General features: G+C 44.7%; 3 protein-coding genes across 7 annotated transcripts; 2 read left to right on the forward strand and 1 right to left on the reverse strand.

The window, feature by feature from the left end:
* Positions 1 to 21,154: 21,154 nt before the first annotated feature.
* Positions 21,155 to 44,916, reverse strand: LOC134603503 (TLC domain-containing protein 4-like). Its single transcript, XM_063449524.1, has 7 exons — positions 44,767 to 44,916; positions 39,677 to 40,361; positions 36,989 to 37,078; positions 30,124 to 30,182; positions 25,335 to 25,429; positions 22,766 to 22,839; positions 21,155 to 22,420 (listed from the first exon to the last, which is right to left on the reverse strand). Exons 2-7 carry the CDS (start codon positions 39,844 to 39,846, stop codon positions 22,114 to 22,116), a joined length of 795 nt encoding a protein of 264 aa, XP_063305594.1. The 5' UTR covers positions 39,847 to 40,361; positions 44,767 to 44,916; the 3' UTR covers positions 21,155 to 22,113.
* Positions 44,917 to 65,948: 21,032 nt separating this feature from the next.
* ECSIT (ECSIT signaling integrator) lies at positions 65,949 to 82,897 on the forward strand. 4 transcript variants are annotated; one of them, XM_063445953.1, is made up of 8 exons: positions 65,949 to 66,016; positions 67,399 to 67,495; positions 68,136 to 68,499; positions 70,054 to 70,274; positions 70,355 to 70,412; positions 70,798 to 70,946; positions 71,020 to 71,119; positions 82,638 to 82,897. In XM_063445953.1, exons 2-8 carry the CDS (start codon positions 67,409 to 67,411, stop codon positions 82,874 to 82,876), a joined length of 1,218 nt encoding a protein of 405 aa, XP_063302023.1. In that variant the 5' UTR covers positions 65,949 to 66,016; positions 67,399 to 67,408; the 3' UTR covers positions 82,877 to 82,897. The 4 variants fall into 4 exon arrangements, with proteins under 4 accessions (XP_063302023.1, XP_063302021.1, XP_063302022.1 ...); XM_063445951.1 differs by having other exon boundaries at positions 65,956 to 66,028; XM_063445952.1 differs by having other exon boundaries at positions 65,969 to 66,027; positions 67,391 to 67,495.
* Positions 82,898 to 101,357: 18,460 nt separating this feature from the next.
* ZNF653 (zinc finger protein 653) lies at positions 101,358 to 121,607 on the forward strand. Of its 2 annotated transcripts, XM_063449526.1 has the most exons (9): positions 101,358 to 101,609; positions 104,208 to 104,251; positions 104,906 to 105,103; positions 110,664 to 111,110; positions 111,514 to 111,667; positions 117,999 to 118,107; positions 118,587 to 118,701; positions 119,724 to 119,823; positions 120,876 to 121,607. In XM_063449526.1, exons 1-9 carry the CDS (start codon positions 101,377 to 101,379, stop codon positions 121,051 to 121,053), a joined length of 1,578 nt encoding a protein of 525 aa, XP_063305596.1. In that variant the 5' UTR covers positions 101,358 to 101,376; the 3' UTR covers positions 121,054 to 121,607. The 2 variants fall into 2 exon arrangements, with proteins under 2 accessions (XP_063305596.1, XP_063305597.1); XM_063449527.1 differs by lacking the exon at positions 104,208 to 104,251 and having other exon boundaries at positions 101,467 to 101,609.
* The last annotated feature ends 22,572 nt before the right edge of the window (positions 121,608 to 144,179 follow it).

Genomic DNA, 144,179 nt, shown 5'->3' on the forward strand with positions numbered 1-144,179 from the left:
CGTCCAACGTCACTGGAGCCGAATGCGCGCATTCAAAGTGTCCATTTCTCAATGCTTTCCTATGGACGCTCTGCGCGATGGAGGCGAAATTCATCTCCAGCGTCGCAGATGCGCCTCTAGTGGTTGTCCAGAAGACAGCCACTAGAGGCTGGATTAACCCCAAATGTAAACATAGCATTGAGCTGAAGTGGTCTGGGTGACTATAGTGTCCATTCAAGAACTATAGTGTCAGTAATACATGTTAGATGACATTTTCAACTGTCCTGTCACTATCTCACCTCATCCATCAACTTCTTTCTAACCATTATTCCTCCTTGCCTATCATCCTACATATTTCCCAGTGAAATCAAATCATACTTGTTTAACACATACTCTGTTCATTTTTAGACCTTTTCTAATGTCCATCTCCATCTTACTTTTTTTATTATATCACACCGTGAGCCAGGCCTGGATTTACATCACGAGTGCCTGTAGGCATGGAAATCTCAAGCATCCTGAATCCCCCTATACAAACAAAAAAAAATTGATTGTAAAATTGTTGCATATACACACATATATAGTGAGTGTGTGTACTGTGTGTGTAGTGTGTGTGCATGTGTAGCATTGTGTTTAAATGTCTGTCTGTGTATGTATGTCAGTGTGTTTGAAGCTTGTTTAGCAGAGAGTGTGTGTGGGTAACTGTGTGTACTATTGTGGGGAGCAGTATGTGCAGCTGTGTGTTCAGTCTGAGTGGACGGAGCTACGTACAGATTACTGTGTTCGGTCTTAGTGGGTGGGGCCATGCACAAATCACTATGTTTAGTCTTAGTGGGCGGGGCAATGTACAGATTACTGTGTTCGGTCTTAGTGGGTGGGGCCATGTACAGAGATCATTGCGTTTAGTCTGAGTGGGCGTGACCATGTATAGATCACTGTGTTCAGTCTGAGTGGGCGGGTCCATGCCCATATCACTATCTTCAGTCTGAGTGGGCGGGGCCTTGTACAGATCACTGTGTTCAGTCTGAGTGGACGGGGCCATGTACAGATCACTGGAGTCTGTACCCGTCAGCAAAGAGCAGACACCAGGCAGGAGGTAGGAAGGGGGTTTTAACAGGCAGTGCAGGTGCTCCCAGCAGACATGTGTCTGTAGGTAGGTGTCTACTCTGCCTAATGGCAAATCAGGCCCTGCCCTGGGATGTCCTATCTTTACCATCTCAAGTGTAATGTAATCTCCTCAACTATCACATCAGCTGCCCATCAATACACCATCAATCCCTTACATTTCACCCCCTTCTCTCATATCAACACTTCACCTGCAACATCACCACCTCATCTATCACACCGCCATCTACCACACCACCGTGTATCACACCGCCATCTATCATACCACTGTCTATCACACAGCCGTCTATCATACCACCGTCAATCATACCGCCGTCTATCACACCGCCATCTATCATACCACTGTCTATCACACAGCCGTCTATCATACCACTGTCTATCACACCGCCGTCTATCATACCACTGTCTATCACACCGCCGTCTATCACATCGCCGTCTATCACACAGCCGTCAATCATACCACCGTCTATCACACCGCCATCTATCACACCACCGTCTATCACACAGCCGTCTATCATACCACCGTCTATCACACCGCCGTCTATCATACCACTGTCTATCACACCGCCGTCTATCACACCGCCGTCTATCATACCACCGTCTATCACACCACCGTCAATCATACCGCCGTCTATCACACCACCGTCTATCAAACCACCGTCAATCATACTGCCGTCTATCATACCACCATCTATCAAACCACCGTCAATCATACCGCAGTCTATCATACCACCGTCTATCACACCACAGACTATTATACCGCCATCTATCACACCACCGACTATCATACCGCCGTCTATCATACCACCTTTTATCACACAGCCGTCTATCATACCACCATCTATCACACAGTCGTCTATCATACCGCCATCTATCACACCACTGTCTATCACACAGCCGTCTATCATACCACCGTCTATCACACCACCGTCTATCATACCACTGTCTATCACACCACCGTCTATCACACCGCCATCTATCACACAGCAGTCTATAACACCGCCGTCTATCACACCACCGTCTATCAAACCGCCGTCTATCATACCGCCGTCTATCATACCACCATCTATCAAACCACCGTCAATCATACCGCCGTCTATCACACCACCATCTATCACACTACCGACTATCATACCACCGTCTATCATACCACCTTTTATCACACCACCGTCTATCACACCGCCGTCTATCATACCGCCGTCTATCACACCGCTGTCTATCACACAGTCATCTATCACACTGCCGTCTATCACACCGTCATCTATAACACCGCCGTCTATCACAGGAGCTGCAGCATGAGAGGAAAATCTCCCTCTCATGCTGCAATCACACAGTACCAAGCTCTTACAGACCGCTCTGTACTATGTGAGCTGGGAAATCCTTCTGCTGATGTCAGTACTGACATCAGCATAGGGAATCTCTTTGAGGTAGGAATAAGGGGTGGAATTCATGGGTGGGATTAGGCCAGGGCCGGAGCATGGAATTTTGGCTACATGGGCAAAGATGCATTTTGCCGCTCCCCACCACGAACTCGATCTTTCAACGCTGCGGTCCTGAGCGGCACGCAGGGATTCACTGGGGGCTAAAAGATCGCGATCTCTTGGACGTCGACTTCGTGGGATTTGGTTCCTTCTCCCTGGAGGCAGAGAATGAAGGGACAGAGAATAAAGGGACAGAATAAAAGAGAGAAGGGACAGAGACAGAGAGAGAAGGGACAGAGAATGAAGGGGCAGAATAAAAGAGAGAAGGGACAGAATGAAGAGAGCTCTGCGCTCCCCTCGTGTTGGTCACTCAGACAGGTGCACCCTAGGTGGCTGCCTGTGCTGCCTTATGGTTGCTACAGGTCCTGCATTATTGGCAAGATTAGGAGTTGGATTATGGGTTGAAGTAGGGGTTGGTTTAAGGGTAGGATTAAGTGTATGATTCAGGGTAGGATTAGGGGCAAATATATACATGACTACTGACTCCTTCAATCACCAAATTATGTTACCCTTCCCTTCCCAATAAGTAACGCAACACCAAGTGGGTAAGGGCAATGGTCACAGCTTTATTTAAACCAGCAAAACCAAATACTATCAGCTGCTGGTTTTACCCAGCAGACAACTACACTTTAAACTTCTTCCAGAGCCTCTTCAGCCTGTCCTTCGTCATCAGCCAAATTCAGGCTGCGACTCCCCAAGCCCGTCCGGGCATTATTCATTTACCAAACCTACTAGCGCGAATCTTGATATTGTCATGTTGAGGCTACATATACCCCGCTATACTCCCTTGGCATTGCGCGCTCTTGACCCAAGTAATTACCACGAGCATGGATCAGCAGTATACCTGGTTCTGTCACATACCGCTGAAGCGATCACTCCAGATACAAATGCTGCCAGCGCAACCCCCTGATACCACACCACCTAACCTTGACCTGGTGATGAGGAATCCCAACATTCCGGTCATACGACGTCTCCTCTGCCCAACTTTTTCCCCAATAGATAAAAGAATGCCCAAGGATTCAACCATATCGAGGAGAATGAGAAATAAAGAAACAAAATGAACATTAACCCAGGCACCTATAAAAGGTGTGAACTAATATACAATCAAAACCTGCTCGATTCCCACCGACCCAGCAGCTGGGTGGAAGGGTCTGACAGACTTAACCTGCTTGCCTGCATATTCGGACCGATGCGGAATTAATGAGTTGAGTAACCACTATCATCCACTCCTAAAGAGACACTGACATAAACACTCTAGTGAACGGATAAGAACCGACCCATATGCATGCAACAAAAAAAACACAAAACATAAATATTTCGACAGAGGCTTGTGTTAAAATGGTTAAATGAAAAGTGTCAAAATACTCTTGGTTAAATAGCATGGGGGATGTACTTTCTACCAATATATACTTTTGTTTAGTGGTTTCAGATTGTGTGACTACTATAAAAGTTATCTCAGCATGCCAAATGTTGCTACGTTTTAGCTTTAAATCCATAATTCACTCCGTGCAATATTTGTTTCATAAAAATGATTTGAAATCATAGATATATTGGGATGTCAAACAATCAGGACTAATTAGTGAATCTATTTTGAATTTGTTTTCTTTAGTAGTGCTTCTGTAGAAATAAAACCAAGGGGAAAAAGTTTAGCTTTTTTTCCATTTTGTAATATTTTATTCATATTTAATATTGTGTAATGTCTTAATATAGGGTATCAAAACAAATCCTTATTTTTCCATTTCCATTTAAAAACTATGCATAAAATGCAATGGGTGCACAAACATGTATTCCTGACACTATAGTGGTAAAATGACTGTTTAGATTTGCTGGACCCTTATCTTTTCTTTAGAAAGGTGAATTTATTTAAAGGGATATTGTAGCGCCAGGAATACAAAACTGTATTACTAAAAACACTTTATTTATTTACCTGATTCCAGCGCTGATGTCCCTCGGAGCTGGATCAACACTCGCCCCCTCCGACGTCCCGCTACAAGCGGGCGCTAATGCGCATGTGCGGCAAGTGCTGCGAGTGCATAAGACCACCCCATGGGAAAACATTTAATCAATGCTTTACTATGGGGGGGAAATCTGATGCTGGAGGTCCACATGCACAGCGTAAGGACGTCCATCGTTAGATACCGAACTAAAGGTCCGTTTCAATCCAGGAAGCCCTCTAGTGGCTGTCTGGTCTGCCAGTGAATGTGTGTGTGTTTGCCAGTGTATGACTGTTAGCGATTGTGTGTGCCTGTCAGTATATATCTGTGAGTGTGTATCTGTTAGTGATGGGTGTGTGTCTGTCAGTGTATGTCTGTGAGTGAGTGTGCGTGTCTGTCTGTAAGTGTGTCTGTCAGTGAGTGCGTGTGTCTGTGTGTCTGATTCTGAGTGTTTGTGTGTCAGTGTGTCAAATCAGTGACCATGTGTTTATGTCAGTGTATGTGTATTTCAGAGTGTGTCTATTACTGAGTGGCTATGTCAGTGTGTGTTTGTCAGTCAAACTGCGGGTTGGTCTTAAACTAGAAGAGGTGCGGCCTTAACAGGAACGGGTGGGGCAAATTTAGACAGCCAGTAGACAGCCACTAGAGGCTGAAATTAATGCTGCAATGTAAATAATGCAGTTTCTCTGGAACTGCAATGTTTAACATTGCAGCACTAGGTACAAAAGGGACAATGATCTGAAGTGGTCTGGGTGCCTACTACAGTGTCCCTTAAACTTTTTCCAGCGCCGCCCCTGTCTGGATGGGTCTGGAACCACCTCCATGGCTGAGGTCATCAAATTCAACGATTTCAGCCAATCCAATGCATTGCAATAGGAAAGCTTCAGGAGGCTATTGCGAAAACACTGTGCTGCGCCAATTAGTATCTCCTCATAGAGATACATTGAATCAGTGCATCTCTATGGGAAGCGTTCAGCGTCTCCATGCAGAGCACGTAGTGTCCCTTTAAACAGAAAGGGTGAAACTGTGATAGAATGAACGCACAACAAAAGTGCCAAGAACAAATGCTCTACATCTGAAAAGAGTTTTAAGGGGTTACGAGTTGGACATTAGGAGCACTGTGAATATAGAAGGGTGTTTATTTAAGAAGTTGTTTCAGCACTATGTCAGACAAGTTCTAAAAACCAAGAGTGAGTAATGTAAAGGACTGGAATTTGTATAAACTACAGACAAGAGAATGGATACTAGCCATCAGCTGCCCTCTCTCCACTATCAAACTATTACCTAGCAGAAGCCCTCGTAACTTCAGGGTTAATGAAGTGCTTTATTACAGTAACCTGAGTGCCTTATTACCCTGTAACATCTTACTACAGTAACCCGGCTCCTGAATGCCTTATTACCCTGTAACATCTTATTACAGTAACCCGGCTCCTGAGTGCCTTATTACCCTGTAACATCTTATTACAGTAACCCGGCTCCTGAGTGCCTTATTACCCTGTAACATCTTATTACAGTAACCCGGCTCCTGAGTGCCTTATTACCCTGTAACATCTTATTACAGTAACCCGGCTCCTGAGTGCCTTATTACCCTGTAACATCTTATTACAGTAACCCGGTGCCTGAGCGCCTTATTACCCTGTAACATCTTATTACAGTAACCCAGCTCCTGAGTGCCTTATTACCCTGTAACATCTTATTACAGTAACCCGGCTCCTGAGTGCCTTATTACCCTGTAACATCTTATTACAGTAACCCGGCTCCTGAGTGCCTTATTACCCTGTAACATCTTATTACAGTAACCCGGCTCCTGAGTGCCTTATTACCCCGTAACATCTTATTACAGTAACCCGGCTCCTGAGTGCCTTATTACCCCGTAACATCTTATTACAGTAACCTGGCTCCTGAGTGCCTTATTACCCTGTAACATCTTATTACAGTAACCCGGCTCCTGAGTGCCTTATTACCCCGTAACATCTTATTACAGTAACCCGGCTCCTGAGTGCCTTATTACCCTGTAACATCTTATTACAGTAACCCGGCTCCTGAATGCCTTATTACCCTGTAACATCTTATTACAGTAACCCGGCTCCTGAGTGCCTTATTACCCTGTAACATCTTATTACAGTAACCCGGCTCCTGAGCGCCTTATTACCCTGTAACATCTTATTACAGTAACCCGGCTCCTGAGTGCCTTATTACCCTGTAACATCTTATTACAGTAACCCGGCTCCTGAGCGCCTTATTACCCTGTAACATCTTATTACAGTAACCCGGCTCCTGAGCGCCTTATTACCCTGTAACATCTTATTACAGTAACCCGGCTCCTGAGTGCCTTATTACCCTGTAACATCTTATTACAGTAACCCGGCTCCTGAGTGCCTTATTACCCTGTAACATCTTATTACAGTAACCCGGCTCCTGAGTGCCTTATTACCCTGTAACATCTTATTACAGTAACCCGGCTCCTGAGTGCCTTATTACCCTGTAACATCTTATTACAGTAACCCGGCTCCTGAGCGCCTTATTACCCAGTAACATCTTATTACAGTAACCCGGTTTCTGAGTGCCTTATTACCCCGTAACGTCTTATTACAGTAACCCGGTTTCTGAGTGCCTTATTACCCCGTAACATCTTATTACAGTAACCCGGCTCCTGAGCGCCTTATTACCCTGTAACATCTTATTACAGTAACCCGGCTCCTGAGCGCCTTATTAGCCTGTAACATCTTATTACAGTAACCCGGCTCCTGAGTGCCTTATTACCCTGTAACATGTTATTACAGTAACCCGGCTCCTGAGCGCCTTATTACCCTGTAACATCTTATTACAGTAACCCTGAGTGCCTTATTACCCTGTAACATCTTATTACAGTAACCCAGCTCCTGAGTGCCATATTACCCTGTAACATCTTATTACAGTAACCCGGCTCCTGAGTGCCTTATTACCCCGTAACATCTTATTACAGTAACCCGGCCCCTGAGTGCCTTATTACCCTGTAACATCTTATTACAGTAACCTGGCTCCTGAGCGCCTTATTACCCCGTAACATCTTATTACAGTAACCCGGCTCCTGAGCGCCTTATTACCCTGTAACATCTTATTACATTAACCCTGAGTACCTTATTACCCCGTAACATCTTATTACAGTAACCCGGCTCCTGGGTGCCTTATTACCCTGTAACATCTTATTACAGTAACCCGGCTCCTGAGTGCCTTATTACCCTGTAGCATCTTATTACAGTAACCCGGCTCCTGAGCGCCTTATTACCCCCTGTAACATCTTATTACAGTAACCCGGCTCCTGAGTGCCTTATTACAGTAACCCAGCTCCTGGGTGCCTTATTACCCTGTAACATCTTATTACAGTAACCCGGCTCCTGAGTGCCTTATTACGCTGTAACGTCTTATTACAGTTACCCACCCGGCTCCTGAGTACCTTATTATCCCGATACCCAGTTCTTGACAGATGGGAGATAGGTGTATTTTCAGGCTGTATTTAAATACTTCACAATCTTTGGATGAAGATGCATTCCAAACAATTGGGTATGTGTCTTTTTTAAAATCTAACCTGCAGGGCACAAACTTCTCGATGAGCCTCGGCCTGCCTGCTCCTGCATACAGGAGATGGGTGCCCTCCAAATCATTTTCTTTATAAGCATTATTTTATATGTATTTATAGCCCTAAGCTTTCCACATTCTTTTTTAAGTCTAATTCCTCACACAGTTCCGTAATAAGTAGTACAGATTGTATTTTTTGCTTAGATTTTATAACGATTTGGACTGGTGTAGAGATGTTTTAAAAAAATATTTAATAGTCTAGAATTATTTAATTGAGGTGTCTCAATATATTTGATATATTAAATGACAAGCTGTAGTGGATTTTATGTTTTATTATTTGCCTGTTTTACACTAGTAAACCAGGACAGGCAGCAATGAGCTTGGATGTGCTATCAGCCTGGGCCAGTGACACACAGCAGCCTATGACTAATTACCGTCATAGACGTGAAACAGAACAAAATGGATGCCTCTTTTTCCTGTCTTTTATGCATGTCTTCCAATGACATTAGTCTGAAAACCAAATAAAGTATCATCGGAGTTTGATAGTAAGCTTGGATTACTACTAAAACATTAAGTGCTGAATACTTTTTATACTTTTATTTAATCCGTAAGTGTTTAGTTATTATTATTATTTATAAAGCTCCAACAATTTCTGTAGCACTGTACAATAGGTGGACTAATATGTAAGTGTGTGCGATAAGACAAATTGGCCGCACAGAAGCAGCAGGTGTTGAGGGCTCATCTCAAACGTGCTTGCATTCTAAAGCAGGCCTGTTCTAAAGGAATTACTTTTACACAGACAACTAATACTATAAAGAAACAGAATTATACCCTGTGCTCAAACTCCCACTACTATCGCCCCTCTTACTGTCTCTTCCCTGCAGCACCTTGGCTCTTTCTCGTCCCATCTTAAGGTCTTTGTCTCCACCAAGCCCCTGTCTGTCTCTTTTGCCCTGTCTCCAGTCCCTCTGTGTCTCTTTGTGCTCACCCTCAAGCCCCTGTGTTTGTAGTCTTTCTGTGGTCCCCCTCCCCGTGCGAGCTCATCTCCCCTGTGTAGCGTGGCCGAGCAGACCTCGGGACAGTAATTTCTGTTTCCTATCCCAGGTATGACAGAAAGCTGTTAGTTGCTCTCAGGAGTTGCTCTCCTATCAGACCGAGTAGAGCATACAGAAGCCCCACTACCGAAACACTGCACATACAGACTCCAGACCAGAGCTGTATTCACAGCGAGGCTGACATGGCATTTGCCTTGGGCGGCACTTTGAGTGGGGTGGCAAAAAGTGCCATCCCCTAAAGTGCCCTGGCAGATACCTTGTCAGCCTTTTTCATGGGGGACCCAAAAGTTGGCCGGCGCGCCACCTCAGGTGCGTGTGTGTTTGCCAGTGTATGACTGTTAGTGAGTGTGTGTGTGTCTGTCAGTGAATGTGTGTGTCTGTCAGTGTATGTCTGTTAGCGATTGTGTGTGCCTGTCAGTATATATTTGGGAGTGTGTATCTGTTAGTGATGGGTGTGTGTCTGTCAGTGTGTGTCTGTGAGTAAGTGTGCGTGTCTGTTAGGGTGTGTCTGTCAGTGAGTGTGTGTGTCTGTATGTGTGATTCTGAGTGATTGTGTGTTTGTCAGTGTGTCAAATCAGTGACTGTGTGCTTATTTCAGTGTATGTGTATCTCAGAGTGTGTGTCTGTCACTGAGTGGCTGTGTCAGTGTGTGTCTGTCAGTCAAAGTGCAGGTTGGCATTAAACAGGAAGAGGTGTGGCCTTAACAGGACCGGGTGGGGCAAATTTAGATAAGGGGGGTGCCTAGGACAGCACAAATCTAAAATACAGTACACCACTGCTCCAGGAAACATGACTACTTAAAATAATTGAAGTGGTCATGGTGTTGGAGTAACCCTTTCAATATAAACCCATACAACTAACCCTTAAAAATGACGGGTGCTGAGGAGCATGCTTCTCATTATTCTGGCACAGAATGGCTTACATCATCTTGCTTGCTGCCATATTACTTGGTAAACCCCTAGTTCGGGATACAAATATGGGCCTTCATGCTTTTCCTGTAAGTCCCCATTAGTGATGTCGCGAACACAACATTTTCGGTTCGTGAACGGCGGACGCGAACTTCCGCAAACGTTCGCGAACCGGGCGAACCGCCATTGACTTCAATGGGCAGGCAAATTTTAAAACCCACAGGGACTCTTTCTGGCCACAAAAGTGATGGAAAAGTTGTTTCAAGGGGACTAACACCTGGACTGTGGCATGCCGGAGGGGGATCCATGGCAAAACTCCCATGGAAAATTACACAGTTGATGCAGAGTCTGGTTTTAATCCATAAAGGGCATAAATCACCTAACATTCCTAAATAACAATGGATATGGATTGACACCTGACATATTGACACCTCGACATATGGATTGACACCTGTCCTCAGAGACCCTGATACACACTGACACAGAGCAGAATAGGGACTGTTCCCCCTACATAGGGTCACTTGGCAGATATGGATTGACGCCTGTCCTCGGGGACCCTGATACACACTGACACAGAGCAGAATAGGGACTGTTCCCCCTACATAGGGTCACTTGGCAGATATGGATTGACACCTATCCTAAGGATCCCTGATACACACTGACACAGAGCAGAATAGGGACTGTTCCCCCTACATAGGGTCACTTGGCAGATATGGATTGACACCTATCCTAAGGATCCCTGATACACACTGACACAGAGCAGAATAGGGACTGTTCCCCCTACATAGGGTCACTTGGCAGATATGGATTGACACCTATCCTAAGGATCCCTGATACACAGTGACACAGAGCAGAATAGGGACTGTTCCCCCTACATAGGGTCACTTGGCAGATATGGATTGACACATATCCTAAGGATCCCTGATACACACTGACACAGAGCAGAATAGGGACTGTTCCCCCTACATAGGGTCACTTGGCAGATATGGATTGACACCTGTCCTCAGAGACCCTGATACAGGGCAGAATAGGGACTGTTCCTTCTACATAGAGTCACTTGGCAGGTATGGATTGACACCTGTCCTCAGGGACCCTGATACACACTGACACAGAGCAGAATAGGGACTGTTCCCCCTACATAGGGTCACTTGGCAGATATGGATTGACACTGTCCACAAGGACAAGCTACAGGCTTCCTGGCAGGGCCCATACAAGGTGGTAGAGCAGGTTTGTGATACCACCTTTGTGATCGGTGCGGTCACAGGCACGGGAGGCAAGCGCATGCTCCATGTGAACATGCTCAAGCCATACCACGAGCGCACGGAAGAGGTAACCGCGATCTGTGCACCTGCCACTGAAGATTATGATAATTTGCCACTCCCAGATCTCCTAGACCAAGAGGGCCAGAGCAGAGACCTGGGAGAAGTACAGTTAGGAGAACGGTTAGACCCCCAGGAGCGAACCCAGGTCCAAAGACTAATCCAAGACAAGGGGGCCACGTTTTCCAACCTACCTGGGTACACTCCGTTAACCACTCACAAAGTTGAAACCCTAGACCAGACCCCCCTTCGCCAAACCGCCTATCGCATACCCGAAGCAGTTAAAGAAAATATGCGGAAAGAAATTGAGGAAATGATGCAGTTAGGGGTGATAGAACACTCTGACAGCCCCTGGGCCTCCCCGGTAGTACTAGTACCGAAACGGGACGGCACGACCCGTTTCTGTGTAGACTACCGGAGGCTAAACGATAAAACAACCTCAGACGCCTACCCTATGCCCGGATAGACGAGCTCCTAGACAAAATGGCCAGAGGCCAGTACCTCACCACAATAGATCTGTGCAAGGGGTACTGGCAAATGCCATTAGCCGAGGACGCCATCCACAAGTCGGCATTTGTCACCCCGTTTGGCCTGTATCAGTTTAAGGTCATGCCATTCGGGATGAAGAATGCCCTGGCTAACTTTCAGAGGATGGTAGATCGGCTACTGGATGGGTTTCAGGAGTATGCCTGCGCCTACTTGGATGATATAGCCATTTTTAGCTGCTCCTGGCCCGAACACCTGACCCACATAGGAGCCGTACTAGACCGGATTAGGGAGGCCGGACTGACCCTAAAGCCCAGTAAGTGCCATATAGGAATGGCAGAAGTTCAATACTTAGGGCACAGAGTCGGGAGCCTGCTACAGAAACCAGAACCCGCTAAAATAGAGGCAGTCGCCAAGTGGCCAACCCCCCGCACTAAAACCCAGGTCCTCGCATTCCTGGGTACCGCAGGGTACTACAGGAAATTCGTAGCTAATTACAGCACCCTAGCTAAACATCTCACGCATCTAACACGTAAAAACCTCCCCAAGATAGTAGTATGGGCCCCAAAGTGTGAACAGGCCTTCCAACAGCTCAAGACGGCGCTCATTAAATCACCTGTACGTTCTGCTCCTGATCCAACTAAACGCTTTCTCGTCCATACAGACGCTTCTATGTTTGGATTGGGAGCAGTACTGAGCCAAGTCGGAGCAGATGGCGGCGAGCAACCCGGGGCTTATCTAAGCCGGAAACTTTTGCCCAGGGAAGTAGATACACTGCCATTGAAAAGGAGTGCCTGGCAGTGGTGTGGGCCCTCAAAAAGCTGCAACCTTACTCAACCGTTTACCTTACTCACAGATCACAACCCGTTAGTGTGGCTGAACAGGGTGCCAGGAGACAATGCCAGGCTGTTGCGCTAGAGTTTGGCGCTACAGCCTTTTGACTTTACAATTCACTATCGCCCTGGGAAGCAAAATGGCAATGCTGACGGGTTATCCAGACAAACAGACCTTGAACAGTGATCTGTGAGTACTCCTCCGGACATCCCCAAGCCGATCCTGGCCTGCTTCAGGACGTCCTGTAAGCCTGGGAACTTATGCACAAAGCATTGTACGATCAGATTACACACATGTGCCATGCACGGCACATGTGTCAACTTGCCCAAATTCCATGCTGCCAACAAATTTCTTACGTTATCAAATTATCTCCCAGGACATAGGCAAGACTCCATTAACCACATGGTTGCAAAAAGACATAAAATTACACAATGTTACAATTACTACATAAAACATATACATGCAACATATCCCTTGATAGCTTAGATCTGAGTGCACATTATTATTGAATGGCGCTCAGATCACATACATACAATTCAATCGCCATGGAGCCAAAGTCTTTTCCATAGTCTTTCGTTACACGAATAGGCTCCATGGCATAGCTATTTGGGGTAGCACTACTCACATACTGAAAGTCCCGAACACCCTGGCAGAAATACCCAAATAAACCTCATTGCAGGGTAAAATACAGCTATCAGCACAGGGGCCATAGTCGGAAGGCAGGAGGCTAGCCAGTAGTCCCCTCCAGGCACAAGTGGCGAAGGGCACTTCGTCACAACGCTATTAGCCATTTTAGACAGGCCGCGTGTGAGCCCAGGATCGGCAGCAAGGTAAAAGATGGGGACCTGGATAACCCCCGTCGGTACATGGGGGGGGGTGGAGTACGGGGCACTAATGCTCACAAGAGGGCCCGGACAGTACACGTCAGAGAGATCATCTGCTTCCCCCAATGAGGAGACACACCAGGCCGCAGCTTGTTGGCAGACACAGCTGTAGCACAATAGTTGCAGTCGGGTTCTGGGTCAATACCGATGTTACCCAAGAGGTGCCAGAGACGAGTGGTATCGTGAGGTTCAGTGAGGCTTACTGATCCCAGGCATGGCAAGCTCGTGTAGGTCCGAGCCATTATTATCGATTTTTGGGCGATTTTTCAATTTTGGCTGCAGGAGCTCAGCATACGAGCGTCTACTCAGGAAGCCAGTCAGGCTCCGCCTTACAGTGAAATTTTGATATGAAAAAGTACAATTAGGTTAAAAGCAAGATCTTCATAAAATGTCAGAGATACAGCACTTTTTATTTTTTACAAATTTTTTAAATAACAGAAAATAAACAAGTCTGGGTCAATATACAAGAAATTAATTAGGAGATACTCAGGCTAAGTCAACGGACAGCAAAAGAAAGCAGAGGAGTACCACCAAGAGTATTGTGCCTGGGCTCTCATTAATTGCTGAGACATATAGAGAGAAACGTAATACACTCAGATGCAAAGACAAACTAGCACTGTTTTAACAGCGGATTCCAGAACAGCCGCCTATTCAACCTACACCCGTAGCATACAGGCAGAGTCCAAGCAGATGTAAAGGGTGACTGAGGTCTCCCCGGACTCCATGTACCGCCTCTGCCTTCCAGCATCCATGATAACCGGCTCTGTCCCCTTCAACCAGGAAATGTGTGAGATCGTATGGAGCGATTGTCTTCACGAGTACACAGACTGCGTGCAGCCCGCTGGTTCTGGTTGGGTCTCCGTCTGGGAGGGAGATTCAGGGTGGCAACTCTGCGATCCATCCGGGTTACTGGAGCTGACAATGCGAGCTGCCTTCATTTTCTTAAGCTCCGTGAGAACTGCTCACAGATGGAGTTGAATGCTCATGAAAAGCTTTCTTTCCAGCTCTGCTTTATGGTCTGTACATCATGCTTCGCGGCAGTGCCGCTTGTGACGGAACGCTGGCACTCCGACTGAGTACCTCCGCCAATCGATGCGCCTAGTGCTAGCTGAGGACTCCAAGCACTCCAACCGACACCATCAGCACTGCAGACCCCACTTCCAGCGATGCAGCTGCGCTGGGGTCTAGCCATCTCCACCCACCCTGGATCCACAACCAGGATCCAGCTCCCAGTGGGTGAACCTCTCCTAAATCCAGAGAGCGTAGCAGGAACAAATCAAGCTATTGCGAGAGCTTACTCTGGGGAGTAAGTGATTATAGCAATCCTGAGAGTGTAGGTATCCCTTCCCCCAAGCATGAGCCAAGGCTTCAAGAAAGGTTCAAGATGATCTGATTTTAATGACCACACACTGGCTTTTATGCAAGTCCCCATGCAAGGGGACATCCCACAGGGTGGGACACAGTACAACCAATCACAGGAAATACAAACAAAACACTCCCACAGTGACATCACAATCCCTCCTCTCTATCCTGGAGATAATTGGGAAGTAATCAAATTATCTCCCAGGACATAGGCAAGACTCCATTAACCACATGGTTGCAAAAAGACATAAAATTACACAATGTTACAATTACTACATAAAACATATACATGCAACATATCCCCTGATAGCTTAGATCTGAGTGCACATTATTATTGAATGGCGCTCAGATCACATACATACAATTCAATCGCCATGGAGCCAAAGTCTTTTCCATAGTCTTTCGTTACACGAATAGGCTCCATGGCATAGCTATTTGGGGTAGCACTACTCACATACTGAAAGTCCCGAACACCCTGGCAGAAATACCCAAATAAACCTCATTGCAGGGTAAAATACAGCTATCAGCACAGGGGCCATAGTCGGAAGGCAGGAGGCTAGCCAGTAGTCCCCTCCAGGCACAAGTGGCGAAGGGCACTTCGTCACAACGCTATTAGCCATTTTAGACAGGCCGCGTGTGAGCCCAGGATCGGCAGCAAGGTAAAAGATGGGGACCTGGATAACCCCCGTCGGTACATGGGGGGGGGGGGGGGTGGAGTACAGGGCACTAATGCTCACAAGAGGGCCCAGACAGTACACGTCAGAGAGATCATCTGCTTCCCCCAATGAGGAGACACACCAGGCCGCAGCTTGTTGGCAGACACAGCTGTAGCACAACAGTTGCAGTCGGGTTCTGGGTCAATACCGATGTTACCCAAGAGGTGCCAAAGGACTTTGCAGGTCACAAAGCATTTAGGAAGAGGGTAATAGTATTCTCAAAAGCATGTAATTAAATAAATATAGCGGGAGATCAATCCTGCCGCGTCCTCTCAGTATGGCGTCAAGCCCCGCCTGCATAAGCTTAAATTATTCTGTAGTATATGTTTTGTTCAGATTGTTTTTGCGTCTGTCACCAGAGCAAAATAATATTTCAAGTGATACACCGGATACCAGATGTGCAGTAGTGTATCTAACAGGATTAGGTGGGAAAATATCCTGAGTTTAGTTTTTTCGTAGTCTAGATTCACTATCCCATCTAACAAGATACAAACGTTTCTCCTATAGTGCTCCGCGCAGCCAGCAGATTCCATCTATTTACTTATAAGTGCTTTTGCAATCTCCTAAAGGATGAATGTGAAAATCACTTATCTTAGCAAACTAATATTCAGTTCCACCACATAGCCATATTGTGCTAAACCCACCACTGCGTCACTGTACCCCAATATCAGTGGGTCGTACTCTAATTTTTTTAAAAAATTTATTTAATTTGTATTTTATTTAGTTTTTTCACATAAAACACACTTGAATCACATTATGAGAGAAATATAGTGACAAAGACAACGATTTAACAAATGCTTCATTCAGTCTATTCATATTGTATTACATCTATGTAGTACATCTTTGGGGGTTATGTCAGTAAGGGTTCTTGTGGGGACCTGCGTCAAAGGTTGGTATACGTGTAAGTCGCTGTCGGCTTGGGGTCTCCCCTCCCAACAGGGTCTGTTACATGGTGAAGTAGGGTTTAAACATCAACTATATACATGATAACTTGTCTGCGTTGCTCTTAAGCTAAGGAGAAGTATGTCAATCATGTGTCTATTGGCCCTTTACGATCTTACCCTCCCCCGTCAAGCGAGGTTTGTATCATGTATCTCTTGAAAAGTCTCCCCGGAACCTGTGTGGATGCCGGGTGAGTCGTGTACCGGTCGTATGGTGTTCCCCGCTCGTTGGGTGGAGAGTGTTAGCGTTTTGTGCTGATCTTGGCCTTTTGGGCCGGCACTGGGTCAGTACTGGACCTTTGCAATCTGTAGAGGAATGCCGCTTGGTCTCCGTGGGGGGTTAATGTAATTGTTTCTCCGTCCTTTTGGGTAACTAAGTAACCCTCCGCTCCCCACCTATATTTAATGCCTGCCTCTCTCAATTGTTGCGCCACAGGTGCTAGTTGCCTTTTGGCCGCCAGCACCGCTAACGGGAGATCCCCATATATAGCTACAGTCAATCCCTGAAATCTGACACTTTTGAGCTCTCTAGAGCGTGACATTATAATGGACCTAGCTGCAGTGTCCTTAGTGACAGCTATAATGTCTCTAGGGGCTTCCTCTGGGGCAGTTGCGGCTTTTCTGATCCGGAACGCTGCAGTCACCAGCTCCGGGTTAGTGTCTATTTTGGCTCCCATGTGGTGCAGCAAGCGGTGTAGGAAGGGCAGGAGTTCCTCGCCTGAGATCTGTTCTGGCACTCCTCGGATGTTCTTCAATCTGTGCCTTGTTTCTAGCACTGTCACGCTTCTGGTGAGTATCTGGACTTGGTGGGTGAGCGCTTGGATCTCCTTCTGTGCGGTCTGCAACTCTTGGTCTCTGTCTCTCTCTCTAGCTTCCCCGTCCACGACAGGGTCCCTAGTTCAGCCTGTGTTGCTCTTAAGTCAGCCTTCCAGACCTGTCTCATTTCCAAGAGGAGGTCCCTTATGTCCCTCTTGGTCACCGGTGAGGAGTCATCGTCGGAGCTCGACTCACGGTTAGTGCAGCTTGCAGGGTTAGTGCCGGTGGGTTGTTCTGTCTCTTGTGATGCCTCAGAGGCCTCGCTGTCACTCAGCTCCTCAGGCACCATCTTGGGAGCGACTCGTGGAGTAGGTCTTTCGAAGGAGAGCCTGATGTCGGGCATATTGCGGGATGTTTGCGTGTACGTTTTTTGTTTTTGCTCCCCATCGTGTCAGCTGGGTGGGGGGTCGTTGCTTGTTGCTTTTGGAGCTTTTTTAAAGGGTTTTGTCCACTATTGTTTCGTACACTAATTTTTAACCAGAGACTCTCCTCAATCTATGCTTCCCATCCACCATAGGTGCCTCCTTTGCGGAAAGCATAAATTGAGGAGAGTCTCGGGAAGCAGTTTAAGCAGTAAGTATTGCAGTTAGCATGTTTGTCTCCAATGTTAAAATTAGTAAGGACTCACCATTATTGGGGTACTGTGACGTAGTGGTGGGCTTAACACAATATGGCCATATGGTGTAACTGAATCCCCATATTTGTTTGCTAAGATAGGAGGAGATTTTAAGGGGCTGAACTGTAGCAAACTTAAAATAAAATAAGATTTAGACAGGCAGGGTTATTCACTAAGGTAGGAAACAAGAAAAACGAATGAGCAAAAATTCAAACTGAATTTAAAGCGAATTTTAAATTAACGTAAAAGTCGCCAAAAATGGAAAGTTTCAAAAAAAGTCAAATATATTTCCAGTTCGCTTCTTCAGCCTTAAATTTGAAATTCACTTTGAATTCTCACTTTAGTGAGTAACCCTGTAAAAACCATTTAAAAAACCATTTAAAAGAGCTGACCAGGATGATTTCGCTGACGCTGCTATAGCCACAGATTGGCTTTATAAACTTGAAATTGGCAATTTAATACATTTCTGAGTTTAGTAAATAAATCTCTATTTAAAAACATGTTGTCTACTGGTAGTAATTACACCGGTTATATCTTATAAAAGAAGGGTAGTTATTTATTTCATCTTTGGAAATACTGTATCCTATTTAAATCCATTGGGCAGCATCGTGCGGTAGGATCCACAGGTTACCATCGTCTAAAATCCCATATTCAGTAAGGTTAGCAAAGAACTCTTATTGAGGAGCAATCCACGGATTATGGAACTCTCATAACTCTTTAAAATTAAATACATATATATTTCATCGTCCTGTTACAGGTTAATGTGTCTGTCTCCTGTTAGATTTTTATTATGTTGATCGTCATTATAAATGTCTCCTAAAACAGCAAAATTAAACAAATTATGTTTTTCCATTTAAAAACCCTGCGAGTGCCCTGTACTTTTTGATTTGCGTATGTTTTTGTATTCGTTTGTATTGTATATATTGTACGTTTATATATTTATATAGATATATATCAGTATTACCAATATACCCAGAACCTACTGTATCCATGTGAGCATTACATTGTTAATTCCTCTTAATTCCTAATAATAACATTTTCTAATAATACTATATTGAACAATGAAATATTCGCTAATATGCCCCTCCTGGGGTCCTTTACTTCTGCACATGGGGATCCCATTTAATGATGTCAGTCTGTCTCACATTCTTCCTTTTGTCTGTCAGTGCAAAGAAATTCCCAGTGATCTGAGCGTAGGGATTTTGAGTAAGACAGGAGGGGGGGGGGAGTCTTACATAAGGGTGGCAGCTTTTCCTAAAATAGTCATAATGGAGGCCCCACAAAGCAGTGAGCACAATGCAAGAAGCTCAGAGTCTCTGCTCATTCTCACCGTGCTGTTTAAACACAGAAAGTGGGGGCAAGGCAAGGCAAGGGAGGAGAGGTTCAAAGAATGGAAGGAGAACAGGAGGAGAGGGGAGAGAATGGCAGAATGGGTGCGAAGGGAAAGACAGGAAGAATGGAAAGGGCACAACATTAAAAGTTTACAGATTATTGACATTATACAGGGTGTGTGTCACGAGAGAAGCAGGATTTATGACACAAAGCCCACAGATTAATAGGATTATATGCTGTACAACAGGACGTCCCATACAAATCCCACTGATAAGCAGACTGTACATTGTGTGCCACCTGGGGGGACACTGTGGGGACATTATAATCCTCCAAAATCTCTGAAGCCACCGAACTAGGGAATGTCATTTGTAGGTGTCCCTAAAGATGGCTTCTGAGCGGTTTAGAAACGGACAGGTATTTATGGATGGTTAGCGGCATTGTAAGGTATAAGGAGCACTTATTAAAGGTGGCTTCAGTGATGTGTGACATTAAGGGCTGGGAGGTCATGTCGACATGTTTGATTTAAAAGATATTTTGGCAGATATATTGAGTGCTTGCACAGTCACATATAAGAGCTAAGGTATGAATTTAGGGATGGGTTGTCACATGGGCAGCAGTTATTTAGGAATGGTTGGCCCCACTGGAAGATATGGTTGGATGGATGGAACGAACTATGACCTCAGTTTACTATACCGCAGGTGATCTGATTGGTTGCTCAGAGTATGGGTTAAATGTGGTGTGTTATAGCTTCGATTATAAAGAATAATATTAATTATATCCTGAGCTTAGAGGTGCCGTGGAAAAAACCCTAAACATTAGCAGCTGTGTAATGCAGGTGTAGTACAGATCTTTTACCAAGTTCTGTAGGATTACCCCCAAATATTTATTAATTCCAATTCTGGTATTTTTAGTGGAATCAGCAGATTGCAAATCTCTCGTTATATTCAGATAAAAAATAGAAGAAATTGAAGCATTTTACATTTAACGCAGTTTGAAACGAAATTTACAAAGCCTGCTGGTTGGGCTCCACCAGTAGAAGTGCCTTGTCACCTTTATGTTTGGCTTCTCTTCTTATCAAGTAATTCTCACAGAGGCATTTCGTTAGACTTGTCGACATTTTCACCATGCCAAAATGGACTGCCACCTAATTCGGTCCTCATTTTTCTAGTTCTTCGTTCTGATTGGTCGGGGGAACCTACCATACTTTGACACATTTCACCTTGGATGAGATAGGGGTGGCATGTGACTCTGTATTATCTCATTCACTCGTCTTTCCTTCGGCACAATAATTAATGGAAATTAAAACATTTATTTTTAGCAAACTCTAGGTGAATTATATCAGACTGGCCAGTCTGTCGATACATTAATTTTGGAGTGAGGAGTAAGTGAATGCTGCAACAGTAATCTAACACACAGTAAGTGCTTCTGCAAACATTAGTACAGGGGTGATCATAAAAAAATAAATAAAAAAAATGAGACAGACTAGAAGGAACATTCTGCCAAATTTGGATGTTAAAGAATTCCTGAAAAAGATGAATGCAGCATGGGAATCAGAAGCATTTGGGACTCATAAACGGCCACACTGGGCAGATCAGTTTATTACAGTGAGCTGGCAAAGAAGAAAAACTTGAGGCAGCCAGTAGATTTTGGCCGATTCCACGATCTTAAGTTATTTGAGGTCAGTCACCCTCGTTTTTAGTCATTTAAGATCACCAATATAATTGCAATCAAATATGGTTTTGCTGAAGATTCCCCTTTGTCTTAGACCGTGTTTTATCCACCGAGGAACACAAGAGAGACCACTCAAGACATACGTAAGATAAAGGGCTTTATTTAAAAAATAAATTTTGTATTTAATCACGAGAAAGTGTTAACATTAGGAAATCAGTGTATAGGATTAGGTTTGTGGACTACATTTCCAACAATGCTTAGCCAACTTTTATGGGGGGTCTGTGCATCATGGGAAATGTGATTCCAAAATATATACTGTGCCAAAGTAAGCCATCATTTATATAAAATAACTTACCAGGGTTCCTCGAACCCACAGGCCCGAAATTACCAAAAGGCACTTGTTATATTTATTTATTATACTCCTTTATCCTACCTCTCTTTATGGCAATATTTCCCTTTACCCTGCCTTTTCATTTGACCATTTTGTTGTATATGTCTTTATCTACGGTACTTCCAAAATCCACATACTGTAGACATTCATTAGTTATAGATATACTCCAGCATGCAAGCTGTTGCAGACCATAATTCTCTGATAAATGGCTTTCACATACAGCATGGCTCTTTCATATAGCCATTGGACATAGCCCATGGCTCATGGTTGACGGAGCATCAGGAGACTTGTAGTCTACATTAGCTTACATGAGAAGTTTTAAAGGCTACTCCAATCATTGTTGGTCCCTTCCCATTTCTTTACCTTTATCTCTGCTGCAATCTATGTTTATAATTTTACCTCCTACTTAATAAAACCGGAAATTGAGTCACAGTATAAGTATAAGGAGTGCTGCTTGCATTTGACGGACAAGGTCCATCTTGTAACATCTCCAGTAGACCTCTGTGAGTGATTGCCTATATAGAATGATTGGTGTATTCAGTGCAGCACTGGTATGATACATGTTATCTTCACGAGGCCTCAGAAGATTGATAGTGGCCAATCCCTGAAAGTTTTACTTCCGCCATGTAAAAACTCTTTGAAACCATGTGGTCCAGCCACGCAACAACAACCTGATGTGGCCAGGATGAGGAAAGTTTCTCCATGAGCTCAGTCGGCGTGGTTTCTCTTAGGCTTTCCTTCAGGCTTGGATTTCACAACACGATAAAAACCACGGGCGATCTTGTACATCCAAAATACATTGAGGATGTCCAGTATTACGCAAGACACAATCCAGGCCACCTGTGGTCCAATACCTAGTCTAATGTAACCCTCTGTGCCAAACGTAGCAAAGACTTGAGAGTAGTAGCTGGGAATTACAGCGATCCGGACCACGAAAAAGACAGCAGCCATGGCAAAGCCATTTAACAGGACCATCCATGAGGAACGTGGCATCCCTACTGCATCAAAGAACCACCTGTGGCAAATAAGATCCAGTTATTGTGTATGTTGAGTGGGAAGGCTTATAATCTAAAAGGCCTTTTAATATTGTCTTAGATCTGGTAAGAGGAAAACGGCAAAGACAGTGGTGTACAAAACAAACAAAAAAATATCATTTAAACACTCTACAGTATTTATAAACTATGCAGTGATAATTGTGTGGGCCAAATAAAAAAGGTCAGTCCCACTGGGGAGCATGGTGTCCTAATGACAGTGACATGTTTAAAGGTTCAATGCCACTGAGCAGCATAGTGACTAAATGACAATGACATGTTTAATAGGTTAAAGCATCAGTCTCACTGGGGGACAATAAAGTTCTTACCTCTGGTTCACAAATGGTGTGGAAAGCTCCGAAATCAGTCGAAAGTTGGCAAAATATGGCAGAACGCCCCGATTCTGTGACGAAACAGATCAATAATAATTATTAGAACCAAAGAGATTAAAATGCATTGTATATACACATCACAAAGAAATGTATTGCTATGCACTACAAATATAGTGTCAAGAAGATCAAAACTACATTGCCCAGGATGCTTTGCAAATAAAGAGTGGACAGAAATCTGAAATAAAGATCGATGTCTGTACTGTTATAATAGGCGGTAAATGGGGCTTCTAAAGAATCACAAGTGCTCAGCCATATGTAGGGAAAATATGAAAGAAAAGCAAAAAAGGTTGCGCCTGTAAGTGATAAATATATAAATTAACTTAACAAATGTTCAAGTAAGGCAGTCCAATAGTAGGTAAGGAACTATCAATAAGACTATCATAAGGAACCTATTCTTACCTGCTATTGGACTGCCTTACTTGAAGTTAATTTATATATTTATCACTTACAGGCGCAACCTTTTTTTCATATTACGCTCACATTGGGGGGTATTTGAGGGGGACCCCTCTCTTTATAGATGTGCTGCCTACACTTTTTAAAATATAATCCTTGTGGCGTGTTAGCACTAATCCTTTTTGACATTTCTATATGTAGGGAAAATGTGTTTTTAAATATAGGTAAATTCCCCCAGGATCAATTATATTGCTACAGAGTGCTTAGTGTGGGAGTTGTGTATAAAAAGTGGTCTACTTATTGTTGCCACGGAAACAATTGGAACCAGGAGGGACATTCCATTGGGGACTATGCCCACTACTTCAGATAATTTTTATACATAACCCCTCTTTCTGTCACTCACAGTGCTGGGATATTTTACTATATTACTACTGACCTCTAGTGGCTTCAAGGAGAATGGCCATCAGTGATTGATAGAATTGGAATGATTTTGATTCTCCTAAGAAGACTATTTGGCGTTTACAGATGCTTGCCTGGGTCCCTGACTTGTAATGACCCTGCCGGGGTCACCAGCATCACCAGACAGAGGTGTTCTGTTCCCCTAGATGTTGCTACACTGAAGAAGCCGGGATGTCATTATTTGCACGTTAAAAAAAACATCAACTACGGTAATTCTATCTGGACCCAGCAGACTTGTTTTCTATACTACATTGTGGCCATATCTTCACTTAAAATGTTGATATATTTTACCTGATAAGGCTGTTTATTTCTGTGACACTTATGATGGTTACTTGAAAAATAGCTGCTACCAGATATGTGACTGAGGCACTCATGTAAGTATGTCAGCATGTGTCAGAGTGCAGCTACATATGGTTTTATCTACAGTGTATGCGTGTGACATGTGGCTATGCTAGCTCCCATACACAGACAGAGGGCTCAGTAATCCCTTTTTAAATGTGTGTCTGTCTGTGGGTTTAGTGACATAGAATGTGTTATCCCAGAAAAATAAATGTATAGTTTTCTGATTTTCATGCTTGTCCTGTGTGTGTGTGTGTGTGTGTGTCAGTATATATGTGTGTGTGTTTTGTGTCTGAGTGTTTGTGTGTATCGCTCTTGGAATTGGGAAATAACATTTGCAGTTGTCGCCCCCTGTAGAAATGTTGGAGAGCTGTGTAACTATAAAATCAGAGCTCGTTTATCCTGCTAACAGATTATCATCATCGTTTCTCCTAATCCATGAATAAAACACTAATTGAGGGCAAATTGTCACCTAGATCTGAAAAACTGCATTAATATATGCAGGCACGTTGGGTGTATAGAGAATGTATTTACATCACAGTTAATAGGTTCTCCACATTCTATTATTAGTCTCTGTGTACACAATATTTCAATATATACCAATCCTTTAGAGCAGGACTAGGTAACGTGCAGCACTCCAGTTGTTGTGGACTGCGTCTCCCACAATGCTCTTGTAATCAGTAATGCTGTACAGTTAAATCAGAAGAGAACTACTGAGCACAACTACACATTGCAGAGAGATTTCCTAAGCCTCTTGTGTGGACATTGTGCTCAGCACTAAGGATTCTGGGTAGGGGCGCACAAGCAACTCTTACAAGGATGACCTTTAACCCCTGCCTGAATTTTAGACCTGGTCGTTCAGTATATGTACACTCTCTAAGACAGCTTTTCAAACATAGTCCAAGTTAGCACACCTTATATAGCAATATAGCTTGGCCGTGAAATGTTAAGATATAAACTGTGATGGCAGATTAGAATCAACTGGATAATTCATCCTGACCACCAAGTATTGTAACACTGATACACTTACATTACGGAATACAGAGTTTAAATTCCACCAGGATGATTGAACTCGACTGTTCTATTTCTCTAATGCTGCAACAAAGTCTCATTAATTGGAAGACTCAGACTGTGGATAGTTCAGATCTTTGTCACCCAGTTCAATTTAAATTAGGCACTGACAAGATCTGCCTGTCTCTGGTGCACATTGCATTGGGGGTAGGTGGGGGGGGGGATGTGAATTTCACTTTTTAATTTTTTTACACTTTACACATTCACGAATAAGAAGAGAAGAGGAGTGGAATGTAGATAATACCAGAACATATCCGTATGCGTAGAGCACCGCCATGTGGTGACAAACGATATAAGGATCTCTCATCACTTTCCAGAAACGAGCAAGTAGTACCAAGTCTGAAAGAAGGAGAATATTGGGTTACGTTCAGTGTATGGATCTTAACTTCTCCTTATAATGAAAATGAGAGTCTCTGATCACCGCAGTTATCAGCGTGCCCATCAGAACAGTCACCCAGCAGCTGGATCTCCTGGAAGAGAGAGGCAGCTCTGGATCACTAAGCAGACCACAGCTGCAAAATGGCTACTAACAGTTTACCAAGCGATTTCACTCATACTGTGTGATTAGTAGACTTGCTCCTAATATCCCACAAACTGGCTGAACAGGAGTCTGAGATATTAGAGCAAAGCCCGTAGACCAGACAGAGGCCATTCTCATTGCTGTAGCTTCTTCCTGGTGAGTGAGGGCCAATACTCGCTATAATAGATAAAGGAGATTTAAAAAGGCATTTTTCTTTCTTTTCTTTTTTAAGTTTTTTGTATGTTTTTAAGTTAGCAATATAATGGCACCGTGGGCACGGCTACTGGCATGAGCCATGTGCATTGTGGAATGTACATGGGTGCACCCTAAATGTGCTTTACATGTTTTACAACTTTCGATAAATTATGCACGTATAACATCAGGGGCGTAACTAGGAATCAAAGTTCCCTGGTGTAAGAATTCAAAGAAACCCCCACCCCTTCCTTATAGCTCCTCCTTGTTCCACCTAAGCAATACTCCTGAGTGGGATGTGTGTGGTGGTTGAGTGTGATTCTGCGTGGGGCTTGGTTAAGTGTGATTGTGTTGGTTGGCTGAGTGTGGTTGTGTGTGGCTGGCTGTGTGTGATTGTGCATGGAGTTTGTCTGTGCGTGAGTGTGAAATAATTGGTCCTGCTTTGGGTCACTAACATGCTGGCTTCACTGCGAGCACATAGGCTTCAGTGCATCCCATAATCTCCAAGCATGGGCCTGGCCTACTGGAGGAGAAACACGGTGACAGGGAACAAGAGGTCCACCTGTCACTCAATCTATGGCATTAGACCCTATGTGCCATTTGCACACAGGTCTAATGTTGAGAATTTCATTGACAGGCAGAGGAGAAACCATATTTTTAAAGAGCGTTACATTGCAATGTATATATTTGCAAACATATAAAGCACAATGTAAAGATGGAATGGAATGCTCTTCAAAGATACATATAGGCACTCAGACCACCTCAGCTCATTGAAGTTATTAATAAACTGCAATAATTAACTTGCAGGGTTAACTCCACCTCTAGTGGCTGTCTACCAGATAGCCACTAGAGGCGCTTCCCGGTCATTAGACGACTTTTGGTCTCCTAACCGACACTGGGCGTTCGCACGCTTTGCATGAGGTCATCCAGTTTCAGCTAAAAAGGTAGTCCTAATGCAAGCACGGCACTCAGCACGGCTGTTCATTAGCTCACGTAGGGGAGGAGGAGCGGAGGTGGACTCCGGTAAGTGACAGAAGGGGTTTTAACCCTTTCTGCACTGTGGGGAGGAAGAGGGGCGCTATGGGGTCACACTGGCAACCTTAGCGACCCCTGTTCCACCACTGGATAACATGTAGAAAGAAGCTGAAAAACCTGGGGGGGAAAATGAGTTTAAATTTCTTACAACCACACTCCTTGACATCATTATAAACGCTGGCTAACTGCTAGCAGTCAAGGCAACCAGAACTGCATCACTATTGCATTACCTGAGTTCCCAAGCATTCACTGAGAAGACTAAACAGGTCTCTACAGGAAAGGCTGACACCATTGGGATCTGCAACTGATACGAACAGCTGGTAAATAATTGCAGCTAAAAATACCAACAGGTCTGCATAATCTGTGGCCTGCTCATGTCTACATCCATTAATCCCAACCATCACTTACTATTTCCTATTTTGCAAATTGGACGTGCTCCAATAACAAGGCTAATTTGCCAATTCATTGTGGAAACGTTGCTGGATGGATTGGATACATTTCAGAACCAACAAGCCGAGTGCAGAGTTTATTCATTTCTATTACATTTGATGGGGCTCGAGCCAGAACCGCAAAATAAAGTGATGGCCTTCCTACAGATGGCATTAGTACTGATGTAGCTATAAAAAGGATAGATTTAGGATTCATTGCCAGATCCACTCTTCCAGGACTATATAAAATGTGGTGATGTGGCCCAATCCCCTCCACCGGGATGCTACAATGGGTAGTTTGTGGTTGTGGTTGTTAGAGAACAGTAGGTTCTCTAATGCACTAACCTGTGATTTAACAGGAGTGCAGTGCAATATTCTTACACTAGAGGGGGTATAAATATCCAGTGAATTGTGTTGAGTTGAATTGACATATGTACCACCTCTACCATTTTGACCTGAATATTTCAAGTTGTTGTGTGCCATCTCACAACTCATTGTTTAGTAAATAATCCGATGTATGCCTGCTCTTAATATGTCTGATTAGGGGGGCGGAGCCTGACCGGGGAGATGAGCAGACATGCTTTCTGTGAGCTCCCGAGCCTGGACCGGATTCTTGCCAAAAATCGGGGGTAAAACACCCAACCCAGCAAACCTGTACACTTAGTTACAGGTCACGCAGCACCACAGGCAACATGTACCATTACTGTTCAGTTACTATTTTTGCAACTTTTTTTGTTCAATACCAAGCTACAAACTTAAATGTAGATAACGTAGCCATATAGCTAACTAGTCTAGCATGCTTATTGCAAACTAGCGAGGTCTCATAACCAGCCTTTATTCAGGGGCTGAACAAAGATGTTACTGTTTAAACTGCTAAACTTTGCAATGAAAATCTTGGTACTAGTTACTGTCTTATATAAATGTAATCTATGCTGCTCTTTGAACCTAAACGTAAACCTATTCTGTCAACTTCCTTACCAAAAAATGTGCAAGATCTACTGTTTACCCTTATGTTTTAACTGCGTATACTACGCTAGAGGAATGCCTTTGGGGTACCTCTTAAGCATTTGTTACCATCGTACGCACTACAAAAATAAAGAATTTAAAAAAAAAAAAAAATACACCCAACCCAGAACCCCTACCTACCTCACCACGCACTACAGAGTCTAGGGAACTAGGGGACACCTCGCAAGCCCGATTGCCGGCAGAACTCCCGGTACGGAGGCTTGGGGCCTACTCTGCACAGGGCAGAGGAGAGACGGCCGCTCTCCCGGCCCACCAAAATAAGCGGCACCCGCAGCATAGGACCGGTGGGGGTTATCCCGGTCCCAATCAGCATGCCTCACAAACCAACCTGGATTACAAACGACGGCAACAGCCTGAAACGAGCAAACTGCCGCTAGCAAAATGGCAGCTGCGGGCCATGCAACCGACCCGGCACCCTCCCGGCCCCTCCATGAGCGCTTCGAGACCCTGCTCTGACAATTCTGGGCAAAATTGGAGCACAGGGAGGCCCAACAAAACCCCACTCTACACAAGGTGGAGGAACTGACTAAAGTCCTGGGGCGGACGGAGCGGATCCCAGGCAAAAACGCCTTACCACGAGGGGCGCTACGAGACTTCCTCCAAAACACCAACCACACCGCGGGAAGGTCACCCACCGCTGGCGGTGGACTACCACCAGGACCTTCCACAGCGCCCATAAAGGGAAAGACCCGGCCCCGAGAGGTAACCGAGCCTGTGGCCACATGGCGATGACCCCACGCACGGTCTGGAGCGGGGGAGAAACTCCCCACCGCACACGCACCCCCTCCTCACCCCAAAGCTCTCCGGAAGACCACCACCACAATGCCTAGACAGAGCCACGACCCCGCCAACCGGAGAAAGAAGACCAACAGACCAGGGGCAAGGGCCTCCCTCACGACCCGGAGCAACAGGGCCTCGGAAATGCCAGGCTGCGACACGCTGACAACAATTATTCAATGCCGGCAGCTCAGCCTGATCGCCCGCAAGCCGGATAGGGGAACCGATACACCGGAGCAGAGAATGGACTATCCGATGTGGCACGCACTGGGAATTGGCTGAAAGCAACAGACAAAGCCCTTCCACGCACCCCTCCTGTTGCCAGGCAAATGGACTGATGTACGACAAACCTCATGGGCACACTGGCCGTCCTTACCGAGCTAGAGACTTATATACTAGTACACAGCCTGCTTAATCTCGCTCAAATGTATTATAGCGTGGCCTATAGAACAATAACCGACGACTGAATGGTTACTATGCCCTAGTTTGAAATAACGATCAGTAATGTGTACATATGCTACTTGATGCATGTTTATGCCACCTACACTGCTGTAAACGCTGCCGTAGTATAGCTTGGACAACCCTGCATGATAGTACAGGGCAGTGTTTTACTTAATTTCGCATTACTTTTTATTTTACTTTGAGTTGCTTTCCAATTCCTAGCCTGACACATCACACCCAGGCCACACATCTGCTCCCCCATACGCACCCAGCTCGGTCCTAAACATGTTCAGTTAGGCATGCAGCAACGAGCTACAGCCTTGCCACATCCACAACGCACGAGCATGGCTTCTCCTGACACTTACTTGACATAATCCACTCGATGTTACGCTTATGGTTAGCTATTTCACTATAAATACGCTACTCATGTTAATAATCTTATTGAATGTTTAAATAATATAAAATGAGGCAGTCCTGCATAGGAGAGGTTGTACAGTGTTACCGTTCCCCAAGCTGTATGTAAACCGTACATCCCCTCTTCTTTGTTTTGTACCCCATTTAACTGATGCCTCAATAAAAGAAAGATTGACAAAAATATGTCTGATTAGGCTTACCATAAATTAGGTATCCACATGTGATCGCAACATTCAACTTCACTTGGAAAGGATCTCCCCTGGAATGAGAACCAGTCTATTAAAGAACAATCAACAAATCACATAATATCATTATTTTAATTCATTTACATGATCACACATTCCACGGAATGTAAAATGGCAAATAGTAGTCATTACAACAGAGAGATAGAACAGTGGGGTTGTTAGGTTGTGTTCAACACTATAGCATTCTGTGAGTTGTATCAACTCTGGGAAATTTGCTTTTAATGTGAATTCACCCAAAGAACTAATCGAGTTGTATGCTCAGTTAATTTGCTCAAAATGAAAAAAAAAAAAAAATGACTTTAGTAGGGTCTCATGTGAGGTTAAAGGACCACTCTAGTGCCAGGAAAACATACTCGTTTTCCTGGCACTAGAGTGCCCTGAGGGTGCCCCCACCCTCAGGGACCCACTCCCGCCCGGCTCTGGAAAGGGGAAAGGGGTAAAAACTTACCTTTTTCCAGCGCTGGGCGGAGAGCTCTCCTCCTCCTCTCCGCCTCCGTTCCTCCCCGTCGGCTGAATGCGCACGCGCGGCAAGAGCTGCGCGCGCATTCAGCCGGTCACATAGGAAAGCATTCATAATGCTTTCCTATGGACGCTTGCGTGCTCTCACTGTGATTTTCACAGTGAGAATCACGCAAGCGCCTCTAGCGGCTGTCAGTGAGACAGCCACTAGAGGAAATAGGGGAAGGCTTAACTAATTGATAAACATAGCAGTTTCTCTGAAACTGCTATGTTTATAAAAAAATTAGTTAACCCTAGAAGGACCTGGCACCCAGACCGCTTCATTAAGCTGAAGTGGTCTGGGTGCCTAGAGTGGTCCTTTAAGGATTTTAGGAAAGCTTGTGATGATAGGAATCATGGGGAATGTAAGCTAATTTGCATTAAATGCCATGGCATGCCTTTTCAGGAGGTAGTTCTGAAATGAGTCAAACTATAGAAAATTGAATACCATAGATCAAATAAATAATAACGCTCAAAAATATGGTTATGTAAAGCGACTGACCTTTTATAGAGAGATGAAAAGGGAACAATTGATGAGAAACATTAAAAGTGGTTAACCTGTTCAATCCAGAGGCTTTTTTTTTTTATATAAGTTGAAAAAGCTGCAAGTCATTTTCTTCCTTTTAAACTGCGTGAATTGTTTGGGAGGGACAGGAGGAATCACACTACACATGACAAAGGACTTTATTATATTACACACAAGGGAGCCTTTTGTAAGCATTAAACACTGGGCTATGGGGGAGGTCAGAACAGGAATAGCAGAGTATGCAGCAGGACACATAAGTAGTAGCGGTTTGTGTATGCAGACAGTACAGGAACAGCAGAGTCAGACACAGAACAGAGATGTATTGACAGTGCTGTATGTATGGTGGCACAGTAACAGCAGAGACAGATACAATATAAAGATGTAGTGACAACGCTATATACAGTCAGTACCGGGATAGCAGTGAATACTGTAAACATAAAGATCCAATGACGGTACTAAATGTATTTAGACAGTACCAGAATAGCAAAGACTGATGTAGTGCACAAGTTGAGGATGTTTTTGTACATGATCTATATATGAAATAAAATAGCGGGTTTAACTCCAGCCTGGTGTGTTCCTTTAAGGATTGAAGACTGGACGAAGGGCTAGGCAACCTTCGGCTCTCTGTGTCTTGCGGACTAGATCTCCCATAATGCTTTGCCATCTTTATGGCTGCAAGAGAATCATGGGAGATGTAGTCCACAAACATCTGGAGTGCTGATGGCTGCCTACAACTGGGCTAGAGGAAAATCTCATTGGGTGAGGATGTGAATATAAGGGGAAAATATCCACCAAGACAGAATATGCTTGTTGTGTAAGTTTATTGGAACTAATTGTTGTATGGAGAGACAGGGGAAGGGGGCCAGGCACATGAACAAAGACTGCATGTGTTTGAACCAAAAGGCACTTCATCAACAGCTCAATAAACAACCGAACACACACCACAATTCTACACAGGAATACTCCACGCTGGGGCTGACTTACATTATTATATATATTTTTTTTAAATGCAAAATTAGTTTAACAATGTTAGAAAATTGATACTCGCTTTCCGCACTTTGCTGCAAATGTGTAGGAGATTGTGCAAAGTACCTAATTATACGGCCACCAGGGATCTATGGAATAAACGCAAAACACTGGGAAAAAATTGCAGCAAGTTTGGTGGTCTGGGTTGAGCTCACTGCAGATGCTGTAAATCCTGTGAATTTTAACCAAATACAGGAAATTCAAAGAGGATTGTTTTTCCCCTCTTTTATTTATTTATTTAATTCATTAAAAAACTGGTTTCATTTTCAGCCTCGATTGTCCCTTTAGATTACAACGTATACAATTATATATTTTAAAGGGACACTCTAAGCACTATAATCACAGTACATCAATGCAGGTCACTGTAGTGTTTACGAGGCTTTCCCACGGTTTTCTGGAGCTCTTTGAGAAAGACTAAGCTCTCCCTTCCACCCCCACTCGGTCCTCTCTACAGATGCAGACATAATATGGAATTAGCATTCTGCGTTCTCTATGCAAAGTCACCCAACCTTGGATGGCAGTGATAGGCTGAGAGTGCCAGACTACACTGCCCTAACAATCTTAAAGGACCACTTAAGTGACCCAGACCAATTCAGCTCAATGCAGTGTTCTGGGTGCAGTGTTCTTTTAGTTCTGAAATTGAAAACGTTTCCCTCTGGTAGATATGGAAATGTTTTTAGTACAGGGCTAAACACACGTCTTTTATCGGCAGACATCATCAAATGCTGCTCATATGTTTTGATGTGCCCTCGGCTTTCCTGGCATGTGCTTCTCATCCATAATGATTATCTATGAAAATCATTTGATTGGTTAAGAGGTATGAGAAGAGTCAGCAGACCAAATGACGACGCAAGAGGAGGAGCTCTAACTGCAAGGCCTGTAAAAACCCTTTATTTGCAATATTTTTATTACATTTAGGGGGGCCCCTCTAATCTAAATAGGGAGCATAACCTATATATTTAGGTTAGGCACTAGAACAATATTTCAAGCCTGATCAAAACAATGTCGTTTAGGGGGAATGCTTTGGCTTCTTGGACTCCCTCTAAACAGGAAAGACATACTAAACACAAAATACAATTGAAACCCACTATATGTGAAAATATGTCTTCTATTAGAATTCTAACATGCAATCATAAGAGATTAGAAACTTTGTATCCTGAGAACATTTCTGTATTGAATACAATCTGAGCGTAAATAGATTCTTAAAGAGCACCAGAACCGGAATCCGTGATAAAGCCTCAAATGGCTCCATATACAAAAATAAATAAATAAAATATATTAATGGCAATCTAATTGTGGCATCTATTCTTTCAAATAAGGCTTAATTCATGCTTCGCCGTCAATGAACGTGCCTGAGACTGAACTATATATCCCTTAAAACCTGGTTCTGCTGGAATCGTGGACCAATGCCATAATATTATGTAAATATAAAACCTTACGGAAGTGGATACTGTTGACAGTGTCATTAGAGTTCGAGTTTGTGAGCCAATCATTGGAATTACTTGGGAGTGAAGTCCTGATTAATCAGTACATTGAATCAGAACTGCACCATAGGATGGTCAATCTGACCTAAATAATTGAATATATTAAAAAAAAAAAAAAAAATTAAGGAATTTGCGGTCTCCTTCAACCCACTATTAATCCTTTGTGTATCCACCACGTAACTTTCACTGGGATCAACTGAGCGTAAAAGATCAGCCACAGGAATGGTATGAGGTTGGCTTTTAATGCTATATTTAACGTTTCACGGCCCAGTTTCGCGATCAGAGTTATTAAGAAGCCTGGCCAAGGATTGCGGCCCAGATGGAGCCCTGTATCGTTATGCAATCTAGTTGAGAAATATAAAGGAACACTTCAAACAACTACTTGTTGAAGTACTTTATGTGTGAAGAGTGTGTCCTCTTTTTTTCCCTTTTTACAAAAAGTGCAGATTTCAATAGAAATTGTCATTTTTATAAATTAGCCTGGTTACAACTCCCTTGGCTGACAATCAGACAGTCGGTCTTGTTACTTCCTGGTTTGGTTAGCTCGGTGTAGCTCAACTCAAAAGGCAGCAATTGCCCAAATCACCTGCCTTCTCATTGAGCTGCATTGGGAAGTCTGTGATTGGACAGCCACAGAAAGGCTGGGCAGGGTTAGAAGGGCAGGGCTTGCAAAGGCTGCAGATAAGAGATCTACAGCTTTTGAAGGCTGTTTCTAGATATACTTTAAATGAAAAAGTGCATAAATATATGCATGCATGTTTTCATTGGGAAATACATAAATAATTATCTGGGCAGTGAAGTGTAACTATTTGCATTAACTAGATCACATTGCAGATCTGTGACAGAGTGTGACCCTAACCAAACTGCATTTAAGACTTTCTTTTTATTTCTCTGTGGAAGAGCTTGGAGTATACAGGTTGTCCCCTCCTCCCAGCCCATGAAGGAAGCTGTGTGAAAATGACAGTTCACACCTGAATAGCCCACTCCCCACCAGCAAGCCATAACCCTGCTGGAAAAAGGTAGGCTAAAAACCAACATGTATTTCAATATTTGTGGCTGCATTCGTGCATCTGAGTACATGTGTGTGTCTGTCAGTGTGTGATCTGGTTTTGTGTATGCCTTGTGTGAATATTTTTGTCAGTGTGTGAGTCTGCCTGGCAGTATTTATCTGGGAGAGTGTGTGTCTGGCAGTGAGTGTCGTTATCTGTGTCTGTTTCTGTCTGGCAATGTATGCCTGCATGTGACAGTGTGCACGTGTCAGTGAGTATGTATCGGTGAGAATCTAAGAATGCATATATGTCTGCGTATGTCTGTGAGAATACATCTCTGTGTTTGGGAACGTGTGTATAGGAGTGACGGCCTGACAGTCATTTTGTAAGGGTCCCCAAACTTCTCATGGCAGCACTGTCCCTGTGCTTGCAGGACTGGAATTTGTCTAGTGTGTAGGGAAGATCCTTCGCTAACTACAGAACAATCCCGAACATGCCCCCACCTCAAAACTGGTTTGTAGCAGCATAGAGATGCAAACCACAGGATGGTCCCAACAGATGTCATCTGTCAACGGTCTCTCTTATGCAGAGAACAGGAATAGAGCAGCTCTGATTGAACCATTAAATGTGTAAGCAATGATAAGCAGGGAATACAAATAGAACTCGTCTGGTAAAGCACTATATATATGTACAGGGATATGTACAGGGTAGTAAGAGCAGAGTGTTGCAGTATAGGTAGTAAGAGATCCTCTGATAAAGCACTATGTGTACTGTTATATGAGATAAAGGGAATTCATAGTCCCGAAAATAACAATATTTATTTTGGGACTGTAGGTTCCCCTCTATCATTGAGACAACTGTCCGCCCCCCTTTGCTGAAAAAAATAAATAAAAAATAGAGCAAATATGCAGCTCATCTTCAGAGCCGAGACTCCTCTGCTGCAGCTGACCACTCCGCCTCCGAAGATATCAGCGTGGCTGCTGGCATCTTGTATGATCTCTACCAATCCAGGGCGTCTTACAGAGAAGCATTGAATTGGAGATATGCATGCGCAGCCAAACGGCCCACTCCTCCGGTCAAAGGCTGCTATGATTACAGGATCGAGTTTCTCTCGGTTCTGAAGGAGGAAGTGCCTCTAAGGGCTGTCAGGAACTGCAAAGCTTTATATTGCAGGATTAAAACTACAAGGCTACTGCTTCATTGGGATAAACTGGTCTGGGTGACTTTAGTGGTCCTTGAAGGGACACTATAGGCACCCAAAACACTTCAGCTCATTGAAGTTGTCTGGGTGCTGTGTCCCTATTGCACTTTCAGAGAAATTGCAATGTTTACATTGCAGCACTAAGTCTGCCTCCAATGGCTGTCACTAGAGGGCTTTCTGAATCATAATGGACCTTTGGTGCGGTATCCGGACGTCCTCACGCTCTACGTCAACTTCTAACCCATGGGAAAGCATTGATTCAATGCTTTCCTATGGGGAGGTATAATGCGATTCAATGATTTCCTATGGGGAGGTATAATGCGATTCAATGCTTTCCTATGGGGAGGTATAATGCATGCGCGGCATTTCCCATGCATGCGCATTAGCCCTCGCTTGTCGCAGCTTTGTATTTCTGCCACTATAGTATCTCTCTAAGCCAGGCTTCCCCAAACTCCGGCCCTCCAGATGTTGCTGAACTACAACTCCCCTTATTCTCAGCCTACCGATTTCATTCATAGAATCATGGGAGTTGTAGTTCAGAAACATCTGGAGGGCCGGAGTTTGGGGAAGCCTGGCTTAGAGAGATACTATAGTGGCAGAAATACAAAGCTGCGACAAGCGAGGGCTAATGCGCATGCATGGGAAATGCCGCGCATGCATTATACCTCCCCATAGGAAAGCATTGAATCGCATTATACCTCCCCATAGGAAAGCATTGAATCAATGCTTTCCCATGGGTTAGAAGTTGACGTAGAGCGTGAGGATGTCCGGATACCGCACCAAAGGTCCAAAGGAGTTTGGGGAAGCCGGCTCTATAGGAAAAGCAGTTAGAGATTATGTAGAAATGTAAATGTATTCTAGAACATGCAGAAATAGCTGTGTAAACTGTAAAGAGAGATGACAGTGTAGTGATCTAGCTGTGTGTGCAGTACAGAATAGAGAAGTAACAATGTGTATATATTAGACACAGAAGGACTAGGCATTATTTTATCTCATATATGGCTATAATTGGAGCAGTACAAGTCAGCAGAATACAAAATAACTCCATTACAAACAGTGTCGTAGTGAGAAAGTCATGTAGGATTTAAATACTCACCATATCGGATCAGAGTTCACAGCATCATCAAAGGCCAAGATGTACAGACAGAATGACCCCACAACGAATGCATGGACTGTGGAAACACACCTGCAACATAACAGACACGTCATAAAGCCCACAACTCCTAAAGTCACTGTAATAAGATGTTACAGGGTAATAAGGCACTCAGGAGCCGGGTTACTGTAATAAGATGTTACAGGGTAATAAGGCACTCAGGAGCCGGGTTACTGTAATAAGATGTTACAGGGTAATAAGGCACTCAGGAGCCAGGTTACTGTAATAAGATGTTACAGGGTAATAAGGCACTCAGGGGCCGGGTTACTGTAATAAGATGTTACAGGGTAATAAGGCACTCAGGAGCCGGGTTACTGTAATAAGATGTTACAGGGTAATAAGGCACTCAGGGGCCGGGTTACTGTAATAAGATGTTACAGGGTAATAAGGCACTCAGGAGCCGGGTTACTGTAAAAAGATGTTACAGGGTAATAAGGCACTCAGGAGCCGGGTTACTGTAATAAGATGTTACAGGGTAATAAGGCACTCAGGAGCCGGGTTACTGTAATAAGATGTTACAGGGTAATAAGGCACTCAGGAACCGGGTTACTGTAATAAGATGTTACCGGGTAATAAGGCACTCAGGGGCTGGGTTACTGTAATAAGATGTTACAGGGTAATAAGGCACTCAGGAGCCGGGTTACTGTAATAAGATGTTACGGGGTAATAAGGCACTCAGGGGCCGGGTTACTGTAATAAGATGTTACAGGGTAATAAGGCACTCAGGAGCCGGGTTACTGTAATAAGATGTTACGGGGTAATAAGGCACTCAGGAGCCGGGTTACTGTAATAAGATGTTACAGGGTAATAAGGCACTCAGGAGCCGGGTTACTGTAATAAGATGTTACGGGGTAATAAGGCACTCAGGAGCTGGGTTACTGTAATAAGATGTTACAGGGTAATAAGGCACTCAGGAGCCGGGTTACTGTAATAAGATGTTACCGGGTAATAAGGCACTCAGGAGTCGGGTTACTGTAATAAGATGTTACAGGGTAATAAGGCACTCAGGAGCCGGGTTACTGTAATAAGATGTTACAGGGTAATAAAGCACTCAGGAGGTGGGTTACTGTAATAAGATGTTACAGGGTAATAAGACACTCAGGAGCTGGGTTACTGTAATAAGATGTTACAGGGTAATAAGGCACTCAGGAGCCGGGTTACTGTAATAAGATGTTACAGGGTAATAAAGCACTCAGGAGGTGGGTTACTGTAATAAGATGTTACAGGGTAATAAGACACTCAGGAGCTGGGTTACTGTAATAAGATGTTACAGGGTAATAAGGCACTCAGGAGCCGGGTTACTGTAATAAGATGTTACAGGGTAATAAGGCGCTCAGGAGCTGGGTTACTGTAATAAGACGTTACCGGGTAATAAGGCGCTCAGGGTTACTGTAATAAGATGTTACAGGGTAATAAGGCACTCAGGAGCCGGGTTACTGTAATAAGATGTTACAGGGTAATAAGGCACTCAGGAGCCGGGTTACTGTAATAAGATGTTAAGGGGTAATAAGGCACTCAGGAGGCGGGTTACTGTAATAAGATGTTACAGGGTTATAAGGCTCTCAGGGGCCGGGTTACTGTAATAAGATGTTACAGGGTTATAAGGCTCTCAGGGGCCGGGTTACTGTAATAAGATGTTACAGGGTAATAAGGCGCTCAGGAGCCGGGTTATTGTAATAAGATGTTACAGGGTAATAAGGCACTCAGGAGCAGGGTTACTGTAATAAGATGTTACGGGGTAATAGGGCACTCAGGAGCCAGGTTACTGTAATAAGATGTTACAGGGTAATAAGGCACTCAGGAGCAGGGTTACTGTAATAAGATGTTACGGGGTAATAGGGCACTCAGGAGCCAGGTTACTGTAATAAGATGTTACAGGGTAATAAGGCACTCAGGAGCCGGGTTACTGTAATAAGATGTTACAGGGGGTAATAAGGCACTCAGGAGCCGGGTTACTGTAATAAGATGTTACAGGGTAATAAGGCACTCAGGAGCCAGGTTACTGTAATAAGATGTTACAGGGGGTAATAAGGCACTCAGGAGCCGGGTTATTGTAATAAGATGTTACAGGGTAATAAGGCACTCAGGAGCAGGGTTACTGTAATAAGATGTTACGGGGTAATAGGGCACTCAGGAGCCAGGTTACTGTAATAAGATGTTACAGGGTAATAAGGCACTCAGGAGCCGGGTTACTGTAATAAGATGTTACAGGGGGTAATAAGGCACTCAGGAGCCGGGTTACTGTAATAAGATGTTACAGGGTAATAAGGCACTCAGGAGCCAGGTTACTGTAATAAGATGTTACAGGGGGTAATAAGGCACTCAGGAGCCGGGTTACTGTAATAAGATGTTACAGGGTAATAAGGCACTCAGGAATCGGGTTACTGTAATAAGATGTTACAGGGTAATAAGGCGCTCAGGAGCCGGGTTACTGTAATAAGATGTTACAGGGTAATAAGGCACTCAGGAGCCGGGTTACTGTAATAAGATGTTACAGGGTAATAAAGCACTCAGGAGCCGGGTTACTGTAATAAGATGTTACAGGGTAATAAGGCACTCAGGAGCCGGGTTACTGTAATAAGATGTTACAGGGGTAATAAGGCACTCAGGAGACAATAAGGCAGACATTACCTGGAATCCCACTCACACTGCTTTGCATTGCTGAGCTGTGGGTAGGTTGTGGATAACATGGCTGAGATTTGGGGGCTAATCACAGAGAAGAAGATTTGAAATCCAGTAAAACTACAGGCTGCCACAATATAAATGAACAACAAGCTGTCCTCCATCTTTAATGCGTGCATAAAACACCTATATCTAAAACAGAGTTTGTATCACAAGTCTTCCTGCTGCTATAATTCGTTAAATGATCTGCACACCAGTTGCTGGGGGGAAAAAAAGTGTACTGCTTCCTAGGCCACGAGGAGGTGATGAGAAAGATGCAAAGCTCTGCAGGTCTTTGAGTAATAATGAGGCTTCTGGGGATGACGAGGAAGGTCTCTGGTTAGTGATAATCAGGTGCAATAGTCTGTAGTTCTAGATTATAAAGAAAGTTGAAGGAATGTTCCATGGGGTTCAGAATGTGGAAATCGTGCAATGCTCTGCAAGTCTGCAAGATACTGAAGTAAAGGAGTGACACTCTGCAGTACTGCACCTTGCTGGAGGAATAGTCTGCTGTGTGGACGATGGTGATGGAGGCAGCAGTCTGTAGTAATTATTGCAGTGCTGAGAGACGCTGAGCAGTTACTGTGAGTTTAGACAGCGATGGGTAACACTGTGCAGGACTCCATCTGGACAATAGTGCCACACTTTACACGGCCTGTAAAAAGGAAACATCAGGAGTTAGTAAACTGTAGCAGAATCCTGTCTGAAGAGCTTACGCTCAAATATACAGTAAACATTGTGTGTACGCATTGCTTGTAAGAAAAGGGATACACAATAACCTAAGAGGGTGAATTGTCTACTTACCAATCATCAAGGCAGGCCAACGGTCCAGAATCTGGGCATTTCTCAGTTCTGATCTGGATGCCGCATGTGCTCTATAGGGTGGGTGGTCATATGCTATGTGCACGGTGTCAGTATTTTCATTCACACACAGAGCTACACTACCCAATCCCGCACATTCTTACACTTCATCATATCCTTATCCTCAGTATACCCTCGTACTTTATCCTTCTACGATATTCATTTGTTCCCCATTAGCCCCACTTTGCTTCACTTACCACGTCTCCTGCATTAGATTACGCCTCTAAGTTGTCTTTTTCCATAACCCACACATTTCCCATCCCAATCTTCCACACCGTAGCTAACATGCTCTCCATAGTATTTTGATCTCCCTTTTCTCATCTCAGTTGGAGTCTCACTTAAGAAGTCTTCACTGGTTAGACTCCAAGCCTCAAAGATGCCGAGGCAACAGATGTTACCGAAGGGACGAAGAGTCAGTGCCACATACTACAATGCACTGCACTTCTCATCTTCACACGTGTTCCCTTATTGGCATTATAAAGGTCACAAATGTTTACACTTTGGTTTGATGTTACTCGGATGTTTGCCTTAAATATATTTTACTGTGAGCACACAAGCCAAGTGCGGACGTTAATACGGTGTAGTCTGCAAGTACTTTTATTTGAGTTTTAATGTTTGGCACTGTTTGGCATCCAGCCCAGTGTACGACTAAAACGAGATTATCAGCTTTAAAAAGAACTTATGATCATCTATAAACTGTGAACTATGCAAATGTAGCCCTTCCAGGAGAACAAATATTTGGCCAAAATAACTTAAACTTAAAAATGTGGTCATACTTAGTACTCGGTTGCAGATCTTGTGAATTTGGTGACTTGAATATTCCGCAATCGAGTGACCTTCACAAAGGCTGGGTATTGGTCTGCTCTCCAGCTAAGCTGAATATTGCACGTTAGTCTTTGTTCGAGAAGCAGAGGACGCATGTTGGATAATTAACCTGGCCACTCAAGAACGTTCCACATTGTAGGTTTTGGCCCTGAAGGCTCGTTATCTGCTTTAGTGGTGTGTTTAGGCCTACATTCCTGCCGAAAGGTGAAGTGGATTCTGAAGAGTTTCCAGAAATTTGAATTATTTCAGCAAACTCAAGAATTCGTATCACTGCCGTCATAACGGACACATAATTAACAAAGTAATTTCAGAAAATTCCAGTGGCAGTCTAAGCACTTCCTCCACCATGTCCTACTGACGAGATTGTAGGCTTGGAATAATGTACTAACCCTTTAACTTCCTATACTTTTCTCTTTAAGGTACTCATCCGCAGGTTAATCTTCACATTACGCGCCATAAGAATTTTTTTTTCTGGAATTTTCCCAGAGGTTGGTCCATTAACAAACTCTTTTTGCATCCATACCTGAAGGGAGCCATAGTGACCTGTATTGAAGGGCTTAAAACCGATATGTATTTTCGGTTCTCATAAAACCCTATGTATTCAAAAAGCTTTATTCTACTGGAGAACAGAGCCACGACAACAATACAACGGTCACTGTTTTAGTTTGTGCACTGTGTTAATTATACAGTAAACAAGAGAGATTACGAGGCAGATATCGTGATATGGAACTTAGCAGGACAAAAACATTGCAGATTTGATATATTACTATATTGATTGAATACAATGTCCTGTTTATAGAAGGTAGGAATTGCAAAGTCTATTACAACATACACAGGCTGCAGCCTAAAGCACCGTTGCGTAGCATTGCTCTATCGTACACTCTAATTGATAGCATGTGTGATGATAGGTTTTACTGGATGGTAACTATATACCACATGGCTGAACTTTGAGCTGTCAGGTCATTAATATTTGATCCACCTTTTTCTCCTGACCTTCTATACGGAAATAAATACTCTTGGCCTTGGCACACAGATTCAAATATTACCACTGCAACATATTATTCCAAGGCTAATTATCAATTCCCATGGTTTTTTAATATTATATTTACTTATTCTTATTATTTTTAACAAATATTTGTTTGTGGAATGTGATTTTTTTCCCCCTAAATGTAGAAATCCACACCTCTATATCTTGAGATTGAGTGCCTCCATCTTAGCTCCCTGTCAATCATTGTTATAAAAATAGACTGAAAGGGACACCATAGTCACCCAGACCACAACATCTCAGTGAAGTGGTCTGGGTGCAGTGTAGGACTAAGACTACCTCTTATGGTTGTCAATCAGACACTCACTAGAGGCGCTTCCTGGTTGCTAATGGACTTATAATTGTCTAACTGACGTCCTCACGTTTTGCATGAGGACATCGTGCGTCAGTAAAATTCCTGTAGGAAAGCTCTCTATGCAACCCACGGGTGTAAATTTCAGAGAAGAGAAGTTCACCTGTCTGGTGTTCTACAGTTAAGAATCTTATTATCTTATTACATCCACACAGCTCCTGATTGCCTTATTACCCCTGTAACATCTTATTACAGTAACCCGGCTCCTGAGTGCCTTATTACACTGTAACATCTTATTACAGTAACCCGGCTCCTGAGCGCCTTATTACCCTGTAACATCTTATTACAGTAACCCGGCTCCTGAGTGCCTTATTACCCCGTAACATCTTATTACAGTAACCCGGCTCCTGAGTGCCTTATTACCCCGTCACATCTTATTACAGTAACCTGGCTCCTGAGTGCCTTATTAACCTGTAACATCTTATTACAGTAACCCGGCTCCTGAGTGCCTTATTACCCTGTAACATTTTATTACAGTAACCCGGCTCCTGAGTGCCTTATTACCCCGTAACATCTTATTACAGTAACCCGGCTCCTGAGTGCCTTATTACCCTGTAACATCTTATTACAGTAACCTGGCTCCTGAGTGCCTTATTACCCTGTAACATCTTATTACAGTAACCCGGCTCCTGAGTGCCTTATTACCCCGTAACATCTTATTACAGTAACCTGGCTCCTGAGTGCCTTATTACCCCGTAACATCTTATTACAGTAACCCGGCTCCTGAGTGCCTTATTACCCCGTAACATCTTATTACAGTAACCCGGCTCCTGAGTGCCTTATTACCCCGTCACATCTTATTACAGTAACCTGGCTCCTGAGTGCCTTATTACCCTGTAACATCTTATTACAGTAACCCGGCTCCTGAGTGCCTTATTACCCTGTAACATTTTATTACAGTAACCCGGCTCCTGAGTGCCTTATTACCCTGTAACATCTTATTACAGTATCCCGGCTCCTGAGTGCCTTATTACCCTGTAACATCTTATTACAGTAACCTGGCTCCTGAGTGCCTTATTACCCTGTAACATCTTATTACAGTAACCCGGCTCCTGAGTGCCTTATTACCCTGTAACATCTTATTACAGTATCCCGGCTCCTGAGCGCCTTATTACCCTGTAACATCTTATTACAGTAACCCGGCTCCTGAGTGCCTTATTACCCTGTATCATCTTATTACAGTAACCTGGCTCCTGAGTGCCTTATTACCCTGTAACATCTTATTACAGTAACCCGGCCCCTGAGTGCCTTATTACCCCGTAACATCTTATTACAGTAACCCGGCTCCTGAGTGCCTTATTACCCCGTAACATCTTATTACAGTAACCCGGCTCCTGAGTGCCTTATTACCCTGTAACATCTTATTACAGTAACCCGGCCCCTGAGTGCCTTATTACCCCGTAACATCTTATTACAGTAACCCGGCTCCTGAGTGCCTTATTACCCCGTAACATCTTATTACAGTAACCCGGCTCCTGAGTGCCTTATTACCCTGTAACATCTTATTACAGTATCCCGGCTCCTGAGTGCCTTATTACCCCGTAGCATTTTATTACAGTAACCCTGAGTGCCTTATTACCCCCAGTAACAGTTTTTTGCTTCATTAAACTAACTTTTTAAACTGTTGCTGCACATTTAATTAACGTCAGATGTCTCTGTCTATATATTATTCAGTAACAGATACATTAAATTACCCAGTAACTGTGTGCATGTGTTAGTCTATCTGCACACATAGATCATCGTGTAAACAGACCTGCTCTTACAAGATAGTGAGTGTCACTCAGAGTGTATAGAAAGTAACCCCTTGCTATAAGCTGTAGATTTTAGCCTGTGTACACGCTGCAGCCTCCATTATAACAGTGATCCCCACACTTATATACAGTGTAACAGATGGGAGCCCAGCTGATCAGATCCATGACTTCTACATATTGCAATACTGTGGGGGGAGTCAGAGGGGGTAGGAAGCTGTAATCTTACCCCAGGCAGTTCTGTGTGTGTCCCCAGAGAGGCAGGCTGGGTACAAACCCCATACCCTGCTGTCTGTAGCCTCCCCAGCACAGGGGCAGATAGAGCTGCCCTGACCCTGCACTCTGAGATCAAGAAACACGTCAACAGTCCTGGCCCCGCCCCCACCTGGAGTCAATCCTTCCCACCAAGTGTAAAAAGAACTCTGGAGAGTGATACAGTATCACTCCTCTCTGCTGGGGACACGCCCCCTCCCCTCAGTAGCCACGCCTCCTGTGCTCTTTCCCAACCCTTACATAAGGGGAAAATTGATCAGGTCTGATGAGAAAATAAATCATTTATTGCTGGTCTGAGGGGTTGTTGAAAAAACTATTTTGTCATTTTAAGAGGCAGGTCATGTTTCAGAATAGTTGATATATAGTTATATTTAAAAAATTAAGGCTTTAGAAAATCAGATGCATGTATAATTTGATTTTAGTTGATTTAATGCCCATATTTTGATTATCACAGGGCCGGGGGGCCGGGGGGAGGGGGGAATGGTGGAGAGGAAAGGATATGAGAGTTCTGGTCAGCCCTCTAGTTGGTGTGTTATTGCTGTAGATTGGCACTGGAGTGCCCAAAACAAGGCAAAACACTTTAAAATGCTCTCTGAAAAACCTCTATATTTCTACTTTCTGATTCCTAAACTGTGTTACTGCTGTGAAACTGTGTGATACGCTCACAGGAATGTCACATTGCTATAGGTTTAAGTCACTAAACTTTGAATTGTGAATTGGCAAGGAAGTTGCAAATTAGAAGCCAAAATAATAGCTGCTATTTTGTCCTTTAGTGAGCAGTTATTGGTTGGTTTCAATGAGTATTGTATTTAAGGAAACCCATACACAAAGTGTAGCTTTAAATCACTCAGTGGTGAGTTTTATTGCAGTAAAGCTCTGTGATGTGGAGCTCTGTGATACACGGTGGAGCTCTGTGATACACTCAAATACACTGCACATTACCGTCAGTTTTATTTTTACTTGTAGCTCTGTGATAAACATTTCTGTGAGTTAGTTTTTTTGTTTTTTGATTTTTTTTGCAATGGAGCTCTGATACACTATACATTACTGACTACTGGGAGCATTATCGAAATGGAGCTCTGTGATATACTCATACACATTGTGCATATCTGTGAGGTTTTTTTGTTTTTGCAGTGGAGCTCTGTGGTACACAACACATTAAAGTTAATTCTATTGCAGTGGAGCTCTGTTATACACTCAGAGACACCCCACATTACTGTGCATCCAATATCTCGATACCAATATTCAAAGGGAGAAGAATGTGTCCCTGACTTACCTTCCAATATTTTGACATGCAAAACTGGTCCAGTGACTAGATCGCCTTATATAAACCTAATTACAATATAAAACATGTCACTGTCATTCACAACAGGACCAAATTATTTTAATAATAGTCACTAATGCTTAAATTAGACACTCTGTAATTTTATGTTTGTGGAGCTCTGTGATACACATAACACAACAACATGTTTTATCACTGTAGAGCATTTTAAATAAAAAGAAACAGTTCAAGCAGCCAACGTAGAAATGTGATATAATGTAATATAATCAGAATAACTGCCCAGCACTGCTCAAGGTCCTCAAATACGCAGGAAAATCTGTGAATAAAATGAGCAAGCCTGTGTTTAGCCTTGAAACATGGCAACTGTAAAAATCCGGCTATTGTTTAATAATTGTATGGACAATGTACACTCAGTGGCAAAGAAATACTTCTTACTTTTCATTCTAGTAAAAAGTACTTTGTTGTAGGCGCCATTTTTGCCAGAAAGAGCACATATTACATATTTATTTATATATTTGTTAGTCCAATAAAAAAGCTATTACAAGATACGGATATCTGTTTTTTACACACACGTATATAAATAAAAGTACCGGAATGTGACAGTGGCCATTGATGACATACTGGCCTTGATTGCCCTTTGAGCAACGCGCTCATCAAGACGAGTCACACACGTTCAAGATTCTATCTGAATAATGTCATCCTAAGCAGACTGGATTCATTGCAAAATAACGTCAGGGCGCTGTAATTAACTGGGTCAATTATCATGAACATTCCATTGGTTTCCGTGGTGACTGCTACATGTCTCTCCCTAAATTTGCATCCACATGTCCAATCCTCGCGCCATTTTTTCTTACCTCCTATACATATACCTCCCAAACTTTGAAGGGTTCTCTTGTTTTTAAGTGAGGCTGGAATTGGTCAGAGAGTGGGGCTGATCTGGAACATATTGCTTGATGTCATGAATGATGGTAGTTTATTTTTTTTTATAAATAAAAAAAGTAATTTATCATAAAACCATTTTTTACACCAACTTATTGCACAAACGGAAACAAAAGCTTACTAAACCTCTGCTTTTTGCCATATTTGCTGCATTTTATGAAAGACAAAGTAGAAAACAGAGTCTGTTCCTCCTTACAATGGCTGCTTGGGAGAGGAGGGGGTCTTGGCCATAACGGGGGAGTTTCTTTGATGCAGAACAAGGGACATGCTAGACTAGTGTTTGAGTGCCAGATAATGAATGGTAGAGAATTCTGGGAAATGTAGTTCAATGACAGCTGGAAGTGACTTTTTAAAACAAAAAAAATGCTTGCTAATATGATTAATCTCAATTGAATGTTTTACATGCACTAGGTAGATGGAAGTAAAACATATCTTGCACCAATATTAGCATCTTATTTTAAATAAAGCTTTTCAAGTAATATAATATGCAGTGAACGAATTCTAAAGGCTCGCTGACTTCACTAGTCATGGGGCAGGCAACCTTTGGCAGATATTGTGGACTACATTTCCCTTAATGCTATTACAGCCATGAAGCTGGCAAAGATTAAAGGAACATTATAGTGTCAGGAATGCAAATATGTGTTTCTTACGCTATAGTTTGTATAGGTCCCTGGCCCTCAGCAGCAGGGGGAAAAAAAGTAGTTTGACTTACCTTTTTCTTCTTTGTGGGTCTACACAGCTGGCCCTGCCTCCATGGCTGAGGTCAAGATTGATGATTTCAGCCAATCCAATGTTTTCCCCTAGCAAAGAATTGGGAGGTTAGTGCACATGCGCAGACCATCTGATAGAGATAACAGAATTTTACTTTTTTATTTCGGTCAAAACTCTGATATGATAGGCAATGTTTTCACTTGCAGGGTGTAAAGGGGGGGATGGGGCAATGTTGCTTCCAGACTACCTCAAGATGAAGTGATCTCCGTGCCTATAGTGGAGATGTATTCCACAAATCTAGAATGCTGAAGGTTGGCTACCCCTTCATTAATCCATTCTGTGTTGTTATTACACACTGTCCATTTTGTATGGTGTTATGCTCTGGCGTGGAGACACTCAAAGCCCTATTTAATCTCACTTTCATCCGACAACGTCACATCAAGGGGAATCGCTAGAATAACCAAGTATATGATCTGAAAACTAAAAGTAAATCCTTACATCAATGAATATCAGGAAGGGAATTTCACAGTGAATGGCCAGACAGGTAGGTAAACAAATCAAAGTCTACAGGTTATTCACCCAGACTGCTGTAGGTAGGCGAAGAGCTAAGATTAAACTTTAATCTACCATGAGTTCTGGAGACACTTAAATCCCCCAAACATCAACATGTTTCAGGAAGGGAAGAAAGGATTTTTACAGGTAACACTACTCTGCCATGGCGTAAAGTGCGTCAGTGTAAAACATGTCTATCTTAGCTATGCTTGTCACTGCCAGATACAACGTATTTTCTGGGAATGTAAAACTTATACGTATAAAAAGGCAACACATGAAAAGTGATTCCCAGCTGGTTGTGGAATTGACATGCTTTACAAAGGAAATCATGTGATTAGTCATTGAGGAATCAAGCAGGATATAAATTGGACATGCCTCCCATTAACATGATGGAATTCCATGTGTCAGGAGAATGTGGTGGATATGGTAACCATGGTGACAATTCTAGTTTGGAATTGTCTTAGGGAATTGAATAGGGAGTGGGCGTGCTTGGTTCTTTAGCTTTCTTGAGATGTGCCAGTGTGGCTCTGAAAGTCTTTGGTATTGGGCCTGCTCCTGTAGGAAACCATTTCAATGCATCTCACATAAGGTATATGTTGATAAACGTAGACTCAGGTTCCGAGAAAGCCATGAGGATAATTACTGTTCAACTAGCTTCCATGGGGTTCAGTCTGCTGGCTGAAGCTGTTGGAAGTCAGAAGCTCTCCCAGTCCGCACTACCCCCCTCTTGGCGGTCTCCTCGTGAGCGCTTGGTGTTTTCTGGGAGGAAGTGACTCTCACTTCCTCCCATTCCTGCTATTATTAAGGCCCAGTTAAAGGACTGCAGAGCGCGACTGGACCCTTGAAGACACATGTCCATCTGGTAGCCCTAAGTGCATGGGCCCCTTTAGTGTGCAGCACATCGCCTGCACCGGAGGTACTTCCATTAAGGGCTGTCACTCAGACAGCCAAGGAGGTTTTCTTCCACTTCCGTTCTCTCTGCTCCACAATGGGCAATGGGCTAACGCTTGCCTGCCTAAACCCCCTTTTCGATGAGTTATACTACAGCTCCTTGAGAAGCATAGGAGATCTGCAATCATGAGCTTGTGGCTCATGTACAGACTTCTCAATGAGAATCCTCTGATTGGTGCATTCCTCAGCACAGACTAAAAGTCTGTGTCATGAACAGAGGGGAGGGCTTACTAAGGCTACAGACAGCAGATCAGCAGCTTTTGCAAGCTGTTTATTATATTTCCCTCCCACCCCCCCAACCATCCCAAACAACAAATGCGGGGGGAAAATACATGCATGTTTTCTTTGGTGGTGCATCTACTAAACTGTTGTTTTTTTGTTTGTTTTTTAAATCACCAGGCCTAATTTATTTGTGCATTTTTCACCTGGCTGAAAGAATGATATGATTTGCAGCCTATGACATCTTGAGTATCCAGGTTATTCTAAATAAATATCACTAACAGCAGTGCTCTGGTGTATTGTGTTCCATTCCTGGAATTATGTCGTGAATGCATTGCCATTTCAACGCTGGCATTATGGTAAGGAAATGCGATATTTCAAAACCAAACTCTCCACAAGATACCGTTCGGTATCCAGACTTACAGGTCCTGGGGCAATACCCAGACATGATCAACCAGTATAAAGAGACACAATCTGATGTGACAGGATACAGCTTGACTGGAATGTGTAAGAGTCCTGTGACAAGTGCTTTTACAATGCCTCCAGCATAAGGTGTTTAAAGGGAAATCTCACTGCAAATGGGTGATATTGTAAACGTCGTCAGACATGCTCGGCACAATTAGTTAGATTTATTATAAATGTCAAAGAGTTTATTCACTAAGTGAGTGAACTGTGGTGAATTATTTTTTGTTTTTATTTTTTTTAAGGTCTTTATTTGGCGTATGAGTTTTTAGTGTACCCGAATTTGCAGTTTAGTGAATATATTCTATACACTGGTTTTTCATTTTTGCCCTTTTGACAATTAATTAATCGTTTAGTAAATATCCCCTAACACATTTTTTGTTTAAAGCTGTGAGCGATGTGATTTTTTTTTTTTTCCCCTAAGGAATAATTTGCAGCAATAACAACTGCTACTCAGTCCACTGACACAACTTCTCTCCTCAGTTTGTCCCCTGGTCCAATCTGAAATTTTAAATGACAATCATACCTCAAATGTAACGTGAGCTACTGTGTTAAAGGCCATACATTGTCATACATTGGACGTAGCTGGCTGTCACTTCAATGTATATATATATATATATATATAAAACCCTTTCTGTCCTTCGGCTGGCTGTGAGAAAACGGATGCAGCAATCATTAGGTAATTCATTAAGAATCAGGAATTGTGAGTTGAAAATCCCTGTTACGTGGGCTATAGCTACAAGAAAACACTTTTTCAGACCCTAGAAGTGTTTAACCAATTGAGTGGATTTATTGTGGTTTACGTAGCACAAGGTTTCTGACAGTCAGTTTGAAAGAATTCAACGACAAAACTAATAGCACATTTCAGACCAAAATAGTAAAAAAAGGAAACATTCTAAAACTCTATCCGTTTTCCAGCTCAGCTATTTTGGACTGTTGTGTTTGTTCCTTTGTCAATTATCTGCAGTTCACGATTATTGAATAAGCTCCTTTGTGTTAATTCCTCTGCTCTGTTGACCTCAAATACTCCATCTGGGTAATTAATTTAAATGGGAATTGTGGAGAAATCAAAGTGCATTTCAATTGTAGCCAAAGTAGCTGAACAAATGGACAATGTACTAATTTTAACCTGAAGTCCACGTTGAATCTCTTAAAATGATCTACAATGCTCACTTTAGTGAATAATTCAGAATGAGTACAGAGTCCTTCGTACCCACTTCAAATCTGGATAAATCAAGGAGTTTTTACCTGGACTTATATAGAGATCTATAGGTTCATGCAAATCCCAATTAATGATTCTCACTCAAGAAAGAGACAGTGACATAGGTTCAAATTCTGGAGTAAATATGTGTATATTGGTGCTTAGGTGTCTTTTTTTGTGTGTGTAAAAAAAAATCAAATAAATGAAATAAGATGCTTTACACAGATAAGTGTTTTCCATAACACCATTCAAACAATAAAGGATATAGTACAGTGTCACCATAACCACTTCATAGCGACGCAGCACAGTGTGGGAGGTTTACTTTGTGACCAGGTGCACGTTTAATTCTGCAGGTACAGAATTAAAGGACCACTCTAGTGCCAGGAAAGCATACTCGTTTTCCTGGCACTAGAGTGCCCTGAGGGTGCCCCCACCCTCAGGGACCCCCTCCCGCCCGGCTCTGGAAAGGGGAAAAGGGTTAAAACGTACCTTTTTCCAGCGCTGGGCGGGGAGCTCTCCTCCTCCTCTCCGCCTCCGTTCCTCCCCGTCGGCTGAATGCGCACGCGCGGCAAGAGCTGCGCGCGCATTCAGCCGGTCGCATAGGAAAGCATTCATAATGCTTTCCTATGGACGCTTGCGTGCTCTCACTGTGATTTTCACAGTGAGAATCACGCAAGCGCCTCTAGCAGCTGTCAGTGAGACAGCCACTAGAGGAAAAAGGGGAAGGCTTAACTAATTGATAAACATAGCAGTTTCTCTGAAACTGCTATGTTTATAAAAAAAATAGTTAACCCTAGCTGGACCTGGCACCCAGACCACTTCATTAAGCTGAAGTGGTCTGGGTGCCTAGAGTGGTCCTTTAATATAGATAGTGTGGGTTTAGTACAGCAAGTAATGCAGCAGGAGTTGTATAGGTAAGGCTGTATATATATATATATATATATATATATATATATATATACACACAAATCCACATGTCCCGCATTCACGGTTCCTGATCTTGTTGTTGCCTTTGTGCAATCCCCGGCTTAAATATGTATGATATCTTGAGATGGAGAACGCTCAAAGGACTCAAAATGTATTTCAAATAGTGCTTTTTATTTAAGCATCAAATCTTTGGATACAGAGTGTCGACGTTTCAGTCCCACTGGACTTTTATCAAGTGCGGGCAATGTGGATTTGCATATTTATATATTTTATTATATTCTTTTCATGTGACATCACTTAAGAAATGACACTCTGCTACACTGTAAAGTTTTGAGTGTACAGCCTGTAAAACAGTGTAATTTTGCTGTTTTCTTGTAATTGTCCTATTTACAGTTAAATCCCCCCATCTCATAATATTGTAATAGACACACACTAACACTCACTAACAGACACACTCACTAACAGACACACTAAAGCTCACTAACAAACATTAAAACTCACAGACACACACACTGACTAACAGACACACTAAAACTAAGACACACTCTCACTAGGAGACTCACAGTCACCAACAGACACACAACAACAATCACCAACAGACACACACACTAACACACAATTTAAAAAAAAAATTAAGTTTCGATCCACGGTCCACCCAGCCTCCTACCTTTGGGAGTACTGGAGTGGATTTTTCTGTGTGGTCCAGTGGGGCTGGCTGCCACTTAGCGGGCAGGCGGGCGGTCAGGAGGTTTGGCAGGACAAGACAAGAGGCTGGCAAGGCATTTGCCAGGGCAACTGGTGGGGCGGCTTTTTTTGCCTCCCCCCCTGAAAGTGCCACCCAAGGCAAAGGCCTTGACAGCCTCACTGTAAATACACCACTGCTTGTGATGTCATCCATTCCTGTGTTAAAAGACTGCACCTGATTTCAGGTGCTCAATCAATTTGTCACTTTGATACTTGCTTGCTATCTGCTGAGAGAGTACCCTTTTATTGATCACCTGTGTTCCGAACCTCTTCTACCTGATCCTGACTACGCTGACTTCTCCACTCCCAGACTCAGATCAGAATTGACCACGAAATCCTACAAATCCTCCGTATTGTCACGATTCCGGGAACCCAACACGCTAACAGACACACACACACAGAAAAGGTGCCGTACCGGACCTTAGAGTGGCCGGGCTAAGCACACACAGAATAGTCAGGAGACAAGCCGAGTCAGGGGAACCAGAAGACAGGATAACGATAAACAAGCCGAGGTCAAAGGGGTAGGAGAAAGTCACAAAGTCAGTTTAACAAGCCAGAGAGTACGTAATCAGAAATCACAAGTTCAGAATCAATACTATACAGCAAAGACCACAACAGGGCAGGGAGGAACAGGAAAGGTAAGTATAAATACCCTAGGTTTAATTCTGATTGGATAACTTCCAATCAGAATTAACAATCACACGTGGGAGATATCTAAGCCTCCCACTGTGATTGTGGTACTGTTGCTTTAACGCCGGGTCAACTACTCAAATTAACTACCTTCCAGCGTGCAGCGTTATACATGCTGCTCCTGGGAGGCGTGAAGGATGCGAGCGGCGGAGAGGAGACGCCGCTCGCCGACAGGTAGGAGGAGGGGAGACCGCGGGCGGCGATGGACTGAGGGTGAGTGCTGCAAGTTGCGAGCAACCTCCCCTCCTAGCCGCCCGCGGACCCCTGACATAACCCCCACCTCGAGCACCGCCCAACGGGTGGGAAGCCGAAGGCTTCAAAGGAAACCGCGCATGAAAGGAGCGGACCAAAGAGGGCGCGTTCACGTCAGAGGCAGAAACCCAGGATCGCTCCTCAGGGCCGTATCCCTTCCAGTCAACCAGATACTGCAAGCGACCCCGAGAAAAACGAGAATCAAGCAGGGCAGCCACTTCGTACACGTCACTAGAGACAGCGCGGAGGGAATCCGGACGCCTGAGAGGACCAGAGAATCGATTACAGAGCAGGGGCTTCAAAAGGGAGGTGTGAAAAGTGTTAGGAATACGCATGGAAGGAGGTAAGGCCAGGGAGTAGGACACAGGATTGACCCTACGCAATACCTTGTAGGGGTCAAGGAACCTGGGTGCGAATTTCATCGAGGGGACCCTGAGGCGGAGATTCTTAGAGGACAACCAAACCCTATCACCCGGAGCATAAGTAGGAGCCGCACACCTACGGCGATCAGCGAATCTCTTCTGAGCAACTGCTGCACGAGAGAGAGCAACATGGACCTGATCCCACATCTTCCGTAAGGAGGTGAGGTGCTCGTCCAAAGCGGGCATTCCCTTGTCGGAGAATACACCGGGAAGGACAGAGGGTTGGAACCCATAAGCAACCATAAAAGGACTTAAGCCAGTAGACGAATGTGTCACAGTGTTCCTGGCGAACTCAGCCCAGGGAAGAAGATGAGACCAGTTGTCCTGGTGTGCATTCGTGAAGCAGCGTAAATACAACTCCACAGATTGATTCGCCCGTTCGGCAGCTCCATTGGATTGTGGATGATAGGAGGAGGTAAATGACAAGGAAATCCCCATCTCAGCACAAAAGCCCCTCCAAAACCGAGAGACAAATTGAGGACCCCTGTCGGATACGATATCCTGTGGTATACCATGCAAGCGGAAAACCTCGTTGGCAAACACCCGAGCCAACTGAACCGCAGAAAGTAGTTTTTTGAGTGGAATAAAGTGTGCCATCTTAGAGAACCTATCAGTCACAGTCAAAATTACTGTCATTCCATCGGATGAAGGAAGATCCACAATAAAGTCCATGGATAAGTGGTTTCTTGGGTACGGATAGAGGCATCAGGAGGCCCGGGGGTTTAACAGTAGGGAACTTACACTGTGCACAAACACGACAAGCCATCACATAATCCACTACGTCTTGCTTAAGTGAAGGCCACCAAAATTGTTGAAGGAGACCCTTGTATGTTTTGGTAATACCTGGGTGACCAGCCGTTTTGGCGGTGTGAAATAAAACTAACAATTTCTTTCTATCTTTTTCTTTCACGTATAATCTATCAACAGGTGTCTCAGAGGGTGCTTGGGTTTGGTATGCCTTGATACCATCCAGGAAAAGGGACGAAATAACCAAACGGTTAGCGGCTATTATCTTAGACGTGGGTACAATGGGTTCAGGAGCGGGGGCAATAGACTCCAAAGGTTCGTATTGTCGGGAGATAGCATCAGCCTTGACATTACGGTACCCAGGCCTATATGTGATAATGAACTGAAAGCGTGAAAGAAATAAGGACCTTCTGGCTTGACGAGAGGACAACCTTTTAGCATCAGCTATATAGGAGAGATTCTTATGATCAGTTATAACCAGGATTTCGTGTCTGGCTCCTTCTAATAAGTATCTCCACTCTTTAAAAGCCATCACAATAGCTAATAGTTCCCTGTTCCCGACGTCGTAATTCTTTTCCGAATCAGATAATTTTTTAGAACAGTAACAACAGTGATGGAGGGGTTCGTTATAGTATAGTCTTTGTGATAATACAGCTCCCACACCTGATTCTGAAGCGTCTACTTCCATTACAAAGGGAAGGGAAGGATCGGGATGGTGTAGCACAGGGGCAGTGGCAAATGCCTTTTTGAGAGTCTCAAAGGCTTTAATGGCTTCAGGAGTCCAAACCCTGGGGTGCAAACCCTTTTTAGTCAGTTTAGTGATAGGAGAAATGACTGATGAAAAGTTTTTAATAAACCTGCGATAATAATTGGCAAAGCCTATAAATCGCTGTATTGCCTTAAGGCCTTGAGGAAGAGGCCAAGACAACATGGCTTCTAATTTTGAAGGATCCATGCTGAACCCCTGTTCAGAAATGATGTACCCTAGGAATTGTACTGATTTTTGGTCGAATAAACATTTCTCCAATTTACAAAAAAAGCCCATTTTGTAGCAATCTCTTAAGTACCTTCCTCACATGGGCATGATGAGACTCCAGATCAGGAGAAAATACAAGTATATCATCGAGATAGACCACGGCACAGACGTGTAGTAAATCTCTAAGGACATCATTTATGAGGTCCTGAAAGACAGCAGGAGCATTACACAGTCCGAAAGGCATAACTAGATACTCGTAATGCCCACTGCGTGTATTGAACGCTGTCTTCCATTCATCGTTTTCTTTTATACGAACCAAGTTATAAGCCCCCCTGAGGTCTAGTTTGGTAAAAAATCTAGAACCTTTGACACGGTCAAACAACTCAGTAATGAGAGGGATAGGATAAGCATTTTTAACTGTTATATTATTCAGGCCTCTATAGTCTACACATGGCCTTAAATCGCCCTCTTTCTTGGCAACAAAAAAGAAACCAGCACCAGCCGGAGAGGAGGACCTTCTGATAAAACCTTTACGTAAGGATTCTTGTATGTACTCCTCCATGACCTGGTTTTCTTTCTCAGAAAGCGGGTAGACCTTGCCCCTAGGAGGCATCGTTCCAGGCAACAAGTTTATGGCACAATCATAATCCCGGTGTGGGGGTTGTCTATCAGCTTCCCTTTTTTCAAAGACCAATGCGAGGTCTGCATACACAGGAGGGACAGAAACAGAAAGTGGTTTAGCTGTAGGCACATTGAGTAAACAAACGGGACGTAAACGGACCATACAGTCTTGTTGACAGGATTCCCCCCAGGAGAGTATATCCAAACAACCCCAATCAAGTACCGGGTTATGCTTAACTAACCAGGGGAAGCCCAGTATGATGGGAGCTGTAGGGGAGTCAATTATTTGGAAGGCTATCCTTTCTTTGTGTAAGGCACTCACGGCCATAACCATTTCTTGGGTCTCATGGGTCACCAGAGGTTTCTCAAGTGGTCTACCATCTATGGCCTCAACGGCCAAGGGTGTGGCCTTTTGGATCAGATTCAAGGCTGCGGTTTTAGAAAAGTTCTCATCGATAAAGCTATCTGCAGCACCTGAATCGATCAAGGCTTTAGTTGTAACCGTGGTTTGATTGACCAAAAGAGTAACCGTAATGAATGGTCTGGAGATGGACACATGAGGGGAAAAAACCATAACACCCGAGGCCGACCCCTCTCTAGGCCTTAGGTGCTGTAGTTTCCCTGTAAACTAGGACAGTTACTTCGGAGATGCCCCCTCTTACCACAATAAAGGCACAAGCCCTCCCTTCTGCGGTACGTTCTTTCAGCTTCAGATAAGCCTACAGCACCTAATCGCATGGGTTCGGGAGGTGGTTGATTAGGGGGAGGTAATGCTAGCAGTGCAGTACTGGGTAAAGCAGGTAACCCCTGTGTATTCATCCTTCTTTGACTACGCCTCTCTCTTATACGGTTGTCAATTAGAATGATATAATCTATTACATCATCCAAAAGAACAGGCAGTTCCCTGGATGCTATTTCGTCTAATATGTAAGCGGCGAAACCCTCCTGAAAAGCTGTTACGAGAGAGTCGTTATTCCAAACCACTTCAGCTGCCAGAGTGCGGAATTCAATGGTATAATCCGCTACTGATCTACTGCCCTGTCGGATCCTAAGCAGAGCTTTGCCAGCAGAAGCAACCCGGCCGGGCTGATCAAACGTACGTTTGAAAGCTGTTAGAAAGTCTGCAAAGGACATTGGGGACGTGTTCTCCCACATGGGGCTGGCCCATGCGAGAGCTTTCCCTGACAAATGGTTGATCAGAAAAGCAATTTTGGTTCTGTCAGTAGGGTAGGAACGCGGATTCATCACCAAATGAATATCAATTTGGTTGAGGAAACCACGGCACGATGCTGGATCACCGCTATAGCGCTGAGGTGGCGTCATGTGAACCACGTGAGCAGGAGCAGTTGCTGGATCAGGACTGGGTTCTGGCCCAGCAGCAACAACTTCCGGAACGGCAGGTTGCAAGTGGGCAGTACGAGCCAGTATGGTTTGTAAAGCCTGGGCAAACTGATCCATACGAGGGTCTAAACCATCCATTCTAGCCTCCTGATTAACTAGGAGCTGTGGAATGTCAGCAGGTTCCATAATGGCCCTGTTATAATGTCACGATTCCGGGAACCCAACACGCTAACAGACACACACACACAGAAAAGGTGCCATACCGGACCTTAGAGTGGCCGGTCTAAGCACACACAGAATAGAGACAGGAGACAAGCCGAGTCAGGGGAACCAGAAGACAGGATAACGATAAACAAGCCGAGGTCAAAGGGTAGGAGAAAGTCACAAAGTCAGATTAACAAGCCAGAGAGTACGTAACCAGAAATCACAAGTTCAGAATCAATACTATACAGCAAAGACCACAACAGGGCAGGGAGGGACAGGAAAGGTAAGTATAAATACCCTAGGTTTAATTGTGATTGGATAACTTCCAATCAGAATTAACAATCACACGTGGGAGATATCTAAGCCTCCCACTGTGATTGTGGTACTGTTGCTTTAACGCCGGGTCACTCACGTGACCCCGGCGTTTGCATAAATTAACGACCTTCCAGCGTGCAGCGTTATACATGCTGCCGCTGGGAGGCGTGAAGGATGCGAGCGGCGAGCGGCGGAGAGGAGAATCCGCTCGCCGACAGGTAGGAGGAGGGGAGACCACGGGCGGCGATGGACTGAGGGTGAGTGCTGCGAGCTGCGAGCAGCCTCCCCTCCTAGCCGCCCGCGGACCCCTGACACGTATACTGCCGGCATCCTAAATCTTCATTAACAGTTGCAAAGGACTTCCATTCTCATTATCCACGGGAATACAGTTAAATTCTTCAGTTAAGGAGATTTACTATTGGATGATACCTAAGTTACTAGGTAGGATAAATGGAAGACTTGTCTGCCCTCTGGGATTCAGTTACTCTTCAGCTAATACTTTCTTAATTTAATTCAGAATCTAAAAAACTCTAATATATTTCTAAAAGAATTGCTTTTCTCCTATTCCTAATTGATGTCTAATGGACTGTATTATATTTTCCTAATTAAGGAGTTACCTTGTTTATTTATTTATACTGAATGCTATGTCTGTTAAAGCAATTCCAAGCAGGATTTAACTTTCCTTATGCTTTATTATTTTCAAATCATATTGCTACAGAAGATTGCTTCATTTCAATAAATTATATTTTAATGACAGTATAAAATGTGTTATTTATCTGCAGTTGTGTTCCAAATGAAGTTTTGCTGAAGTATCACATCCCATGGCAACCTGTGAAGCTCTGGTGAACGCCATGCCCGTGAGGGTTAAGGGAGTGCTGGAACATAATGGTGGCCTCACAAAATAGTGACACTTTGGGCCCAGTTTGGACATTTCCACTTAGGGCTGTACTCACTTTTGTTGCCAATGGTTTAGACATTAATGGCTGTGTGTTGAGTTATTTTGAGGGGACAGCAAATTTACACTGCTATACAGGCTGTACACTTACTACTTTACATTCTAGCAGAGTGTTATTTCTTCAGTGTTGTCACATGAAAAGATATAATAAAATATTTACAAAAATGTGAGGGGTGTTATCACTTTTGTGAGATACTGTATCTATAGTTCAGGGTTGAACTGAAGGCATGATATAGGCAGGGTGAGGTTTTGAAAGGGACATTTTGCACACTGTAACTGAATCATCTTTTTGAAGTTGTTATAGTATCTTGAGTCGCCTAGCACCATCCTTCCAGTCATCGTTAAACCACATTCAATGTTTTGATGCTAAACAAGAGTCCTCCGCAGCCCATCAGTTAGAGGACTCTGGCATACCAAGTGCAGGACACTCTCATACTGACTGTTATTAGCCCAACACTTTAACTAATAGAATGTCTGTGACGAACTGAACTTTGACATGGGTTCTTGGAACGGCCCGCTGGCCAGCCTCTTGCCTCAGGACTATGGGCCTGCTATATACCTTGCCCAATGCACTTTACAAGGCTCTGTTCATGTGAATTATGTACGATTATCAGAGTTTGTATGGGAGTGTTACTGAGAGCCAATGTGATTGTGTATTTATTTCTACTGTGGTTTACTCTCCGGTCCCGGGGGGAGTGCCCCTTGCATGGGGACTTTCATTAAATGATAGTTGTGGCCACCATTAAATGAGATTTGTTTTTCCCTTCATGAAGTCTAGGCTCATATTTGGGGGATTGGAGAGCTATATTCACACTCTGGGGATTGCTATGATCACTATACTCCCTTGGATCACAACACTTGCTCTTATAAGAGCACCCTGCTACACTCTCTGAGGAGAGGTCTGCCCACTGCAAGCTGGATCCTGGTCTTGGGTCCAGGGTGGGTGGAGGACAGTGAGACCCCAACCAAGCTGCGGCGGTGTGTAGGGTTTACGGGGGTTATGGTGTTCCAGTGCAGTGCTTATGGTGCTTGTAAGTACGAGGAAGCAGCAATTGACGGAGGTACCCGGTCGGTGTGCCAGACGTTCCGTCACAATGTCAAAAAAGAGTGCAGATTACGTAAACACTGGTGTGCTCTCAGAATCAAAAATAACTTCCTGTAAAAGGCACTAATGATTAGTAGGTTCCACTGATTGACAGGTGAAGTCAGATGTCTCCAACTAAAGAGGCTCCCAAGAAGTATCAAAGCAGGAATCATACATGGCAAACAGACTTCCTCAATAAACTTTGTTTAAAGCTATTTCTCTTGATTTTGTTTTTAGCTCATTTCAATTACTATAACAAATGTAATTTAATTTGCAGTTTAATTTATTTGACAGTGGTATTTCCAAGGTAAAGAAGATACTAATTTTTCTTACGGCCATCCTTCCTGAATGCTCATACTAAAGATTAAATACTCACTATAACCAACAAGGCAACTTTCACTTGCTGAAATTCTAACAGAGTAAAGAAACCGTACCAGCAGGGACTTCCCAATGCCGCTCAATGAGAAGTTTTTGCAAGGCACGTGCTCTGGACAATTGCTGTCTATCGAGTTTAGCTCCATTGAGCTAACCAAACCAGGAAGTAACATTACCGGTTGTCTGATTGACAGCCAGAGGGGTGTAACCTGGTAAATTGATAAAAATTTAAATTTCTATTTAAATTTTCACTTTTTGTAAAATGGAAAATAAAAGAGAACACACGTCACACATAAAGAATTACTGAGGTGCTTTAGGTCTTGAATGTCCCTTTTAAGTCTTAAGAAATAAATTCTAGGAAATGATGGTAAGCAGAACTGTTTTAAATCACAGAAAACGGACTTCGCAAAGTTTAGTTACAGATAAAAATAAACAAAAAAACAGCCAAAAAGTTAGGCTAAAGACCTTGTTCCTATATAAGCCCCATTTTTAATGAATATATTCACATTTTCTTAAAATAGTCAAATATTTTGGTGTTTATTAAACACTAAATTATTATGAAAAAAAAATGTGAATTGCTAAAATATCCAGGCTGTGTCTGTAGCAATCGGCTATTTATTGATTTATTTTGTTTTGTGTGAAAATGTTGCTATTCGGATTTTAATTTGCTACAATTTGTAGTTCAATGATTAATTTTGTGCGTGTTCTGTATGTTGTGACCCCTTTACGTAAGAATCAGACTTCATATGAAAATCTGGTCAATTTATTTTTCTTTAGTATCTTTGTTTTTATTGCGTAACAGGTCTAAATCTAATTCCTTTTCCAGAAGAAAGGGTTTGTTTGTGAATTAAATAAACCGAGCAAGGAACGTTTGGGAAGGCTTGTGGGTAGTAAAGCAGCTTATCTACTAAATGCTGAAATATTCCTGGGTTTCAGAATAATGTCCCTCCGGTTATAACCCTTTACTTGCACCCTTGTGCAGAGACCCAGATTCGTAGAGAATACTCTAAAGTTAAAGGGACACTGGCACCATAGCAACTGGCACCATAGAATTAAGTTGTTATGGTGCCAAAAGTCACGGGCGCTGATTTACATCAAGGGCATAAACTGTTATAGGTGTAAAAGGCCTGTTAACTCTTCCCTGAATCTCCTTTCTTTGTCCAAGGCTTCAAACAGGTAGCCTTGGACTGGGCTTACGCTTTTAGCCTATCAGTAGCTCCCCATTCACAAAATGTGTACGTTTTTAACTCTGTTTTGTGAATGGGGGGCTTCAGATCAGATGAGCCAATCAGCAACGTCTAGTGCTGTGCAGCCACTTCCCTCCCTCTACTCATAGACAGCCACAATATCATCAAAGAGGGGTCCCAACCCGCTGTCACTCAATCTGCTTTCATTGTTTGTGTGAACCCTCCTTAGTCCACAATTCCATCACCCATAGTAGGTGACACACCAAGTAATATGCTTTAATGCTTGGGACTGATAGGCCACCTCTGTAGAACTAGTTGAGAGAAACTTTAATGGAGCCTCCTGCCACTACTGTGTAGTCAATAAGCATAGAGTGTAATGCAGTGAAAAAAATGGCAGAGGGAGATTAATTGGGATCGTCTGGAGGAACAAGGTTAATTTTTACTACATGGGTTCTCCCTATCCATATATATATTTACCCAAGTTCCGTTTAAAGGAGGCCAGAATAGGTGTTAAGTTTTCTGAAAACATGTCCTGATGTCTGGTAGTAAGCCACATCCTAGAGTATTTAATCCTGGAATCCATTGGAAATGAAAAAAAGAAGTGCCTGCCATTGTGGTAGGGATACATTCAGAATGTGTGATTTAGTGTATTTAATTTTCATTTTTGTCAATCGGCCATAGGCAGCGAACGCTCTTAGTAAGTTCGCTAAAGAAACTGAGAGGGAGGTCACAAAAAAAAAAAAAAAACAGGAGATTGTCCGCGTAAGCTGCCACCTAACACTTCACCTCTTCCACCACCGCCTCTTGATCTCCAGGTTTGCCCTAAAAGTCTCTAGAAAGGGTTTAAAGGGTTTAAGGGCAAGGACGAAGAGCAAAGGGGATAGTGGGCAACCCTGTCGCATGCAATTTTGTAAAGAAATGGGCTGTGTAAATGCACCATTCACCCAGACACAAACTATGGGGCCCTTGTACAAAACTCGGATCGAAGAGATAAGTCTAGGGTCCTGCAATCCTTTTCCTTCTTGGCAAATAATAATAATTCAGGCTATCTAAGACCTTTTCTGCATCTGTAGACAGCAGGAGAAGACCCCTTAGCATACCGCTGGGGTGTCTCTGGGATCACTGGAAGAGAACGGGATTGTTTAGTCTCAAATTTGAATAGTGGTGAGGTGATTTGGAGCAGTACTGGCATGTGGTCTGACCAACTGGTTGTGGAGAGGAGTTCAGAAAGGTGGCAGCGGGTCATAAAAAAATTAGTTAATCTTTGACTAAGAGAAGAGGGGGTGTGAGTAGAATGTGTAGTCACGCTCGTCAGGATGAGGCTGTTTGCCTAAAATTAACAAGTCGGTGTGTGGAAAAAAACTTCAAACGTTGTGTAGAAGTTGTCTAGGTACCTCCGAGGTCGGGGTGCAGGAGTTGAGATGAAGTTCTAAAGCCATGTTTAAGTCTCACCCCCAAAACTAACGTATTTCTAATGTTTCTATTTTATCTAACATTTTTTTATTTTTTTTTATTTTCTGTGAAGATATCCGAGTGTTCTTTGTGCAATGATGTAATTGTGCAGTGCTCAGTGCAGTGTTATTACAACTCTTGCTTGAAGAGGCGCTTACAAGGTACAAGGACTCTCTCTCGAGAAATCACTTCGTGCCTATCACATTGACCATCGTCGCTGGTCTGCTCTAACCACCAATCGCAAAACTTGGAGACACACCATTCATCAGGCTATCTCCTCCTTCAAGAACGCACGCAGGGCAGATATTAAAAATAAAAAAAAACAGAGATTGTGGCATCAAAGTCAGACCAGATTCTCCCTTGCAGCTGCTGTGGCCGGACCTGCCTGTCCTGCATTGGCCTCGTCAGCCAGCAGCGTGTCTGCAGCAGGAATGGACAATCCAAGATAAGGTGCTTTGGATTAGGGGTTGAGTTCTCTACATTCATGACGCAGTATTCTTCAGCTCCCATTTTTCTGTGACAAATATATATTAAACATGGCAATATAAGAGTAGATATGGATTAAAATGGCAGAAGTGGGACAGCACCAAGTAGGATCTGAAAGAATATCTCAGCGAGTGGAGGTGCCAAATTCCTGTAGCTGCTCTCAAATAAAGTGGCTGAGCAGGTCTATCAGGGCAGAGCAGAACCTGCCTAACTTAATAACACTGGGTGAGGTGCCGTGCCATGAAAATAACATACCAGGAATTTATATATATATATATATATATATATATATATACATTTTGCTGCTGGAGTTGTGAGGTGTGACATCACATATTCCTGTATCCTTTATCAGTATGACCTTCTCAGCGTTATGGGGCACTCACAGAAATCGTTGCGCATCTAACAGATACAGACTTTGTTACATCTAAATAACTGGCTTGTATGATGAATGTCACAAGCACTCTTCTTATCTCATGTGTAGCCACTGTAAACACCAGCACGGACTCCGTACAAGCCTGGTCAGTCCTTGATGCGGCAGTATCCTGGGAAATATCCCAGTGGGCTAGACTTGGCCTGGAGAATATTATTATTGGGCATCACCAGCCCATGTAGAAACACAAAATGCCGGGCAAGCAAAGGCGCTGAATAAATACCTGCGTCGTCACTCGTAATACACTGACAACAGACACCCCAATGCACCTCCCGCTATTATAATCCAGAATAGAATGTTGTGAAGCTGCAGACCACAACCCTTTTGTGACAGCTCTCCCAGGCTAGAAGTTATACCCCCCGCAGCCGATAAAAGGTTACAAATGTGTCACTTACCTAATTCCATGGCGATATCCCTCGATGCTGGGTCAGGCTCTCAGCTGGCAGGAGAGGACCTAATGCGCATTGGGACTTCCCTATAGTCAATGCTTTCTTATGGGGTTTTAGCTGCAGCTGGATGGCCTCATGCAGAGTCTGAGGATGTTCAGCGTCAGGCAACCAGTACTCTAAGGAACTTGAAAGAGCCTCCAGAGGCTGTTTCTTAGACGGCCACCAGAGGTGGAGTTAACCCTGCAAGGGTATTATTCCATTTTTTTTTTTTAAATAACAATAATTACTGTTGCAGGGTAAAGGGGACAGGTACACTTAGCCCAGAACACTTCATTGAGATAAAGTGGTCTGGGTGCCTAGTGTCCCTTTTAACAAAAGTTGCTGTGGCAGTTAATCCATCTCGCCTTCTCAAAATATACACTGCAGTGGGCAACGAAATTGCCTTTTAGAATTGTATGAGAGCTGCAATCAAATGAATATAACAGAGCAGGGATAATTTAGGTGGACAATTGCTATGTTGGCCCAACACACTGGCCAGTTTTCTGCCGTCCTTCGGGGCATGCTGTAGTGGTTATGTCCCTTTAATTTTAATAAAGAGATCCTGATGATGACTATATTTTGCTTTTTCCTACGCATGTTTTCTAAGCATTTCTTCACAAGGTTATTCACTAACATACGCACTGTCCGGTAAATAAAATAATGAAGTAGAAACCGGTGGATGTCATTTACTAAACTGCAAATTGCAAGAAATGAAAATCCGAATTGCAAAATTTTGGCAAAAATTACCCAATATGAGAAGATTCTCCGCTATATTCACTGATTGATTGTTTCCGCCTGAACTTGTACTAATTTATATTCACTGCATGATGTTAGAATTGGGAACAATTAACTCTCTAATTCACATTAAATTCCCCCAAAACCAAACACTATTAAATATCCCGATAGTGCTTTGATTTCTTTATATATTTGGATGGCTTTAAATAACTGCAGCCATTTGGTTGTGAGTGACTGGTTAACACTGGTTATTATTTATGGGTAATTGTTTGTCTGAGGCTGATAGGATTTGTAGTCCTTGCATTTTTTTTTCACTACACACCATCTGTATGGGGTTTTAATGGGAAGATATCAGGATAACCGAACTACAAGTCCCAGGAGCTCTATTCGCGCCACGGCTCACAGAGAATCATGGAAGTTGTAGTTTGCAGCGTCCCGGAAATGGCATCACGCGACATCCGTCCTTCCACCCCCAAGATGGCGGCGCCCTGTGGAGTGTTAGAGGGACACTGAGCTGGGTATATATGCAGGTCTGGTGCTGTGTGCTATATAGTCCTGTAATCCATGTATTTACGCTACATATTGAATTTAGCTCCATGCAGGAAGCAGTGAACACTACACAGCCATCTACTCTATACAGCAGTTAAAGGGCTTGACATATTATTTTTGTATAGGTCATAGGTACACACGTGTGTATATTTACAACAATGTTACATTATGTGTATCCAGGCCCTCTATATATTGCATCTAGGGTGGGCTGATCCACCATTTTCCTAGTCTTACAGGACCAATAAATTCAAGGAGGGCATCTTCATGTCAGTGAATTGACCTGGGTGCAGTGGTCCTGTCACTTCAATCCTTTAAGGTAAAACATTGCTGTTTTGTAGAAATGACAATGTTTACCATGAAGGGTTAACCCCTTAAGCACACGTGACATGTCATGATTCCCTTTTATTCAAGAAGTTTGGTCTTTAAGGGGTTAAACGCTCCTCTGATGGCCGTCACACTGACCGCTGGTAGAGGGGCTTTAGCTGCACTGACCAAGTAAAACATGATGCGGAAACCCCCATAGGAGAGCATTGATGCAGTGCATTCCTCTGCCAAATCTTGGATGTGCATCATGTCCCCAATACTCCGCTATAAAGGGGGCCCATGACAAGAAAGCGTTAATGAATACAGGTTTGTATTCCTAATGCATTAGTGTTCCTTTCATCATGCTTGTTGATAGGCACTGCATGTATGTAGAATTGAAATTCTGCAGGATTCCTCAATTGTTTGATAACTTGATTTACCTGCATTGTTTGAATTCCGCATATTGCACTTTGTATGTTTCTTTCAATATGCATAACTTAAATGTGCTCATGAAAACGTGGTGGATCTGCCAACCTGAAGTACTTCTGTGATAGTCATGTCTCTTTTATTTTTAGGTGTGTATTTAATTATTTTGATAGTATCCATAATAAATAATTATTACATTTTATTATTTGGAAAATAGAAATCCTATTTAATGCTGACACTTTTTTTACAAAACAAACATATTTTAATCTTTGCATTCAACTTATTATAGCCCTAAAAGCGTATCTATCACTTTCAAGGTCTACACGTATTTTGCAAGACCCCAAAGGAGACATCTTTGCTTAGGGTCCAGTGGCCATAGGGTGCTGTGGAAGGTAGGTTGACCTACCTGAAACTGTTTCTCGCGGTCACCACATCATCTTCCTGATGCCTGAATTCACTTTCTGGTGCTTTGTCGGCTGTGAGCCGCATCAGTACTGTACTCCCTTTTTTCACACCGTTATGTATATTTTGAATCTTTACGTGATGTTTTGTGCTTTCAATTATGTAAAGTTCAATGAGTATATGTACCTTTAACCATGTTTCTTTCTATCCCGGAATATAGATCTGTTAAGATGAAAAGTCTACGTTATTTATTCCTTGCACGCCAGCTGTGTGTTAATGCAAAATGGCTGCATTCTACAGAACCACACAGGACCCAGGTGAGAATATGCACCTTTATAATGCAGTCTTAATGAATGAATATATATATATATTCTCGACTTTCACACACTTGTTTGAATGGACATTCTGATATAATAATATAGTATTATTTAACCCTTGCCACTGTGCTCCATTCTGTGGATAAACCCATCAGGTATTCAGGATAACACAGAATCCAGTGGTACGTGTTAATATTTATTTTTATTTAAGTGACCTGACAACCTGTGATCACTGGAGAGGACCTCTGTTATTATGTCCTTATAACCATCAGTACAGTTATAAGACTGCTCCTTTGCCCTCTAAAATACATCCATGCTGTGTCTACAGCTTGTGCATGCATTGAACCACAGGCGTTAGAGCAGATAGGGTAATAAATTGAGATGAGAAGATCTCCTCCTTCCTTTCAACGTCCAGGCACCAACCACCATTGGTTGGTGGGTAGGTAGGTTTGGTGAGCAGTTTCATGATTTTTAGCTGCATTGGAAGAATTAGTGACTTAACTAAAGCTGATCGCATTGTGCCCTCCGGAGAGAGAGAGACATTTATATGATATAAATGTGAGAAGCTATATTGTTCTTGATCATGAGAATAATTGTATATTATGCCCATACTTTATCTATGCTCTCCTTTTTGTTCTAGGCGTGTCGTACTCTGCATACACCTCCCTCAAGGCGCCCGCCCCAGACCAAATCACAAAGCTCTCTGATAACATATGAAGATGTGTTTGACCAAGAACAGCGGAGCAAAGCCTCTTTTGTTGAGGTGCTCGATCTGTTCTGTAACCGAGACATCCGGCGACGAGGTCACGTGGAGCTAATTGAAGCTGCTCTCAAGTGGATGCCGGAATTTGGAGTAGAGAAAGATCTAGAAGTCTACAACAAGCTCCTTGATGTGTTTCCTAAAGAGGTCTTTGTCTCTCAAAATTACATCCAGAGAATGTTCAACCACTATCCACGGCAGCAAGAATGCGCCATCAGAGTGCTGGAGCAGATGGAGAACTATGGTAATGCCCAAAAAAGCATGTTTAGGAACGTGGAGTTAGTCATAGAAGAAAGATAAGGAGTGAACTATGTGAATTTGCTGTTGTGTTTAGTTTTTCTTCCTGATTCTTGCAAAGGTTTAAAAATAATATCAGGAAGTATTACTTTACTGAGAGGGTAGTGGATGCATGGAATAGCCTTCCAGCTGAAGTGGCAGAGGTTAACACAGTGAAGGAGTTTAAGCATGTGTGGGGTAGGCATAAGGCTATCCTAGATATAAGATAAAGCCAGGGACTAATGCAAGTGTGAAGAAATCACTGTCATTTGGTTTATTTTATTTCCCTTCGTTTGGTAGATGTAACTACCGAACAGAGACAACCCCCTGGCTCGTTAACTTCAAAGCGTACCTCAACTAAGCCCTCTCCCTTGTTTGTGCTAAAAAAAAGGCAGCGGGACGTGGTTGTTTAGTGCCTGAAACTAAAATCGGACTCTCGACTTCCCGAACACCGGTCCAGCAACACACTGGATCTTCATTTCCCGAACAGCAATAAGAGCGCTGTTCGGTACTTTTGAGTATTCAAATGAGGGTAACAATCACTGCTAGGAGCCAGGGGGAACCGTTTGTGGATTTATTCACTTTTTAAGAGTTTTCGAATGAGACCAGCAAAACCACTAAAACTTGTGGAACTGTTTTCGGCAGGAGCCTCGTGGGTGACCGGTCAACTAAGATATCCATGAAATTCGAAAACCCCTGAACTGATCTGGGTGATTTTTGGATATGTTGGTCACCCAGATCAGGGCTATCAGGGTATATGACTTTTGTGGGGTTACCTTATGTTTTAAGTGGTGTTCTAAAAGTTGGGGAAAATTGAGATTTTTTTGCCTGGCGATAATGAAGTTACTACGTTATCAGCCTTAATTATCTCCAGGTCTAGGGGAGGGAATTATATGTTTGTACAGGGAGTGTTTAACTATTTCTCTGTTTATAATTGGCTGTATGTGGGAGGTCCCCTTGCACGGGGACTTGCATAAAAGCCAGTGTCGCATCATTAAACCTGTGTTCTGTTATACCCTTCATCTAGACTTCGGCTGATGTTTGGGTACCTGTCTGCTTTACTAAGGGAATCTACTTGGGAAGCTGTTATTCGTATGGGAATTACTTATTTTATTTTGTCGAATGGAGCGTTATAATTCAATGCTACTCTGGCCGTTCGGGAGGAAACTACCGAATGGGTATTGGATATACCAGGTTTCCTTACAGAAAGTATTTTACAAATTGGGCAGACTAGATGGGCTGAATGGTTCTTATCTGCCGTCACACTATATTTCTATGATGTCATTCTAATTTTAGACCAAAACAGCAAAAGTTTGAAAAATTTGAGTTGTGCATTTCCTTTTTCAGTTTTACTGTTTTTACCCGAAATTAAAGTTTGCCTTGACAATCCCCCATAATTTCCTTTTTACTTGATATAATTCTTCTCTAAGCATTGATTGAAGGATTAGCTATTCCTATGTAACATAACTATCACGTGGAACATGGCACAGAATGCCATAATAACCTATTTTTTTCTCTGTAGGCATTACCCCTAACAGCCAGACTCGATTCCTTCTGCTGCAGATATTTGGAGATCGCAGTCATCCCATGAGAAAATACCAGAGGTTAATGTACTGGTTTCCTCGGTTCAAGCATACTAATCCTTTCCCAGTTCCTGAAACATTAGCTGACCCTGTAGACCTATCAAAGGCTTGCCTCCAGCGTATAACAGCAGATAAAGATGCACGTACTACTGTGTATCAGGTGAGCACCGTGGACACCACTTTATGAAGTACCTTCCAGCCTTGTGTAAAGGCTGACCATTTTGTTTTTTCTTCTTTCAGATGCCCTCCACAGAAGAGATAGAGGATGGGGAAGGGCAGGAGAATACGTATATTGTTGGTATGTTCTTCTCTTTGACTCAGTCATAAGGTTTGGGCTCATATTGTAGAAACTTAAAACAAAGTAGAAGTTAGAAAAGCAGAAGGAGGAAATATTTTTCATGCAAGGATAAGTAAAACAAGTGTGGAAAAAGTGTGCACGTGAACTTCTTGGATTTTAAGGTTCTTTTGCAGTAGTAGAAGGTTTTCAGTGATCGATATATGGTTGTCTTGAGCCGTTTGCTAATTATTTGATGCCTAAATATCTTTCAATGTCTTCCTCTGTGATCTGAACCATTAAGAAGGTCCGTGAAAGGCAAACTGCTAAAATTTAAATAGTCACCATGAGAACCAGTACTGCTTATTCCTCCACTTTGCATCAGAACTGTTCTTTATGCTGTTAACAGGTATCCAGTCTCCAGATCAAGTTGCCCTCCTTGCTGAACATGACACCACCATGCCTGTCTTGGTGGAAGGGCCTCATCCCTTGTGGCTAAGAAAGACCTGTGTGTATTATTATGTTCTGCGTGCTGACCCTTCAACCATAAAGAAGGAGGTGAGTATGGTGCTTCCGGGTACATGGGGCTATTCTCTGTGCTTATAGAAATCTAATCATAACTCCCTTACAGGTGGAGGTGGACCCCGAGAGAAGTCTTTACTATCCTATTAGCCTAGATCTAGACCTCGAAAGAGATTTTTCTGAAGAGAACACCTTTGATGTGGAGGAAGGTAAGAAATATTGATTTACACTGTTGTCTACCTATATTAGTTCTGTCCAAGATATCCGCATAGGGCCGAGCTCTCTCCTACCTGGAAGCTCTGATTGCTGCACAAAACCCATTTCACCAAACAGTGATTCATGCAGTGTAAAGTGAGAGCAGCCCATGTGATGAGTAGGACTGCTTATTATTTTTATATATTATTTGTATAATCCATTAAAAAAATAGGTGCCTTTCTACTACTCAATCAAACTAATAAGAGAGAAGCATTAAGATAACGTGCACTACATTTAGTATGTGATTTGTATTGTGCAACGATCTAGTTCACCTTTGGACATATTTAACAAGTCACCAGATTTGACTTCCAGATCCAGGGCAAAGCCCATGTAGACAATTGAATGCGTCACTAAACACAAATTCAGCTTTCCAAGAGTAGCACACGTGGATTGTTATCATACTGATAAGCGTTACAAACCTACATCCTGAATATCTGAACTTACCCGTCCACGTAGACTATATATCTAACTGGAGCATAGAATGCTCAGGGGTCTGCCAGTCAGATACATTCCACTAGAAGCCAGGTAAAATGAGGATAACCGGAGGAAAAAAACTGCATCCATAGATGGAAATACGTGACAACCCCAGAGAATACACTGAAAATAAGCTTTTTGTTCTTGGAAAGGTAGTGTGGCATGATTTGAAATGCTTAAAGGGACACTATAGTCACCAATACAAGCTTAGCTTAATTAAGCAGTTTTGCTGTATAGATCATGCCCCTGCAGTCTCACTGCTCAATTTTCTGCCATTTAGGAGTTAAATCACTTTTGTTTCTGTTTATGCAGCCCTAGCCACACCTCCTCTGACTGTGACTGACACAGCCTGCATGAAAACAAAATGGTTTTATTTTTAATAGGGTACAAAAAACGATCCGCGGCAAATTTGAGCACTGGAAGTGATTGTGATCGCTTCCAGCTGCTCTTTGGGTATTGCACGATGCCTCGATGTCGAGGCATCGTACAATACCTCTCCCCCGCGTCCCCTCACTGCTGGGCACCGGAGTGGTCGCTCTCCCTGGAGCGATCACTTCCAGGTTGCCCCACATGGCGCTCTGCAGTGTAGAGCAGAGCATCGGAAGCCATCAGGCAGGCTTCAGATGCTCTGCCTGTACTGAGTGCCTCGAGGGGTACCCCCTCTGCAAATTAGAACCCCCAGGGCCCATGTGACCGCTCTAAAAGGGTGATTACATGGCCGCAATAAGTGTTCATAGTGCTGCCTGAACTGACAAAAATTAAGTTTTATAAATTAAAGATCTCTCTCTCTCTCTCATATAATTTCATACTAAGTGTATTTTATATATACATACATATATTAACATAAACATTTATTAATAAAAAAATACACTTAGAGTCAAATTACATACGTGTGTATATATATATAATATATAACTATATATATATTCTAAAAATAATTAAACTGTAACAATAATTATTTTTTTTATACATGTAATTTTTATTCTAACTGTATTTTGATATAAAAAAATAAATAAATAAATAAATATATATATATATATATATAATTTCATTCTATGTATATCCCCTTAACGACCATGGACGTACTAGGTATATATATAATATAAATTGTAAAAAAAAAAAAGACTGGAAATACCGCATTTTGAATTCCCTGGGTTGTCTACATTTGAAAATGGTATGCCATGATGGTGTTTTTTCCACATTCCTGGGATACCATATGGTCTCAAAAGGCAACACAGACCCAGCAAACTAATCTGGCAAACTAAATTGGGCAAGCCCTGTATCTTTCCAAAACACCATAAATCCTGTACATGGGGGCTATTGTTATACTCGGGAGACTTCGCTGAACACAAATATGAGTGTTTAAAACAGTAAAACCTATCACAACTATGAAATCACCAGTAATAGTGCAGTTTTTGTGTAATACGGTCTCAAAGGCAACATACATGTACAGAGAACTTTAACCCCTTAAGGACCAAACTTCTGGAATAAAAGGGAATCGTGACATGTCACACATGTCATGTGTCCTTAAGGGGTTAAGTGTTACTGCCAAAGAACACCCCAATACCTGTTCAGCAGTATCTCCTGAGTACAGTGATACCCCCCATGTATAGGTGTGTCAGGTTTTCTGGGGACTAAAATACCTTATTTGGATGGTGAGCATTCCAGTTTTCCAGCTTGGAATTTTCACAGCTGGTCATCATGCACCCATGTCCTATTTGGGACATTTTTGAAGCCGGCCAATGTAATTTACCCCCATCAAACCATATATTTCTGAAAGGTAGACACCCTAGGGTATTTCAAATAGTGCTATTTTAACACTTTCCATGCACCAGTCATTTTTTCTCTCACATTGTACTTTAGGCATGGATTCTCAGTTCCTGTTATGTGTTACTGACAAAGAACACCCCAATATGTGTTCATCAACATCTCCCGAGTACAACAGTGCCCCCAATGTTCAGATTTTATGGGTTATTGCAAACTTACAGGGGTCAAATGTAGGGCTTCCCCCTTTTCCATGTTAGTTTTTTTGGGCCTATGTTGCCTTTGAAGAGCATATGGTAGCCCTGGAATGAGAATTACCCTATGATGGCATACCATTTATAAAAGTAGACAACCCAAGGTATTGCAAATGGGATATGTTCAGTCTTTTTTATTTTTTATTTTTTTGTAAATATGATTTTTATTACCATATAGACGGGTCAATGTGAGACTCGCAGGTCTCTAGTTGCATGTAGATCAATTATATAGGACACAACATGTGTCAGAACATAAGAAAGTATAAGACACAATATTTATCATGTTTGGTTGGGCGCGCAGGCCCGCAATAACATTGGACTCGCAGGTCCTTAACCATAGTAAGCGGTCCTGTCTAATGGACCGGGCAACAATGAAATCTTTTAGCTTCATTCATGTCAGAAGATTGAGACTAATCCTAACCTGTAGCGTAAATTCCAGGTCATATGGACTCTGTGAGATCCTGGTATAACATATGGGAATAGTCGATCTCTTCTGCAGCATCTACCTATCTCTGTCGGGTAACCAACCTAATTAAGCCTCTTGTACTAGGTTATGGCTCCGCACTTTTCTGGTCGGTGCGTATTAATTGGGAAGGGGATTGGGGGGGGGATAGGGTCGGGTAGGGAAGGAGGAGTAGGGTTAGTGTGTTGTCTCCGTATCAGTCGGTCTTGGGCTCTTAGGTGTTAGACTCGTCAGTATCGTCTGAAATTCTGGTTTCGCAGTCGTCAGTATCCACTGCGTCCAGATGTCTAGATATGTCTGTTGTTGCGTTCCAGCCGCGTACATAGTGAGTTCCTCTATGGCTCTGAGGTCTTCCATTTGGGCAAACCATAAGGGTAGGGACGGGGTCTCTTTCGTTTTCCAGTACCTTGGGATCGTCTGCTTTGCTATGTTTATGATCCGGATCGTGAGCGATTTTTTTTTATATTTGGATGTGGAGATGTTTGTGTGGTGGAGCAGCATAGCTGCCGGTTCAAATGGTGGGGGATTGTCCGAAAAGCGGGTTATAATAGTGTGAATTGTGTGCCAGAAGGGTTGTATCAGTTCGCAATCCCACCAGATATGTCTGAGTGTGCCTATCACCTTTTCACACCTCCAGCAGAGGCGAGACTCATTCTTGTCTATGTGATGTGCTGTGGCTGGTGTGCGATACCAGCGTGTGAGCAATTTATAGGCTGTCTCTTGGCTCTTGCTGAATATGGAGCAGTGGTGTATGATATTACACATCTTCTCCCATTCCAGGGCGCTAAAGGTTTGGTTCAGGGATTCCTCCCATTTACCCATAAAATTCGGTGTTTCAATTGGTGTCTGTGACTGGAGAAGGGAGTACAGGTGCGATACCCCATGTGGTAAGGGGTCCGGGTCGGAGCATAGCCTTTCAAAGACCGTGAGATCTCTGCCGAGTGCCTGGTCCGGTGGGAATAGCTTTATGTAATTGCGTAGTTGTTCGTATTTAAAACGTGTTAGGAAGGGTTGGGAGGTCTCCCCACACAGTTCTGTAAGGTTTTTCATCCCTCGTCTAGTGCAGACGTGTCGTAGGCGAGGCAGGGGGTCGTTTACTAGTGCCCTGAAGGCCCTCGGGTCCAGGCCCGGCGGGAAGTCTGGGTTATGAACCAGGGGTAGCAGTGGGGACGGGTATGTGGAGATGGCATGTCGTCCGACACTGCCTCGCCACACCGTCAGTGTCGCTTTTGTGTAGGTCGAGTATCGTGTTTCCCTCCCTGACCCCCTGGCGGGGAGCCACGGAAGGAGGGCGGCTGGTATGCCCGCGTCGCACTCCTCTGCTGTTTTCCAGAGCTTGCTAACCCCCGGTTTGGACCACTCTACCACACGTTGCAGGTGGCATGCTTTGTAATATAAGGCAAAGTCTGGTAGGGCGAGACCGCCTTTGTCTTTGGGTTGTGACAGTAGTGTATGTTTCAGTCTGGGTCTCCTCCCATCCCAAACGTAGGATCCCAGTGCTCCCCGGAGTGTCGTGAAAAAGGAAGTTGGGATCACTATGGGCAATGCCTGAAAGAGGTATAGCAGTCTCGGTAAGAAATTCATCTTTACGACTTGCACCCTACCTAACCAGGATATGTGGGGATAGGCCCACTCCCTCATCTCCTTTCGAAACTGGGTCAGCAGTGGGGTGAAGTTGGCAGAGTCTAAATTTGTCGCGCTCGCTGTCAGCCAGGTGCCTAGGTAGCGTATTTTGTCTAAAGCCCATTGGAAGTTATGACTCCTACGCAATTGGTCGGCTCTATGCGCAGGTACATTGATATTTAGGATGTAAGATTTTGAAAAGTTAATTTTCAAGCCCGAGAGGAGCCCAAATGCCCGGAACGCCTGCACTAGGTTGGGTAGGGAGATCTCTGGGTGGGTGATAAAAAATAATAGGTCGTCCGCGTATGCGGCTATTTTATGATGTGTATCCCCTGTATATAGGCCGGTGATGTCGGGGTGGCGTCTGATGGTGTTTAAGAATGGCTCCAGGGCCAACACAAATAGTAACATAGTAACGGGGAAAGGGGACAACCCTGGCGTGTGCCATTGTGTATCGGAAAGGCCTCTGTTAGTACCCTGTTGGCCAACACGTGTGCGGTCGGCTTGGAGTAGAGGGCTCCAATCCATCCCCGGAGGTGTGGTCCCAGACCCATATGTGTCAGCGTCCGGAACATATATTCCCAGCTGACCCTGTCAAAGGCCTTCTCCTCGTCCGTGGAGAGTAGGAGAAGGCCCGAGTCCGCTCCAGATTTCCTGTGCATAAGCGTGAGGGCCCTAATGGTGTTGTCCCGGGCTTCCCGGCCCATCACGAAACCCACCTGGTCCGCGTGAACCAGACTGGGCACGTGTGTTTGGAGTCTGGTCGCTAGGACCTTTGCCAGAAGTTTGAGATCTGTGTTGATGAGGGAGATAGGCCGGTAGCTCCCACAGTGCCCCCGGTCCTTTCCCTCCTTGGGGATGATAGTGATGTGTGCAGTGAGTGCTTGCTCGGGAAGGTCGTGTCCCTCTCTGATTGCATTAAACATGTCTACTAACGGGGAGTATAATATGTCTGCGAATCTCTTGTAGTATTTTAGGGGCAGTCCATCAGGGCCTGGGCTCCTCCCGGGCTTAGAGCTTTTGATCGCAAGCGCCAGTTCCTCAGGGGTAATAGGTTCGTCCAGCTGGTCCGCTATGTCTGTTGATAGGGAGGGGAGTGCATGGGCCGAAAGGTATTCGTCTATAGAGTCACGGAGTCTGCGGGTGTGTGAGTCTGTGTGTGGCCACGGCATCGCGTATAGTTCCGTGTAATATGCCCTAATCTCCTGAATCTTAGTGGGGTGCCTGTGAAGGATTCCTCCCTTGTCTCGAATGCGGTCAATGTAAGTGTCTTGCCTCTTTTTATTGAGCATGCGCGCTAACAGTTTCCCACTCTTGTTGCCATTTACGTGGAAGAAAGCCCCACACTGACCAATCAGCACTATCCCATCGGATACTACAGTGACTTCCAGGGTGAGAAATCCAGGGGGACAGCAATACTGCTCCACAAACGCATTCCGTTTAAAGAAAAGGGGGTGATGACCGACCCAGAGGGACGGTACATTTTCATAAAGGGGGAGATAGCAGGCTCAATATACACTTTCGCTAACGTCTACGCCCCAAACTGTAGACAATATAGTTTCCTGGCCCGGATACTCCGCACCCTTAAGAGTTTCACAGAGGGAGTGCTGGTACTGGGGGGAGACCTGAACGTGGCTCTGGACCCTAAATGGGACTCTTCCCTGGGTCGCTCTCACGTCCCCACCCAACATCTCACAGCGATCAGGGCCCTCTTGGCGAGGGAAAGGCTCGTGGACTGCTGGAGAGCCCTACACCCCGATGAAAGGGATTATACCTTTTACTCACACCCACATAATTCATACACCCGCATCGACTACCTTTTTATGCCACAATACCACCTACCGCTGGCACTTCGGGCTGACCAGGGCACTGCAACGTGGTCGGACCATGCACCGGTGTCGGTCACCCTGAAGTCCCCGCTATTCAGACCCAGGATCTCCAAATGGAGGTTAAATGAGGCCCTATTGGCCAAGCCAGAACTAACGGCCGACATAGAAACTACATTACAAGAATACTTCACACACAATGGTACCCAAACGTCCCCCACCATACGGTGGGAAGCACACAAAAGTGTTGTTAGGGGGCATTTCATACAAAAGGGCGCACTCCTCAAGAGACAGAGGGAGGCACGCATGGCCTCACTACTGGCAGACATACAACACCTAGATGCCCTCAATAAACGACTACAACTCCCCACGCACCAGGCGACATTGCTAAGTTTACGGAGAGAGCTGACTACACTCCTGCACTCCCAACACCACAGGGCCGCATTGCGCAACAGGGCTTTCTTCCACGTAAATGGCAACAAGAGTGGGAAACTGTTAGCGCGCATGCTCAACAAAAAGAGGCAAGACACTTACATTGACCGCATTCGAGACAAGGGAGGAATCCTTCACAGGCACCCCACTAAGATTCAGGAGATCATTAGGGCATATTACACGGAACTATACGCGATGCCGCGGCCACACACAGACTCACACACCCGCAGACTCCGTGACTCTATAGACGAATACCTTTCGGCCCATACACTCCCCTCCCTATCAACAGACATAGCGGACCAGCTGGACGAACCTATTACCCCTGAGGAACTGGCGCTTGCGATCAAAAGCTCTAAGCCCGGGAGGTGCCCAGGCCCTGATGGACTGCCCCTAAAATACTACAAGAGATTCGCAGACATATTATACTCCCCGTTAGTAGACATGTTTAATGCAATCAGAGAGGGACACGACCTTCCCGAGCAAGCACTCACTGCACATATCACTATCATCCCCAAGGAGGGAAAGGACCGGGGGCACTGTGGGAGCTACCGGCCTATCTCCCTCATCAACACAGATCTCAAACTTCTGGCAAAGGTCCTAGCGACCAGACTCCAAACACACGTGCCCAGTCTGGTTCACGCGGACCAGGTGGGTTTCGGATGGTCCGGGAAGCCCGGGACAACACCATTAGGGCCCTCACGCTTATGCACAGGAAATCTGGAGCGGACTCGGGCCTTCTCCTACTCGACGCGGAGAAGGCCTTTGACAGGGTCAGCTGGGAATATATGTTCCGGACGCTGACACATATGGGTCTGGGACCACACCTCCGGGGATGGATTGGAGCCCTCTACTCCAAGCCGACCGCACACGTGTTGGTCAACGGGGTACTAACAAAGGCCTTTCCGATACACAATGGCACACGCCAGGGTTGTCCCCTTTCCCCGTTACTATTTGTGTTGGCCCTGGAGCCATTCTTAAACACCATCAGACGCCACCCCGACATCACCGGCCTATATACAGGGGATACACATAATAAAATAGCCGCATACGCGGACGGAATGCGTTTGTGGAGCAGTATTGCTGTCCCCCTGGATTTCCCACCCTGGAAGTCACTGTAGTATCCGATGGGATAGTGCTGATTGGTCAGTGTGGGTCGCGACCCCTTTCTGAAGTGTGTCTCCTGTAAAAACACTATGGATGCCTTATGGGAGAGGAAGTCCCTCATGGCTCCCGATCTTTTCTCGGGTTTGTTTAAACCCCTAGCATTGAGGGAGAGAACCGTTATGGGGGCTGGGGTAGTGGACATGGCCGAGACCTGTCAGTCGGGTGTATAAGTGCTGTCTTGTCCGTCCGGCGGTCAAGTGCTAGGATGGGGTAAGGGGGGTGCAGGGAAGTATAGGGTAGTTGGGGTGGAAAGGGTCAAGGGCAGTATGTATACAGTCGCTGTGGTCAGCGGTGTTGGAAAAGAGCGTCGGGGGGCTGGGGCCCCTCCGGCCGTTAACGGGCGGAGGGGAACCGCTCACCTGATACTTGTCGCTCACTCCAGTAGGGCAGTCGAAGGAGTCCCGGAATTCCCAAGTGGGCAGGGCCCAGGGGACCAAGTGCGCTCGCAAATCGGTCATCGCTGACCACTATGGCCTCTCGGGGCTCCACCCAGTCAGGATCTTCCGTCTCCCCGGCTTACGGCACTATCTATCAAGGAATGAAACATATTTGTCAACCTCACCTTAGAAGAACATTAGTAACTTTAACATGGATATCAGCCATAACAAAAAGAACAATTCAACATAGATCCCACTTGTACCTCCATCGTGTAGGTCACCTAGTGGCCTGCCACGAGACCCTCCCCCCACCCTCGTCTCCATTCCCTCCCATCCTCTTGTCCCCCTATGTTATCTCCCTCTCTCTTCTTTTCCCCCGCCCCGGCGGGTAAAACCCGGCCTTGATGGCGAGCTCCTGGGAGCTAGTATTGTGGGGTCTAGCCATCGGACGGATGGGGTATTACTACATCTCTCGTTCTTCTCTTGAGCATAAGGCCCATTATGCGTCTCTTTCCCTCGATAAGGAAGCAGGTTAATAGTGTCCCCCCTCCCCCTGAGCTAGCCCCTCCAAGCTCTTGAGTGTCCCCTTATTTGTCCTCCCTCCCCCCCTATCTGGAGCCGCAGCTCTAGCAATACTTGCTGTGTCAAAAGGCACATCAACGTTCATAGAGTGGTGGGGCATCAGAGGCACCCCAATGTAAGGTCCAAAGTTCACATCATGCCTGCGGTATCAGGGTAACAGTCCCGAGGCCAAGACGTCTAGCAGGCGTGGCTGTTTTCAGTTGGGCATCCCCACTGGTCTAGTCGTCTGTGAGCGAGGTGGTCTCAGTCTCTGCGGACGGGGGCCCATGCCTTGCGGTCTGGGGGCAAAGGTGTAAAAATTCAGCGGGTTCGGCCAGGGTAGTATCTCCGGTGGCAGGTGTAGCTCTTTCTGGAGCGCCTGAGTATCTTCCTCCCCTAGGACCATGAAGGGGCCATTGGGAGTCGCAACCTGCAGTCCTGTGGGAAAACACCAGCGGTACCTCAGCTGGGCGGTTTGCAGTTGTCTAGTTAGGGGCTTCATCGCTCTTCTGTATGCCAAGGTTGCTGGGGACAGATCGGGGAATAGGTGAATCTCCGAGCCTTCCAGTAAGATTTTATCTGCGTTTCTGGCTTTGCGGAGGATCTCCTCTTTCAGGGGGAAGCTCTCCAGACAGCAAATTATGTCACGGGATGGGCTTTCAGGGGGTCCCTGGGGCCTAAGTGCGCGATGCGCTCGTACAAAGCCTATAGGCATCTGAAGCGGGCGGGCCAGCAGTCTGTTAAATAGATCTGACAAGGTGGCTTGAATAGGGGTATTCTTGTCCAGTCCCTCAGGCACCCCCCTGATGCGGATGTTCTGTCTCCTACCCCTGTTATCCAGGTCCTCAATGTGAAGTGCCATTTGCAGTAGTACCTTCGTATGGGATTGCAGCATGTCAGTGGTTGCTGCCTGTGCTGCAGACATGTGGTCGCTGTCTGCCTCATGCTGGGCCACTTTCTGGCTGAGGCCTTGTATCTCCTCTCGCAGTGCGTGGAGCTCTGTAGTGATGGAGGTGCGGAGTTCTGCATTTGCCTGCTTCAGGTCTGCTTTTGTGGGTAGTTGTTGCAGTATGGACATCAGCTCAGGGGTGGAGGGTTGGGAGTTCGTTGGCGTGTGTTTTCCCTGTGGGGACCGCGGGCGGGAAAAGCCCGAGGCCGTGGAGTCAGTTGAGGCCTGTTGGTCCGGGTCTGCCTGTGCCACGAGGTACTGCTTCATGGAGGGGTTCGGAGTACTTTTCGGGGTGTCCGCGGGTCTTTGGGCGCTTGATGTGCGGTGAGTTTTCCCCATTTTGAGCGTTTGGCTGTGCGTTCGGTGAGGTTTAGTGCAAGGCCGGCGGGGAGCTCACGGTTTAGGCAGCCATGTTCGCGGACCTCCAAGCCACGCCCCCAAACGTTTTACTGTTTCTTGAACAGTGGAAGGCTGGTACATACTCTGTAAATCACAGACTCTGATGACTTCTTTTTTTAATCCATGCTTCCATTGCCCTGTGTTATGGATATATATCGTTCAGTCTTTTTTATGAGCCACTTAGCCACAAACACTGCCCAAAGTTAGTGTTCATAATTGTTTTTTGCATATTTAACACACAAACAAATGTAAATGCTAACATTGGCCACTGTTTGTGACAAAAAAAAAAAGCTAAGAACATGTTAACATTGGGTATTTCTAAACTCAGGACCAAATTTTGAAACTATTTAGCACGGGTGTTTTTGGCGGCTGTAGATACGTAACAGATTTTGGGGGTCAAAGTTAGAAAGTGTGTTTTTAAAAATAATTTCATCATATTTTATAATTTATTTTATAGTAAATTATATGATATGATTAAAATAATGGTATCTTTAGAAAGAGCATTTAGTGGCGAGAAAAACTGTTATAATATGTGTGGGTACAGTAAATGAGTAAGAGGAAAATTACAGCTAAACACAAACACTGCAGAAATGTAAAAACCGCCCTGGTCCTCAACGGTAAGAAAATTGAAAAACGGTCTGGTCACTAAGGGGATAAAGGTTCAACTGGATGTAGGACTGCAAAGGATGAGGAAGACTGAATGTTATGGGAGACAGCTGGCCATTTTCTGTGATTTTGTGAATGCATCTCCGATAAGGGAAAAAAAGCAATAATATCGTTTTAAAGGAGAAGGTAACTAAAATTATAGGAGGAATACTGTGATTGAAATGAAGGCAGGGATGTGAACTGCCATCTTTCATTTAGTTTATCCAGTTGCTATAAAGCTTTATTATCTAAATATAGAAATGCAAAATTTTGTTTAAAAATTGCTGAATTGGTAAAATTCTCCAAAGGCAGCAAAGTCTCATCTTGATTATTTTAGCCTAAATTCTGCAATTCATTTTTTCAAATCACTACAGCTTTATGTTTAGTGCTAAACCTCCGATTTGATTATTTTACAATCTCACGAGAATAGTACATAAACATTGTTTATAGGGAATCCATAGGTCCTGTTAGAAAGCTGTCCTGTGAAGTCTGCAGGGCGATGATTTCATTGTCTGTCTCTCGTTCCTCCCTCTGGTTATAGTGAACGAAGGCCCCGTCTTTGCAATGTGCATGGCAAGCTCTGGAGATGAGAGGACATTAGGCAAGTGGATTCAGGGTCTTCAAGAGACCAATCCTATTCTGGGAAAAGTTCCTGTTCTCTTTCGGCTGATCTCGAGCCCTCATGAGCTGGCACCTGTGGAGATTAAAGAGAAAGAAAAAACACCGGAAGTGGATGAAGAGGTTGAAAACGAACCAGTGCATCGTAGAATGGAGCAGTAATGTCTTGGTGGAAGTGGGGGGACAGTACTTGGAAATGCACAGGTGGATGCAAAAACTCTTACATATGACGTGAAGGACAATATTAAGTGACTTGATTTCAGGTAATATTCTTGGCACTGGAACATCACCCATGGATAGAGAGTGGCTCCTCACCCGCTCACATGGGCATGTTTTTTTTTTTTTAATGAATAATATAACGTTTGCCAGTTTGCGAGAATTTACCTGTATCGTAATACTGTCATCACACCCACCCAAAAATAACTGTTATAAAGAAAACTTTTAAAGTGTATATGTCACCTAAAGGTGCATTAATCAGTAGAAAAGAAATCTACCTAAAGTAAATCAGTCTACCTTAGAAGGTACTCTTTGCTTTGGCCATTTTTTGACACACATTTAAAGGAACACTATTCAGGTCGCTGCCTCCCCTCTCTTTACATTAAAAAAGGTAATTTTACTCCCCTTTTATCCAGCATCGCCTTGCTACACCTCTGTGACTAAGATCAGCAAATTTGTCTGTCTCGGACAATCTAATGCTTTCCCATGGGAAAGCAAAACACCGCCCTGGCAATCTGCATCTCCTAGTAGAGATGCATTGAATCAATGCATCCCAATGGGGAGCCTTCAGCGTCTCCATACAAAGCGTGGAGACTCTGAATGTGAGTGTTGCACACTGTACAGCACTGGACTAGGAAGAATGTAACTAGCCAGAAATGTAAACACTGCCTTTTCGTAGATAAGGCAGTGTTTACATTAAAAAGCCTGCTGGGACAGGCTACGGACACCAGAAAATACATATTAAGACATATTAAGCTGTAGTTGTTCTGGTGACTATAGTCTGCCTTTACTCCCTATACCCCTCCATTTCCTGTGTTTTTTCCCTTTATGGAACAAAGTAAGCAGCCAGTCGGGAAGAGAGGGGTAATAAATGTTGATACATAGTATGCTTTATTGGCATGTTTTTTACAACATTATAATATGTTTTTGCAAAGTAAAGAAGAGATCAGTTTAAATATGACCGTTCTGAATACTCATTTGAAAAGCTCCATTCTTTATTTTACAAATTACCATATAGTTAAATTCACTTAACGCCTAAATAAAATCCCAGTTTGAGCTGATTTGCTTCTGTCGTAGTTATTTTAGTCTGAGTCTCCCATTCAGATATTGCTTCGTTAGGATTTGGACTTTAGTGAACAGTCTTTTTTGTGACTCTTGACATATTCAGCCATCAATCAAATGACACAGCCGTGCACAACAAATTAACGTTCTGATAGCACTACTAGGAAGAGGTACCCATAACATTGTATGTGTAAAAAGGTTTCTGTGTTTGCACAATAAAGAAAAAAAATAGAGCCAATGTTTGCTAAAAGTTTCATAATGCTAAGAAAATAGAAATTTGACAGATGCTCTTTTTTGATGTTGTGTTTTGTTTCTTCATAAAGAGAGCTTTTGGCTTATTTTTAATGATGTATTAGAATGTGCTTACAATCCCAATCTGCCCATTTAAAAATAGGGAACTATTTATGTGTAAATAACATTTGTCTAATTATTTAAACTGCATTGCTTTATTTCAAATGTTTAATACAAAGCTCGTGTCAAATACCACTGAAGGAAAAGGGTCAGATTTGATTAAAGGCAAAAAACAAACAAACAAACAGTGTGTATTTATACTGTAACGGATCACCGGGCACCCCGACTTGGTACCTCCGTTAATGGATGCTCCTAGCGTTTCCTGAGGACTTCAAGCACTGCAGCAGACACCACAACCACCGACTCAGAGAAGCATAGGAATCCTCTCTAGCATATGAATGCTGTAGACCGTTGAATAGGAACCATACGAATAGGCTTACACTCCTAGCAGTCAACTGGAACAGCATACAATAAATCCTTCCCCCAATAATGAGACGACACTTCACTTTGAGGGTAAAACAGGAACTCTGGACTGGCTCATCCAGCCTGGCTTTTATTTCCATCTCACACATACAGGCCACACCCAGGGGGAGGCATAAAATAACCAATCCGAGATATGGTACAACCCACACATCCCCTCCCCTTAGCCTGAGAGATAATCCACTTATTATACAGTTTAAAACATAACTTTTACACAATATCTATAACTTCCAAACCATACATCACATTCACATACAAATCACATATTCAGACTCAGCATACTTTAAACATAAACACTTCCAAAATTCAGGCAAATCCCTCCAGTGGATCAAAAGTTACACGGAAGTCCTTTTATGACCGACCGCAAGCACATTTTCTTGCCCAAAACAGTTCCATAGATTTGGGCTGTGCGGTCGGTCAATTCCTGGCATAAAAACAGCTAAGTCCCATTCGAAGTGTGCCTGTACTTCGACTTTAGTCGAAGTGTCGAAGTGGAGTTGATGTTAAGGGTCGGCAGTGTTCGAAGTTAAAATGGCCGCCGCCACGTGGTCCTTTGTCCGATACCGGCCACTTCGACAGCTTCGACTGTGTCCGAAGTGCCATATACAAAAGTACCAATCTGTCCCCAAAGTATTTAAAGGGCTAGGGACAGTATTATACAATCCACATGCCCAAAAGTAGTTCTTAAAGGGTCAGTACATTATGGTAGCAGTCCATAAGCCCCAATTCAGTCCCTTAAAGGGCAATATCTCCCAGGGACCATAATCACTGGGCAGGAGGCTAGCAACCAGGCTTCTCCAGTTCTCAGTGGCGAGTTTGGTTCCGCCACATATACAAAGTAGAGTTTTACTATTTGAAGTGCTGATATCTCCCCAAACTACAAATTACTTAAAAATGTCATCCTCAAGGTGTTTTAATCATTTACCATACATATAAATCTTTTTTGAGTAAACATTTAGCACTGGCATTTAATAAAGTGGTTCAAATAGGCAGTTTCCCTGAAGAGATGATGAGGGCGAATGTGCTTCCCATCCTGAAACAAGGAAAGGATCCAACAGCCATTTCTAGTTATCGTCCCATCTCTTTAATAAATACTGATGTAAAAATATTTTCTTCTGTTTTAGCAGATCGCCTTAAGGTAATTATTAAACCTCTAATCCATAACGACCAAATTGGTTTTATTCCAGGCAGATGGGTGGGGTCCAACTCGAGAATCACAGAATATTATCGATAGTGCAAGTAAGAAACATATTCCCCTCATGACTATAGCAGTTCATGCTGAAAAAGTCTTTGATAGGCTGAACTGGAAGTTTTTGGAATTAACCTTAGAAGTTTACGGAATTGAAGGGTGGATATTAACAGGAATTATGGCCCTATATAAAATAAAAACCCCTCAGCCAGAACAGTAGGCCCAAACGTTTGCTCAGACTGGGTATCCATAAAAAAATGGGGTTAGGCCTTTGCTATATATACTCTCAATAGAACCTTTAGCGGAAAACATCAGAAAAACGTAGCAATAAAGGGCTATAGGATAAGAGACAAATAATTTAAAATTAGTCTTTACGCAGACGACATTCTTTTGTCAATTACGGATCCTATAAGTTCTTTGAACCATCTGATGGAGGAGGTTAAAGCTTATAGTCAATTAGCTAATTATAAGTTAAATAATGAAAAGACAATAGTAATGAGTATTGGACTAGATAAGAAGTCTAGAGAGGAGATTAGAAACAAATATGCTTTTGCTTGGACATCACAGAAACTCGAATGCTTAGGTGTATCCATTACTAAGAACATTGAGATAATGATGGAGGAAAATTTTCTAGTTATTAAAATCTACAAATCTATTACTTAGAGATTGGAGAAATATGCAGATAACATGGTGGGGCCGTATTAATGTTATTAATTCCTATATTAGTCCTAAATGGAATTATTTATTTTAAATGATTCCCCTTAAGATTCCAGATAGCTGGTTAACGATATTGCAAAATAATCAGGAACATTTTATTAATAAGGGTAAGAAAAATAGAATCAGTAGAAATATTCTATCTTTAAAAACTATGGATGGGGAGATTAAATTTCCCCAACATATAAGATTTTTGTTTTGGGCAAATGTGATCACACATATATATATATATATATATATATATATATATATCTATATATATCCCAGACGGTAACAGCCAAAGATGAGAGTTGGTTTAAAATTGAAATGGAAGATCTAGGGCTGAAAAACCCGGAAAGTATGATATGGAACACGAAAACTATGCGTAAAATGGGGATTGATATCAATAATAATAGGATATGGGCCCATCCAGTGGCGTACATACCGGGGTCGCGGCTGCGACCGGGCGCGGCCCACCAGCGGGGCTGGCCACCTCAGGGCCCCCCAAGTCTGGCCCTGGTGTCACCCGGCGTGCAGGCTGGCGCGCACGCGAGGGAGCACTCTCCCCTGTGTGCTCCCTCTTTAGCTCCCTTGCGTACCGTACTGATACCGGAGCCGGAAGATGATGTCATCTTCTGGCTCCGGTATCAGTACGCAACGCGCGAGGGAGCTCACAAGGGAGAGTGCGCGCCCGCCCGCCCGCCTGCCTGCCTGCCGGGTGACACCACTGGACCCCAGGGAATCCCCTCAGCACTCCCAATGGTAGGGAGGCTGGGGGGATTAAATTAAAAAAAAGTGTGTGTTAGTGTGTGTGTGTTAGTGTGTCTGTCTGTCAGTAAGTGTGTCTGTCTGTCAGTGAGTGTGTCTGTCAGTGAGTGTGTATGTATGTCTGTCACTGACTGTGTCTGTCCGTAAATGTTAGCTAGTGTGTATGCGTCTGTTCGTGAGAGTGTGTGTGTGTGTGTGTGTGTGTGTGTCTTTAGCACTTGCCTTTCTCCAGCTCCGGACTCCCTTGGCGCTGGGGATCTCTCCGCCCTGATCCGCCTCTCAGCTCCGAATGCGCATTCAAACCGCCCATAGGAAAGCGTTACTCAATGCTTTCCTATGGACGTTCAGCGTCTTCTCACTGTGATTTTCACAGTGAGAATCGCGGAAGCTCCTCTAGCGGCTGTCAATGAGACAGCCACTAGAGGCTGGATTAACCCTCAGCGAAACATAGCAGTTTCTCTGAAACTATGTTTTCAGCTGCAGGGTTAAAACTAGAGGGACCTGGCACCCAGACCACTTAATTGAGTTGATGTGATCTGGGTGTCTGTAGTGGTCCTTTAAGTGTATGTGTATCTGCATGCACTGGCGTTGCAGCCCTGCGACCAGGTGCCCGCCGCCATGTGTTGCGGCCCCAGCCCGCGCAGAGTAAGCGCGCGGGGGTGGGGGTGGGGGTGGGAGGGGCACGGATCAGTTTTCACACCGGGTTCCCATGGGTTGTGTGTACACCACTGGGCCCATCTGGTTTGGAAGGAAATTAAAAGAAAAATAGGTGTTAAATCTGGGGATAATAGAAGCAAATGTGAAAGATCTCTCTCTGGATAGATGGAGAGCACATGGAATAAAAAAGTGTCACAGATAGTACACCTGGACAAGTTAATGACATTTGATGATATTTCACAAAAGTTTCAACTTCCAGGGGGGCGGGGCCGGCCGCCGAGCTGGCTGGTCGCAAGTGGGACCAGCTCCTGCAACCCAAGGCCTAACAAGCAATACAATTCAGATTTCTGGCATAAAACTGACCGGCAACGGTGGCCCTCAGCGGGCAGAGAGCCCTGGATCCAGGGTGAGGCTGGCCAAACAGGCTTCAGTCCCCTGGAGGAGGAATCCTACCTGACACTTTTGAGGCCTTCTCTGGAGGCGAGAGGGGCGGACGGCCGCTGCCCTGCCGCACGCCATGCAGTACTCAGTCAGACCCGCGGGGAACCGGCCCCGTACCCCCCGGTCCCCACTCTCGGGACCCGACAACCGCAAGCACGACAGGCGAAGCTACAGGGCCGCCAAGACCCACGCTCCAGGCACTGTCACCAAGATGGCGGAGGCCACTTGTGAAGGCGGCGAGTCCAGAGCCTCCACAGGATACCCAACAGCAGCAGTACAACGAGCGGACTGTAAATACCAAAGGTACAGATCCCGACTGCAACCATCCACCTGCACACATCCCAGAACCCCAGCAAGCCACTCACCTTCACTAACACTGGACCCTCAGAGGTCTTCCGCTGGGCTCCGGTACTTCCTCCCTTCTCCAAGCAGGGAAACAAGACGCCCCACAGAGGCATCAGCCGCCCGCAACCACCGCCGCACAGGGAGGCAAACCAGCATGTGGAAAAGCAATAGAGCCATCACCCACATCCCTGAAGTAGAGATCCTCACATGCGACTGGAACATAGTAGAGAATCTACCCAGCGAATGGCAGCAGACCGGGCTCCCTGATATAACAAATATGCAGCTGCAGAAGTCGTCTCTTACTCACCTAACAAGGGACTTTTTACAACCGGGACTGTCCTGTCTTCCACCATCTCACCCTCAGGGACTCTGTGCCACTCACGAGATCTGCTGCCTGGGGCTTGCCCTATACTGCACCCAAAAGCTTGCCCGTAGATCACATTGTGAATAGGAGCGCCCATCTTGTTGACCTTACCAGCCTGTCTTCAGATAACTGTCATTAGTTAGAATTGCAAAAGAATGGGTGATCTTTGTTTCACTACTATTACAAATGCTGGATTTGAATTAGCATAATTAACCCATCACATTAAAGCGACTTACCTTGCGACTGACACAATGTCTGATATGTGACCTAACTGCTAATCGACTGTAGGTTATAACTAGTTAGACAGACAGTTTAAGCGTAATCATACCTAGGGCCCGAAGCTAAAGCGACAACTTAATAACCTTAAGCTACTGTTACCAAACGTCTGACTAATTCCTTTTAGACCGCCAGCATGTACCTAGCCTGTTTTAAAAAATATGTGCAAACCTTCTAAATGCTTAAAGGAACACTATAGTCACCTAAATGACTTTAGCTAAATAAATCCGTTTTAGTGTATAGATCATTCCCCTGCAATTTCACTGCTCAATTCTCTGTCATTTAGGAGTTAAATCACTTTGTTTCTGTTTATGCAGCCCTAGCCACACCTCCCCTGGCTATGATTGACAGAGCCTGCATGAAAAAAAAAACTGGTTTCACTTTCAAACAGATGTAATTTACCTTAAATAATTGTATCTCAATCTCTAAATTGAACTTTAATCACATACAGGAGGCTCTTGCAGGGTCTAGCAAGCTATTAACATAGCAGGGGATAAGAAAATCTTAATTAAACAGAACTTGCAATAAAGAAAGCCTAAATAGGGCTCTCTTTACAGGAAGTGTTTATGGAAGGCTGTGCAAGTCACATGCAGGGAGGTGTGACTAGGGTTCATAAACAAAGGGATTTAACTCCTAAATGGCAGAGGATTGAGCAGTGAGGCTGCAGGGGCATGTTCTATACACCAAAACTGCTTCATTAAGCTAACGTTGTTCAGGTGACTATAGTGTCACTTTAACAACGGTTACAACTCTTTTATACTACCCAAGAATGCTGTTGTGGCATTACAGTCAAGCGAATGTTATACATGCACATCAAAAATAAAGAATTTATAAAAAAAAAAGTTTCAACTTCCCCAAGTTGAGGCGGTTTCATATTTGAGGCTTAAGTATTTTTTGCAGAAACATCTCATTGTTGCGACCAAGAAACCCCTAAAGTTGTTACAATCTCTTTTTTCAAATGAGATTATTTCTAAGGTTTTAGCAAAAGCAATAGAAGTTATTAGAAGTATTAATTACTCCATTTGTTTCCCTCAAAAGCTTAAATGGGAAAAGGATCTAAATTGTTTATTAGATCAACAAGAATAGTGTAGAGCTATCAATAATACTCGTAAACAAGGTCAATGCCTAAATCTATTAGAAACCTACTATAAAGTGATGTACAGGTGATGCTTGGTCCCAAGTAGGCTATCCCAGATGTATCCAGGAGTCTCTTCTAGATGCTGGAGATGTGATAAAGAAGAGGTATCATTCCTCCATAAATGGTGGAGTTGCTCAGGTATTCAGACTGTAATCAATCGAATGCTTAGATTCATTAGTGACATAGTGGGAGTTGAGCTGAGAAGTTACTTGGGATCCTATTAGAGAGCAAATTGGTGTTCAGGTGAGTATGGAAAGAGATTTGAGTATACCGTACTTGAATACCCCAAAAAGGCACGATCTCTGGCAAGGCTGGGCCAATAAAATAGAAACAGGCTTGTAAATTAAAGCTACACCCGTTACATAATGCTACCTGAGTTCAGACAAACTCCCCCCCCCCCCCCCTTTACCCGACCCTGCAGATAACAATGTTTAATGTTATGTATATTTGTGTGTTTGTTTAATTAGTAACTAATATACAGATGATGTACTATTGGAGCATGATGTCCGTCTGTTTATTAATATATGTATCTGTAATAAATTTAATAAAAGAATTTATACTAAAAAAAAAAAAAAGTGTTTTAATAATTTCTGTGTTTACTATAAACAGACAGGTCTGTGTTTTCTATTAACAGACAGGTCAGTGTTTAAAAACAAACAAACAGCAATTCCCAGTATTGGCACTCTGTACAATTTGTTCAAGGTGCATGGTTGTATGTGAAATAATGTTAATTCCCTAAACACCAAACGCAATGAACTGAAAAAAAACCAACTTGAATTGCAAAATGTGCGCTAAAATAGCCAAACTATGGCAAAGCAATGGAAATATTCCAAACCAGTTAGTCTTGCAAGAATATTCTAATTTGCTTTAAGATTCATTGTTTAGTGACTAATTTTCACTCATAAAACAGAAACTTGCTACAATACGTACCGTAATTTTCTTTTCCTGGCTATTATCCATGTCAAATTATATATATACAAAATAGAACAGGCGTATGAGCTATTGAGGAAATGCAAAATGTACCCAGTGAATATTGGTGCTAGAATCAGTGGATTTTTTAAAACTTGAGTTTTTAATTTTTTTAAATTAAAATATTCACTTAGATGTGTATCAATACCTTCACCATGATAAAATCTACAACTCTGGTTGTTTAGATACGGTGTGGCAACTAGGATCGTTTAAAGAGTAAATTATAATGTTAACACTCCAATATTAAGCACTTCTGATAAAGTCTTTACTGTAAAGGGTAGCGATCAGAATCACTATTTAGTAATTAAATTGGTTTTAACCCTTCTGTTGCTACTTTGAAAATAGAATGTAGTAGAAATATCTTTGCAGCCAAAGATCGCTATTTTGATAAAGGAAAGGTTAATCCTTAACTAGCTGTCTTTTAGATTGTAAGTTGCAAACACAATTATAATTGTGGGGGGAAAAATGTTGCTAGAACCCGGTAGAACACCAGTACCGGTAACTGGAGCTGCTATACTGTTCTAAGAGGTTTGTTGTATGGCTGTCGAGTCTGATGTGGGATTATTTAAAAATCCTTATTGTACTTGTATTCAATTATTGCACTAACTCCATTTTAACCTCATATTGTGAATCCTCCATTTTGTCCTCCTAACCTGACTTCTTCATTCCTCCATTTTGTCCTCATAACCTAACTTGTTCATTTTAAAACTACCTTACTTGACAGAATTTCCCAGCACATCTAATACAATAAGACAAAGACTGTATTTTCTACAAAGACATGATTAACACAGGAATTGCTGACTTTTCCTTAACTTGCAACATAGTATAATTTGAAGGCCATGAGAACACAGTAGTAATGAAATGTTCTATTCATAAGAGACCTTGCACCTGGCCACGAGGCCTGAGATCACCGACCATGTAAAATGACGCTCAAGACCCCCTTGTCCCCACCCGTGTCCAGAACAATCCCACCTCTTGGTGGGTGGGCACGGGACTAACCACTTAGTTTTTGAGCCAATTAATAATATTGATAGGTGGACACTAATCCCGACACTTAACAATTAATCCAATTAACGATGTTTATTTGCTGATATTCTAATAATCACTGATGACGCAAAATGCCTCTTAAAAGGGCCTGCGCGCCCGCTTTTTAAGGACTTGCCAATAAATTTTCTCGAAGTTATTTTAACCTGAACCTTGTGTGTCAGACTTAATTACTTCAGCGTATATACGCAATTCAATTTTATTAATTTGGACAGGAACAGATAGACATTTAAACATTTTGGTTTACTGCTAAAAAGTACCATAACAAGTCTCTTAACTGAACTGAATAGAAGATGTTACAGTAGGTAGGTAATGCACTATTAGTGGATCCATTACGTGCCAATTTTTTGGGGCTCTATCTATATTTCTGTAACAATGTCACTTACATGTTGGCAACTGTATGAAAACCAGTTAGGTCATTGATACAATTGTAACAATACAGATTGTATCAGTGTGGGAAAATAGTATCACTAGCAATATTGAGAGGGACACTGATGGTAAGGAAAGTTTCTAATCATAAATAAACATACATAGTGCTAGTCCCTAATCTGTGCCTGCGAGGGCACCCCTTATTCAAACACATAAAAGCTTCTATGCTGAAAATAGACCTATTGTCCACCTGCCAATAGATTGAGTTAATAGACAGTTTACAAGATCTGATAGGTTATGTCTGAGAATAACGAGGATTTAAAAATAACATGGATTTAGTGCACCCTCCTAAGTCTGATTACTATTGAGGTATATTCCACAGAGTCTCTGATGCGCGTTTCGCCTCGTGGCTCAGCTCATCAGAAAGGAGATATTTCTACTACATTAAATTTTCAAAGTAGCAACAGGAAGGGTTAAGACAAATTCAATTACTAAACAGTGATTCTGGTGAAGGTATTGATACATATCTAAGCAAATATTTTTTTTTTTTTTTTAATTCTTTATTTTTGTTGCACAAAGAATATACAGATTGGGACTGTCTCGCCACGACAGCGGAGCAGTCCTGTATTTTCAGACATGGTATGACAATATCATAACATTGACAGTGTGTGCATATGGTTTTTATATTATTAAGGTAAAATAATGCAATAACACAGCTTGGTGAGTCTTGTGGGCTATTAACGGCCGTGTAATAACTGGCTGCTGAGTACGTCTGTGGTAAGAGCTCCTCTCTTCTCGCCGGCTGGGCAAGATGTAGGTAGGTGTGGTGTTGTACGTGGGAAAGGCAGATAGTGGTGTTGCTCTTACGGAGTTGGAGGGCTGCTAAGTCGTACTTGTCTCTGGGTTATATTATAAGGAGCCCAAAGAGAAATGTTAAGTGTGCTAGCGGTTCTTGGGCATAGTCGTGGGGGGGGGGTGGTAGGTGCCTGCCCCAGTGAGATATAAAGTGAGGTGGCCGATGGAGCGTTGGTGTGCCCTGATATGCGGGGGGTTCTCTGTTGCGAATTACGATAGCGCTTGGGAGGGGCGCACCCCTGGCAGCCGGTCACTGGCCCTGCTTTTCTATGTGGGGAGAGTGCGTTAGGGTAGTGCTCAACGTCTCTTAAGCCTGGGGAGGGGTGGGAACGTAGTCGGTCTGGCTGTCCTTAAGGACTACTGTTGTATTAGCTGCACTGTATATAGACCATATAACATATAACAAAGAAAAACAGGACAAAAATACTAATAATAATAATAAGAAACATAGTAAACAGACTAAGATGTACTTATTAGCTGCAGCAATATTGATTGCCAGTCTCTCGGCATACTCCCCTATGAGAGAGTAAAGGTATGTCCAGGCCTTCCTGTGGGTCTCAGCCTGTGTCCGCTTCCCTGCGAGGCACAAAGGGGGTTATATTTGGCACATCCCAAGAGTGTCCAGGGGTAGGAGCCTTCTTCTTGGGGCCGTTTAGTCCCAGACTGCGGAGGAAAGAGTCGGCATCAGCTGCTGATGTTAGTCGGCGGGTGGTTTCACCCTGAGTGGCAGCTAGTGTGTGAGATGGGCCCCATCTGTATTGGACGCCTGCTTCACGTAGGATCTTGGTGACCTGGTTGACTGAGCGTCTCCACTCCAGCGTTGCCTTGCAGAGGTCCAGTAGGAAGGTGAGTTGGCAGTCTTCAAATAAGAACGGGCATTTGTTCCTGACGGCTTCCATTACAGTTTGTTTTTCTCGGGGGGACTGGAGGCGGAGGAGGACATCGCGGGGTGCATCCGCAGGTGCCCTTGGAGACTTTGGGAGTCTGTGTATACCGTCCACTTGTATGAGCTTTGCCTGCTTAGGATGTAGAATCTCCGAAAAAAGGCGCCGAACAAAGTGGGGTAGCTCCCTGTCAGTGACCGTTTCTGTTATACCTCTGATTTTGAGGTTGGTACGTCTCCTGGCGTCGTCCATTGCATCCATTCTGGCCTGCAAAGCCTGGTGTGAGCTTTGGAGTTGCCGTATTTGTTCTGATGCACCCGTTTGTTGTTGTGCTATGGAGGAGATATCCTCCTCTGTAGCCTTCACCCGGTCTGTCACGGCTGTGACCTCCTCGCGGAGCAGTGTTATGTCTGTGCGGAACCAGGTACGTAGGTGTTTCAGGAGGCCTAGGATGTCTCCCTTGGTTGCAGGTGCCCCGAGGTCACCTATTTGTATGTCCGAGAATGGGTCATCTGCTTCGGGGATGGCGTCTGGGGAGTCCAGCGGGTCCTCTATCGAGGCTAGGCTTGCTGAGTCAGGCGTCGCCGCCATTTTGGGTTTAGGCCGCGCCAGAAATATGTCCCCTATTCTTCGTGTGCCCTCGTCGGAGTGGGCTTTTAGTTTTTTGGCTCGTTTTCCCATAGTGTGGAGCAAGTGGGTTGGCAAGATATCGGCTGGGCACCGCTGATTTTTGGGGTAATTGTCGAGATTTGATGATTTTGGCCCGGAGCACTGCAGACATGCGACCGCTCTCAGTGGATGCTAAGCTCCGCCCCCGCAAATATTTTAATTAAAAACAACTAAAGGTCAGCTCAGAGGGAGGAGCGAACCCACAGGTGATGCTGACTTGGACAGGCCAGGAACTATATCTAAGGTACACACGTTATTTTATTATTTTTTTTCAGAATAGCAGGAGTGCACTGTTCACTGTGGTTTCTCCCACTGTGGTTCGAAGTGTCAGATCAGAAATTTAGGATCAGATATGTTTCAGATAGGACATTAAACTGCACCCATCAGACATTTACTGTATTCCCTTATGATTTAGAGCAACACGCCTGTCATTAAAATTACGCCCGCCTGACATATGTGAGCTTCGTGGCACCATCATCAGGCATTGCATGGTTCAACAAAAAAACAGGATGCTGTATTCAATAAAGAATGATTTTATTTTATTTTAAAAGAAGTATGTATCTGCACAATCCAATTACGATGACTGGGACCCATTTCTACATGCTACAGTGACCAGGATTTTGAATTCTGAATATGTAGTCACTTTTCCAGAGCTAGCCAATCTTCTTATGCTTTCTCAGGAGCTACCAGGATTTATATGATTTTAGCAAAATGGTAAATTATTACTGTTGAAGAATTGTATTCCTATTATGTTAAAAGTTGTTTGTTTGGGGTTTTTGTTGCAGCAATTCATTTGTGCGTATTTGTTAACCTGCTTCTCTGGAAGGATATAGCATCCTCAAGCAGTTTAACAAGCAATGATTGTGTGTGTTGTCTTCTGTGAAACATACATGATCCCTTGTTCTCTCTCTTACAATATTACATACGGGGAGTGAGATACCTTTTTAATTTATCAGTAATACAATTCTATATTTTTTCAAAACAAACAAAAGATATATTCATATTGTTTGCTGAAAATCTGCAGTTACTTCAAGAACAAAGTTCTTCCGATGTTTCCAGTGGCAACTTTTGGTTTGTGGTAAGTGTAGTTGCAAGTAGTTTCATTCATGAATAGAATTACTTGGAAAGCACACAGTTGCTTATGTCATTTGTGTAAAAATGGAAGCCTTATAGGAGCAGCTTCCACAAGCCAAACCAGCCTTTTAGTGTGTTAAGGAAGACAATATGAAGCAAGCCACTTTCTCACTTGATCTTAGTGGGTTGCACTACCTCCTGTAGAAGCCTTGGCCATGCTCCTGGACATCTGTTATTCACAATCACTGCTAACTCTGGTTAATGTCTATTCCGTATACAATTTAAGTCTCTAGTTAGCGCACACTGCCTATAGACATAACTGTTTTTCCCTTGGCTCTTAACACATTCAATTCTCCAAAGGCTTCTCTATGGCGCAGAGTTCCCATTACCCTCATTAACATAGAACTTGACCATACGCCTTACGGAGTATACCTGTAAGGAGTTCCCAGAATCTGGCGGGTGGTTTGACGCCAATTTCCCTAGCTTTCTTGGGGGGGAGAGGAATATATTCTCATACAAGTGTTGAATTAGGAGAGCCTTCGACCATTTGATGAGCTGGTGGAGGGAGCAACTGGGACCATCACAGAGTCTTTCCGCTACTCACAAATTAAACATTTGTCCCGACACTTGCCGAGCTGACATTTAATTTTTAGGGAGTTTACATGATATGAGGGTCTATGCATTGGGAGTGTCAAACTGGGAAGGGCTATCTCGTGCCTATGCCAGCACCTCCTGGTTAGAAGTCTAGGAGACAAGCCATAGTCAAACGACAGTGGGAGGTACTCCTGGGTAAAACATTACTAGTGCCCAATGGGACAATGTGCTGATGTTGCTGAAGAAGAGCCAAATTAGCACCAAATATCAGGAAGGAAATTATAAACTCCTTTTGTTCTGCTACTGAACTCCAGCATCCTTGCACAGGATATTTCCTGTAGTTCCATTTGAGTGTCGGAGATGTGTGAGTGAAGAGGGGACAGTGAGCCATAGCTGGTGGGAATACCCACAAATAGTTCCATTTTGGCGTATGGTCAAAGACACTCTCACAGACATATTGGGTTCCCCACCACTATTTGAATTCAAGTGGCACCACTCTCGAAATATAGAACCTCGATTTTGCGGCACCTTCTTAATGCTGCAAAGTCGCTGATACCTGTCCACTGGAAAAGCCCTGATGCATCTACAAAAAAAAAAAAAAAACAAGAGTTCTAATAGCCTCGCTGTCGGGAAAAGGTTAAAAAAAACACCCAGAACGATGGTTCCCATGGATTGATTCACCTTAAACCCGAATTCCTGCCAATTCTCCCATTAGTAAATAATCCTGTAAAGTGAGAATTCATGGGAATTCAAAGTAAATGTTAAATTAAAGGTCAAAGTAGCCGAACTATTTGGCGATAAGCGGTGTTGCCGAATTTTTCCAGTTCAGCTTTTTAGGCCTTTTATATTCACTGTGAATTCCCAACCATTCTCCCTTTAGAGACTATCCCTGTATGGGATCATTTTACATTTTTGGTCACAGTGGCCAACTTGGACACATTCTTCCATTCAGATATATTTATATATAGTTTCAGTTCAGTTATTTGGGGGCTAAATGTTTACATTCACATTGAATTCCTGACATATGACACTATGGTGACCAGGGGCGGACTGAGAACCCTCAGGGCCCCCGGGCAAAATAAATCAAGGGCCCCCTTACAGGCCCCACCCATACTCCGCAGCAAGCGCCACCCATGTCCCGCCTCCAGCCACACCCTACACAATCTTTAGACACAAGGAACAAAAGTGCAATAATCCCTTCAAGGCCCCAGTAGAGACTACAATTGAGGGCTAATGGGCCATGGACGGGGGTCTTTCTAGCAGAGGCTATCTCAGTGTCCTTTAGAGAGTGTGTTAGAAAGAATCCCCTCCAGGCCCTATTAGAGACTACAATGGAGTCTAACAGGCTTGGAAGGGGGTCTTTCTAACAGAGGCCATCTCAGTGTCCCTGCTGGAAACAGTCGCCTCCAGGCCCCAGTAGAGACTACAATTGAGGGCTAATGGGCCATGGAGGGGGGGAGCATTCTAGCAGAGGCTATCTCAGTGTCCTTTAGAGAGTGTGTTAGAAAGAATTTCCTCCAGGTCCCATTAGAGACTACAATGGAGTCTAATGGGGCCTGGAGGGGGGTCTCTCCAACACTCTGGTTCCTATTCACAATATAGCAACACAACATAGCTGATACCTAGGCCAAGTTGGCTCCTCTTACCTTAATTACTGTTGCTGGCTGGCAGTCTGTGGGCTTGCTGGAAGGCTGTGGGCTTACTGGCTGCGGCTGGCAGGCTGTGGGCTTGCTGGCAGGCTGTGGGCTTGCTGGCTACTGCCGGCAGGCTGTGGGCTTGCTGGCTGCGGCTGGCAGGCTGTGGGCTTGCTGGCTGCGGCTGGCAGGCTGTGGGCTTGCTGGCTGCGGTTGGCAGGCTGTGGGTTTGCTGGCTTTAAGCCTAACTGGTGGCCTGTAGACTGGCTGGCTGTCTACTGGCCAGCCTGTGGGCTGGCTGGCCTGTGGGTTGGCTGGCTTGCTGGCTACTGGGGCACTCGTAGATTATTTAAAGAAATAATCCATGCACAATAACCACTACTACTCTGTGTAGTCATTATGGTGCCAGGAGGGCCGGGCCCCCCTCCCAGAGTAAGTAGTCAAACCGTTTAAGAACAGTTTGACAACTTACCTGGGGTCTGCTGGGATATGAGGCTGTAGTAGGGTATAGGAGCAGTGGTGCAATGTGTAAGGGGTGCAGTCTGTGTGAGGGGGTGTAGTGTGTGAATGGGTAGGGTGTGTGGGGCAATGTGTGTACGAGGGGGCTGTGTATGTGTGTGGCAATGTTAGTATGGGGGGCTGTGTGTGTATGGGTGGGCAGTGTATGTGTGTGTGTGTGTGTGTGAGGCAATGTGTGTAAATGTGTATGGTATGTGTGGGGGCAGTGTGTGTGTGTATGGTGTGTGTGGGGGCAGTGTGTGTGTATGGGGGGCAGTGTGTGAATGTGTATGGTGTGGGGGCAGTGTGTTTATGGGGCTAAAGTTCACTCTCACCACTGCGACCACCAGGAATACCTGGTGGTCAGTGTTGAGAGTGAACTCTAGCCCGTAGCTCCAGGGCTAGAGTTTACTCTTGCAAGAGCCGTAACGTTGCCGTGGTAACCGCGGCAACGATCTGTGCTCGCGCAAGAAGGACCCAGAGGAGCTGCAGGCTGAGCTCCCGGGTCCTCTCTTCCACCCTCCCCTGCCGGCTGCCCGCACGGTGCCTGCGGACAGGGGAGGGGGCAATTGCCCTCCTCTTACTCCCCCCTCCCCCTCTTCTTACCCCCCCTCCCCCTCTTCTTACCCCCTTCTTACTCCCACTCTCTTCTTACCCCCATTCTTACTCTCCCCTCTTCTTACTCCCCCCTACCCCTCTCCTTACTCCCCCTTCTTACTCTCCCCATCTTCTTACTCCCCCTCCCCCTCTTCTTACTCCTCCCTCTTCTTACTCCCCCCTCTTCTTACCCCCTCCCCCCTCTTCTTACTCCCCCTTCCTCTTTTTACTCCCCCCTCCCCTCTTCTTACCCCCTTTACTCCCCCCTCTCTTCTTACCCCCTCCCCCCTCTTCTTACTCCCCCCTTCCTCTTTTACTCCCCCCTTCCTCTTTTACTCCCCCTTCCCCTCTTCTTACTCCCCCTCCCTTCTTACCCCCTCTCTCTCTTCTTACCCCCTCCCTCTTCTTACCCCCTCCCTCTCTCTTCTTACCCCCCTCCCTCTCTCTTTTTACCCCCCCTACTCCCCTCTCTCTTTTTACCCCCCTCCCTCTCTCTTTTTACCCCCCTCTCTCTTTTAACCCCCCTCTCTCTTTTAACCCCCCTCTCTCTTTTAACCCCCCTCTCTCTTTTAACCTCCCCTCTCTCTCTTAACCTCCCCTCCCTCTCTCTTTTAACCCCTCCTCCCTCTTTTAACCCCCCTCCCTCTCTCTTTTAAGCCATCTCTTTTAACCCCCCCCCTCCCTCTCTCTTTTAACCCCCCCTCCCCCTCTCTCTTTTAACCCCCCCTCCCCCTCTCTCTTTTAACTCCCCCCCTCCCTCCCCCTCCTCCCCCCTCCCCCCCCCCCCTCCCTCTCCTCCCCCTCCTCCCCCCTCCCCCCCCCCCTCCCCCCTCCCCCCCCCCTCCCTCTCCTCCCCCTCCCTCCCTCCCCCCCCCTCCCTCCCCTCCCCCTCCCTCCCTCCCCTCCCCCTCCCTCCCTCCCCCCCCCTCCCTCCCCTCCTCCCTCCTCCCCTCCTCCTCCCTCCCTCCCTCTCTCTTTTTACCCCCTCCCCGTAGCGTGGCCGAGAGGCTCTGCGTCCGCGGTGCCGACCGGATTGATAGGAAGGTGCACACACACTGAGTGTGCACCTTCCTGTCAGTCCGGCCGGGTACAGGAAACAGAAACTCCTGTTCCGCGCGGAACAGGAGTTTCTGTTTCCTGTACCCGGCCGGACTGACAGGAAGGTGCACACTCAGTGTGTGTGCACCTTCCTATAACTCCGGTCGGCACCGCGGACGCAGAGCAGCTCGGCCACGCTGCGGGTAGGGGAGGTGAGAAGCTGCAGCCGCCTAAGCGCTCTTAAGAGAGCGCTAAGGCGGCTGCAGCATTTAAAGGGGCGGCCGGGCCCCCTGATGGCGGGCCCCCCTCCCGGCCGGGCCCTCGGACCATGTCCGAAGTGCCCGACCGGTCAGTCCGCCCCTGATGGTGACTAGCCCCACACACTGGCACTGCAATAGCCATGCTGCACAGCCTGAGGGAGAGGGTTGGCCAGTGGTACCCAGGGGGACACTGAGTGCTCGCATTGCGCGCTGTCAATAAAGCTTGTTGCGGCGATGTGACGTCACTGGCGGCAGTCATGGCGGCCCCGGTGGAGGAGGAGGAGGAGATGAAGGTCCGGGGGAGGCCGAGGCTGACAGACACAGACCGGGCTCGGCGGCGGCTGGAGTCCCGGAAGAAGTATGACTGCCGGCGGGTGTACCTGGGAGAGGCGCACGGAGCCTGGGTACTGAGGAGGGAGCAGGGCGGCCACGGGGAGCTGTGGAGCGATGCCAAGCTGGCAGCACATCTACTGGGACTGGAGAGACACGGGTGAGAAACCTCTAACACCGACACCCGGTAACACGGGGGAGAAAAAGGGGCCCCCTCTAACACTGACACCCGGTAACACGGGGGAGAAAAAGGGGCCCCCTCTAACACTGACACCCGGTAACACGGGGGAGAAACCGGGCCCCCTCTAACACTGACACCCGGTAACACGGGGAGAAACCGGGCCCCCTCTAACACTGACACCCGGTAACACGGGGGAGAAAAAGGGGCCCCCTCTAACACTGACACCCGGTAACACGGGGGAGAAACCGGGCCCCCTCTAACACTGACACCCGGTAACACGAGGGAGAAACCGGGCCCCCTCTAACACCGACACCCGGTAACATGGGGGAGAAACCGGGCCCCCTCTAACACTGACACCCGGTAACATGGGGGAGAAACCGGGCCCCCTCTAACACTGACACCCGGTAACACGGGGGAGAAACCGGGCCCCCTTTAACACTGACACCCGGTAACACGGGGGAGAAACCGGGCCCCCTCTAACACTGACACCCGGTAACATGGGTGAGAAACCGGGCACACTGTGACACACTGAGACACCGTGACACTGACACCCTCTCTGTAACATGGGTGAGAAACCGGGCACACTGTGACACACTGATACCCGGTAACATGGGTGAGAAACCGGGCACACTGTGACACACTGATACCCGGTAACATGGGTGAGAAACCGGGCACACTGTGACACACTGACACCCGGTAACATGGGGGAGAAACCGGGCACACTGTGACACACTGATACCCGGTAACATGGGGGAGAAACCAGGCACACTGTGAGAAACCGGGCACACAGTGACACACTGAGACACCGTGACACTGACACCCTCTCTGTAACATGGGTGAGAAACCGGGCACCCTCTAACACTGACACCCTCTGTAACACGGGGGAGAAACCGGGCACTGAGTGACACGGGTGAGAAACTGGGTCACTGACACCCTCTGTAACACGGGGGAGAAACCGGGCACTGGGTGACATGGGGGAGAGACACGGGGGAGAAACTGGGCACTGGGTCACTGACCCCCTCTGTAACATGGGGGAGAAACCGGGCACTGGGTCACTGACACCCTCTGTAACATGGGGGAGAAACCGAGCACCCTCTAACTCTGACACACCGTAACGTGGGGGAGACCGGGCACTGAGTGGGAAACCGGGCACACTTTTTAACACTGATACACCGTGACATGGGGGAGACCGGGCACCCCTCTAACACACTGTAACATGGGGGAGAAACATGGGTGAGACAGGGCACACTGACACACTGTAACATGGGGGAGAAACCGGGTACTGGGTCACTGACACCCTCTGTAACATGGGGGAGAAACCGGGCACTGGGTCACTGACACCCTCTGTAACATGGTGGAGACTGGGCACACCGTGACACTGACACCTACCTCCTCTGTTACTGTAACATGGGTGAGACCGGGCACCCTCTAACACACTGTAACATGGGTGAGACCGGGCACCCTCTAACACACTGTAACATGGGTGAGACCGGGCACCCTCTAACACACTGTAACATGGGGGAGAAACATGGGTGAGACAGGGCACACTCTAACACACTGTAACATGGGGTCCTACCTGCTCTCTGTGTTACTGTAACATGGGGGAGATCGGGCACCTTCTAACACACTGTAACATGGGGGAGACTGGGCACTGAGTGAGAAACCGGGCACACTTTAACACTGATACACCGATGGGGGAGACCGGGCACCCTCTAACACACTGTAACATGGGGTCCTACCTGCTCTCTGTGTTACTGTAACATGGGGGAGACCGGGCACCCTCTAACACACTATAACATGGGGTCCTACCTGCTCTCTGTGTTACTGTAACATGGGGGAGACCGGGCACACCGTGACACATTGTAACATGGGGGAGAAACATAGGGGAGACCGGGCACAATCTGACACACTGTAACATGGGGGAGACCTGGCACTGGGTCACTGACACCCTCTAACAGGGACACCTACCTGCTCTGTGACCTACCTCCTCTGTTACTGTAACATGGGTGAGACAGGGACACCCTCTTTAACCTACCTGCTCTCTGTGTGTTACTGTAACATGGCCACCTACCTGCTGTGTGTGTTACTGTAACATGGGTGAGACCGGGCACACCGTAACAGGGACACCTACCTGCTCTGTGACCACTAACCTACCTGCTCTGTAACATGGCCACCCACCTGCTCTGTGTGTTACTGTAACATGGCCACCCACCTGCTGTGTTACTGTAACATGGCCACCTACCTGCTCTGTGTGTTACTGTAACACGGCCACCTACCTGCTCTGTGTGTTACTGTAAGGAAGAAGGTACCGTGCCCTTTGTTACTTTAACAGAGAGGGCCCAGCTAACACCTCTGTCTGTGTCTTACTGTAAAGTAGAGGGCTGGGCTTGCCCTGTGTGTGTGTTACCGTAACGGAGAGGGCATGGACTAGCACCAGCCTCTGTGTGTGTTACCGTAACGCAGAGGGCATGGCTTGCACTATGTGTTGCTGCAAAGGATAGGGCTGATTTCATGCCACGATCTCTCTTTTACTGTAACTTAGCGAGCAGGGCTCACACTGTGCTCTGTGTGTTACAGGAAACCCATTGAGGATATCCCGGAGAGTGAGCAGCAGAAGAAGAGTATGTCTGCCTGCACAATGGGACACACAGACTGGCTTATCTACACCTGGGCATAATGGGATAAACAGACTGGCATTTACACCTGGGCACCATGGATATACAGACTGGCATTACTGCACCTGGCCACAGTGGGACATAGAGGCTAATAACACAATTCACAGGCACAGTGGAACTTGTAACTTGACATCTCTGTGCCTTGGCAGGGAGGCACATACAGACTGATAAAATTTGTAGGCACAGTGTGGTTTGCAGACTGGCAGAGCTACACCTGGGTACAGTGGGCTATATATACTGGCATTTTACATTTGGGCACAATAGGATACACAACCATTTCTAGAGACAGGCACAGAGGAAAATACTGACTGACTTCATAAGTCTTAACCACATAGGTGCTGGTTATTCACATAGACAAAGTGATAAAAAATTGGCTGGCATTGTAAAACCAAAACACCGTATGAGGCACAAACTGCCAGTGCAAATATCAGACACCGCAAAAAAAAATAAAAAAAAAAAAAATATATATATATATATATATATATATATATATATATATATAGAGTACCTGCATGTGCTTATCATTGACATTACTCATTTTACGAGAAAATCTTTACTTTTCCAGTACTGAACCTGGCATCGTGTCTCTCTGCTCTGTAGGAAAAAGAGGCTGTTTGAATAGCCTGATTAGCTTGGTAACCTGGTATCAAGATCACAGTAGCCACTGCTCCCATGAACCTAGTCTGTCTGAGCTTGACACAAGTCATTTCCTGTATGTCACTGCAGTGTGGCAATGCCAGGCTGGGCATCACTTTTTCCAGGATCTTCAGTGTCCACTCAAGAAGCTGAATCAGCAAGGTGAGTCTACTTTCCGTGGTATTACCAAGCCAGCTGTAGGAAAAGTGAGCATGAACGTCTTGAGCTAGTTCTTTATCAGGAACTGGTTCTTATCTAAAAGTGACAGGTTTGAAAATGTCCTCACCCAGCACTATGCTCTCACCTTCCAAGGCTAAAGCCATACAGTTTGACTACTACTACAGGGTCCCTAAGTCACCCAAAGCTCCGGCCGGGGATCCACAGAACTTGTTGCTGAGTTCCCAGTTGTTTCAAAGCAAACAGCTCATACAAGCTTGCAGTCGTGACTCACCTACCCACCATTTTGAAGGCTCAGACCTTTCCTTCTTTAACAACCTTTCCAGATCTGCAATGCTTTGGAGGCACTCTTTGTTAATGGTCAGTAAGCAGGGCCGGTGCAAGGATTCTTGCCGCCCTAGGCAACAATAAATTTTGACGGCCCCTCATGAATGCAACTACATTCCCTCAGAGGTTTATTCGCTAAGCTCTGAATTACACTAAAGAGACATTTAGGGAAAGAGGCGCAATGAGTAGATAGTAAAGGGAAACTATAGTGCCAGGAAAATAAACTTGTTATCCTGGCACTATAGCTTCCCCCTCCGTCAAGCGCATCCCCCCTCGTGGTGCAGCAGGGGTTAAAACCCCTTCTGTCACTTACCTGGGTCCAGCACAAATGTCTTTTGTGCTGGCTTGGTTCCGCCTTCGCTCCTCAATGGCCGCGCTCGCAGTGGTATTTTTGTGACTGGACGTCCCCGTGCATAGCCACTAGAGGAGTTAACCCTGAACGGTAATTACTGAAGTTTCTTAAAAATTGCAATAATTACCTTTGCAGTGTCACTTACACAATCTCACTAATACACACACTCTCTCACTGGCATACACACTCTAACGCATACACATTCTCACTGACCTACACATTGTCACTTGCACACTCTCCCTAACACACACACCCAGTCACTTGCACACCCTCCCTAACACACACCCCCAGAGTCACTTGCACACTCTCACTAGCACACACACAGATTCACTTGCACACTCTCACTAGCACACACACAGATTCACTTGCACACTCTCACTAACACACACACAGATTCACTTGCACACTCTCACTAGCACACACACAGATTCACTTGCACACTCTCACTAGCACACACACAGATTCACTTGCACAATCTCACTAACACACACACAGATTCACTTGCACACTCTCACTAGCACACACACAGATTCACTTGCACAATCTCACTAGCACACACACAGATTCACTTGCGCACACACACACACACACACACACATTCACTTGCACACTCGCACTAACACACACACATTCACTTGCACACTCTCACTAACACACAGACATTCACTTGCACACTCTCACTAAAGAAAAACAAGTTACCTGCACTCTCTCCTTAATCCCTAATGTATTTGTAAAACAAATGGAGGTTTTTTAGTTACCTCCAATGGCCATGAGAGGATGAGCCCACCTGCCAACGTCAAGGCAGACCCCCTTGAGCCTCTGGCAAAAAATCTCTACTGAGACAGAAAGGGGTATTTTTTATATACACCCTTATACATTATTAACCCTTAATAGGGAACACATGGGACACTGTCACTAACACACACACATTCACTTGCACACTGTCACTAACACACACACATTCACTTGCACACTGTCACTAACACACACACATTCACTTGCACACTGTCACTAACACACACACATTCACTTGCACACTGTCACTAACACACACACATTCACTTGCACACTGTCACTAACACACACACATTCACTTGCACACTGTCACTAACACACACACATTCACTTGCACACTGTCACTAACACACACATTCACTTGCACACTGTCACTAACACACACACATTCACTTGCACACTGTCACTAACACACACACATTCACTTGCACGCTGTCACTAACACACACACATTCACTTGCACGCTGTCACTAACACACACACATTCACTTGCACGCTGTCACTAACACACACACATTCACTTGCACGCTGTCACTAACACACACACATTCACTTGCACGCTGTCACTAACACACACACATTCACTTGCACACTGTCACTAACACACACACATTCACTTGCACACTGTCACTAACACACACACATTCACTTCACACTCTCACTAACACACACACACATTCACTTGCACACTCTCACTAACACACACACACATTCACTTGCACACTCTCACTAACACACACACACATTCACTTGCACACTCTCACTAACACACACACACATTCACTTGCACACACTCACTCTCACTAACGCACACACTCTCACTAGCTCGCTCTCACTAGCACGCTCTCACTAGCACGCTCTCGCTCTCACTAGCACGCTCTCACTAGCACGCTCTCGCTCTCACTAGCACGCTCTCGCTCTCACTAGCACGCTCTCGCTCTCACTAGCACGCTCTCGCTCTCACTAGCACGCTCTCACTAGCACGCTCTCGCTCTCACTAGCACGCTCTCGCTCTCACTAGCACGCTCTCGCTCTCACTAGCACGCTCTCGCTCTCACTAGCACGCTCTCGCTCTCACTAGCACGCTCTCGCTCTCACTAGCACGCTCTCGCTCTCACTAGCACGCTCTCGCTCTCACTAGCACGCTCTCGCTCTCACTAGCACGCTCTCGCTCTCACTAGCACGCTCTCGCTCTCACTAGCACGCTCTCGCTCTCACTAGCACGCTCTCGCTCTCACTAGCACGCTCTCGCTCTCACTAGCACGCTCTCGCTCTCACTAGCACGCTCTCGCTCTCACTAGCACGCTCTCGCTCTCACTAGCACGCTCTCACTAGCACGCTCTCGCTCTCACTAGCACGCTCTCGCTCTCACTAGCACGCTCTCGCTCTCACTAGCACGCTCTCACTAGCACGCTCTCGCTCTCACTAGCACGCTCTCGCTCTCACTAGCACGCTCTCGCTCTCACTAGCACGCTCTCGCTCTCACTAGCACGCTCTCGCTCTCACTAGCACACTCTCGCTCTCACTAGCACACTCTCGCTCTCACTAGCACACTCTCGCTCTCACTAGCACACTCTCGCTCTCACTAGCACACTCTCGCTCTCACTAGCACACTCTCGCTCTCACTAGCACACTCTCGCTCTCACTAGCACACTCTCGCTCTCACTAGCACACTCTCGCTCTCACTAGCACACTCTCGCTCTCACTAGCACACTCTCGCTCTCACTAGCACACTCTCGCTCTCACTAGCACACTCTCGCTCTCACTAGCACACTCTCGCTCTCACTAGCACACTCTCGCTCTCACTAGCACACTCTCGCTCTCACTAGCACACTCTCGCTCTCACTAGCACACTCTCGCTCTCACTAGCACACTCGCACACCCGGAGTCACTTGCACACTCGCACACCCGGAGTCACTTGCACACTCTCGCTCTCACTAGCACACTCGCACACCCGGAGTCACTTGCACACTCTCACTAGCACACTCGCACACCCGGAGTCACTTGCACACTCTCACTAACACGCATTGTCACTCAAACACAAACTCACAACACTTTACATAAGTCACACTTTATGTAAACACATAAACACAACAATTTAATACACTCCCTCATAAACAAACATGCACACAATAAGCAATCCCACTTAACCATACCTGGGTGCTGTGAAGATGAGCAGAGGTCCAAGCTGCAGAATCCAGGATGTTGCTCTTCTTTCTCCTGGGGGAACAGGAGAGCCCTGCACTGTGAGCACAGGCTACTTCCTGCTCCCTCTACCGGGGTTCACAGGTCACATCCCGGCTTCCCCTGCCTGCAGGAAGCACCGTGCTCTGCAGTAAACCCCACTGCCCGATCAGGTAATCGACTGCAGAGGGAGCCCAGCAGCTGAATGGCTGTGCTGGGGGGTGGCTAAGGAGCTGCTCACCCAGCACAGCATCCCCAGATGGCTATAGCAGGGTTTCCTCCCAGAGGCTGGCGCCCCAGGCGAATGCCTTATTCGCTTTAATGGTAGCGCCGGCCCTGTCAGTAAGATGCTGAGAGATAAAGGCGTCAGATACCGCTGGGGCCCGGGACGAAAGTTGTCGGTGCAGCATGGTGAGAAGCGAATTTACCTCTTCAGATTTCAGAAGCAGAGCGATTTCTCAAGGTATTAAACTTGCCTGTACCCGATAACATACATACAAATACTCGAAGCAACCACTTCCACTGAATCTCCTACTCAATCATCGGACATGGATAATATCCAGCCATTTTACCCCAAGCAGAAACATATAGCAGTGACACGGCCACCTGAGTAGGCACCCACCTACTGCTCCAAATGTTGTTAATCTGTTGGAGCTAGAGATAGCCCCACCCCCAACTACAATCGTTTTGAGCTAATTTTGTTCTGTTCTATGTAGCCCACCTTACGCACCACGGTGCTCATTATCAAAAGATACACATTTTTCTCTCTGGAGTCTTATACCCCCCCATCTACAGCGATTTAACCCAGAGTTCTTAGTTAGTCCAAATTTCACAGTGCAGACGTCCCTAGATTAAAATGAGTTGGACAGGAATAAAGTGATTGTATGCGATATATATATATATATATATATATATATATATATATATATATATATATACACACACACACAAGTTATGTCTGTGTGACACTTTTCCTTTTATTTTTGTATGCACTTAAAATGTAGTGTAACACGCCTATACCTGTATGTATAACCCAGATATTCTACAACAAAAATATATAATGAAAAGAAAATGTCCTCTCCCATTTAAACACTATTGAACCGTTTACTGGTGTGAGCTGTGGAATGGAGGTAAATTTAAAATAAAAAAACACATTTACTTCATTAGAAATTCCCAGTGTGGGCTTGATGTTGGCAATTCATGTTGCTCTGGACATACTTATCTCCCTGGACAGCATTGTGCGAGCGCATGCATAATTAGGCATTCCAATCAATATTGCGGTGCCCACGCACATGGAACCTTGGAGATTAAAGGAAAACTGTCACCTCAAATCTATTTTTTTTTTAAATATAATAATCCTTTCATCAAGTATTGAAAGGAAATATATATTTTATTTTAATGAAGTATATGTTAAAAACAATAAAAATGAATAAATGAAAAAACTTCATCCCTACCTTTAGTATAGGATAGGATAATTCAGCCATATACATGCATTGTCTGTCTGACCCAAGGTGCATGTATATGGCTCAGGCAACCTGTCATATACTAATAGTGATATATAAACATCTATTTCATTTTAATGCTTGATGAAAGGTTCATTACATTAAAAATAGTGTTGAGGTGACAGTTGCATTTAAATTAAATTAATTAGCATTACATGCGTTGCCAGAACATACATGATGTGAATGGATAGAATGAAAACTCTTTTATTTCTATAAAAGCACAAAACACAGCTAACAGTTTCTCTTTGAGACCAAATGATCGATGGTAAATTGCTAATGGATGATGGGGATACTGTTTGAAGTGTAGGGTGTTTCTTTTGCAATGCACGGAGAGTTCATGCCAAGTGCAGCCAATCAATGATCTGTGAATTCTTTCCCCTAACAGGATTTGACGATGGAGTCAGTTCAGATGATTCTTCTACCGGTTCTCCCCTAGTAGAGCACACTTCCAATACCTGCTCCTCAACGGAGCAAACCGTTCACACGCTGTACCCTCACTCCAGTGAGAACTTAAATGGAGATGAGGCTCAGTGTGCAGATGAATCTGAGACTGTGGTGTGTGTCCCCATGGGACCAGTAACTGAGGAGCTCTTTGAAGGGGTGACCCAAGAGACCCTAGGACAAGTTGTAGCTGCGAGTTGTCCCTCCCAGGTCATCATCATTGCTGGACCCGGCTACGAGGCCTTGACAGCAGAGGGAATCCAGCTGGATGTGACAGGAGGAAGTGCTGGGGAGGAGGGAACCTGCACAACACTTGAGGCAATGTCCGCTTATACTCAGACTGAGATCATGGACCCGGAAATGGAGCAGCACATGGCTGATACTGTAACAGGTAATTTACCCAGAAAGCACAGCAATGGGAGAGTTGGAGAATATCCTTGCCATGCGCACTAACAGTAAGCCGACATGGGGGGTTGTAACTGCCAAATATAGGGTGTGGTGACTGCGAGGTGCGGTGGAAGGTCGTTATACTTGCCTGAAGCTGTCCTCGTGGCTGCCGCTATTATTTTCCAGGGAGCTTTATTTTAGCTCCTGGCACTTCATCACTGCTGTCCTCTTGTGCGAGAGTCCAACTCTAAGGTCCATGAAGGATCCCTTACAGATTGTCACTTTCAGTTTACATTACAAAGGGTATATGTTTCATTTATGAAAGGCACATTTTGAAATTTTATATTTTTGGATACTCAACTAGAATGAGTGAAAGGCTGAACTTTAATATTTCTATGTCTAAACAGAGGAGGACCCACTTTATGGTCTGCAGAGAATGGAACCCGAAAGCCAGGGGGAATGTGACGGTGACCTTGTTCAAAGTCAGTCTGAACCACTTTCCACAGAAGTCCAGGAATACGGGACAAACTCAACACAAGCTGTTCCTAAGGAGCCTGAGAAGTGAGTGCAAGATGGAGCGAGTAAGGGTGAATCCTATATTTTATTAATTTTTAAATTTTTATTTAAAAAGTAGATGTGGATAATATTAATGTATACGCCATGCACATTCATTGGCTTTTGAATTGGCAGTATAAAGAAGGTGGCTAATAAACCTTCAACCTTGCCGTCGATATTGAACACAAAGACCCAAACAGCCACACTATAACTTAATGCACAGATTACAATGAATATTATTGGGCAGTTAGATTGTCCCTGTAATAAAACTCTCTTAACTTGTGTACAATACGTTTTCCAAGGTTATCTTTATTTTGCTTGCTAGTAAGTTTCCCTTTAGCCATTTGGTAGTCCTATATGCATAGTTTAGGAAGTATCTCACTAGCCTGGGCAATTAAAGGTTAATAATCTCCACAAGATCTTTAGATGTTTTTTATTCGGTTAGCTATATTCAAGCACTGATATTGCCCATGCAATCCTTGATGGGTGGCCCAGTTATCATACAATCACTGGGTAATATAGGGGAGCCGGATCAGACTGTGTAACTATTAGAACAAGCATTGGATTTACCCACCACATGCAGTTGCCAAAAATGACACAAGTACGGCCCTACACTCACATTTTGGGGTGGTTTGTGAGCATTGATGGGCTTAGACACAGTGGCCATATGGTGCAACTATATCTCCACTTATTGTACATAAACCGGCCATTCTAAATTAACTTGAAAGATTGTTTGAAAAAATGCTTAAAAGGACATGCATCCTTCGACCACTATTTGTTTTGAAACTAGCAAGCAAACCCTTTTAAACAAATACACAAGCCAAATAAAGCAAGAAAACCTTGGGAAAGTATGAATTGAAGTTTACAAACCTACTATAAACTCAGTCAGATTGTGTTATTAAGCATGCCTCCCAATTCCACTAATGAAAGAAACGGGACATCAGATATCATTGTGTAGCAGTAGGAAAGAGAACCCTGACCCAGAGCCTATTCTGCATGAATCACTCAGAGGCTAGATCAGTGCGCCCCATTTCCTTCTCTCCCTCCAACCCTACCCTAAAGTGACTGTAGAAACCATAGGCAAGAAGAAGCGGGTAAATATGAAAAACTAATTATATTACCTGCTTTTTTTTTTAACCTGGTGAGTGAGGCAACTAGCAAAAATTTGAATAGGTACTAGCCCTTTAAAGTGCAATGAATTCTTTAATATATGCAATAAATTGGAAAAACAGCTGCTTTTACACTCAGGTGCAACTTGCCCCCAAAAAAGTTTGAGTGTAGCACTAATAAATGAAATATATAGGTAGAGCTATACCTTTAAAATCGACAGATATTGTTTTTCAAATCTCCTAAAAATGTACATAATATTTTATCCTTCTTTTATTATCTGATTTCCTGCATGCTAAACACTGACCACACCCATAAAAAGCCTCTTTCATTATTCAAAATCGTAGAATTTACTCCTCTGTGAATGAACCTTGGTCGTTCTGGTAAAATTCCTTTTAAAATAGGGTCTTGCAGTAAAATGGGCCAATATTTTCTCACGATCCCTCTCACTTTTTTATTATCGGTACTAAAAATGCAAATAAAAGGAACATCTTTTTTATTGGTTCTTTGTTTTCCATCTTGTATTCAAGCATAGTATTTCGTTCCTTACTATGAGGCAACTGTCTAATCCCTAGCTAAAGCTTTTGTATGAGACCATTCTTTCAAAGTGATGTCCCTTTAAGAGGTTCGATGTGTGCTTTGCCAAACTTGCAGTGAAATTGATCTGACCCAATTCTAATCTCCAACATATAATAGGTGTGATCTGAGTTTACATGCTTACTGCAGTGGTGTTTTTCAGGACTTTTGCTGCCCCTTGCCCTACTCTGGAATGTGTTACTTTTGTTAAAGTGTGTTTACACCAAAACCATATATATTAATACGCTAAGAGACTTTATCACCGAACTCTGAATTGTATCAAATTGTGCTCCTAATGGCAAAATTTAGGCCAAAAACACTGATCTAGAACATTGTTGAAATTGTTAGTCACTTTTTGGCTAATGCAGCAGGGACATTTGTACACATTTGTTTTTTAATGCGTTAAAAAAATAAATGAACAAATGTTTTTTTTTTGTTTGTTTTTTTGTTGTCGCTGTGCATGAAATTAATACAGACAGACCTGCGGTACCCCAAGGGCAATCCGCAGGTTTAGGGTGTTGCAGTACAGTTGGAGTAATAGATTATATATGCACAATTTTATAGTATTATGAACATATGTTAACATATATGATAGTCCTAGTCTGGTCTATCTAGCAGGTATACAGGCTAGGTGAATCATGTGTGGTATGGCTAGACAACATGCAAGGGGAGATGCTAGAAGGTAAACAATCTGATCTGTAGCCAGGCTATGATATCGCTTAGGTTTAAACATGAGGGTTAGCTTGGGTGCTTCGTCCGAGAGGCTTGTGAAAGTTCTACAGCGAGGAGTTTGCTTCCGCTAAAAACAGTATAGCTCGCACTGCCCAGTTTGGAGCTGTGTATGGATGGTGTTCTACTCCCTAAATTAGATTAAACAGTCCCGGTCTCGCTGGGTATCAGGTAGGAACTATTACACATAGTTCTGGTGCTGGGAGTTCTGATAAGGAGTGTCGCTGTCAGCCGATGCCCTTTTTCGGGAAGCAGCAGCTGTCAGCTGAGGATTTGTAGGTTGCCGCGGGGGTGGCGGTGACGGTGTCCCCCCAGCCCCAGGCTTGTACATAGGCCCGCATCTCGTTGCTACAAACTCTGTGGCTTCTTGTGCCCGAGTTTTCTCCCGGTATGGGAGCGACAGAGGGCCTGGTGATTTACGGCCGCTTGCGGCGTCTGAGCCTCCGTGGGTGTGGGTGATGCTTCAGGGTGTTCCCCCTGGCGGGTGGGCTCTGGACTTTGCAGGTAGGTGGGTGGTCTAAAGTTGTGCCCGAGGGTGTATCCCCCGACCTCCGCCGCTGCTGGCCCCGCTCACCCGTTATCTGTGGGTTGTTCTGTGCCGCCCGCTGCCACTCCCATAGCGTGTCCCAGAAGTGTTGAAAGATTTTGTCTAGGCGTTGCATGGTGTCGTTGGTGGGCTTGTGCCGTGGGAGTGGGGTCTGTAGGAGTGGTACGCTGTCGGCCTCCATCTTGGATGTGCCGCATGGAGGACACCATCTTCTTGTCGCTGCTGCCTGATTTGGTGCGGGCGGACTGCTCCAGGCACACCGTGAAGACTGGGATAACCCCCGCCAGTCCAGAGGGGTTTAGGAGGTATGAGGAGAGCGGCCGTCTCTCCGCTGCAGGATCGCAAGTAGGCCTCCCGATATATTTGCGGGTTCCCGGTCGGTTGCACATAAAAGTTTAGTACCCTACAGGTGTAGTTTGTGACGGTTATCTGGGGTTTTTGCCCCATATTGTGCAGTATTTGCCAGGAGCTTATTGTCTGCACGTCTATTCAGTCTGGGTGTTAGGCTCCGCCCCCAAATAGTTTCATTTTTAATCAGCACAGTGTGTTCACTTAAAGTCTCATCTCCTGCTTATTGAATGTTAATCACACACAGGAGGTTCTTGCAAGGTCTAGCAGGCTACTAACAAAGCAGGAGACATTCCAAATTAAACAGACTGCAATGAAGGAAGATTAAACATACATTCTCCAATTCTTATGAAATGCCAAATATTTCAAATTACACACCAATCCAGTTCTCAAAGGGAGCCAAAAATCACTTATGTGAAATAAACCTGCAGGGACAGACCATTTTGAAAACTTTATTTTATTTTTTTATAACTCTTTATTTAGATTGTGCAAAGGATTGACAAACACGCATATAATGCAACAACAGCATGTATACAACTATCAACAACCGTAATCGCATGGCATTTGGTAAAGCAACAACATTTTCATAATGTTATAATTATGAAACTCAAGCTAAATGGATGTTGTTACGGACCGTTTCAGCAGAAAAGGGTAAAAATCCGTTTAGGCGATAATCCCCTTTTCACAAAAAGGCACAGCTACTGTAAAAGCACCAAAACTCACGAATTCGGATATAGGTGAATACATCAAACTCCCGAACTGCATACAAGGGAATAAGGTAGCACTCCAAACTCCCGAACTGGAACCTCACGAATTGCTGCTAGCAGACGAACAGGAAAAGCTCCCAAGCGGCTTACACTCCTGGCAGTCAGTCCCTATCAGCATACAGTGAATCCCCCCCAAGAACGAGACAAGGCTCCGTGTTGAGGGTCAAGCAGTGGTCTGAGGTGCTGGCACACCCAGCCTGGTTTTTATTACAAATGAACACATACAGGCCACACCCAGGGGGAGGCATAAAATAACCAATAGTATCACGGGTGCAACCCACACATCCCCTCCCCTTAGTGTGACACATAATCCCATTATACATACAGTTAAAACATACTTTTTACCCAACTTTCATAACTCTAAAACCATACATCACATTCACATATCCACAATCAATCCATTCAGGGGAACAACATATTAAAAATTGGCATGAATCAGACCAGGGGTTCAAAAGTTAGTAAAGTATCTTTTAAAACCCCTGGCAGCATGGCAAAAAAACATCCCCACAATGCATCCTGGTTTCATCCCTTCTGCCCTGGAGATAATTGGAGAAGTAATCCAATTATCCAGGACTAGAGGCAGACTCCATTAACCACATGGTTGCAAAACAACATAAAACACTTTAAAATACATAAAGTCACATTTTACACATAACACACAGACATTTCACATATCCCCAGATAGCTCAGGTCTGAGTGCACATTATTAGGTGAATGGCACTCAGACCAACCAAATACAGTTTAATCGCCATAGAGCCAAAGTCTTTAATCACACGAATAGGCTCCATGGCATAGCTATCTGGGTTACCACAGCTCACACAGGGCAAGTACCAAATGACACCACTGTATTTAAAGGGCCAGAATGAGTGACATACACTCTGGTATGGCCGAATACTGTTTTTAAAGGGCCCAATCTCCCAGGGCCATAGTCCAAAGGCAGCAGGCGGGCAGCCAGGCTTCTCCAATGCAATGTGGCGAGATTGCTCTCGTCACAGATGTGTCCACTTAATAAACAAAAGTTAGGTACGTAGTTGGCAAGGCATAAGTAGGCACATGGAAAACATAGTATAGTAGCTACTGGATCCCCACTATCACAGCTGCATCTTATTACAGGCTGAAAACAATATGATGGTCTAAGAATATATAAACAAAATTAAGGAAAACTGCTTGGTTTAGCATGTAACAACGATTTGATAAATTAAGCTAGAGGGTCAGAATGGCAACCACTCCGCCAGAGGGGACCCCACAGAAACAACTGGCAGATTGCTCAAGTGGAGAAGTGAAGTCCAATTCGCTGACGTGTCATCCCACTGTGGTAGGCCTGTGAAGGTCGTTGGAGGTAGCCACATTGGAGGATACAAGTTAGGGCACCTCTCCAGCCCCAGGCCATTATCCTGGCCCGCGTCAGTAAATCATGGACCTGGGGGCTCTCAAAAGTCCAAGTCCTTCCCCATAGGGGATAACAGAAGACCCAGGTGTTGTAGGGCCGCTGGGTGCGGGTAGCCTTCTGTACATGTGGACGATGCACTTGTCTCACTCCTGTTGGCTGTTGGCCCAGGTGGGCTAGTAGTATCAGGAACTCGTGCTGGTGAAGGTTTTTGTTGCCCGAGGTGGGCCCCCTCCGCTCCCTGCTCTCACTCCTCCATTCCTGATGTACTGATGGCGAGCACCGCGGCTGGCCCCAGAGACTGGTAAGTCTTCATATAGTGCAGACTGGCGTGTTGGGAGCGGATTAAATCGCTTACATTGAGGAACATGCTCGGAGCTCACCCAACACACGTTCAGGCCCTGCCCCCTTGAAAACTATTTTATTTGTGAAATCAGATAAAGCAGGAATGTTGAAGGCGCAGTATTAAGATTCTATATTTTACATGTAAGTATAATGCACAGATAGATTGAAAGTAAGAACTGTGGCTCACAGGTCCACCACAATTTATGCAAAGAGCAGGTTATAGAAAGACAACTAGGTCTAGGGACAGCCAGTTATACTCCATAGAACTTCGACTGCTTCAGGTGTGTGAAGTGACCCTTTAATGGATCCCACGGATGGATCTCTTGGGAAAAACCCACAATGTGTCCGCTATTTGATGCCACATGGATCTATTGAAATCTAAAGACAGTACATTTTCTGACTATACACTTTTATTTCCGTAGATCATTTTGGAGAGCTCTCTGTGTCTAAGTTTCAAGATGCACGCAGTGCAGTTCTTGCCCAGAGCAGCTGTCCTGTTGCCATTTATGTGTTTTGCATTCGTTCCTGCAGGAGGAAGAGTCGACGTTGCAGGGCCCTGAATGGTGATGGAGTGTTAGAGATGTTCCACTGTCCATATGAAGGCTGCACACAGGTCTATACAGCACTTAACAGTTTCCAGGTACTCGTGATTCCTTTACTGAGTTCACACTGAGCACATTATTACTCTGCTTCCTGTTTATACATTTACCTGTGTTTTACTGCTCGCTGTGTCTCTTGTCAATAGTCAGTTGTGAGTTGTTATTGTTGTTAATTTCTTATTTTGCAACACTGAGCTGTCTGCCTCTCCCTCCATCTCATTGCATGTTTACAGTGAGCCGTTGTATCGTTTCGGCATTAAAGAGGTGAAGCATTGTTTTTTAACCACTTCTAAAGGCATTGACCTGTCTTTGATTCACTCACTTCTCTACTCTATCTGTATTTCACAACTACCAATCTGCATGTCTCACATCCCTTCTCCGGTGTATCTCTTTTCTCTTGCACTGTCCAGCTGTGTGTGTCTGTAACAAAGTATTTAAGTGCCTTTATTGCTGTGTTCTATGTTTACGATCACTGAGAACACGACTAGCGCTCTGCAATTCCGCTCTATCTATTCCTCAGAATCATGTGAATCTGGTTCACAGAAAAGGCAAAACCAAGGTGTGTCCTGAACCTGGCTGTGGAAAGCGATTCTACCTGTCTAATCACCTCCGCCGTCACATGATCATACATACAGGTATGGCATTATCAGGAGGACATCAAGTCTGTAGTATGCATGGGATGACCACACACACAAGTACAGCATGGACAAATTGATATTGGGCAGATTAATTCTGAGGAACTGACTTATTAACATGTGAACATCAACCAAATCTTGGAATAAATGTAAAGGTACCAAAATCCATAAGATTTATTCACTCATAAGGCATTAAAAATAGACAAAAAGTCAGTGTTTACCTTCCTTTCTTAAACTGGCACTGGTCTCTAGTTCAGTGAGTTCCCATTTATTCAAGGTGGCTGGGCAACTTTATTTGATCTTGGTAAAATATAACTTTTTTTTATATGAGATGCAAAGCTCTGTGGCTCCTATAGGGAGGACAGGACCACACAGTGTTGGTGCCTAGCTGATAATGTGTTTACTTTTTTTTTTTTTTTGTAAATCTTTATTTTTGCGTGCAGTGTTAGGTTACAAGCTTTCTCATTGACTTTATGACTTATGACAGAAGTTATACAGTTAGTGGTATACAGATAAGGTCAAGAAGTGCTGCACATTTTTTTTTTTTTGTGTAGGATAACAAGCGTAGTCCTAGTAAGGCAATACATTAGCATAGATTACAGAAAAACATGTCAATTGCCCGTAATGTGTTTACTTTTTAATGATTTAAGATGTGGTTAACGGTTATTGTTGATTTCACTGAAGAGGCTGGTACCGTTATATTTATTCCGTTGCTGTTTGCATTTTTGTTATGTTCGTGGGGAGAGATTGAGGATTCCATTGCTCTATTGGAGAGAGAGAAAGAGAATACATTGATATTTACCTTGCCCAGCAGCAGCAACTAAGGTGAATCCGCTGCATTGTGTGAAGTCAACTTTTGAGCTTTATACCATTATCACTGTGTGAATTTTACACATTTCTGCAGTTCTGAGAGTTGGTGCAGTGTTGTCGCTCTTGTAGTGGAGCTTAGACTCGCCCTGTAAGAGTGTTAGAAGAAAGAAAAATATCTGCTCTTATAACTTGTTACTTTTGTGTGTAACTAGGTGTTCGTGAATTTATCTGTGAAACCTGCGGTAAGTCATTTAAAAGGAAAAGTCATCTCGAAGTCCACAGAAGAACACACACTGGAGAGACACCATTACAGTAAGTGGAGAGACCAGATCAATTTAAAGAAAGAGTGCAAGATTAGTGACTGTTACAGAACATGTGTAGATCAAAGTCTGATACTGTGTGGAGAGAGGACTGCAGCCCATAATGCGTTCTAGCAGAGGATTGGAGCCCATGGTATGTTGAGGGGGGGGGGAGGAGGAGGATTGGAGGTCATGATAAATTTTGAGGGGGGATTGAAAACCATGATACACCAGAGGGGAAGATTGGAGACCATGATTTGTTAGACGGGAGCATTGGAACCCTTAATATGGTGGGGATGGGGGCGGGGGGCATAGGAACTCATGGTACGTTGGAGTTCATGATACGTGGGGCAGGGAGGGGTTTGAGACCATGATATGTTAGGGGGATGGTGGTTTGGAGACCATGACTCGTGGTAGGAGGGACTGGAGCCCATGATACATTACAGAAGGGGTGTGGGACCCATGATACATTAGAGCAAAAGATTGAGGCGCATGATACATTAGAGCGAGGGATCTGAACCCATGGTTTGGAGCTTATAACATTTTGAGGGAAAGGTAGGGAGGGGAAATTGAGACAATGACATGTTACAGGGACGAGATTGGAGCTCATGATACTTTGGGTGGAAGATTGGGGACCTTGACAGGTGAGCGGGAGAAAATGGTGGCCCATTATATGTTAAGGGGATGGAAGCCCATGATGGTAAAAGCATGGTTCACAGTGTGTTCAAGTCTGATCGAGACTGTACTTACTTCTGCTTTTGGTCTATAGGGGGCAGTGCATTATCTGCTGTGTATATTGTAAATGTGCAGCACTGTGATGTCTGCCTGAGCTGCTTGACGAATGTTCGAAAACGCCAGCAGTGCTGTATTCCTTTAGCTTAGTGTATGTGTAAATCAGCGTGTGTGTGTATCAAGCATCCAAGCTTCCAATCAGAGATGTCCATAGCTTTGCCTTTGTCTTCTTTAATAAGCACTGATGGCAGTCCAATAATATTAGATAATGATTTTCAGACAATATTATGTGCTTTGCCTAAAGATTTACGTGACTTTTATTTCGTCCTGGAGGTGCGAGGTTTGCGGCTTCCAATGCAGGCAGCGGGCATCTCTTAATTGGCATATGAAGAAACACCAGGCTGAGGTTCAGTACAGTTTCTCCTGTGAACATTGTGGTAAACTCTTTGAGAAGCAAGACAGCGTAAAGTTTCACAAACTAAAGAGCCACCCAGAGGGCAGGACAACATAGAGGATACATGGAATGTGGAGTGCGTAATGCCCATAATAAATTTTGTTATACGGAGTTATCGCCTGACTGCATTGAAGTGATACGACTACTACGGAGACCAGTGTGGGTAAAGGAGTGGATTATTTCACTACCACACCACTGTGAACACATGGGACTGAGAACCTTAGTTGGTGAGCACCTGGGCACCATATGCTAAGATGACTTTACTGAAATTACTGTGGCGACTAACGGGTATTTCTCCAGGTCATGTGAAACTGAGATGCTTTGCTTGACAAAAATGAGACGTGCAGTTCATAGCTGTAGACGTTAACAGCCAGTACATAAGACCTTTTCCTCCCTTGCCTTCCTAAGAGTGTCCGTATTTTATCATTATTTATTTATAGTGGAACTTCCTGTTTTAAGGAATTCATTCTTTCTAATGGCAAACAGTGTGCCCTGGAGGTTGAAATTGTGTAGATTTTAGCCATTCCTTGTGGAAAGTGATCTGACCACTGCTATTTTAAATTTCCGGTCACCCTATATGATCCCGTTTTACAATTCAAGGGGTTTTTATTTTTTTTAATGCAGTATTTAATTTGTACATTTTGAACATGAATTCCAACTTTATTCATTGGAAAACCGTTTTGACAAAAGTGTATTGAATCAGTAATACAAGAAGAGAACTATAATATGCAATTATTCTTATTATCCATAAATGACCTACATTGCAGGTTACTCAAAACAGCATCATGTGTCCTCCTTTCATTTTTACACCGTTATTTTGTGTGTGTGTGTGTGTGTGTGTTTTGCATGTATATTGCGCTTTCATGATCATGTGTGACTGCTCTCAGGGCTGATGAAAAATGTATATACATTCCAGCAACCTCACAATGTTTCAATATAACGAACACATTTCATAACACGGTGTAGATGAGACCCAAAATATAATCCAAACCTCAATCTACCCGCAAAGTTTTTTTTTTTCTTCTTTCTTTCTTTATTTTTTACGTTAAATGAATATGCACTGCTCTCATCTTTTTAAAACATTTTTTGATTTCTTACTAGACTATCATATGTTAAACACTCACCTTCTATCATAATAGTAGGCATGTCTATGAACTTTGCTGTTTTGTCCCAGAGACTCTGTGCCTGAGACCTTGGATTTCTGCTGTGTGGGGGATTTAGTTTATTAGTTTATTATTTGATTATTTGACTGGGCCCTTTGCCAGAGTGTCTTTTTTTTTTTTTTTATTATTTTTTTTTTTTTTATATAACTCAGACAAGGAGAAAGTTCATAGATAAGCTCACAGCTAGAGGAGAATCATGGAAGTTACATTTAATAGCTGGATGTTCAAACGTTATTACCACCTGAGCTAGAACACTGCACTATAGTTTGCAAATAATCAGGCGTGTTGTTGGGGGTGAACATCATGGAAGGGGGGCAGGGGAGGAGTTAGCATAAAGACACAGAGTGTCCTAAAGAGTGGAATGTCCCTCTATACAGGGACTAACAAAAGTAATAGGGCGTAAGTAAGTCACTAAAGAGAAACGAATAAATAAAACGTAACTTTTAATATATGTACATAAAGTGAACAAACAAAACATAAATATAGGAATTGTATTTATTCACAAAGTCTGGTTGGTAGAAAAAAAAATAACCAATCTGACAATTACTAATGCGCTAATAACGAACTGTAACGTTGTAACAGCAACTGGATTCAGAGAAAAGCAACAGTCGCAGATGGCTGTACGGTAATTGAAATCTCTGAAGTGAGACGGTCTTAAAATGAACCGTATGGGATAGCGTCTGGAGAATGGTCAAGGGTAATGTGAGCGGCAGTGCCGTACAAAGCAGGTGCTGATATCGTCTATACAGACTCTAACGAATAACTCTTGACCCTGTATATCATAGTAGATAGAATTAGTTTACGATAGGAGAAAAACAGGTAATGTTAGCGGCAGTATAGATAGCTGTATCAGATGTGAAAGTCTCTCATAACAGGGACTCTCCCATGCCTTATGACTCTTGTGAGTCCCTGTTATGAGAGACTTTCCACTCTGATACAGCTGGCACATTACAGCCTGCCTTCCCACCGTCTGCATGACCACTAAAGGTGTTTCATATCTCAGTGCTGCCCCATGTGCAGCACCTACGTCTCCACACCCTGCTGCATGTTCCTCATAGAGACGCTGATTGGCGCAGTGTTTTTAGCATGCGCAGTAGCCTCCCAATGCTTTCCTATGGTATTGGCTGTGATCATAAATCTTGAATATCTCAGCCATGGAGGCGGGGCCAGCTTCGCCGAGACCAGCTTCGAATTTCTCAGCCATAGCTTGATCTATATGACTACCCTAGACTTAAAGCGACACTGTCATGCCGAATTTACCTTTCCCCAATCGATTCCTCTCCTCTCCCTCTGTCAGGATCTGTTCTTCATTTCTTCTAGTATGCTCTAGTTTTCTTTAAAATCACAAGACAAAGTAGGGACTATTTGTCTTATGGAGGTTTCCTACGCATGACCAGCGGAGGAACAAAGTGTGCTTCATTTCCGGTGGTCAGAGCAATTTCCCCACAATGCTCACCTTTCCTCCCTGTTCCCGCGAAGTCTCCTTTCACATTTCCCAACGTCCTGTCATTTTAGACAGAACGCCGGCGAAGCTACCAAATTGCGTCGTAACGGAATGAGAACAGTTTCTCCATTTGTGTTGGGACGCAATTCGGGACTTTGATCGGAATTTCATTTGAACGAATGAAGCTCCAATCCTATTCATTGCCGCGGCTTCATTTTGCAGCCGCTTAGATAACGCCCTAATTCCCACGGTATCAGGGAGCCATCTACCAAAAGGCTGAAAGCCCTAAATTGGTCTTTCAGACAAATTTACTAATACTAAGTAAAGATTACTTCGTATTGGTAAATAATCTGCCCCTGAGTATTGTGGGGAAATTGCTCTGACCAGTGGAAATGAAGCACACTTTGCTCTTCCGCTGGTGATAGCTGGTCAGGCGTAGGAAACCTCCATAAGACAAATAGTCCCTACTTTGTCTTATGATTTTAAAGAAAACGAGAGCAGACAGGAAGAAATGAAGAACAGATCCTGAGAGAGGGAGAGAAAAGGAATCGATTGGGGAAAGGTAAATTCGGCACGACAGTGCCGCTTTAAGATAAGGCCAGGGACTAATTAGAAGTATTTAGAAAATTGGTCAGAATAGATGGGCTGAATGGTTCTTATCTGCCGTCGCATTCTATGTTTCTAGAATTTTCTGTTCCGGTCTGTCCGGTTCTGTATTAAAAGACGGCTGACCTCAAATTGAAACTTTTCAGTTTAAAATGTTTTTTATTTAAGTTTCATTAAATGTAAAAAAAAAACAATATTTTTTTTTTTTTTAAATGATGTATATTGATTATCTGACCCAACATGGCTGCTCAGCCAGATAGCAACGTGACATTTTCTCGTTTTAAAATAAATATATAAATCATTACGTTTCAATGTAAAGAAAAGTGATAAATTTGATGGCAGTTGTCATTTAAAAGGACAATATGCAATAAATGTTCTATCCAGCTGGGGGAGCTCTAACCTCCCATTCTCTCTCAGGCTCTCAGCTGACAATATACAAATCACACTACACCAGACTGCAGTGTAATTAACTATTGTAACACAGGGTTCTACAAACTCCCACCCTCCAGATGTTGCTGAACTACAACTCCCATGATTCTCTAGCTATTTAATTCGAAGAATCATTTAAAAGTCACTCTAGCATGAAGGATAAATATGTATTGAACAAGATTATTTTTTATTTCTATAGAAAAGACAGATTTAAAAAAAAAAAACAACTTTATTTTAAATACATGTGAATGCATTAAAAACCATAGAGTGGGCAGAGTACAGGACTTGCAATTAGTCAGTGCTCTCTGTAATATACTGTTTAGTTTAGGAGTATAAAAAAAAATAATAATAATGATTATATAGATGTGCAGCATAAGATCCTATATCGACCTTTGCACAGAAAGGGCAAATCTATGACATTTATAGAGGATACAAAACCTATGTAAGGCCGGTACCACTGTTATTTATTCTGTAACGGTATTCCAGCACATCCCTGCATGCACATCGTTTCCTCTCCCAGACTGGGTGCTCATTGTATATAGGCCTGACATGTTTCAAGACGGTTCACAGGTCGTTTTTTTGGAGTGGGTGCGAAGTAATGATCAGGCATGCCATCTGTCTCATACAATCATACTAAGCTCATAGAAGGTCGGGCAGGAATTCAAAAGTAGCCACAAGTAAAAAAAAAAAGGAAGCTGGTTTATTTTGTGCTGTTTAATATATTTAAAATAAAAAAAAATAATAAATCTACGTAGCTGGTTTATACATCTACGGCCTGTGTTGATTTGGATTTGGTTGTGTCAAAATGTCTGAGGAGGTGAGCTTTGGACACTGGGTATGAATGAGCTTTTTTGGTCAAACCAGCTGAAGATGTTTTGGCAAAATCACAGTGGCTTACAATAGCTCAATGTGGCTATGGTGCTTGAAGTGTCCCTTTAAGGAATACGTATAATAATTGAAGATATAATCTGTCTTAATTGTGGAGACAGCCATTTTGTGGGTCTGATCAGAGAGAGTAAATAATGGGGGGGGGGGGGGGGGGGAATGGAGACGGATTTTATGAGTTGAGCTAATTAGATCCCAGTATGCTACCGCAAAGGGAGGAGAAAGCACACACTTTAGCAAATAACCTCAGTTATTCAATACATCCACTATGTATTGAAGGAAAAATTACTGGAAGACGCTTAAGTGAAATAGATACTTTCAGCACCATAACCACTACAGCGTGATGTCCTTGTTATTGTACCAGGAGTCCATAGGCCTGCTAAAGAGTCAAGCCATTTAATAATGGTGTGGCCCTTACCTGCACCTGTTATGTGCCTGTGCTGATCTGAGCTGGTATGATAAATCGAAGATTATCGAGATAATCTGGGATATTATTCATTGGCTGAGAGCATCCGGTGATACTGCTGCATAATCCACTTCGTAAGCGCTATGTATCTCATAGCAGTGCTAGTCTAGTCCTGGTCCCATAAACCGAAAACTCAGATGTTGAATTGGAAAGCAGTATGACGTCAGTATGCTCTGAGAAAACTACACACTGACGCGTTTCACTGTGGCTGCTTTCTCACATTGTGTGTGATCTGTTACTGATGATCATTCTGCATGAACGCAATATAGCAAGGATTTGTTACGAAGTCTCAACTCAACTTAGTAGGTAGACAATAGGTTTGGCTCATATCCTATGCTCATCACATGGAAGCGAACAACAGCATCAGTGTTTATACTGGATCAGCTATACAGTGTGTGCCTCTGATCCTGGGGAGTTACACAGTGTGTGCCTCTCATCCTGGTGAGTAACACAGTGTGTGCCTCTCATCCTGGGGAGTAACACAGTGTGTGCTTCTCATCCTGGGGAGTAACACAGTATGTGCGTCTCATCCTGGGGAGTAACACAGTATGTGCGTCTCATCCTGGGGAGTAACACAGTGTGTGCCTCTCATCCTGGGGAGTAACACAGTGTGTGCTTCTCATACTGGGTAGTAACACAGTGTGTGCCTCTCATCCTGGGGAGTAACACAGTGTGTGCTTCTCATCCTGGGGAGTAACACAGTGTGTGCTTCTCATCCTGGGGAGTAACACAGTATGTGCGTCTCATCCTGGGGAGTAACACAGTATGTGCCTCTCATCCTGGGGAGTAACAGTATGTGCCTCTCATCCTGGGGAGTAACACAGTGTGTGCCTCTCATCCTGGGGAGTAACACAGTATGTGCGTCTCATCCTGGGGAGTAACACAGTGTGTGCTTCTCATCCTGGGGAGTAACACAGTGTGTGCCTCTCATCCTGGGGAGTAACACAGTGTGTGCCTCTCATCCTGGGGAGTAACACAGTGTGTGCTTCTCATCCTGGGGAGTTACACAGTGTGTGCTTCTCATCCTGGGGAGTTACACAGTGTGTGCCTCTCATCCTGGGGAGTAACACAGTGTGTGCGTCTCATCCTGGGGAGTAACACAGTGTGTGCCTCTCATCCTGGGGAGTAACACAGTGTGTACCTCTCATCCTGGGGAGTAACACAGTGTGTGCCTCTCATCCTGGGGAGTAACACAGTGTGTGCTTCTCATCCTGGGGAGTAACAGTGTGTGCCTCTCATCATGGGGAGTTACACAGTGTGTGCCTCTCATCCTGGGGAGTAACACAGTGTGTGCTTCTCATACTGGGTAGTAACACAGTGTGTTCCTCTCATCCTGGGGAGTAACACAGTGTGTGCCTCTCATCCTGGGGAGTAACACAGTTTGTGCCTCTCATCCTTGGGAGTAACACAGTGTGTGCTTCTCATCCTGGGGAGTAACACAGTGTGTGCCTCTCATCCTGGGAAGTAACAGTGTGTGCCTCTCATCCTGGGGAGTTACACAGTGTGTGCCTCTCATCCTGGGGAGTAACACAGTGTGTGCCTCTCATCCTGGGGAGTAACACAGTATGTACCTCTCATCCTGGGGAGTAACACAGTGTGTGCCTCTCATCCTGGGGAGTAACACAGTATGTGCGTCTCATCCTGGGGAGTAACACAGTGTGTGCTTCTCATCCTGGGGAGTAACACAGTGTGTGCCTCTCATCCTGGGGAGTAACACAGTGTGTGCCTCTCATCCTGGGGAGTAACACAGTGTGTGCTTCTCATCCTGGGGAGTTACACAGTGTGTGCTTCTCATCCTGGGGAGTTACACAGTGTGTGCCTCTCATCCTGGGGAGTAACACAGTGTGTGCGTCTCATCCTGGGGAGTAACACAGTGTGTGCCTCTCATCCTGGGGAGTAACACAGTGTGTACCTCTCATCCTGGGGAGTAACACAGTGTGTGCCTCTCATCCTGGGGAGTAACACAGTGTGTGCTTCTCATCCTGGGGAGTAACAGTGTGTGCCTCTCATCATGGGGAGTTACACAGTGTGTGCCTCTCATCCTGGGGAGTAACACAGTGTGTGCTTCTCATACTGGGTAGTAACACAGTGTGTGCCTCTCATCCTGGGGAGTAACACAGTGTGTGCCTCTCATCCTGGGGAGTAACACAGTTTGTGCCTCTCATCCTTGGGAGTAACACAGTGTGTGCTTCTCATCCTGGGGAGTAACACAGTGTGTGCCTCTCATCCTGGGAAGTAACAGTGTGTGCCTCTCATCCTGGGGAGTTACACAGTGTGTGCCTCTCATCCTGGGGAGTAACACAGTGTGTGCCTCTCATCCTGGGGAGTAACACAGTGTGTGCGTCTCATCCTGGGGAGTAACACAGTGTGTGCTTCTCATCCTGGGGAGTTACACAGTGTGTACCTCTCATCCTGGGGAGTAGCACATTGTGTGCCTCTCATTCTGGGAAGTAGCACAGCACGTGCCTTTCATCCTGAGGAGTAACTCAGTGCGTGCCTCTTATTGCGGGGAGTTACACAGTGTGTGCCTCTCATCATGGGGAGAAACACAGTGTGTGCCTTTCATTCTGGGGTGTAACAAAGCTTCTGCCTCTCATCCTGGGGAGTAAGACAGTGTGTGCCTCTCATCCTGGGGAGTAGCACAGCGTGTGCCTCTCATCCTGGGGAGTAACCCAGCATGTGAATCTCATCCTGTGGAGTAACACAATGTGTGCCTCTCATCCTGGGGAGTAACACAGCATGCGCGTCTCATCCTGGGGAGTAACACAGTGTGTGCCTCTCATCCTGGGGAGTAACACAGTGTGTGCTTCTCATCTTGGGGAGTAACACAGTGTGTGCTTCTCATCCTGGGGAGTAACACAGTATGTGCGTCTCATCCTGTGGAGTAACACAGTATGTGCCTCTCATCCTGGGGAGTTACACAGTGTGTGCCTCTCATCCTGGGGAGTAACACAGTGTGTGCTTCTCATCCTGGGGAGTAACACAGTATGTGCGTCTCATCCTGGGGAGTAACACAGTATGTGCCTCTCATCCTGGGGAGTAACAGTATGTGCCTTTCATCCTGGGGAGTAACACAGTGTGTGCCTCTCATCCTAGGGAGTAACACAGTATGTGTGTCTCATCCTGGGGAGTAACACAGTGTGTGCTTCTCATCCTGGGGAGTAACAGTGTGTGCCTCTCATCCTGGGGAGTTACACAGTGTGTGCCTCTCATCCTGGGGAGTAACACAGTGTGTGCTTCTCATCCTGGGGAGTAACACAGTGTGTGCTTCTCATCCTGGGGAGTAACACAGTATGTGCGTCTCATCCTGGGGAGTAACACAGTGTGTGCTTCTCATCCTGGGGAGTAACAGTGTGTGCCTCTCATCCTGGGGAGTTACACAGTGTGTGCCTCTCATCCTGGGGAGTAACAGTGTGTGCCTCTCATCCTGGGGAGTAACACAGTGTGTGCTTCTCATCCTGCGGAGTAACACAGTGTGTGCTTCTCATCCTGGGGAGTAACACAGTGTGTGCCTCTCATCCTGGGGAGTAACACAGTGTGTGCCTCTCATCCTGGGGAGTAACACAGTGTGTGCGTCTCATCCTGGGGAGTAACACAGTGTGTGCCTCTCATCCTGGGGAGTAACACAGTGTGTACCTCTCATCCTGGGGAGTAACACAGTGTGTGCCTCTCATCCTGGGGAGTAACACAGTGTGTGCTTCTCATCCTGGGGAGTAACAGTGTGTGCCTCTCATCCTGGGGAGTTACACAGTGTGTGCCTCTCATCCTGGGGAGTAACACAGTGTGTGCCTCTCATCCTAGGGAGTAACACAGTATGTGTGTCTCATCCTGGGGAGTAACACAGTGTGTGCTTCTCATCCTGGGGAGTAACAGTGTGTGCCTCTCATCCAGGGGAGTTACACAGTGTGTGCCTCTCATCCTGGGGAGTAACACAGTGTGTGCCTCTCATCCTGGGGAGTAACACAGTGTGTGCTTCTCATCCTGGGGAGTAACACAGTATGTGCGTCTCATCCTGGGGAGTAACACAGTATGTGCCTCTCATCCTGGGGAGTAACACAGTATGTGCCTCTCATCCTGGGGAGTAACACAGTGTGTGCCTCTCATCCTAGGGAGTAACACAGTATGTGCATCTCATCCTGGGGAGTAACACAGTGTGTGCTTCTCATCCTGGGGAGTAACAGTGTGTGCCTCTCATCCTGGGGAGTTACACAGTGTGTGCCTCTCATCCTGGGGAGTAACACAGTGTGTGCCTCTCATCCTGGGGAGTAACACAGTGTGTGCTTCTCATCCTGGGGAGTAACACAGTGTGTGCCTCTCATCCTGGGGAGTAACACAGTGTGTGCCTCTCATCCTGGGGAGTAACACAGTGTGTGCGTCTCATCCTGGGGAGTAACACAGTGTGTGCTTCTCATCCTGGGGAGTAACAGTGTGTGCCTCTCATCCTGGGGAGTAACACAGTGTGTGCTTCTCATCCTGGGGAGTAACAGTGTGTGCCTCTCATCATGGGGAGTTACACAGTGTGTGCCTCTCATCCTGGGGAGTAACACAGTGTGTGCCTCTCATCCTGGGGAGTAACACAGTTTGTGCCTCTCATCCTTGGGAGTAACACAGTGTGTGCTTCTCATCCTGGGGAGTTACACAGTGTGTGCCTCTCATCCTGGGGAGTAACACAGTGTGTGCCTCTCATCCTGGGAAGTAACAGTGTGTGCCTCTCATCCTGGGGAGTTACACAGTGTGTGCCTCTCATCCTGGGGAGTAACACAGTGTGTGCGTCTCATCCTGGGGAGTAACACAGTGTGTGCTTCTCATCCTGGGGAGTTACACAGTGTGTACCTCTCATCCTGGGGAGTAGCACATTGTGTGCCTCTCATCCTGGGAAGTAGCACAGTGTGTGCCTCTCATTCTGGGAAGTAGCACAGCACGTGCCTTTCATCCTGAGGAGTAACTCAGTGCGTGCCTCTTATCCCGGGGAGTTACACAGTGTGTGCCTCTCATCATGGGGAGTAACACAGTGTGTGCCTCTAATCTCAGGGAGATAAATAGTTTGTGCCTCTCATCCTGGGGAGTAACACATTGTGTGCCTTTCATTCTGGGGTGTAACAAAGCTTCTGCCTCTCATCCTGGGGAGTAAGACAGTGTGTGCCTCTCATCGTGGGGAGTCGCACAGCGTGTGCCTCTCATCCTGGGGAGTAACCCAGCATGTGCGTCTCATCCTGTGGAGTAACACAATGTGTGCCTCTCATACTGGGGAGTAACACAGCATGCACGTCTCATGCTGGGGAGTAACACAGTGTGTGCCTCTCATCCTGGGGAGTAACACAGTGTGTGCTTCTCATCTTGGGGAGTAACACAGTATGTGCGTCTCATCCTGGGGAGTAATACAGTGTGTGCTTCTCATCCTGGGGAGTAACAGTGTGTGCCTCTCATCCTGGGGAGTTACACAGTGTGTGCCTCTCATCCTGGGGAGTAACACAGTGTGTGCCTCTCATCCTGGGGAGTAACACAGTGTGTGCCTCTCATCCTGGGGAGTAACACAGTGTGTGCTTCTCATCCTGGGGAGTAACACAGTATGTGCGTCTCATCCTGGGGAGTAACACAGTATGTGCCTCTCATCCTGGTGAGTAACAGTATGTGCCTCTTATCCTGGGGAGTAACACAGTGTGTGCCTCTCATCCTAGGGAGTTACACAGTGTATGCCTCTCATCCTGGGGAGTAACACAGTGTGTGCTTCTCATCCTGGGGAGTAACACAGTGTGTACTTCTCATCCTGGGGAGTAACACAGTGTGTGCGTCTCATCCTGGGGAGTAACACAGTGTGTACTTCTCATCCTGGGGAGTAACACAGCGTGTGCCTCTCATCCTGGGGAGTAACACAGCGTGTGCCTCTCATCCTGGGGAGTAACACAGTGTGTGCTTCTCATCCTGGGGAGTAACACAGTGTGTGCCTCTCATCCTGGGGAGTAACACAGTATGTGCCTCTCATCCTGGGGAGTTACACAGTATGTGCCTCTCATCCTGGGGAGTAACACAGTGTGTGCCTCTCATCCTGGGGAGTAACACAGTGTGTGCCTCTCATCCTAGGGAGTAACACAGTGTGTGCTTCTCATCTTGGGGAGTAACACAGTATGTGCGTCTCATCCTGGGGAGTAACACAGTGTGTGCGTCTCATCCTGGGGAGTAACACAGTGTGTGCCTCTCATCCTGGGGAGTAACACAGTGTGTGCCTCTCATCCTGGGGAGTAACACAGTGTGTGCGTCTCATCCTGGGGAGTAACACAGTGTGTGCCTCTCATCCTGGGGAGTAACACAGTGTGTGCCTCTCATCCTGGGGAGTAACACAGTGTGTGCCTCTCATCCTGGGGAGTAACACAGTGTGTGCGTCTCATCCTGGGGAGTAACACAGTGTGTGCCTCTCATCCTGGGGAGTAACACAGTGTGTGCCTCTCATCCTGGGGAGTAACAGCGTGTGCCTCTCATCCTGGGGAGTAACACAGTATGAGCCTCTCATCCTGGTGGCACAGGGCTCCATCTGCCTCTCAGAAGGAGTGCAGCAACCCGTCAGAGCCTTTGGAGTCCTACCCATATTATATCTCTATTGTGATATCATCATCATATTATACCATTTACATAAAGGTAGATTGGAAGAATCCTTTCACCCGGTGGTCTCTTGGTGAGACAGATTGAGCCAACTTGCTCCCTTACCATGGATCTGCATTCTGCATGGTATTGTATTCTTACCCCTTACCATGGAGCTGCCTGGTATTGTATTCTTACCCCTTACCATGTAGCTGCCTGGTATTGTATTCTTACCCCTTACCAGCAGTGTATATCTACCTCTTACCATGGGGCAGTAAAGCAGTGTATATCTACCTCTTACCATGGGGCAGTAAAGCAGTGTATATCTACCTCTTACCATGGGGCAGTAAAGCAGTGTATATCTACCTCTTACCATGGGGCAGTAAAGCAGTGTATATCTACCTCTTACCATGGGGCTGTAAAGCAGTGTATATCTACCTCTTACCATGGGGCTGTAAAGCAGTGTATATCTACCTCTTACCATGGGGCAGTAAATCTACCTCTTACCATGGGGCAGTAAAGCAGTGTATATCTACCTCTTACCGTGGGGCTGTAAAGCAGTGTATATCTACCTCTTACCATGGGGCAGTAAAGCAGTGTATATCAACCTCTTACCATGGGGCAGTAAATCTACCTCTTACCGTGGGGCTGTAAAGCAGTGTATATCTACCTCTTACCATGGGGCAGTAAAGCAGTGTATATCTATCTCTTACCATGGGGCAGTAAAGCAGTGTATATCTATTGCTTACCATGGGGCAGTAAGGCAGTGTATATCTACCTCTTACCATGGGGCAGTAAAGCAGTGTATATCTACCTCTTACCATGGGGCAGTAAGGCAGTGTATATCTACCTCTTACCATGGGGCAGTAAGGCAGTGTATATCTATCTCTTACCATAGGGCAGTAAAGCAGTGTATATCTACCTCTTACCATGGGGCAGTAAAGCTGTGTATATCTATCTCTTACCATGGGGCAGTAAAGCAGTGTATACCTACCTCTTACCATGGGGCAGTAAAGCTGTGTATATCTATCTCTTACCATGGGGCAGTAAAGCAGTGTATATCTACCTCTTACCATGGGGCAGTAAAGCAGTGTATATCTACTTCTTACCATGGGGCAGTAAAGCAGTGTATACCTACCTCTTACCATGGGGCAGTAAAGCAGTGTATATCTACCTCTTACCATGGGGCAGTAAAGCAGTGTATATCTACCTCTTACCATGGGGCAGTAAAGCAGTGTATATCTACCTTTTACCATGGGGCAGTAAAGCAGTGTATACCTACCTCTTACCATGGGGCAGTAAAGCAGTGTATATCTACCTCTTACCATGGGGCAGTAATGCAGTGTATATCTACTTCTTACCATGGGGCTGTAAAGCAGTGTATATCTATCTCTTGCCATGGGGCAGTAAAGCAGTGTATATCTACCTCTTACCATGGGGCAGTGGGGCAGTAAAGCAGTGTATATCTACCTCTTACCATGGGGCAGTAAAGCAGTGTATATCTACCTCTTACCATGGGGCAGTAAAGCAGTGTATATCTACCTCTTACCATGGGGCAGTAAAGCAGTGTATATCTACCTCTTACCATGGGGCAGTAAAGCAGTGTATATCTACCTCTTACCATGGGGCAGTAAAGCAGTGTATATCTACCTCTTACCATGGGGCTGTAAAGCAGTGTATATCTACCTCTTACCATGGGGCAGTAAAGCAGTGTATATCTACCTCTTACCGTGGGGCTGTAAAGCAGTGTATATCTACCTCTTACCATGGGGCAGTAAAGCAGTGTATATCAACCTCTTACCATGGGGCAGTAAATCTACCTCTTACCGTGGGGCTGTAAAGCAGTGTATATCTACCTCTTACCATGGGGCAGTAAAGCAGTGTATATCTATCGCTTACCATGGGGCAGTAAGGCAGTGTATATCTACCTCTTACCATGGGGCAGTAAAGCAGTGTATATCTACCTCTTACCATGGGGCAGTAAGGCAGTGTATATCTACCTCTTACCATGGGGCAGTAAGGCAGTGTATATCTACTTCTTACCATGGGGCTGTAAAGCAGTGTATACCTACCTCTTACCATAGGGCAGTAAAGCAGTGTATATCTACCTCTTACCATGGGGCAGTAAGGCAGTGTATATCTACTTCTTACCATGGGGCTGTAAAGCAGTGTATACCTACCTCTTACCATGGGGCAGTAAAGCTGTGTATATCTATCTCTTACCATGGGGCAGTAAAGCAGTGTATATCTACCTCTTACCATGGGGCAGTAAAGCAGTGTATATCTACCTCTTACCATGGGGCAGTAAAGCAGTGTATATCTACTTCTTACCATGGGGCAGTAAAGCAGTGTATATCTACCTCTTACCATGGGGCAGTAATGCAGTGTATATCTACTTCTTACCATGGGGCTGTAAAGCAGTGTATATCTATCTCTTGCCATAGGGCAGTAAAGCAGTGTATATCTATCTCTTACCATGGGGCTGTAAAGCAGTGTATATCTACCTCTTACCATGGGGCAGTAAGGCAGTGTATATCTACCTCTTACCATGGGGCAGTAAAGCAGTGTATATCTACCTCTTACCATGGGGCAGTAAAGCAGTGTATATCTACCTCTTACCATGGGGCAGTAAGGCAGTGTATATCTACTTCTTACCATGGGGCTGTAAAGCAGTGTATACCTACCTCTTACCATGGGGCAGTAAAGCTGTGTATATCTATCTCTTACCATAGGGCAGTAAAGCAGTGTATATCTACCTCTTACCATGGGGCAGTAAGGCAGTGTATATCTACTTCTTACCATGGGGCTGTAAAGCAGTGTATACCTACCTCTTACCATGGGGCAGTAAAGCTGTGTATATCTATCTCTTACCATGGGGCAGTAAAGCAGTGTATATCTACCTCTTACCATGGGGCAGTAAAGCAGTGTATATCTACCTTTTACCATGGGGCAGTAAAGCAGTGTATATCTACTTCTTACCATGGGGCAGTAAAGCAGTGTATACCTACCTCTTACCATGGGGCAGTAAAGCAGTGTATATCTACCTCTTACCATGGGGCAGTAATGCAGTGTATATCTACTTCTTACCATGGGGCTGTAAAGCAGTGTATATCTATCTCTTGCCATGGGGCAGTAAAGCAGTGTATATCTATCTCTTACCATGGGGCAGTAAAGCAGTGTATATCTACCTCTTACCATGGGGCAGTAAGGCAGTGTATATCTACCTCTTACCATGGGGCAGTAAAGCAGTGTATATCTACCTCTTACCATGGGGCAGTAAGGCAGTGTATATCTATCTCTTACCATGGGGCAGTAAAGCAGTGTATATCTACTTCTTACCATGGGGCAGTAAAGCAGTGTATATCTACCTCTTACCATGGGGCAGTAAAGCAGTGTGTATCTACCTCTTACCATGGGGCAGTAAGGCAGTGTATATCTATCTCTTACCATGGGGCAGTAAAGCAGTGTATATCTACTTCTTACCATGGGGCAGTAAAGCAGTGTATATCTATCTCTTACCATGGGGCAGTAAGGCAGTGTATATCTACCTCTTACCATGGGGCAGTAATGCAGTGTATATCTACTTCTTACCATGGGGCAGTGTCAGGATCGGGACAGGGATCCAACACGCAGAGTACCAACAGTAGCCAGATACGTATACCGGACCTTAGAATGGCCGGACTAACGTAAGTAGTACAGTATAGAATGGTCAAAGACAAGCCGAGGTCGAGGGTAACAGAAGACAGGTAAGCGAGAGACAAGCCGAATCAAGGGTAACAGAGATAAGCAGAGTAAGGTAAACAAGCCGGGTCAAAACCAAAAGGGATAATAGAAGACACAAGCACTGAGTGACTAGAACAAGCTAGAACCACGACAGGGCAATGAGCTAATGAAAGAAGCTCTGTTAAATACCCTGTTCAGAGCAGTAACCACGCCCCCAAGGCGTCCTGATTGGTCCTGCAGCCATTGACTGACAGGTTGTTCCGGGGGAGTGTCCTGATGACTACTTCCTGCCTAGATGCTGTAAAAGGCAGTCACTCCCTCGCGGCCGGCCTAGCATGACCGGATAGACCGCGGGGAAGGGAGCCATCAGACCGTCTGGATGGAGGAACAGCTAAGTCTCTACCTCTTTCGGAGGTAGAGACCACAGGTACCCTGACAGTACCCCCCCTCTCAGATACGCCCACCGGGCGGAATGAACCGGGACGAGATGGGAAGCGAGAGTGATACGCCCTGCGGAGACGGGGAGCATGAACATCCTCCTGAGGTACCCAACTCCTCTCCTCAGGACCATATCCCTTCCAATCAACCAGATATTGTACTCTCCCCCGGGAGATTCGAGAATCAATAATAGAGTTAACCTCATACTCCTCCTGACCCTCCACCTGAACGGGGCGAGGAGGGGCTATTGTGGAGGAAAATCTGTTACATATGAGTGGTTTCAGCAATGAAACGTGAAACGAGTTCGGGATGCGTAAGGTATTAGGAAGAGCTAAACGATACGCAACTGGATTGATACGGGTCAGCACCCTGTAGGGTCCAATATAACGAGGAGCGAACTTCATGGAGGGCACTTTTAAACGGATGTTCCTCGTGCTCAGCCATACCCTATCACCTGGAACAAAGACCGGAGCCGCCCTTCTACGTTTATCAGCGTGTTTCTTGACCAACATAGAGTTGTGCACAAGGATTTGTCGAGTTTGATCCCACAACTTCCTCAAATTGGCAACATGAACATCAACCGACGGCACCCCCTGGGAAGGGGAATCCGAAGGAAGAATAGACGGATGAAAACCATAATTCATGAAGAAGGGGCTTGAATGAGTAGAATCGCAAACGAGATTGTTGTGTGCAAACTCCGCCCAAGGAATCAAACCGACCCAATCATCCTGGTGTTCAGAAACAAAGCATCGTAAATATTGTTCAATTTTCTGGTTGGTACGTTCAGCAGCTCCGTTAGACTGAGGATGATAGGCAGAAGAAAAGTTTAATTTAATACCAAGTTGAGAGCAGAAGGACCTCCAAAAGCGGGAAACAAATTGGGAGCCTCTGTCCGATACAATTTGAGAGGGTATCCCATGTAGGCGAAAAATCTCCTTAGCGAATATCTCTGCCAATTCGGGAGAAGACGGGAGTTTAGGCAGGGGAATGAAGTGTGCCATCTTAGTAAACCTGTCAACCACGGTGAGGATAACAGTCTGTCTTTTAGAGATAGGTAGATCGACAATAAAGTCCATGGCCAAACAGGACCATGGTTTTTCTGGAACCTCCAAGGGTTGCAGGAATCCACATGGAAGCGTATGGGGTTGTTTGGTTTTAGTACAAACTTCACATGCAGCGATGAACTCCTCAATGTCCCTCCGTAAAGCAGGCCACCAGAAGTCTTTAGAGATCAACGCGTAAGTTTTGCGGATACCAGGATGTCCCGCCATCTTGCTATTATGTAAACACTGTAAAAGTTCCAGTTGAAGAGCAGGAGGAACGAAATAACGGCCCGCAGGAGTCTGTTTAGGTGCTAGATGTTGCAACTTAATGATCTCGGCCAGTAATGGAGAATGAATCCTGAGATTCGTATTAGCAATGATATTGCATTTCGGAACTATAGAAGAAAGAACTGGTTCAGGTACAGTAGAAGGTTCATATTGGCGAGATAATGCATCGGCTTTAGAGTTTTTAGAACCAGGTCTGTAAGTCAGTACATAATTGAAGTGAGTCAGGAATAAGGACCAACGAGCTTGTCTAGAGGATAAGCGCTTAGCCTCCCCAATATAGGACAAGTTTTTGTGGTCCGTCAAAATCGTAATAGGGTGTAGGGTCCCCTCCAACAAATGTCTCCACTCCTTTAAGGCTTTAATGACTGCTAACAGTTCCCTTTCCCCGATGTCATATCTGCTCTCAGGCCCAGAAAATTTCTTAGAGAAGAAACCACAAGGGTGTAACGGTTTATCCACCCCTAACCTTTGAGACAGAACAGCCCCAACTGCTGTTTTAGAGGCATCGACCTCGAGCAAGAAAGGCAGAGTCGTATCAGGATGGACTAGAATGGGAGCCGAGGCAAAAAGTTCCTTGAGAGTCTTGAAAGCACCCAGAGCTTCCTTAGACCAGAACTTAGTATCAGCCCCTTGTTTGGTCATATTGGTAATAGGCGCAATGATAGAGGAGTATCCTTTAATGAAGCGCCTATAGTAGTTGGAAAAACCAATAAACCTTTGGATAGCCTTGAGTCCTTTGGGCAAGGGCCAGTCTAAAATAGATTGAAGTTTTACAGGATCCATTTTAAAACCCTCCCCAGAAATCACGTATCCAAGAAAGTCTACCTGAGACTGATCAAAACTGCACTTCTCCAATTTGCAATATAGACCATGTTGCAGCAGCTTGTGTAATACCTTTCTGACCTGTCTATGGTGAGTCCCAATCTCCTTAGAGTGTATTAGTATGTCGTCCAGGTAAACAATAACACAATCATGCTGAAACTCCCTAAGTACCTCATTAATCAAATCTTGAAATACTGCAGGAGCATTGCATAGTCCAAATGGCATAACAGTGTATTCGTAATGGCCATACCGGGTATTGAATGCCGTCATCCACTCGTGACCTTGCTGGATTCTCACCAAATTGTAAGCCCCTCTGAGATCTAACTTGGTGAAGATTTTGGAGCCCTTAAGACGATCAAATAACTCGGTAATCAGTGGGATAGGATAGGCATTTCTGACAGTTATTTTATTCAAGCCTCGGTAATCGATACAAGGTCTCAGCGTGCCATCCTTCTTCTTAATGAAAAAGAACCCAGCCCCGGCCGGAGAAGAAGACCTCCTGATGAATCCCTTTTCTAAATTCTCCCGAATATACTCCTCTAGAACCGAGTTTTCCTGAACAGACAAAGGATATACATGGCCCCTCGGAGGCATAGTGCCGGGTAGAAGCTTAATCTTACAGTCAAATGACCTGTGTGGAGGCAAAGAATCGGCATTCTTCTTGTCAAACACTGCCCTTAAGTCTAGGTAAAGGTCTGGTATTTGTCTTTCTGTGGACTGAGTAGGATTCTCCGGTATGTTAATATTAGCTAATGGAGAAACCTTGCACAAACACCGATCCTGGCAGCCCTGGCCCCACGAGAGTATCTCTCCTAACTCCCAATCGATAATAGGGTTATGTTTTTTCAACCATGGGTACCCCAGAACTATGGGAACGGAAGGAGACGAAATGAGCAGAAGAGATAAATTCTCCACGTGTAGGATACCCACATTTAAATTAATGGGTATGGTCTCACGAAAGATAACAGGGTCTAGTAGTGGTCTACCATCTATGGCCTCAACGGCCAAAGGTGTCTCCCTTAGCTGGGATGGGAAATTGTTCTTACTAGCAAAGGCTTGGTCGATAAAATTCTCAGCAGCACCGGAATCTATCAATGCCATAGCCCTTACTACTTCCTTCCCCCAAGTTAAGGAAACTGGTAGTAGAAGCCTGTGATCTTTATAATCAGGAGTAGAGGACAAAATAGAAACACCCAAGGCCTGTCCTCTAGAGAGACTTAGGTGCGAGCGTTTCCCGGGCGGTTAGAACAGTTCGAGAGTAAATGACCCTTGGCTCCACAATACATACACAAACCCTCTCTTCTCCTGTGCTGTCTTTCCTCCTCAGAGAGGCGGGTATACCCTTTCTGCATAGGTTCAGTAAGCAAAGATATCGTGGAGTCAGGACTTGGAACAGCGGGAGCTAACCTAAAAGAAGGTCTCTGGTTCCCCTCTCGAGTGTTCTGTCTCTCTCTTAGACGTTCATCTATACGAGAGATGAACGAAATTAAATCCTCTAAATTCTCAGGGAGTTCTCTGGTAGCAACCTCATCAAGGATTACCTCAGATAGGCCATTCAAAAATACATCCATATACGCCTGCTCATTCCACTTGATTTCTGCCGCCAGAGACCTGAACTCTAGTGCATAATCCACCAGTGTTCGGTTCTCCTGTCTCAGGCGCAACAGTAATCTGGCTGCATTAACCTTTCTACCTGGAGGGTCAAATGTTCTTCTAAAAGCAGCTACAAATGCGTTATAGTTATAAACTAATGGATTATCGTTCTCCCATAGTGGGTTGGCCCATCTCAGAGCTTTCTCAATGAGTAGGGTGATAATAAATCCTACTTTTGCCCTATCTGTAGGATAAGAGCGAGGTTGCAATTCAAAGTGGATACTAATTTGGTTTAAAAAACCACGACACTTCTCAGGAGCCCCACCATAGCGTACTGGGGGGGTAATGTGAGAAGAAGCACCCACTGTGGCTACCTCTAGACCTGAACCGACAGGAGAAACAGGGGTATTACGTATCTCCTCTGGTGGTTTATTGGCACAAGCTAATAGAGCCTGTAGCGCAAGCGCCATCTGATCCATTCTGTGATCCATGGCTTCAAACCTAGGATCAGGAGCAGCCAGCTGACTGTTTGTACTTGCAGGATCCATTGGCCCTGTCGTAATGTCAGGATCGGGACAGGGATCCAACACGCAGAGTACCAACAGTAGCCAGATACGTATACCGGACCTTAGAATGGCCGGACTAACGTAAGTAGTACAGTATAGAATGGTCAAAGACAAGCCGAGGTCGAGGGTAACAGAAGACAGGTAAGCGAGAGACAAGCCGAATCAAGGGTAACAGAGATAAGCAGAGTAAGGTAAACAAGCCGGGTCAAAACCAAAAGGGATAATAGAAGACACAAGCACTGAGTGACTAGAACAAGCTAGAACCACGACAGGGCAATGAGCTAATGAAAGAAGCTCTGTTAAATACCCTGTTCAGAGCAGTAACCACGCCCCCAAGGCGTCCTGATTGGTCCTGCAGCCATTGACTGACAGGTTGTTCCGGGGGAGTGTCCTGATGACTACTTCCTGCCTAGATGCTGTAAAAGGCAGTCACTCCCTCGCGGCCGGCCTAGCATGACCGGATAGACCGCGGGGAAGGGAGCCATCAGACCGTCTGGATGGAGGAACAGCTAAGTCTCTACCTCTTTCGGAGGTAGAGACCACAGGTACCCTGACAGGCAGTAATGCAGTGTATATCTACTTCTTACCATGGGGCTGTAAAACAGTGTATATCCTTCTCTTACCATGGGGCTGTAAAGCAGTGTATATCTACCTCTTACCATGGGGCAGTAAGGCAGTGTATATCTACCTCTTACCATGGGGCAGTAATGCAGTGTATATCTACTTCTAACCATGGGGCTGTAAAACAGTGTATATCCTTCTCTTGCCATGGGGCAGTAAAGCAGTGTATATCTACCTCTTACCATGGGGCTGTAAAGCAGTGTATATCTACCTCTTACCGTGGGGCAGTAAGGCAGTGTATATCTACCTCTTACCGTGGGGCAGTAAAGCAGTTTATATCTACCTCTTACCGTGGGGCAGTAAAGCAGTGTATATCTACCTCTTACCATGGGGCAGTAAAGCAGTGTATATCTACCTCTTACCATGGGGCTGTAAAGCAGTGTATATCTACCTCTTACCATGGGGCTGTAAAGCAGTGTATATCTACCTCTTACCATGGGGCTGTAAAGCAGTGTATATCTACCTCTTACCATGGGGCAGTAAAGCAGTGTATATCTACCTCTTACCATGGGGCTGTAAAGCAGTGTATATCTACCTCTTAGCATGGGGCAGTAAAGCAGTGTATATCTACCTCTTACCATGGGGCAGTAAGGCAGTGTATATCTACCTCTTACCATGGGGCAGTAAAGCAGTGTATATCTACCTCTTACCATAGGGCAGTAAAGCAGTGTATATCTACCTCTTACCATAGGGCAGTAAGGCAGTGTATATCTACCTCTTACCATGGAGCAATAAAGCAGTGTATATCTACCTCTTACCATGGGGCAGTAAAGCAGTGTATATCTACCTCTTACCATAGGGCAGTAAGGCAGTGTATATCTACCTCTTACCATGGAGCAATAAAGCAGTGTATATCTACCTCTTACCATGGGGCAGTAAAGCAGTGTATATCTACCTCTTACCATGGGGCTGTAAAGCAGTGTATATCTACCTCTTACCATGGGGCAGTAAAGCAGTGTATATCTACCTCTTACCATGGGGCTGTAAAGCAGTGTATATCTACCTCTTAGCATGGGGCAGTAAAGCAGTGTATATCTACCTCTTACCATGGGGCAGTAAGGCAGTGTATATCTACCTCTTACCATGGGGCAGTAAAGCAGTGTATATCTACCTCTTACCATAGGGCAGTAAGGCAGTGTATATCTACCTCTTACCATGGAGCAATAAAGCAGTGTATATCTACCTCTTACCATGGGGCAGTAAAGCAGTGTATATCTACCTCTTACCATGGGGCAGTAAAGCAGTGTATATCTACCTCTTACCATGGGGCAGTAAAGCAGTGTATATCTACCTCTTACCATAGGGCAGTAAGGCAGTGTATATCTACCTCTTACCATGGGGCTACTAGACACTGTACACCTACTAGACTTGTGGCCAAATCAATATGTATGAAAAAATAAATAATATGTTGGTTAGTCAGAATGTTGGCCAATAGGTGGTTTAGCTCAGACGATTATCATTTATGTGGATTACTCATAAAAACGATTCGAACTAACCAAAAGCCCACATAGACCAGTCAGTGCCCTGCAAAAATACAGTAAGTAAAGAAAGGTAACTAATAGGGGTCACTTCTTACTCGATTTGTGAATAAAATCAACATTTAGTGGCTGTCCCCTAACCATCAATTGTCTTTTGTATATAAATCGTCTAAATTCACGATAAATGTATGTGGCGCTTCGGAGTTACAGAATTTGGAATGCTCAGGTCTAACACCTACCCCTTACCATTGAACTGTATACCTACCTCTTAGTAAGGTGCTGCTAGGCACCATATACCTAGTCTTGCACCCTTGATGGGCCATTGTCGATAGACCTACCTAACCGTGGAGCTGCTTGGCACTCCATAGCTGTCTCTTTGTCCTGGACCTGCTAGGCTCTTTATGTGTGCTTTACTGGTTACCATTTCTGGGGACTAGATTCTGTTTAGCTGCATCTCCCCTGGAGATCACATGCTCATCACGAATGCTGGATCTTTGTATGTTCCAGGATTCGTGTAACTGTTTGTAGCCTGGAAAGGTGCTGCCCTTTAACAAGCAGAGCTACCATCAGCGCCACTCCTCATCTCCAAGACCCTTTAAATAGCAGAGATTGAATAATCAGCATAAATAATTTAACCTTATTAATAATGCAATGAATACGGAAATGGGGAGGGAGAGGAGGGGGGACACGGCGTACGAAGGACTCCCAGAGTTCTTAGTGGCCAAGGACATTCTTAAAGACCTGGCTCACTGGCCCTCCCCTCCTCTCTGCCTGCTCTCTTTATTTTACTATGCTGTCTGCCTTTATTATCCTCTCTTCATATAACCCGCTGCCTTTATCACATCTCTCGGCTCAGCCTTGTGTTTCATAATACACACTGTTTGTTCAGGCAGCTTCCACCTCCATAAATATAAGAATTGCAAGGTTCCCCCCGTCAGCAGTCACCTCGAAGAACCATGTGGCAAGATGTTTACCCTGCAGTTCATGTAATTATCTCTGAAAATGGCGTAATGTACACACAGAGCTGACCAGCTGCTTTTTA

This window comes from Pelobates fuscus, chromosome 3 (assembly GCF_036172605.1).
Source record: "Pelobates fuscus isolate aPelFus1 chromosome 3, aPelFus1.pri, whole genome shotgun sequence".
NCBI classification, from domain to species: Eukaryota; Metazoa; Chordata; class Amphibia; order Anura; family Pelobatidae; genus Pelobates; species Pelobates fuscus.

What these genes read in the sequence shown, in the direction of transcription:
- ECSIT (XM_063445953.1), top strand. Translation starts at nt 67,409, where the DNA reads ATGAAAAGTCTACGTTATTTATTCCTTGCACGCCAGCTGTGTGTTAAT. An exon ending in CAGAACCACACAGGACCCAG is followed by an intron (nt 67,496 to 68,135) that starts GTGAGAATATGC and finishes TTTTTGTTCTAG; the next exon opens with GCGTGTCGTACTCTGCATAC. An exon ending in GGAGAATACGTATATTGTTG is followed by an intron (nt 70,413 to 70,797) that starts GTATGTTCTTCT and finishes TGCTGTTAACAG; the next exon opens with GTATCCAGTCTCCAGATCAA.
- ZNF653 (XM_063449526.1), top strand. Translation starts at nt 101,377, where the DNA reads ATGGCGGCCCCGGTGGAGGAGGAGGAGGAGATGAAGGTCCGGGGGAGG. An exon ending in GTTCCTAAGGAGCCTGAGAA is followed by an intron (nt 111,668 to 117,998) that starts GTGAGTGCAAGA and finishes TCGTTCCTGCAG; the next exon opens with GAGGAAGAGTCGACGTTGCA. An exon ending in TCACATGATCATACATACAG is followed by an intron (nt 118,702 to 119,723) that starts GTATGGCATTAT and finishes GTGTGTAACTAG; the next exon opens with GTGTTCGTGAATTTATCTGT.
- LOC134603503 (XM_063449524.1), bottom strand. Translation starts at nt 39,846, where the DNA reads ATGCACGCATTAAAGATGGAGGACAGCTTGTTGTTCATTTATATTGTG. An exon ending in GTGAACTCTGATCCGATATG is followed by an intron (nt 30,183 to 36,988) that starts GTGAGTATTTAA and finishes TTCTCATTCCAG; the next exon opens with GGGAGATCCTTTCCAAGTGA. An exon ending in ACGCATACGGATATGTTCTG is followed by an intron (nt 22,840 to 25,334) that starts GTATTATCTACA and finishes GTTTCGTCACAG; the next exon opens with AATCGGGGCGTTCTGCCATA.